Below are 143,879 nucleotides of genomic sequence, written 5' to 3'. Positions count from 1 at the left end.
GGTTGCAGTGGCCAACAAGGGCGAAGGAAGTCAAATAATGGACTTATATGTGCTACCGGAGGGAGGTCCACCACTACTAGGCCGGGAGTGGTTTAGAAACATAAATATGGACTGGCATTCGCTAAAAGCCATAAAGAGTGAGAACTCGGTGCAGATAATCAGCCCAGACTCTAGAACTGATGATGGTAAGACCAACCCATGTGCAAAAGACAAAGTTTCAGCACAGAATTCCACTGAGCAACAACAACATAGTTTAACAGAGAATTCTGAGTCTGTCAAGTCTACTGATATGCACATTTTTGAGGGACACTGGGCTCGAACTCAACTCCATTTCAAACTACAACAGCAATTAGAACAAATGATTTGCCGTTTTGAGCAAGAGATGAATGAAATAAAAAAGTTCTTTGTTACAGAGTGGGAGAATCTGGAAAGTCAACAGAAGCAACTGATGGAGAAAATGGAGCAGGAGCACGCCAACCATCTGCGCGAGGAGGCCGAACGAATCAAAGCTGATTCAGGTTCTGAAGGTGCGTGCCATAATCTGGTGTCAGAAGAGTTAACGGTCAGCCAACTCCTTCATATGCTGAGGGACAAGACTCTGAAATGGGAAAAACTTGAACACGAGCTGCGATCTTCAAAGGAAAAGGGTTCGGAGCTCTCAAAAGTCATTGAGATGGCTGATGTGACGACACAGACTGAAACGACTGCAACAGAGCAGCCATTGGATGCCAAAAGTACGCTGACTCACGTCAATGTAGAACAACAGACCGCTGAAACAGCTGCTCCGGTAGAGGGATTGCATAGTCCGATCAATCAATCTCCAAAGGAAGTTGAAGTATTAAAATCACAAATGAGGTCACTAGTAAACGACTTGCTGAAAGCCCAGAAAAAGCTGGATGCAGAGGTACACATGAAGAAGTCTCTTCAGGAAAGATGTCTGGATTTGGAACAAGAGCTGGCTAACGTCCAGCTGGGTATGGAGGAAATAGACGACCCTCTCACTGGTCTAGCTCAGGACGACACCGAATATTACCATGACCTGGTGGACGACACCGAATATTACGATGTCCTGTCCTGCCCAGCTTGTAACTTCGACTCCCAAAGTGCAGAAATCATGGAGGAGCACCAAAAGTCTACGGAACATCGGGAGAAGCTGGCTCTACGACGGAAACAGGAGGAAGAGAAGGAGGAACTGCGCATGCAGCTGGCAGCTGTGGCAGCTGACAATGGAGCCCAGAGAGTCTCCAAGAAGCAGAAAAGGAGAAGTAAAAACGGAAGATGACCCATCTGAACCATTATCACCTCTACCAGATCACACACGTGGTCCCTCCGAACGGAGCCAAATCAGTTCGGAAGTTCAAGCTGTTAAATCCATGAAAGGACTATTGAATGAGTAACGTGAACCGACTACACCACAGAGATTGAATCTGTGAACTGTTTTCCGCAGAGACTGAATCTGTGATATGTTACGTTAAACATGAAGTTATATATGTATATATGTTATTACGTTATGTTAAATGGGGGGGATGACTATAAAGCTAAGAAGGGAGGAGTGTTGTGTATGTAACCTGTTCCACCTTAAGAGAGCTTAAGCCTGTTCCACCTTAAGAGATGTACTACTTTCTCAGGCTGCTGTAGACGTAATACCGGGGGTGAACACACCGGTATATAAGCACTGTGCAGTAATCTTGTATTCAGTATAGTCCCTACCTCCAACCAGTAAAGACCTGTTTGAGTTATATGTTTAAGTCTTTGTGTTAATTGTTCAATACAATACACATACTTAACACGTTATCCGGGCCGGATCAGGAGGCCTCCTCAGAGACTGAATCTTTGAACAGTTCTTGTGTGTAAATTGTATATATGTTACCCATGTAATGTTTAATTTGGGGTGTACACTGTTAAGCTAAAAGGGGAGGAATTGTAGTGTATGTAACCTGTACTACCTTAAGAGGATACCTTAAGGTGATGGACTACTTTTTGATGGCTCCTGTACATTGTAGTACCGGTGGTGACCACACCGGTATATAAACCCTGCGGAGCAAAGTGTATCTCAGTTCAGCCCTGACCCTCAATCACTAAAGACCTGTTTACTTACTTCTGTAGTCTGTGTCCTGTTATTCAGTATAACTGCATTTGAAAACACAGACTCAACAGTGGTAGTCCCCATCGCGAGAACACTTCCCAGACCAGGATCCTGGCTGTACCCAGAGCTGCGGCTGTTCTGCAGGGGAAGGCTTCTACCCATTTCGTGAACACATCTACCAGGACTAGGCAGTACTTATAGCCTCCCTGGGCGGTGGGCAGGGACCCGATGTAGTCGACCTGTATCGACTGCCATGGTCCCTCTACCCTCCTGATGTGTCCCATAGGTACCTTCCTTTTGTGGGGGTCAGGGTTGTTAGCAGCATACACCAGACAGCCGGCGCAGAACTCGCGGACATCTTCCCTGAGTCCTGGCCACCATCCCGCCTGTTCCACCCGCTGCCAGGTGGTTTCAGGCCCGGGATGCCCTGCTCCTGGACCCTCATGGGCCAGTTGAAGGAATTCCCTCCGGTGCTGCTGTGGTACTACCCATTGTTCTGCCCTAAACAGCATGCCTTCTTTCACAGAGAGGGCGGCTGTGCCGTAAGGGCCCTCTACCCTTTCCCCCTCAGTCACTGCACTGAGGACTGCCTTGAGGACAGGGTCTTGGGTTTGGACCATCTTAAGGTCCGGGGCTAAAGCTACCCCTGCACTCCCTTGTGTCCCATCCCTACCCCTGACTGTTGCTATGGGTCTGGACCCATATAGGTCCCAGAAAATGCCTGTGCGGGCACCCTCCTTAGCTAGCATGTTAGCCTGCTGGTTGCCTTGACTACGGGGTTCTGTGGAGGAATGGGCTTTCACCTTATGGGTGAAAACCTCCCCTTCCTCCCCCACTGCTGCTAAGATTTTCTCCAGCAGGGGTTTTATTGTGAGGGGTCTCCCGTCGGCGGAGGTGTATCCGCGGCGGGACCAGATGGCCAGGTACTCCGTACACAAATTGCACGTGAACATGCTGTCCGAGCAAATCGTGTATGGGGTGGGGAAGATTTCAGGGTGTGTAACGACGTACACTACCGCGGACAGTTCAGCCTGCTGGGCGCTCATGGTGCTGGGGAGCTTAATTGCCAGGGCAATGTTTGCTGCTGGGTCATAAACTCCACACCCCATGAGTCACTCGCCAGCAGATACCGTGCTGGAGCCATCCACATAGATTTCGTGGCCTGTGGGGTGTATCCCGGCCCACAAACCTATGTCTGTTATGTTCATTAATAAATAGACATTCTTATTATGAACACAGCTAGCTTTTGCTAGTTATTTTATTGAGCACATGTGGACTTGTACAGCATCTTGTAGAGGCTTCCATCTTGACTGCTGCCTTGTGGGTAGCCTAGCCTCATGGGTAATGTAGTCTTAATATAATGTAGTCTTATACATACAACTATATACAGCTCTCCGGCTCCACCTAGTCTCCACTATAGAATGACATGCTATTGATCACTGCAATGTCCACTTCCCAAACCCCTTCTATGGAACACCGGTGGGCTGTTCCAGGATATACCAGGTTGGCTGCGAGCTTTGGCTCGCAGAGACCCTTCACCTTTAGGTCCATCTGTGAGAGGAGCAGGGTCCAGCGAGCAATGCGGGCACTGCTCACTGTCCCATCCTTGATCCTCCCATCCAGGAGCATCTGGGTGGGTGTGTGATGGGTGAGGAGGGTGATGGGAGAGATGCCTGTGAAGATCAGCGATCTTTTCACAGCCCAATGTGTGGCCAAGAGGTGCCTCTCACAATTTGAGTAGCTCTTCTCCACATCCGTGAGTATCCTGGAGGAGTAGACCACCGGCCTCAGCCTGCCATGCCGCTCTTGGAGCAGCACAGCACTCAGGCTGTCCCCGCTGGCTGCTATCTCCAGGAAAAACTCTTTTCCCCCATCTATGGCCCCTAGAGCTGGTGCGGTCTGCAGGTCCTTCTTGAGCCTGACAAATGCTGCCTGGCAACCCTCATCCCAAGCCCACTCCACTCCCTTGTGTAGGGGTCGGAGCAGAGGGGCTGCTGTGGCTGCATAGTCCTCAATAAAGTCTCTGCAGTACCCGGTTAGCCCTAGAAACGACCTCACACCCGTGACTGTGTTGGGGACTGGCAACTCCTGTACTGCTTCCCTTCTAGCCTTATCTATGGCCCTTTCCCCAGCGCGTACGGTCAGGCCCAGGAATTTCACCTCCTGCTGGACGATCTGTGCTTTCTTTGGGTTTACTTTAAAACCCTCCTGCCTGAGCAGCTCCAGCAGTTCGGCCAGTAGTGGGCCATGCTCCTCTCTCAAATCAGTGAAGAGAAGCAGGTCATCCACATATTGTACCAACTGCCTGGGCTGGCTGAAATCCTTTAAACTGTTTGCCATGCACTGATGGAAAATGCTGGGGCTGTTGTGGAAGCCCTGAGATAAACAGTTCCAGGTGTACTGTTGCCCTTTAAACGTAAAGGCAAACTTGTACTGATCCTCCCTCCTTAAAGGGATGGACCAAAACCCGTTGGAAATATCCAGCACCGTGAAAGTGGTCGCGGATGCTGAGATACTTCCTATCAGGTCGGCAACTGCTGCTACCGTGGGTGCACAGGCTGGGATGTTACTGTTGAACACCTGATAGTCCACCGTGGCCCTCCAGGAATTGTCCGGCTTTCTAACCGGCCACAGTGGAGAGTTTACGTGGGTGGCTATCGGTCTCAGGACTCCCTGCTGTACTAAGGAGGACATGGCTGCTTCCATGTCTGGCTCCGCTTCCCTGGGGAAGTTGTACTGTTTTTGTGGTCGGGCCATGGGGTCCCCGTCTACGCTGACCTCAAACCCGTTGACCCTCCCGCAGTCGTGTTTGTGTGTGGCAAATGTGGCCAGGTGGGCTTGCACAAATGCCTGGAACTCCTTTGGGGTATTACTGACCATGAGCTTGAGGTTATAACCCTCTTTGGGCTTCATGGTGCATAGGGTCCCCTTCCCTTCTTTCCCTGGGATGACTACTACTTCGCCTTCCTTTCCTGTACTTGCCCCCCATAGGCAATGGTTTCTTAAATCCACCAGGATCCCGTGACCTACAATAAAGTCGGCTCCCAGGATTCCATTTCCACCCTCCTGTTCCCACTTCATTAGGACACAGGTCCACTTAGAGCGGAGCGTACCCAAACGAATGGCGAGCGGGATGGAAAATAAGCCGGCCTGTTCTCTGCCTGTGAATCCCGACAGACTGTATGGGACCCCGCTAGATAGAGGTGAGGTGGTGGGGTTAGCTGAATGGACCACGGTGCATGATGCCCCCGTGTCCAACAGATAGGTCCCCTTCACCTTTACTACCTCCATCTCCACAAGGGGTCTCTTCCATTCATCGTACCGAAGGGAACACAGGTAAACAGGCTGCGCTGGCTCTAGTCATGGCTGTGGGTTGGATGGGGCTGACGGGGTCAGAGCACCGGTAGTAGCTGCTACTCTCCCGTGGCCAGTCAATAAGGACCTCATGGTGTCCAAAAATGACTCGACCGCGGCGGGAGGGATTCCTGCCTCTGCCTTTTGGGCTGGGGCTGTGGAATTCTTTCCCTTGTTATCTTTCCAAGGGTTTTTGCACTCCTTCCTCCAGTGTCCGTCCTTTCCACACCTGTAGCAGTTAAGCTTAGTGCTAGAAGGGTTATTCCCTTCCTGATGCCACTCCTTCCTATCCTGTCCGGGTTTTACCTCGTGCACCTTCCCCTTGGGTGGGTGTGCATCGGTTCCCTTACCGTTATAATAGGCTAGGGTCAACTGTCTGATCGCTATAAGTTTGGTGGTCAGGGGATTTTTAGGGTCGAACCAGACTTCCATCTTGGCCCGGACCTGTGGCAAGCTGTTTGCCACCAGGCAACGGAGCCAATGGGCCAGCTGACCCTGGTTCAGGAATGCCCGGTTAGGTGCCCCAGGACAGGCGCTCCTATATATCGGCCATAACCTGTCTGCGAATGCCTGCGGGGTTTCCCCTGCGAGCTGCACTGTCTTCTCCACACGGGCAAAAGGACTTCCCTCATTCATCCCCATGGCCTCCAGAACTTCATCCCTGAGCTCCTCATACCCGCACTGCCCCTTCTTACACTCGTCAGAGAGGGATTGGAGGAGCCTACTCTCCAGGGAGAATAGCAGCATTTTGGCCTGCTCAGCACCATCGCACTCGTTGACACTGGCTGCCTGCTCTACTTCCCTGAAGTTGATCAAGGGGTCCCCTTTTTCGGAGAGCTTTGGGATATGGCTCACCATAGCCCTGAGCTGTTGGATGCTATAGGGTAACACGAACTGGTTTTGGAGGGGTCCCTCGTCATCACCATTAACGGGTGGGCCGAACCTCCGATGCTGGGCTGGGCACATCGGCCTCGGTTCCAGCCTCTCTGGCGGGGGCTGCTCCACCTCCGCTTCTACCCCTGACTCCACCCCCCCTTGCTGCCAGACCTCGCTAAAACCTGGTGCTACGGGTGGTGGTCATGTGACCTCCTGTTCCTCCACTGGGTCGTCCCTGGACACTACCTGTGGTGTCTGAACCGTCCTCCCCTCGTTCCCTATAAAATCCGCCTGGCCTGCCTTCGGGCTTATGAGGCACACCATGCCCTTTGCCTTCCTTAGGGCCAGGCTCAGATTCTCTATCTGTTCCTTGCAGGGGCCATGATCTGCATCTTCAAACCCCTGTTCGCTCACTAACTTATAAGCTGCCTTTACTTCTTTTACTTTCTCCTCCTGCTCCCTTACTTGTCTCGCTAGGCGGGCGTTCTTTTCCCGCAACCTCAGCTCATTACCCTTGGCTTCGGTGACTTGGCACTGTAGGTATTCCAACCTGGCCTTATGTTCTCCTATTAATTGTACCCTTTCCTGATTCAGGGCCTGCAATGCTACCATTAACTTCTCCCCTGCTAGAGCCTTGTCCTGGATCTCCAGGGCTGACTCCTTTAACTCGGCTGCCTGTGCTGCAACGAGCCTGTCCAAAAGCTGGACCTGCTTTTTGAAGCACATCAGCCAGACTGCCTTCTCTAGGGATTTCTTGTGCTCCTTCCCTTCTGTTCACTTAGCTGCGGCATCTACCGGACGCCCAGCCTTTAACAGATAGATGATCCACTTCTTTGTGATATTCACCTTACTGAACACATAATCAGAAATCCTTTCCTACATCATGGTTTGCTCTTCCGAACCATTGTCTACTGTATCGCACCCCTGTTGCTGGAGTCCTGCCGCGGTCGCCATTTCTGTAGGGGGTGTCGTGTGCCCAGTCAGCTCTGCCCCTGACTGTCTCTGAGCAGTTCGAATCGCTCCCACACCCCTGTGTTCTAGACACCGGACTTAGGTACAGGCGGCGATACAGAAAATAGAGTAGACAAGTGGTTTGGTGCAAGAAAACCGCAATTTTTATTAAAGGCACAATAAAACACAATCTTACTGAGAATTACTGAAATAACTACAGGCACATAAAATTACACTTATTCGGGAATGGGGAACTCACGGCATCAACAAATACATTAAAAATCCCCTTATCCTTATCCCACCCCCAATACCTAACTAGATTAAGCTACGAGGGGCCAGGAATTCATGCTTACCAATGGGGTTTCTTTTATGATTCAAAACCTGTCGATTACGCCGGTTGGTTTTGGGGTTTGCTCTTGTTGTCTTTTGGGGCCTGCCATCATCACGTGGTCACAGGGCACGGCAATGGAGTTGTCTGTGCGAAGTACCCCTCTTTTTCCTTCGTCAGATTAAAGTCTTTTGTGGGGTACTTCACCTTGCAGGAAATGGTTGTTCTTCTGGTGGCGGTTTGGTCGCCGATGGTTTTGCTGTGGTTGGGGCTTGGTTGGCAGTTTTTACCATTAATATGATTTTCCTACCCAAGCTTCCAATGCCAGTTTATTCTTGATTGACTTTACTATCCATGCATCAAATGCCAGCTTATAACTAGGCCATTTGTCCCCCAACGCTTCTTCTTACTGCCCTTCTCTGCCTATCGGTTTTACCATTCGTCTCGTCTCGTCTGGTCTGCCTGGTTGCGGCCCCGTGTGTCCTGTGCGTGTTCGAATCGGGTTCCGTTCTCCTCCCACGTTTGGCCCCCGGTGTTGTAATGGGCGTCCTCGGTGTTGGGAGTGAGCAAGAGAGCGAGAGGCAAGAGAGCTTGGCTACTGGTGGGCTTACAATTATACCCGGTTCTTCACCCCTTATCTGTGCACCAAATCAGGTCAGTTCTTTGTCTAACTTTTGGCGGGCTTGTCTAAAATGATTACAGTCATTTACTTTAACGACTTCTGGGGCGGTTGTCTCCTTGTTTAATGGCTTCGATATCCTGGCTGTTTGTTATTTATGAAATGTAATCGTCTTTCCTGGCTTGGCAGCTACCTATGAGCTGTTACCGATTATTTATGTGAGAATTAATGGCCTCAAGATTAGGGCCATCCTGACTTGATCTGTTCCAAGGTGAAGAATGCATATTCTGTGCTTACCTAGCTGTCTGGCTTTAGAAAAGGACAAAGTCTTTCACAGATCCATGCATGTTAGGTTTCGTTTCAGGATTTGAATAGGCCTGCCTTCTGCAGGGCCTTGCTTTTAAAATCCTGCAAGCCTTGGTCACGAGGTCTCAGAAGCCATTTTGGGTACCCTTTTTTAATAACTTGTCCATACAGGGTCCCTTTATCCATAACTTTTGGGGAATGTGGGAATTTTGAGAACCCTACAGGTATGATTCTGTGAGCATGACTAGTTTGTGCGACAGCTCTCCCAATTTTGGCACCAGATGTTGGTGATGAGGACCTTGCAGGGTCGACTCAGCTGGGTGTGTCATTGTCGTGTCCATAGCTGGTGCCGAGGTCGATGCCGGGTGGTCTGTCCGGTTTTATTCTGATTATTGTGTTTGGTAGCGGTTTGGTACAACTGAGTGGCTTGCTAGGCCATTTCAGAGGGCAGTTAAGAGTCAACCACATTGCTGTGGGTCTGGAGTCACATATAGGCCAGACCAGGTAAGGACGGCAGATTTCACTTCCCTAGGGGACCAGATGGATTTTTACGACAATCCGATAGTTTCATGGTTACCATTACTGATTCTAACTTTTTATTCCAGATTTATTTAATTAACTGAATTTAAATTCTCCAGCTGCTGTGGTGGGATTTGAACTCATGGGCTGGATTTTCATTCAGAAGTCGGGAAGGAGGCGGGACTGAACTTTCGGGGTGTAGTCCCGCCTCCATCGAGATGTGGCCAATCCACGCGATTTTGACTTGATTGACCTTGTTGAGCCCACCCAGCGGGCTCAGCAGGCCAATTAAGGGCCACCTGGCAACAGGTGACGTCACAGACTGAAATTTTATCTGTCAAGACATGTTGACAGATGAAATATCAGTGTTTCACAGCTGTTTGAAGCTGTCAAACACTGACAGTCTTACTTCTAACCTGAGTCCTTCTAAGCAGACTCAGTTAGAAATCTCACCAGCACTGAAAGCTGCAGGCTGTCACTTTTGACAGATCGCAGCCATTCTGCTTTCTGTGCCGGCTGAATGATGGACTCCTGAAGTCTAGAGGAAGGAAGGCTGTAAAGGTAAGTACAGGTAATTTAAACTTCTTTACACACTTTAGACACACCAAACACACTTACTGTTGCACTCATGCACCCATTACTCACCTGAACACTGACATCTCGACCCCTCCAAGTCCTTCAACCCGACGGCCCAACTCCTCTAACTTGGCGTGGTTTGGAGCCGTCAGGAATCCCACACAACCTTCAAAATAGGGATTAGGCTAAAAACTGCCTGTTAACTACCTGTTAACAGGCAGTTAATTGGCACTAATCCCTTCCCGCCTCAGGTTGGCGGGTCCCAGTGCGGGGTGGGTACCCGCCTCCTTTGAAACTTACATGGAGGCAGGTTTTGGGCAGGATGGTGTCGGGACCCCCGAATTCGAGATTTTAGCCCCCCGCACGCCTAAAAGCCCGCCTCATGGCACACTGAATATCGACCCCCATGTCTCTGGATCATTAGCCCAAGCCTCTGGATTACTAGCCCAGTAACCGCTATGCTACCGTTCCCCTCGAATCACATGCAGCTTAAGGAGCAACTGCGAAGGTGATGCTGTTCCCATGAATAGAGCAGCAGATTAGATAGTAGTACAGTACTTCATTTTAATTTTTCTGCATCCATCATAACAAGCATTTCAGAGATCTTAGAGGCTGTATATCATAAGCAGCAGGGAGTTCCAGGTCATCCCTCCAAATCCTCCATAATCATTCCCATTCCGCACACAGATTGTACCAGAACAGAACTTTGACCCCAAACACTCTATCAGCCTTACGTTGTTCAGATTATAGGATAGTCATTTACCCTTATCCTTAATACAAGTTTGAGGACTAGAAAATACTGAGATGTCTGATTAATATTTTTTGTTCATCAAATCAATGATACAACCCATTATATGCAGTGCCCATAAGACTGGTACCATGAGTTTGTTTACTTAACATGTCATGCAATCTCTGTTCATTGTTCCCTCTTCATACATGGCCTTCGTCCTTATCTAGTCTTGATACATCACATACCTAGCTCTATTCATTTCTGGTACTCAACATTCTGAAGCTAGACTCTGGCATCCTGCCTGGTAATTAATGTTCCTGCTCCTCACTTCCCACGGACTCTTACTGGGTTTAGTCTGTGATGGTATTTTGCCAGTGACCTTTTCCTGTTAAGTGTTACAGCTGCTACAGCATTACTATCATAAATATTTATGCTTATATGGCTATTCTCCCTAGTATGGCTACTCTTCCATATGTGAGCTTTTCATATTAACTTACCCCACTAATGAAATGAGTTTAGCTCCGCACAGGGTGCTCACACTGGAAACAGCGACACAGAGGGGGGTTATTTTGGGGAAAGAGTGAAAACAGGCGCTAAGTGGGTGCTGTGCTAATAACTTAGAAACATAGAAAAATAGGAGCAGGAGTAGGCCATTCGGCCCTTTGTGAGCCTGCTCCGCCATTCAATATGATCATGGCTGATCCTCTATCTCAATACCATATTCCCGCTCTCTCCCCATATCCCTTGATGCCTTTTGTGTCTAGAAATCTATCTATCTCCTTCTTAAATATATTCATTGACTTGGCCTCCACAGCCTTCTGTGGTAGAGAATTCCACAGGTTCACCACCCTCTGAGTGAAGAAATTTCTCCTCATCTCAGTCCTAAATGTCCTACCTCTTATGTTCATTAATAAATAGACATTCTTATTATGAACACAGCTAGCTTTTGCTAGGCACTTTTATTGAGCACATGTGGACTAGGTACAGTATCTGTAGAGGCTTCCATCTTGACTGCTGCCTTGTGGGTAGCCTAGTGCCTCATGGGTAATGTAGTCTTAATATACATACAGCTGGGTAGTGTAGTCTTATACATACAGCTATATACAGCTCTACGGCTCCACCTAGTGTCCACTACAGAATGACATGTTATTGATCATTACATCCCCCTTTCTTTGAGGTTTAACAAAATCAATATCAATCAACTTTCAAGAAAACAATAAAGATAATATCAGTAACACTTTTGTTAGTGCTCTATAAACATAAACATTTTCAAAACAGTCAACACATTTTCAAAGCTTTACATTGTACTCAAAGATTAAGTCTATCAGGCTTTTTTACTTCACATGTGGATCTTCTCAACACGGGTAAGACTGATGTGTCTTCATGAGATTGTTCTGGCGGTGAATGACAAGATGCAGTTGCGGCATTGTCATCAATCTGCTCTTGAATATTCTCTTGTGTTTTTAGGAGGGAACGACGGTTCCTCCTGAGAATCTGTCCTTCCTCAGTTCTAACAGTGTATGACCTTGGTCCTACTTCCTCAAGAACTGTAGCTTTCCTGTTCCATGCATCTGGATCCTCAATCTTGACAACATCATCCCTTGTCAATGGTTTTAGAGTTTTGACTTGTCATAGTATGATTTCTGTTTCAGCTTTAACAGTTGAAGTCTCTGTCTCAGTTCCTCACTTTGCTGTTCTTTTGCACAGCCGGGTAGCGTGGTGCACAACTTGCGACCCATTAGTAGTTCAGCAGGTGAAGAACCACAGTCTAAAGGTGAGGCTCGGTAGCTCAGCAGGGCGAGATAAGGATCAGACTTGCTTTCTGTCGCTTTCTTCAGTAGCTGCTTGAGAACTTGAACACCTTTCTCTACCTTACCATTTGACTGAGCATACAAAGGACTGGATGTGATGTGCTGAAAGTCATAATGTGCTGCAAACTGTTGCCACTCTTTACAGTTGAAGCACGGACCATTGTCGCTAACGGCAATCCTGGGAATGCCATGTCTGGCGAAGATGGATTTCACATGCATTATGACACTGCTTGCTGTGGTGCTTGAGAGCAGCGCCATCTCAGGATGGTTAGAATAGTAGTCAATCACTATTAGATAGTCTTTACCATTCAAATGAAAAAGGTCCATACCAACCTTTTGCCATGGTGCTGTTGGTATGTCAGCTACTATCATTGGTTCCTTTGCTTGTTTGTTTTGGTGTTTCTGACATGTCTCACATTTGCCTATCATGTTCTCAATGTCCTTATTTATGCCAGGCCAATAAACAGTGTCTCTTGCCCTCCTTTTGCATTTTTCAATTCCGAGGTGTCCCTCATGAATCATTTTGAGCATGTCTTGACGTAGAGCCTGTGGAATGACTATTCTGTTCTGTTTTAGTAATAGTCCACTTGCGACACTCAATTCTGACCTTATGTGAAAATATTTTGGACAGGAACCTTTTGGCCAACCATGATGAATGTTCTCTATTACTGTTTGTAATACTGTATCTTTTACTGTTTCTTCTACTATTTGCTTTGATTTTGTGTCTGACACGGGCAGCGCAGCAGTGACCATACTCACATGAACATCCACGTCTTCTTCAGTAGAGCTCACATGACTCATTGTGGGTGCTCGGGATAGTGCATCTGCTAACACTATGTATTTGCCTGGTATGTAGATCAGTTCAAAGTCATATCTTTGCAGCTTCATCATGAGTCGTTGAATCCTTGGAGACATCTCATTCAGGTTTTTTTTTATGATGGCAACCAGAGGGCTGTGGTCTGTCTCAACTGTGAAGGTGGGAAGTCCATATATGTATCCATGAAACTTTTCTAGTCCAACTACCAAGCCTAGACATTCCTTTTCAATCTGGGCGTATCGACACTCAGTATCAGTCATAGACCTGGAGGCATAGGCAACAGGCTTCCAATCTTCACCCTCTGCTTGTAGCAAGACTGCACCTAGGCCATCTTTTGATGCATCCGTTGAAACTTTGATTCTTTTTGTTGGGTCAAAGAAGGCGAGTACAGGTGTGGTTGTCAGCACTGTTTTGAGGTTTATCCACTCTTGTTCATGTCTTTCTGTCCATGCGAACTCATTTGTTTTATGTAGCAGGTCTCGCAGACAGGCTGTCTTGGCTGACAAGTTAGGAATGAACTTTCCAATGAAGTTTATCATCCCCATGATGCGTAGCACTCCTTTTTTGTCAGTGGGTCGGGGCATTTTGAGCACGGCGTTTACTTTTTCCATATCTGGCTCTATCCCTTTACCAGATAGATTATCTCCTAGGAAAGTGACTTCCTGGACGCCAAACTAACACTTGGCTTTGTTGAGCTTCAGGCCATTCCGGCGTATGCTCTGTAGCACTTTAGTCAGTCTCTCATTGTGTTCTTTCAGTGTGGAGCCCCAGATGATGATGTCATCAACATAGACCTGAACTCCTTCCAGACCTTCAATTATGTGTTCCATCGCTCTATGAAAGATTTCAGATGCAGATATTATCCCGAAAGGCATTCTGAGGAAACAATACCTGCTAAATGGTGTGTTGAAGGTACAGTATTTGGTGCTTTCTTCATCCAGTTTTAGTTGCCAAAATCCTTGTGAGGCATCGAGCTTTGTAAAGTATCTGGCACCTGACATTTCACTGGTGATTTCTTCTCGCTTGGGAATCTGGTAGTGTTCACGTTTTATGTTTGCATTTAAGTCCTTTGGATCCATGCATATTCTTAGATCATTGTTCTTTTTCTTTACACATACCATGCAGTTAACCCAGTCTGTTGGCTCTTCGACTTTCCTGATGACTCCTAGTGTGGTCATTCTGTCCAGTTCATTCTTGAGCCCGTCACGCAGGGGTGCTGGAACTCTTCGTGGAGCATGTACCACTGGTTGAGCATCCTCCTTTAGCTGGATCTTGTAAATGAATGGTAGAACTCCAAATCCTTTGAACACATCCTGGAAATTACTCACTACAGAATCCACTGAGTCATCTGGTCTGTTTATGGCACAGTTTATACGGTAGACTCTCTTGACCAGTTCTAAGTCCTCACAAGCTTTGTCACCTAGTAGAGAATCAAGTCTTTCAGCCACAACAGAAAACATGAGATGATGCACTTTGTCTTTGACTGTCACTTTAAGTCTGCATACACCTAAGCTATCTATTTTCTGTCCATTATAGTCCTTCAGTAGTACTGACTTTTTCTGTATTTTGGGCTTTTCTTTCATATTGTTAATGTCACTCATACTGATTAAGTTTGCTTTTGCCCCAGTGTCTAGTTTCAAGGTAACTAATGCTCCATTTACCTGCAGTGGGATCATCCATTTGTCCTCTTTTACTGCATTAACTTTATGTTCAGCATTGTCCATTTCTGAGGGCTGCACATTTTCTGTATCCTTTTTGATATTGTCACATGACACCATTCGTACAAAAAATGTCTCACTTAAATCAGTGTCCTCAATTACATTAACTCGTTGCCCATTCTTAGTTTTTACTTTTGAAAAGCATTGTTTGGCAAAGTGATTCCTACCATTACACTTTGTGCACATTTTTCCAAATGCTGGGCATTGTTTTAACTGGTGTTTGTAACCACAGCGTTTACAATTAAAAATTTCATCCTCCAATTGCTTTTCATTTCTGTTCTGCCCACGTTTCTTCCCCTTGTAGGACACAGCACCGACAGCAGCATTATCACTCATTACAATCACATCATTATTGATTTCACTGAAAGTCTTCGCGTGCTTTCGAGCTAGCTCGCTGGCTTGGCATATTTTCACCGCATTTTCCAAATTTAGTTCGGTTTCTCTCAACAGACGTTCCCTGACTTTTTTATCATGAATACCAAACACAATCTGGTCACGAATCATGGATGCTTTGAGCTCAGAGAAATTACATGTCTGTGCTTTCAGTTTCAGATCAGTTATAAAGCTATCAAAAGTCTCATTTTGCTGCTGTGTCCGAGAACAGTACATGTATCTTTCATAGGTCTCATTCTTTTTGGGAGAGCAATGTGCATCAAATTTTTTTAGCACATCTTCTAATTTTTCTCTGTTCTCCTCTGGATTAATTACAAATGTATTAAATACCTCTATCGCCTGTGGGCCTGCAACCGTAAGCAGCAACGCTATCTTCCTTGCGTCTGGCTTCGTACCGAATCCGATGGCTGCAATGTAGAGTTCGAATTGTTGTTTAAGAGTCTGCCAATTGTAGTCGATGTTTCCTGTGAGTTTCAAACGCTCTGGTGGCTTCAAATTCTCCATTTCGCTTTTCACAATTTTCAGCAGATCTTCACCATCCTGGTACCATCTTATGTTCATTAATAAATAGACATTCTTATTATGAACACAGCTAGCTTTTGCTAGACACTTTTATTGAGCACATGTGGACTAAGTACAGTATCTGTAGAGGCTTCCATCTTGACTGCTGCCTTGTGGGTAGCCTAGTGCCTCATGGGTAATGTAGTCTTAATATACATACAGCTGGGTAGTGTAGTCTTATACATACAGCTATATACAGCTCTACGGCTCCACCTAGTGTCCACTATAGAATGACATGTTATTGATCATTACACTACCCCGTATCCTGAGACTGTGACCCCTCGTTTTAGACCCCCCAGCCAGGGGAAACATCCTCCCTGCATCCAGTCTGTCTAACCCTGTCAGAAGTTTATACGTTTCAATGAGATCCCCTCTCATTCTTCTAAACTCTAGTGAACACAGGCCTAGTTGACCCAATCTCTCCTCATACGACAGTCCTGCCATCCCAGGAATCAGTCTGGTGAACCTTCGCTGCACTCCCTCTATGGTAAGTATATCCTTTCTTAGGTAAGGAGACCAAAACTGCACACAGTACTCCAGGTGTGGTCTCACCAAGACCCTGTATAACTGTAGTAAGACATCCTTGCTCCTGTACTCAAATCCTCTTGCAATGAAGGCCAACATACCATTTGCCTTCCTAACTGCTTGCTGCACCTGCATGTTTGCTCTCAGTGACTGGTGTACAAGGACACCCAGATCCCTTTGTACATCAACATTTCCCAAATCTATCACCATTTAAATAATACTCTGCCTTTCTGTTTTTCCTACCAGACTGATACCTGGGATGACAGGAATGACGTATGAAGAGAGATTGGGTCGATTGGGCTTGTATTCGTTAGAGTTTAGAAGAATGAGAGGGGATTTCATTGAAACTTATAAAATTCTAACAGGACTAGACAGACTAGATGCAGGAAGAATGTTCCCAATGGTGGGGGAATCCAGAACCAGGGGTCACAGTCTAAGGATAAGGGGTAAGCCTTTTAGGACTGAGATGAGGAGGAATTTCTTCACCCAGAGAGTGGTGAACCTGTGGAATTCTCTACCACAGAAGGCCGTTGAGGCCAATTCATTAAATATATTCAAGAAGGAGTTAGATATATTTCTTAAGGCTAAAGGGATCAAGGGATATGGGGAGAAAGCAGGGACAGGATACTGAATTTGGATGATCAGCCATGATCTCATTAAATGGCGGAGCGGGCTCGAGGGGCCAAATGGCCTACTCCTGCTCCTATCTTCTATGTTTCACATTTATCCACGTTATACTGTATCTGCCATAATAAGACACGTCTGTTTGAAAATCTGGTTTTAGCCTGCAATTTTGGGGCTAATTGATGATTAACCATGATTTAAATGTGTCTGGAGGCGCTAAAACAGACACCTGTACATTTAGCACTCAAGCACTGATTAGAAGCCATTTTCCTGGAGTGTATATATGTGGGCGCCACGCACGCACTTCCACTGAAGGTATGGAGTGCGCTGCCTGACACAAAATGGAACGTTTCAGGCTGGCTCAGGGACCGAAGGAGAGGACTCACAGGTTCTCAGAGGCGGCACTGGAAGTCCTGGTGGAGGAAGTACAGAGGAGGAGGGATGTCCTGTACCCGCAGGGGGGAAGGAGGACATGGCGCCTGTGCCACAAAATAGTTAATGATTTGACACGAGTGGTCAAGGTAAGATCCTATCTCACAAACACACTTCGCAATAACTGCACCACCACCAGCATCACAACCTCAACTCACCTCATCCGCCATCTAACTATACACTGACATTCACACAACCCACACTATTGCACTCTTCACAGGCACTACTCAAACCTCAGACACATTACACAGCTCTTCAACCATGCGAGGCATCACACACACACAAACACACCTGTCAATACACTCATTCACAATCACCACTCTTTCTTTTCCAGGACATGGTAGCACATAACAGGCACCAGCAGGACCTGACCGGGGGAGGGGAAATACGACTGCATGATATCAGTCGCCTTGAGGAGGCAGTGCTGGCGGTGATCGGAAGGTGAGTGGCAGATGCCGTGGCCACAGGTACAGCAGGGGACAGATCACCTAGAGGTATGTGCCCACTCCAGATTCCTTACACAGCCACAACTATTCCTGATCCCTAATCCCCCCCAAACTTCTCCTCACTCACAAGCTCCATCTGGTCTCAAACACATCCTGCTTTAGTGGCCACGTGCGCTACACCCTAACCCTTCTAGCTTTATCATTGCAGTCTCCCAGGGGCAAGATGCACCTCGCCCCCCCCCCGGAGGGACTGGAAGAGGAGGAAGAGCTACCTCGCTCCCCAGAGGAACTTGAAGAGGAGGAAGAGCTACCTCGCCCCCCAGAGGAACTTGAATAGGAGGAAGAGCTACCTCGCCCCCCAGAGGAACTTGAAGAGGAGGAAGAGCTACCCGCCCCCCCCCAGAGGAACTGGAAGAGGAGGAAGAGCTACCTCACCACTCAGAGGAACTTGAAGAGGAGGAAGAGCTACCTCACCCCCCAGAGGAACTTGAAGAGGAGGAAGAGCTACCTCACCCCCCAGAGTAACTGGAAGAAGAGGAAGAGCTACCTCACCCCCCAGAGTAACTGGAAGAGGAGGAAGAGCTACCTCACCCCCCAGAGTAACTGGAAGAGGAGGAAGAGCTACCTCGCCGCCCAGAGGAACTTGAAAAGGAGGAAGAGCTACCTCGCCCCCCAGAGTAACTGGAAGAGGAGGAAGAGCTACCTCGCCCCCCAGAGTAACTGGAAGAGGAGGAAGAGCTACCTCGCCCCCCCAGAGGAACTGGAAGAGGAGGAAGAGCTACCTCATCCCCCAGAGAAACTGGAAGAGGAGGAAGAGCTACCTTGCCCCCCAGAGGAACTGGAAGAGGAGGAAGAGCTACCTTGCCCCCCAGAGGAGGAGGAGAGCGAGGAAGATGGCACTGCGTCAATTGCTACCACTGTCGCAAGCACCAGCTCAGAGACCTGCACCATGCGTAACTTAGAGGCTCGGGTAGGAGAGGGATCCTGACAGTGGCACACACTGGGCACTCTTAGACAGCAGCCACACCGGGTGGAAGGGACACCACAGGTACCACCTTGCCAGGGCCAAGCTTCAGAAGTAAGCTGATGGGTTTGACAAACCAAATGCTTGGTGCAATGGACAGCCTGCCTGAAAGCTTATGGGTCGTGGCTAGAGAGATGGAGGAGTCCGCCTCTAGCTTGGCCCGTGGCTTGACGCAGCCTCTGGAGCCCATCCTCTCCAGCGTGGTAGAGTCAAGGTAGGTCTGGGCTCCTCGGTTGCTCGGGGCTTGCAGATTGTCTCAGCTGTCCATAAATCACTGGGCTGGCTGAACAGGCGCCCCGAGGTAGTGGCATGGGAATTATAGAGCAGGATCCTACTGGCATCTTTCCAGAATGCATCATTTCGGCTCCCTACCCTGCCACTCCACCATTGCCCTCGCAGTTGCCTGTCAGCCAGGCGGCCTATGCTGATATGGTGCAGTCTGAGGCGGGGCCATCACAGCCCACAGCCTCTCAAGGGCGTCACAGGAGGACATCTGAACTGCCCTCTTCAGATTCTAAGCAGCCATCCACCTCGCCTGCTGCTGCTGCCACTGGGGTTGCACTACGTAGAAGCACCAGAGTAGGCAAAAGCACTTATAGCATAGCCACTAAGGGTAAGCACCAGGGTGAATAGTTTAATATTTGTAAGTGCTGCTGGTTATGTCATGTTTTCATTGTTTTTGGTGTAACGAGTAATGATGGTAATTGGGTAGTGGTAGAATTTTATTGCGTTCTTCATGGGGAAGGGGTTGAAAGGATTGAGTGCAGATGGTGGACTGCCTGATAGATCCTCAGTCCTGGAAGGTAAGGCATGTGGCAACAGTGTCCCGAAGTCTGATGGTGGAATACATGTCTGAAAAGCGGTCTTCACTTAGATGGCGGTGAGCGTCCCTCCCAGGTGCGGGCCGTCTACCTGGAACCCTCTGGTGCTTCTCCTGATCCCCCTCCTCTTCCTCCTCCGCTTCAACCTTCTCCTCTTGTGGCTCCTGAGCTAGACCCTCTGGCACGTCTGGTGATAACAGCTGGTTTTTCATGATCACCAGATTGTGGAGCATGCAGCAAGTCTCCACGATTCTGGAGCCTAGCTCGCCCTCCTGTCCCTCTCTCCTCCAGCAGCTGGTGCTGCTGTGCCTGGCCTCATCTCCTCCTCCCATTCCTCCTCCAGACCCAGGGGGACCCCTAGCAAGATCCCCATGACTAAGCACTCCCTTTCTCCTGGTGACTCCTAGAAGGTCTCCAATAAGGTACCGTAGCACTGCACTCACTCTCTTTAGGTGAAGTCCTCAGAGAATTTCTGGGAAAAATGTTGATAGAGTGTTGGTAAAGTCTTGACAAAGCGTCCCAGGAAGTCTCCCGATGTGTATCAAAGGTCCTCTTCAAACACAGTGTAGTCAGTTGATCTCCAGTAGCAAGTGAATAGTGAAAGCTGAGCATAGTTTTAAGTAGTGTTCGCAATCCTCACCAACAACCTTCTTTACTCCTGTTCAGCCGGTCACTGTTAGGAGAGGTCGTTAATTGCAGTGCTAGCCCACAAAATGGTGTGCAGCCTCTTTAATGAGCGCTAGCAGACAATTTAATCGTCAATCTAACGATCCTTGGGGTGGGCATTCCTCGTGTGCACTTCAATTCCTTTACCAAGATGGCATCTTGCGCTAAAGGCGGTCTAAACCGATGTTGTAGCTCAAGATCCCATCTTGGTCACCTCAGAGGCTCTTTAGCGCCTAAAGTATCCAGGGAAAATCGCCCCCCCACCCGCCCAAGTTTATTAAAAAGCCAGAGCCCTCAGAGTCGGGACTGTAACCTGTGAGACTCAGCTCTATTTGTGTGTTGGAGTCTTGCAGTTGATTAAAATGCTGGAAAATCAGAGATGTGCGGGGGTGGGGAGAGGACAGAAGAGTGAGGAGGGAGGCTCGGCTCCCAGCTCTGCCATCTCCCATCATGCCAACTTCCAGACATTTCAATCAGGTGGAGACTCAGCTGTTGTGCCCCCATGCAAACCGAGCCAAGCCGAGCTCATGGCTGACTATCTGTTCAGTGACCTGGCAATATCCTGGCTGTGAGGCTTGACTGTTCTACCACCTTAGCTGTAGCCCTCCTTGCAGCATAATCCACACTCCATGGTGTACATCACAAATAGAAAGTAAGAACTTGCATTTATATAGCGCCTTTCACAACCTCAGGACATCCCAAAGCGCTTTACAACCAATGAAGTACTTTAGAAGTGTAGTAATGAAGGAAACGAGGCAGCCAAATTGTGCACAGCAAGCTCCCACAAGCAGCAATGATGTGCGGGTTAGGTTGATTGGCCATGATAAAAAATTGGCCCTTAGTGTTAGGGGGGATTAAATACGTGGGGTTACGGGGTTACGGGGATAGGGCTTGTGTGGGATGGCTGTCGGTGTAGGGACCGGGTGCTAGGGTTTGGATGATCAGCCATGATCTCGTTGAATGGCGGAGCAGGCTCGAAGGGCCGAATGGCCGACTCCTGCTCCTATCTTCTATGTTTCTATGTATGTAAATGACCAGATCATCTGTTTTAGGTGTTAGTCGGTATACCCATGGCCTTAGAGCAGTAAAGTGACCTGGAGTCAAATGGTTGTTTGTATTTATTTTTGATTTAGTTCTTCCATTGACCTACAATGTGTTGTTGTCCCACATTGTACCTATTATGTGAGATTGAATGTCACATTGCCTGGTTTAATTCTTATAATAGGGTGTCAAATTGAAGATGAAGGAGCATAAATGGCATCTTAAGTGAGCTGTTCTCCAATAGACTGTTTCAGTAAGCATTGTGTTATGAGCTGTTCTCCAATAGACTGTTTCAGTAAGCATTGTGTTATGAGCTGTTCTCCAATAGACTGTTTCAGTAAGCATTGTGTTATGAGCTGTTCTCCAATAGACTGTTTCAGTAAGCATTGTGTTATGAGCTGTTCTCCAATAGACTGTTTCAGTAAGCATTGTGTTATGAGCTGTTCTCCAATAGACTGTTTCAGTAAGCATTGTGTTATGAGCTGTTCTCCAATAGACTGTTTCAGTAAGCATTGTGTTATGAGCTGTTCTCCAATAGACTGTTTCAGTAAGCATTGTGTTATGAGCTGTTCTCCAATAGACTGTTTCAGTAAGCATTGTGTTATGAGCTGTTCTCCAATAGACTGTTTCAGTAAGCATTGGCCCAGTAATTCCTGTCCCAACGCGTGAGTACGGTTGGGGTGCTCACGCGTCTGGCCGGAGGAAATGCCGGTTTTCAGCATGCACAGCGCATGTGGGGAAAACCGGCATTTCCTGTCCTCTGAACGAAGGGGTTCAGAGGCAGAACGCGCGCGACTGCACAGGCAGCGCGTGCGCAGTAAAATTCCTTTTTTTTTCAAAGTTGCGCGCGTGTAAAGGCCTCCGGTCTTTACGCGTGGAAAAACAAGACGTAAGTATTTAGTTTTTCAGGTAAGTGGGCTTTTAGTACAATGTAGAATTTTTTTTCCCACAGGTTTGTTATTTTTAAAGAATTTACAGGATGGTAAGTTTAGTTTTAGACCCTATTTTTAAAAATTTATTTTTTTCAAAAAATTGATTAATTGTTTAAAACATTTTAAAAAACTTATTTATAGTTATTATAATCAGTGGGATGTTTTTTAAAATTTTATTTAAAGTTAAAGTAGTGTTTTGGCAGCCCATACTTTTCATGAGTTTGACAGCTCTTACTGTCAAACTCACGAATGAGTTTCCCCTCCCCTGATTGGCTGCACAGTGCTCACCTGATCCCAGCCGGCACATCGCACTAACTGCGCCGCTGGATCAGGTTAGCACATCGCGCCGACATCTGAACCGGGCCAGTGACAGGAAATGCAAGCAGGCCCGGGCTTCAGATGTCGGCACGCAGGGTGAGTGCAGATCGGGGGCTTGCACGCGCGGCAAGCTCCCGATCCTAATTTCAGGGCCATTGTGTTTAAATCAATGTGAGATGTCAAAGCAAATGTGCACTTTCATCGTTATCTTACCTTTGGGAGCAAAATTATTTGCCCTTCAGAGATTTGAATTTCAGCTACAGGAAGAGCAGTTTTGGAAAGAAGAAAACAAGAAGCCTGGTGAAGATTATCAGAAAGCGCTTTCTATTGGACAAATCAAACTGACTAGTTTCAGACGATTGGTCCCCAAACCATTGATCTTCTGTTTGTGTGAAGTTCTGTGTTGCCGCAACATCTATAAATGGAAATTGAATTGACCGGTGTCCCTTATGGTAGTGATGTAAGATGGGAGGAAGTTTAATAGAAAGGAACATAGGAACGGGAGTAGTCCATTCAGCCCCCCCGAGCCTGTTCCCGCCTTCAATTAGATCATGGTTGATCTGTATTTTAACTCCATCTACCCACCTTGGTTCCAGATCCCTTGATTCCCTTGCCTAGCAAAAATCTATCAATCTCAGTTTTGACATTTTCAATTGACCTAGTCTCAACAATTTTTTCATGTCTCTTTCTGTGAGGGATCAGATCTTCAATTGTTTCAGGATTTCAGGCTGAAGATGAAGAATGACACTATCAGTAAATTGGCCCATGGATCGCAAGTTTCATGGGATTCCTTGGATCTAGGGAATCTCCTTTCAAAGCTCTGCCGGATGAATCCACAGAGAGCGCTTTTTATCCCTGGTGAAGCTGGAATGGGTCCTCTCACATTTTGTTCTACCCTCAAACCATGGAGCTTGTTTAGGAAGCTGCAGCAAACATTGATGGCTGGAGATGCCTAACATGTGAAGCATTTGTAAAATAATTAAAAAAAATACTTGTATTTATATGTGCCAGTCACAATCTCAGGACATCCCAACGTGCTTTACAGCCAATTAAGTATTTTTGAAGTGTAGTCACTGTTGTAATGTAGGAACTTTGGCAGCCAATTAGCGCACAGCAAGATCCCACAAACAGCCATGTGATAATGACCAGATAATCTGTTTTAGTGATGTTAGTTAAAGAATCAGCATTGGCCAGGACATCGGGTAAGAACTCCCCATCTCTTTTAAATAAGGCCATGGGATCTTTTATGTCCACCAGAGAGGGAAGACGGGGCCTCGGTTTTTTAACGTTTCACCCGATAGACGGCACCGCCGACAATGCAGCATTCCCTCAGTACTGCACTGGAGTGTCAGCCTAGATTTTGCCCTCAAGTCTCTTGAGTAGGATCTTCAAGAGTCGCTATTACGACTTTGAATTCTGGTACAGATGCCGAGGGAAGTTCTCGCATGCCAAGAATGCAATAGAACACTGCTGGCCTGTACAGGTAGGCTCAGAGCAGAGCCGAGCTGAGCCAATCCACAGCCAAAACAAAATAGCTGCCATTGACATCTGGGGCCTCCAGAACATAAGCACATAAGAAATAGGAGCTGGAGTAGGCCATTCAGCCCCTCGAGCCTGCTCCACCATTCAATAAGATCATGGCCGATCTTCGACCTCAACTCCACTTTCCCGCCCGATCCCCACATCCCTTGAATCAAACGTAATTTGTCACAAATGTAATTCGTGCCTCTATGGGCACTGGGACCAGCTTGTTTGTATTATAGTGCTGTCTCCAGAGACAATACATGTGTCAGCCAATGAGTTGGAGGTGGGCGGGACTTGAGAGTCTCCGAACTCATGACTGAAACTACAGCAGAGTTTCCCGATAATAGCAGGATTATTTTTCCAGCAAAATGCAGTGAGTGGAGGATAGCTACATACAAATTCTGTGCGTAAAATCAAACCCAGTCACTTACAGCAGTGACTCCAGGCGTGATTGACGGGGGAATTACCCAATCATCTCCATTCTGGCTGGGAATAGTGGTGTCACTATATGTAGCCATTGCAATATGCATACAGCACGAGGTGGTGGAAGGGTGTTGGAGATTAAAGTGTCCACAACAGCCTCTGAGGGCTGCTGAAGTAGAACAGCAGGAAGCATCTGCTGGCTGGAAACACTCAGTGACTGGGCTTGGTGCCACTATTATATACTGGGTGACAATGTGTTGGACAATACTAGAATAAAACATTGACAGACTATAAATAAACTGTTCTTTATTTATAAAGTGAATGGTATTCATTTATATCACACACATTCATTTATTTGGGCACTACTTATCCAGTGGCGCACTTTATTGGACCCTTAGGTCTACAAGTGGCGCCCATATGCCAGGATTACAGACTCCAAACCTGGGCGGTGTAAACTGAGGCTTAACATCCACAGAGAAAGAAGAAACAATGGGACTCTACAGGAGAAGGAAGTTCATGGAGAGTACTTGCTGTTTAAACTACTCCTCATCTCTCTATGGGGTAGGTCTTGACTTTGGCTGCCCATTTTACACCTCCCCCAATTTTTATTTCCATTGAAGATTGAAATGGGGAGAGATGTAAAATGGCTGCCGACTCACTACCATCTGTTTTACAAGATCTACCCTATATACCTATTACCAGTACTGAAATGTCATTGAACGCTGTGCCTGTTAGGGACCTGCCATTTCAGGTTTCCTTCCTTACACCATGCTCTGATGCTGTTAGTTTTAGAGCAGCTCCATTCACTGTATTGTGGCCGGAAACCTTAGACCAGCCTGGTGTCCTATCGCGAGCTGCCTGACCCCAGAGAAAGCTACAGACTCAATGTACAGAGTCCTCAGACAGTAGAGGTTCCACAGGATCAGGTAGCACCAGAGTAGCTCCCAGCCTGGCCCACTCCACACAATAGATGGAGACGAGGAAGGCCATCCTGCCCATCTAAGCATGTCCGTCCAGAAAGAACCTAGTTTACCCGTGGCGGCACTTAAATGACTCCATGAAGCCTCTCCCCAGAAATGACGTTAACAGAGTGACCGAAATACGTCAGGGTAGATCTTGATTTTGTGCGATATTGTAAAACGGGTGATAGCGAATCAGCAGCTTGTTTTACAGCTCTCCCAAAGTCAATGGAAATAAAAATGGGGAAAGATGTAAAAGGGGCTGCCGATTCGCTATCACCCATTTTAGACTATCGCACAAAGTCAAAATTACTCCCTGCATGTCTGGGAAGCCGTAAAGTTAACATTTAACAAAGATACAAGATACAGCTCTCTATTGGGGCAGTATTTGAACTGAAAGCACTTCCACCTAGACTCTGGTGAGTCTGGGTCAAGTTGTCAGCTGGTGGTTAAGGTTATGTCATTCATCAATCATTCTGCCTCTCTGAGGTTGTGTATGTGTTGCCAAAACAGCTCATGGAGTTTGAGCTGCTCCACACTATCACAAATGGTTCTCAACCTTTCCGCCATCCTTGTGAACAAAGTTAGTTAACCCATTTATTTGCAGATTAGCGAATCTACCTCTTTTTATCAGAAATCCCTCTCATTTGAAAAACTGCACGTTGTGATTTAAGTAATTACTAGTTGACCTCTTGTGAAGTTGCAAAAGGAGAGTCAAGACCAAGTGTAGTCTTAAGGAGAAGTGGTGTTAGAGGCTGGGGGGTCAATTGGACCAGGGCACCCAATGTCATTCAGACTCATTATAGTCATACATTCTGTCCTTATTTTTATATTCCCCATTATAAATTTCTAAATCCACATTAATAACAGGAATTTTCTATGTAAACCTGTCACACTGTAATTATACCCTTCTACCAGTGGTGGCACTGCAGCACCTCTACTGGTGAGAGCATAAATAAGGTATGACAAGCTTATATAGGCAGTTTCCATTAAAATGCATTTGCAATTCATAATGGAAAAAGTTGACAGAAAGAGCATATAGAAGTCGATTTTAATATATTACTAGCCAATCTCATCAGGTACGGCACATGGAGAGTCAAGATCAGATGTAATGTTCAGGTGAATTAGAAGGTGCGGGATAATTGGACCAGATGTAATTCAGTCCCCATTTTAAAGTCTTATTTTCTGTCCTTATTTTATATCTAGTTCTTATTAAAAATCTTATATCTCTGCGCGCTTCCTGAGTGTACTTGACTTCTTGCTGTCATGTTTTTGTCATATCTTTTGTTTTAACTTTTTTCTCATTATAAATGACTATGTCCGTATTTATAATGGGGCTTAGCTATGTGCAGAGTGACATATTTACAATCTGGCCACCACGTTCCACAAATCTTTCAAAATGCTTTATGATTTTTTTCCCAACTGCCATTTTCTCCTCAGTAACTGAAATTTCTAATGTCCAAAATAAGGGTTTAAACAAAATTTTAAAAATCAAAAAATTGCATATTTCACTACAATAACATGATTACATTTATCAATGTAATTGTCTTGTGTCTTTAAATGCCTTGATTTTTTTTTTACTTCATTATAGATATAATGCACACTGATAGTTTTATTGTATGACATACACTGTTAGTATATAGAATATCTATATATACACAGTTATGCTTACTTTATACACTCAAATACATATTATTTGTATATATTTTACAAATTTAAAAACAGTTTTGAACAATGTGTGTATTATTCTTTCTTCTTCACCCCCTCCTCCGATGACTGTACTGACTCGCGCTGGGGTATTGGTTTACAAAAGCGGACAGCCCTCTGGTACCTACGCAGGCTTCATGTGAAGGCCAAGACAGTAAAGGGCTGTTGTCCTCTCCACTGCCACACCTGGGCGCTAGTTGGGCGCCCAGACGTATGGAGCTGGATCGACGCTTTCAGGTCATGAGCCCAGGCCTAGGTGTTGCCCTGAAATCCAGCCAATGATGTGGACCTGAGAGCCAGCAGCCAGGCCTCTGCTCCTGAGAATCGATTGGAGACCTGAAAAAAAAAGTTTTACTTACCTTTTGAGGTCTTCAATCTAGGAGGGGTGTGTGGGATGAAGCACAGGGGCTACTGTCCTCTATAGGTGCCCCTCCAGATGGGCACAAGCTAGGTGTACCTAAGACGGGGAGGGGGGAGGGGGGGAAAGAGTGGGGTAAGCCCGGTTAGGCTCCTCCCATCTCATTTGCATGACTGCCCGTCACTTGCCCATGTACAAGCACTCCAACTCCCTCTCCCACTGGAAAACATTCTTTTCCTGGAGCAAACCAGAAGGGGACCAAGACCCAGCAGATCGGGTCTCTGCCCAATCTTCTTCTACTGTACATCTCAACAGTAGGCACACGTAGGGATCACGGCAAAGGAAAATTGGCCCTATCAGCAGGCTATTCGACCATGGTTACCACCACCACCTTCTCAAGGTCAACGAGGGATGGGCAATAATTGCCGGCTATGAGTATAGACTGATTGTGAAACTATACCCCAGCGTGTGAAACTATACCCCAGCGCGAGTCAGTACCATCATCAGAGGAGGGCTGAAGAATGATTCACACATTGTTCTAAACTTTTTTTTTAATTTGTAAAATATATACGAATAATATTTTAAAAAGTCACAGCCAAAGCCTGGTCCTGCCTGTTTACAACATCTAGGTGTGCACATTTTCCAGTGGCGGGTGGCGGGGTGCGGGGGGTGGGGGGGGGCACACTGGGATGTGAACAGGTGTGGATAAGCCTGACTAATTGACTAATTTCTCCCCTCCCTAACCCAGGGTGCTGAGGCCAATAGGCGCACCTCAACTACTGCTCCGACTGACCAGAGCAAACTCAAGACGGATCGGATCCTTCACCCGACGACCTTCCTAGTTTGTGCGATTCCGGGCACCAGAATTCGCGGAGCTCGAGGGAAGTGATTTTTTTTCCCCGATGGATTTTAAATACATCCCGGAGAAGTAAAACTATGGGGTTGCTGGGAGTCGGCAAAAGGAAAACGTGCATTTCCGTGGCGCCTCATCACCCCTCTCAAACCGCTTTAGGCACAATAAAGGACGATCAAGGGCAGCGATCGATTTGTAGGGAAGGCCGCAGCCAATTTACCAACTTTTTAAGATCCAACAAACAGCAGTGAGATGTTTGAGTGATGAACCTGTTTTTTTGCTGGTGTTGATTGAGAAAGGTACGTCGTCCCGAATCGCAGAAGAACGCCCCCATGCTTTTCTAAATAAGGTCACGGAGTCACACCTCCCCCCCCTTTTCAAGCTCGTAGATCAGGCAGGCAGGGCCCTCAGTTTAAGGTCACCCTCCGAAGGGCATTAAAGGATGGGGATCAGAGAATGGTACAGAGGCACTTGCTGGGATAGTCCGGAGCGTAGACGTGGTTTTCTGCACCGTACACAAAGTAGCCGTGTTCTCGTTCTTTCCACTGGAAGTGCACTTTGGTCACGGGAATCAGTTCGATTGTCTGCCGCTGCAATGAAGTAGAGATGGATTAGTTATGGTCCCTTATATGGGGGAGGGAAGAGTCTTTCAAACTCTTCCCAATAAAATACAATACATGCTATGTCTTTCAGAATTATAGGCAGTGAATTGCCTCCCTAAATCTCTCTACCTCTCCTTCTTTAAGACGCTGCTTAAAATCTACCTCTGTGACCAAGCCCTGTCCTAATATCACCTTATGTGGCTCGGTGTCAAGTTTTGTTTGATAATGGTCCTGTGAAGCGCCTTGGGACGTTTTACTACATTAAAAGGCGCTATATAAATGCAAGTTGTTGTTGTGAAGGTAAAGCAGCAGCAAGTGATTGTAATGATATCAGCAAATAGAGATGGTATTTGCCTGTTCGATTATGATGCCTTACCAGCATGATTGCATGTATTGATTGCTTGTGCCTGACCAGCAGAGGGCATGTGACAGAGACAAGCAAGGCAGTTCAGTTTAGTTTCAGTTTCGTTCTAGATGGATCACTAGCATAATGTCTCCTGTAAATGCTGTATAAAGAGTTGAACAGACTTTAGATAAAAACTCATTCTCTTTCATAAATGTCTCGTCATTGAACCCACAAAGAAATCAATACATGGTGTCAGAAGTGATTGAAAGAGATGAAGAGGAAAAATCTGAAGTTAAATCAGCTCTCCACAGATTAGCAAGCCAAAAGAGAACATCGTTACTTACCATTAGAGAATAGCTAACGAAGTGAAAAATGGAAGGTTTACTCCCACCGGCGACGCTTCAGTTGACAGGTAATGTGGCTGAAAATTGGAGGAGATTCAAACAACGTTTAGAGTTGTATTTAGCGGCAATCGGAGCTGACGAGAAAAGTAATAAAAAGAAATCGTCACTGTTCTTACATGTCGTGGGTGATGAAGCGCTGGAGGTGTATAATAACTTCACATTCGCTGCTAATGGAGACAAAATGAAGCTAGATAAAATAATGGAACAGTTTGAGGCCTACTGCATACCTAAACGTAACGTGATGTTTGAGAGGCACAGATTTTTCACATGTGTACAGAAAACGGGTGAGACTATTGATCAGTATGTGACTGAACTGAGAAACAGAAGCAAATCGTGTGCATTTGGGGGACTGACAGACTCGCTGATAAAAGACAGACTGGTGTGTGGTATTCCAGATAATGGTCTAAGGGAAAGACTGCTAAGAGAGCAAGATCTAGACCTGGGAAAAGCCATAGCACTGTGTAGGGCTACAGAGACTGTGAAGTTGCAGGCAAAGGAGCTGTTCAGTGACAATAGCTGCAACGTGGATGCAGTGAGAATGAACGGACACAAACCGGTTAACAAAAAGAGCGCCAATGTGAAAAAAGAGGCGTGGCCAGCGAACAAAAATGAAAGGGACAATCGAAAGTCATGTAGTCGATGCGGTACACAGCATCCACCAAGAAAGTGTCCAGCATATGGTAAAACATGCAATAGTTGCAACAAAAACAACCATTATGCCCGTTGCTGCAAGAACCAAGCGCAACAAAGCAAAGTCCATACAGTAGATGAAAGCGAGATTGAGGAGTTCTATGTAGATGTTGTGTCTGAAAACAAAAAAGAAGAAAGAGACTGGATGTTGACACTAAAAGTGAATGACATACACATTCCATTTAAATTGGATACTGGAGCACAAGTTAATGTGATATCAGAGACTGATTTTAAGAAAATTAGACCCAGACCAAAGATACATGGAATAAAAGTGAAAGTGACAGGATACTCAGGTACTGATATATCAGTGAAAGGAAGATGCATTGTCAAAGTAACACAGAAGGACAGAGAGCACACACTAGCATTAATCGTGGTGCCAAAGGATGTGCAAGCCATACTAGGTTTAAAAGCCTGTGAGAGACTGAACCTGGTAAAGAGAGTCCTCGTTCTGGAAAGCGAAGGAGAGACAGTCTATGATGAACTCATGAAAGAGTACAACGACCTATTTAAGGGTCTAGGCTGCATTCCAGGAGAACACACGATCAGAGTAGATAAAAGTATGACACCGGTCATACATCCATGCAGAAAAGTCCCGTTTGCTCTTCAAAAGCAACTGAAGGCAGAGTTGGACAGGATGGAAAGCCTGAACATGATTCGGAAGATAGATGAGCCAACTGAGTGGGTGAGTTCCCTTGTCGTAGTGGACAAAAAGAATGGAAAGCTCAGAATTTGCCTGGATCCAAGAGATCTAAACAGAGCAATAAAGAGAGAGCACTTCAAGCTTCCTACACGTGAGGAAATCATGGCACAGTTTGCAAATGCAAAGTATTTCAGCAAGTTAGATGCATCATTAGGATTTTGGCAGATGAAATTGGATGAAGCAAGTTCAAGACTGTGCACGTTCAACAGTCCATTTGGCAGATACAGATTCCTAAGGTTACCATTTGGCATTGCCTCAGCTCCTGGTGTATCACAAAACTATCCATATGATCTATGAGCACCTGGAGGGAGTTGATACATCAATGGATGACATCATAGTATGGGGAACCACGAGAACTGAGCATGACGAGAGACTGAAAAAAGTGCTGGAAGCAACAGGAAAACAAACCTGAAGCTGAATAGAGAGAAATGCCAGCTCGGGGTGACAGAACTGACATTCGTGGGAGATATCCTTAGCTGTGAGGGCATCAGACCAGATCCCAGAAAGGTGTCCGCCATTGAGAATATGCCAAAGCCACAATGCAAAAAGGACGTGCAGAGGTTTAATGGAATGATCAACTACATGGGGAAATTCATATCCAACCTCTCAGAAAAGATGGCGCCACTGAGAAGACTAACTGAAAAGAACATAGAATGGGAATGAAATCATGAGCATGAGAAGTCATGGAGCGATCTAAAGAAACTGCTCACAGAGGAACCAGTTCTGAGGTTTTATGACCCAGCGAGACCCATCAAGATATCATCAGATGCATCACAGAGTGGGCTCGGTGCCGTTCTTCTGCAAAATTATGACTACTGGCAACCTATTGCATATGCATCGCGCTCAATGACAGACGCGGAGACGCGATATGCTCAAATAGAAAAGGAGCTGCTCAGCATCACATACGCCTGTGAAAGATTTCACCAGTTTGTGGCAGGACAAGCAATCAGTGTAGAGACTGACCATAAGCCCTTGATTGCATTGTTCCAAAAGCCACTAAATAGCTGTCCACTTAGAATACAAAGAATGATGATCAGGCTGCAACGCTATACACTGAATGTTGCGTACACACCGGGTAAACTGATGTATACAGCAGACACGTTGTCCAGAGCTGTTGACCCAAGTGAGCCCGCAAACACCACAATGGATGAAAAAGTGAACGCCTACGTGGACATGATCACAAGTGCACTGCCCATAGCAGATGCAAAAATGGAGCTCATAAAGACTGAGACAAACAAAGATGAAACAATGAGATGACTGAGAAAAAGCATCTTGGATGGATGGCCCAACATGAAGCAAGACTGCTCACCTGACATGGCAGAGTACTGGAACTGCAGGGCGGAACTATCAGTGGTCGAAGACATCATCTACAAAGGAAGTAAAATAGTTATCCCAAAGAGTCTGAGAAAAGAGATGTTAAAAAAGATCCATGGAGGACATCTGGGAATCGAAAAGTGTAAGAAAAGAGCACGAGAGGTGATGTACTGGCCACGAATCAACCAAGATGTGACAAATGAGGTGTCAAATTGCACAATATGCCTGAAATATCGAGCAAGCAATCCGGTAGAACCACTAAAGCCACACTCAGCGCCAGACAGACCTTACCAGAAGGTAGGCGCTGACCTGTTCGTATATCAAGGGAAGGACTATCTTGTAGTCACAGACTATTACTCCCTGTATCCAGAGGTTTGTAGACTGTACACCACCACTGCAGATGCTGTGATAACATGCATGAAAGCCATATTCTCCAGACATGGCGTGGCAAGCGAGGTCTTCACAGACAACGGACCCCAGTTTTACAATGCAAGTTTCCGACACTTTGCCAAAGAGTGGGACTTTGTCCACACAACGTCAAGTCCTCACTATCCACAGTCCAATGGATTAGTGGAAAAATCGGTCCAGACAGTGAAAAGACTGATGTACAAGGCAAAAGACAGTGGAACTGACTTCTACCAAAGCATGCTTGTATACCGCACAATGCCGCTCGAGTGTGGTAAGTCACCAGCCCAACTCCTGATGGGACGTCGGCTAAGGTCAAACCTACCCATCCCGGAGAACCTCCTGAAAACAAAAGAGGGGGAGAAAGTGAGGAAGTTCAAAGAACAACAGAAAGAAAAGCAAAAGTACTACTATGACAGAGGAACACAAAACCTACCTGAACTCCACACTGGTGACCAAGTAAGGTTCAAAGACAAAACAAACACACGGACTCAGAAGGGAACTGTCCTGAGTGAAGTTCAACCAAGATCATACACCATTCAGACAGATGAGGGTGCTGTTCTGAGAAGAAATCGTCGAGATCTTCTCATGGGACCAGCCACAGCAAGTCATAAGACTGATACTGTTGAACAACCTGATCACACAGCAGGTCAAGAGACTGATACTGTTGAACAACCTGATCACACAGCTGAGAACACATCATCTGAGGCAACAACTCAGATTCAAGGACAATCAATCAGAAAATCCTCAAGACACGTGAAGCCTCCTGAGAGACTCATTGAGCAAATTTAAGGACTATTGTTATAGAAGGAAGTAATGTTATCTTATTCTTTCTTCAAGTTCTAGTGTATTGACATATTTCATGTGAACACACAAAGCAAGGTTAAAAAACCTTGATCATGATAATGATAATGTAAGTTCATTAAGTGTTACAGTTAAAATGCAGATTAATACAAAGAAAACATGTTGTTAGTTAAAAGTAAAATACTTTTGTTTTAAGAAAAGGAGATGTAATGATATCAGCAAATAGAGATGGTATTTGCCTGTTCGATTATGATGCCTTACCAGCATGATTGCATGTATTGATTGCTTGTGCCTGACCAGCAGAGGGCATGTGACAGAGACAAGCAAGGCAGTTCAGTTTAGTTTCAGTTTCGTTCTAGATGGATCACTAGCATCATGTCTCCTGTAAATGCTGTATAAAGAGTTGAACAGACTTTAGATAAAAACTCATTCTCTTTCATAAATGTCTCGTCATTGAACCCACAAAGAAATCAATACAGTGATGACTTTGTTTTGTACTCATTCCCAGGGAATGGAACACTTTCTCATTTCAGACATCTGATGCCAGCACCGGACACGGCACAGGCAGCTACAGCCTAAAGCTCCCTCTATCCTCAGCCTCAGAAAGAGATTCCCCGACTGCTCCGGTGGGATATTTTCCATTTCTCGAGCCCCTTTCTGATCGGAGAGTGCTGTGCTGTTAAGGCTGCCCACATTCATTTTACGTACAATCTGTAGGCTTTCAATTCCAGCGGTTGGGGCTGAATTTGAACCGTGAGCCTCAAAAAATTGAAGGCCAATTGCCCCATTCGATTCCCAGTGACAGTGCGACACCTTTTACTGCCCTCTGGTTGTATGTTAAGGATGTTTGTTAAATTGTCGGGACAAAGATTAACTACAGCAAAAAGGCAATTATTAGCAGAGGTACAGAGTACACATCTCAACAGGTCGTTGCCATAAAGGTGTTGCTCAGCTCCCATATGAAATACTGCACGCAATGCTGATAACCTAATGAGAGTGAGGGCATTGTTGACCTTGCGAGGGTATGGAGTGAGCAATGAAGATAATTCCTGGTGTTAAGAAATTATAGTTGTGAGGAAAGGTTAAAGAGAAGATAAGTGAATAGAAGATAAGTGTCTCCACTGGCCAGTAACTAGAGGGTATAGATGTAAGACAATCATTAATAGAATGAAGAGAGGGGAAATGTTCGTTTTACAGAGGGCCATCAGAACATGGAATCCACAACAGCTTTTAAAAAGGAATTGGATAGATATTTGAAAAAGGAAAATTGAAAAGGGTTTGGGGAAGGGCAGGGGAATGGGACTAGGTGGATAGCTCTTTCTGAGAGCTAGCACGGGCATGATGGGCCGAATGGCCTTCGGTGCTGTGATGTACCAGCACTTTGTTTTTCTTGGAAACAGGATTTCAAGATGGACTAATCGATGTTTTCAAAATTCTGAAAGGGGTATTTTCAGGATCAAGAAGGTTGCATCATCCTGTGAACATGTAATTGGGGAGTCAGGGAAAGTAATTGAGGTTGTTGCTGTCTGGTAAAGTTAATGATAGTGAAGCAACTATAAAAGAGGCAGCTGTCGATCATTCTGCCTTCGCCATTTACACCTCATCTAGACTCATCTTTTGTTTCTTAACTTGTCCCATTACCATCTCCTTTTGCCTTGCACCATCATCCCTTTTGTCTCTTAATCTCTCCTGCCTTCCATCCTATCACAGACCTTCCCTTTTGTTCTTTACTCCCCCCCCCCCACCCCTTGCCCTGCCCCTGCACTTGCTTAAAAACCTGTTCCATCTTCAGCTTTTTCCAGTTCTGATGAAGGGTCATTGACCTGAAACGTTAACCCTGTTTTTCTCTTCACTGATGCTGCCTGACCTGCTAAGTATTTCTAGCATCTTCTGTTTCTATTTCAGATTTCCAGCATCCGCAGTATTTTGCTTTTATATTATAAAAGAGTACGGTTAGATGGAGCGATGGAATGGGCAGTGGATTATTGGGCTAATACAATCCACGTGTGGAGAGACTGGAAATTAGAGAACATACTGGTCAGCAATTTGCAGAGCAAAGAAGGTACAGAAAGAGAGAGGGGGACTAACCAGCCAAGTCGTTCACTACAGTAACAGGGTCGACTACAGTCTTCAGTATCAGGTCACAGACTATGTTCAGTTGTTGGCCTGGATTTTAGCTTGGAGGTGCGTTCATGCGGGGGACTGTTTTGAGGTCGGGAAACCCGTACTTCCATGCAGGACGCGTTTACACATTTTTCTGTAGGTTTCCCGCCCACAGTCAGCCTGACTGGCAGGTGGGAACTCCGACAGCACAAGGCCGCAGCCGAGCTGGGCTGAGAGCAGGTGGTCTAGTGGGGGTGAGAGAGATTGTGGGGGTGTCTGATCGCCGGGGGAGGGGTGAGGTTTCTGATTTTGGCGGGGGGTCTGATGGTCGTCCGGGGGTTCGATGGTGTCCCGGGGGGTGGGTGGGTGGGGTCCGACGGCGGGCCGGGGAGGGGGGGGGGAGGGGTCCGATGGTGGGGGGGGGAAGGGAGGGGCCCGACGGCGGCGGAGGGAGGGGCCCGATGGTGGTCAGGGGAGCAAATGGTGGTTGGGGGGGGTGGGGGAGCAGACAGATCACAGGTGGGGGGGGGGCGGTGAGGGGAGGGGTTTACTAGGCAGCTTGTTGGGCCTGGAGGAAACTCTCCTGCACCTTCTGGCCCACAATCGGTGCTGTAAAGGCACTTTAAAAAAAAAATTTAATTTGTTTTTATGGGACGTGGGCATCGCTGGCAAGGCCAGCATTTATTGCCCATCCCTAGTTGCCCTTGAGAAGGTTGTGGTGAGTCACCTTCTTGAACCGCTGCAGTCCATGTGGTGATAGTACTCCCACAGTGCTGTTAGGGAGGGAGTTCCAGGATTTTGACCCAGCAACGATGAAGGAACGGCGATATATTTCCAAGCCAGGATGATGTGTGACTTGGAGGGGCACTTGGAGGTGGCGATGTTCCCATGCGACTGCTGCCCTTGTCCTTCTAGGTGGAAGAGGTCGTGGGTTTGGATTCAGCCCTTATCGCCTCCTTTCACCTGTCGGGTTTCCAGAGGCCAGGGAAGCCCGATCGACTGCAGCCTCTTTAAAATATTTAAATGACCAGCCCGCCTCCTGAGAGCGGATTGGTCGCCCGACCCTCATCCCGCCTCCATTAAAACCGGAAGTGGGCGGGTTTGAGGCAGGTTGGGATCCTGTTTCAGATTTTTAAAATTTTAACCTCTGACCCAATCCCAACCCACCCGTTTTTGGGAGTTAAGATTCAGCTCGATGCGTCTACAGTTTCCAGTATAAGGTCACAGACGCTATGTTGGAAACATAGGAACAGGAGTTGGCCATTCAGCCCCTCGAGCCTGTTCTACCATTCAATGAGATCATGGCTGATCTGCAACCTAACTCCATATACCTGCCTTTGCTCCATATCTCTTAATAACTTTGGTTAGCAGAAAGCTATCAATCTCCGATTTAAAATTAACAATTGATCTAGCATCAATTGCCGTTTGCGGAAGCGAGTTCCAAACTTCTACCACACTTTGTGTGTAGAAGTGTTTCCTAATTTCACTCCTGAAAGGTCTGGCTCTAATTTTTAGACTATGCCCCTAGTCCTAGACTCCCAAACCAGCGGAAATAGTTTCTCTCTATCTACCCTATCTGTTCCCCTTAATATCTTGAAAACTTCAATCAAATCACCCCTTAACCTTCTAAATTACAGGGAATACAATCCTAGTTTGTGTAATCTCTCCTCGTAATTTAACCCCTATAGTCCAGGTGGTATTCTGGTAAATTTAGAATTGAGTTGCAGTGCCTACAGATTCCAGTATAAGGTCACAGACACTATCTTGGGTTATTGCATCTACAGTTTCCAGTATAAGGTCACAGACACTATAGTGGGTTGTAATGTCTACAGTTTCCAGTATAAGGTCACAGACACTATCTTGGGTTGTTGTGTCTACAGTTTCCAATATAAAGTCACAGACACCATCTTGGGTTGTTGTGTCTACAGATTCCAGTATAAGGTCACAGACACTATGTTGGATTGTAGTGTCTATAGTTTCCAGTATAAGGTCACAGACACTATCTTGGGTTGTAGTGTCTACAGATTCCAGTATAAGGTCACAGACACTATGGTGGGTTGTTGTGTCTACAGTTTCCAATATAAGGTCACAGACACCATCTTGGGTTGTTGTGTCTACAGATTCCAGTATAAGGTCACAGACACTATGGTGGGTTGTAGTGTCTACAGATTCCAGTATAAGGTCACAGACACTATGTTGGATTGTAGTGTCTACAGTTTCCAGTATAAGGTCACAGACACTATCTTGGGTTGTTGTGTCTACAGATTCCAGTATAAGGTCACAGACACTATGGTGGGTTGTTGTGTCTACAGTTTCCAATATAAGGCCACAGACACCATCTTGGGTTGTTGTGCCTACAGATTCCAGTATAAGGTCACAGACACTATGTTGGATTGTAGTGTCTACAGATTCCAGTATAAGGTCACAGACACAATGGTGGGTTGTAGTGTCTACAGATTCCAGTATAAGGTCACAGACACTATGTTGGGTTGTTGTGTCTACAGTTTCCAGTATAAGGTCACAGACACTATCTTGGGTTTTTGTGTCTACAGATTCCAGTATAAGGTCACAGACACTATGTTGGGTTGTTGTGTCTACAGTTTCCAATATAAGGTCACAGACACCATCTTGGGTTGTAGTGTCTACAGATTCCAGTATAAGGTCACAGACACTATGTTGGGTTGTAGTGTCTACAGATTCCAGTATAAGGTCACAGACACCATCTTGGGTTGTAGTGTCTACAGATTCCAGTATAAGGTCACAGACGCTATGTTGGGTTGTAGTGTCTACAGATTCCAGTATAAGGTCACAGACACCATCTTGGGTTGTAGTGTCTACAGATTCCAGTATAAGGTCACAGACACCATCTTGGGTTGTAGTGTCTACAGATTCCAGTATAAGGTCACAGACACCATCTTGGGTTGTAGTGCCTGCAGTTTCCCGGTCCATTCTCACCTGTTGGAGAACACACACTGTTCTTCCAAATTTCTCCTGGTGTTCTTGAACCCCTTGTTGGGAGATCTGATCAATTAGAGGGTCTGGAAAACCAACTATAGTATAGACCTGAGGGAAGGAAACAGAACCGGGATAAGGGAGTTAAATTTGAAATATCAAGCCTACCAATTCAACCCTTTCCTTCCATTTGTATTTTGCAAACATGTTTTTAAGAGTGTAAATGTGCTAATCAAGATGAAGGATGCGAGTACTGGGAGGTGGAACACTTTCGCCAATTTTGTTACCTAGAGTCAACATCCAGAATCTCCAAGCCAAGTATTTTCTTTTTATTGAGAAGGGCCATTGCTGCATAGTTGTGCAAGACACATTCAAGGTTGAATGGAGTTAGACAGGAGATTAGATGAATCAGGAAGTAATGGTTAGGCGACATACATGGCAACTATCAACATTTTAAACTGACAAGTGTTTTAACCCATGTCAGATTGTTAGCATTAAAAAAAAATCAACTGTTTCATTGAGATTGTAAGCCATCAGTATCAACCAATCAGATCAGGCTGATTTGAAGCCTGTCAGAACAAATCAGATTAGTCCGAGGGTAGAAAAGAAAGAAAGACTTGCCTTTATATAGTGCCTTTCCCAACCACAGGGTGTCCCAAAGTGCTTTACAGCCAATTAAGTACTTTTGAAGTGTAGCCATTGTTGTAATGTGGGAAACGCGGCAGCTCATTTGCGCACAGCAAGCTCCCACAAACAGCAATGAGATAATGACCAGATAATCTGTTTTAGTGATGTTGATTGAGGGATCAATATTGACCAGGATGCCGGGGAGAACTCCCCTGCTCTTCTTCAAAATAGTGCCATGGAAACTTTCATGTTCAGCAGAGAGGGAAGGCGGGGCCTTGGTTTAACGTCTCACCCGATAGATGGCACCTCCAACAGTGCAGCACTCCCTCAGCACTGCACTGGCAGTGTCAGCCTAGATATTGCGCTCAAGTCTCTGGAGTGAGATTCAAACCCACAACCTTCTGACTTAGAGGCAAGAGTGCTACTCACTGAGCCACGGCTAACACACAAGAACCCGAAAGCTGTTAGAACCAGTCAAATTGATTGATGGGCAGAACTGCAGGCCGATGAAAAGCAATCAGACCTCACTCTCTCTCAGTCTTAGCTATGTAGCAAAGTTTTAAGACGAGCTGATGATTCCTGGAGTTAGTTACGTGTGTTTATTTCACGTTTGTTCCCCAAACAGTTACATGTAATGAAATGGCTTGACTCCTTCCTGAGGAACCTATTGTTCCAATCACTTTGATCAACCTGTGCTTGCAGGAAGTTAACACTCGTCTGGACAGCTAGCAGGAACGCAGCTGGAGAGAATCATATAGCTTGCCAAAACATTTCATACCTCTCCCTGCCCAAGCCGGAGCTACCACTGGCTGCCCCTTCCCTGCAAATGCAGATGGGGGCAGGGGTTCACAGGGCTGGCTTTCTGTCCCATTTACCTCCCGCTTACTGTTGCTCCCGGGGAAGCCCAGTGATACACCCGAGGTGGTGGCTGTAATGGTTCCAAATGGAGGGAGAGGGCCCCAGCAGTACTGGAGTGGGACTTGAACCCACAACCTTCTGACGCAGAAGCAAGAGTGCTACCAACTGATCCACAGCTAACAGAGAGCGTACCAATACACATCAGCAGTCACGCGCAATCTCTCTTTAAGGAATGAGGTGAAATCCCCAGAATTTTTGTCACGATCTGCCACTATACCGGGATACGTCGGCCGTTTATGTTACGACAAGCTTGTGCCTCACCGCACGCGGTATAACTACACATCATGGACCTACATTCAAGACCCTTTTGAAAGCTAGTTTCCCGGGTCAGTTTGTGCGGCGCTGCTCAAGGCCGATATAGCTGACAAGAGACCCTCAGCCCCGACAGATAGCGGTGTGACGGCGAGCAAGCTCTCCAGAAACGGCCCTCTCTTACCTGATGGCTTTCATCGGCGAAGACATTGCGCCCGGTCACTTTACCAAAGAGTGTCACAGGAAGCCCGACCTGCTGGTCAGCCACTTGTTCAAAGACATTATTGATCCTGCTCAAACACAACAACAGACTCATTGACGGTTGACACCGGTCTGGAGGTGTACACTCTGTGATACTAGCCTACCAACATCACTAAAATAGATTATCTGGTCGTTATCATATTATCAAAACATAAGAAATAGGAGCAGGATTAGCCATACGACCCATCGGGCCTGCTCTGCCATTCAAGATGATCATGGCTGATCTTCTGCCTCAACTCCACTTTCCCGCCTGATCTCCATATCCCTTGATTCCCTTAGAGTCCAAAAATCTATCGATCTCAACCTTGAATATATTCAAAGACTCAGCATCCACTGCCTTCTGGGGCAGAGAATTCCAAAGATTCACCACCCTGAGTGAAGAAATTCCTCCTCATCTCAATCTTAAATGGCCGACCCCTTATCCTGAGGCTATATTCCCTAGTTCTAGACACTCCAGCCAGGGGAAACAACCTCTCAGCATCTACCCTGTCAACCCCCTTCAGAATCTTGTATGTTTCAATGACATCGGCCTAGAAATTCAGTGCCCTTAGCACCGATTTTGCGGCGCTAGAGGGCCTAGCGCTGCAATTGGCGCCGGTTCCTAAATTGCCTGGGGCCCTTCCGCGGCGGTAGACCGGTAGCGCTGCGCCGGCACCGATGACGTCATCGGTGTGCGCAGCGTCCCGGTTGCCGTGGTAACCCGGCCCCAAGCCGAAATTCAGTTGCGGCCGCCTCGCCAGTGGCAGCCGCAACTAAGACTCCGGAAAACGAGTGTTGCCGGAGTCTGCGCCGGCGCTTTAAGGAGGCGCGGCGGCCGGCCGCTTTCCCGCCGGCCGCCTGCCCGCAGCTCCCTCCCCGGACTTCTCCCCCCCCCCCCCCCGGAACAGATGCAAGCCCGGCACTTGTCCGAGGTGCCGGGCTCATTTTTGAAGAGATTTGCGCGGGCCGCGGCCGGGCGCAGGCAGCTCCTCCTTAACGGAAGGAGGAGGCCTGCACTTCCAGAGCCTGCCGCACCGCAGCGGGCGCCGCAGCGCCGGAATAGCGCCGCAATGCGGCGCGTTGCGCCAGTTTCCAGGCACTAAAACCCTTCAGTAGCGCCGGCAGCCGTTTGGGCGCGGCGCTACTGAATTTTTGGCGCACGCAAAGGGACTTAGCGCCGGCGCTAACTTCCGGCGCTAAAGCCCTGGCGCAGCGCAAACTCAATTTCTAGGCCATCATCTCTCATTCTTCTAAACTCCAGAGAGAATAGGCCCATTCTACACAACAAACGGCTCTTACCAAAGTCACAAATGACATCCTAGTTGAATGCGACAGAGGTAAACTATCCCTCCTCGTCCTTCTCGATTGGTCTGCAGCCTTTGGCACGGTTGACCATAAAATTCTGCTCCAATGCCTCTCTACCATTGTCCAGCTGGGTGGAACTACACTCGCCTGGTTCCATTCTCATCAACCTGGTCGTAGCCAGAGAATCACCTGCAATGGCTTCTCTTCCCGCTCCTGCACCTTTACCTCTGGTGTCCCCCAAGGATCTATCCTTGACCCCCCTCCTATTTCTCATCTACATGCTTCCCCGCAGCAACATCAACCTAAAACACAGCATCAGTTTCCACATGTACGCTGACGACACCCAGCTCTACCTCACCACCAATTCTCTCGACCCCTCCACGGTCTCTAAATTGTCAGACTGCTTGTCCGACATCCAGTTCTGGATGAGCAGAAATTTTCTCCAATTAATTATTGGGAAGACCAAAGCCATTGTCTTCGGTCTCCGCTACAAACTCTGTTCCCTAGCCACCGAGTCCATCCCTCTCCCTGGCAACTGTCTGAGACTGAACCAGACTGTTCGCAACCTTGCTGTTATATTTCACCCCGAGTTGAGCTTCCGACTACATTTCTGTGCCTCTTTCCACCTCTGTAATATCACCCGAGTCTGCTGTTGCTTCACTTATCTGCTGCTGAAACCCTCATCCATGTCTTTGTTACCTCTAGACTGACTATTCCAACACACTCCTGGCTGGCCTCCCTTGTGCTACTATCCGCCAACTTGAAATCATCTAAAACTCGGCTGCCCGTGTCCTAACTCACACCAAGTCCCGTTCACCCATCTCTCCTGTGCTCGCTGACCTACATTGGCTCCCGGTTAAGCAACGCCTCGATTTTAAAATTCTCATCCTTGTTTTCAAATCCCTCCATGGCCTCGCCCCTCCCTCGCTCTCTAATCTCCTCCAGCCCCACAACCTTGAGCATCCCCGATTTTATTTGCTCCACCATTGGCGGCTGTCCCTTCAGCTGCCTAGGCCCTAAGCTCTGGAATTCCCTCCCTAAACCTCTCCGCCTCTCTTTCTTCTTTTAATAGGGATATATGACAATATCCTATATAAACCCCCCACTTACCATTTTACTGTCAGCTGAATGTAGAATAGTAACTGGCCACTGGTTTTGCAGACATGGCAGGTTCGAGTGCCTCGGCCTAGACAGGGGCCACACCTGAGCATAAGGACACTGGTGTTACCTGGAGAAAACTCAATTCTTTCCACAAACACTTTGTAAGGCAGGACGTTGTCTGTTGAATAACCTGTGCTGCATTTAGACGGCGGGGATTGTTAAGTCTGTGTGTTATAGTGAGAATTACTACACAGACCACAAGAGTAAATTCAACAGGTCTTTACTGGTTGGAGGTCGGACTATACTGAATACAATATTATTACACTGTGCTTATATACCGGTGTGGTCACCACCGGTATTACGTATACAGCAGCCAAAGAAAGTAGTACCTTTCTTAAGGTGGACCAGGCTTAAGTTCTCTTAAGGTGGAACAGGTTACATACACCACAATCCTCCCTTTTTAGCTCAACAGTCATATCCCCAAATAAACATAACATATATACATATATAACTTCAGGTATAACAGTTCAAAGGTCCAGTCTCTCAGGAGGCTTTCTGATTCGGCTTGGATAACGCCTTTCAGTGGTCTCTGATTCTTGTTGTTGAGGTGCCTCCTCTAGTTGGTTGCCAATGTATTGGGTGTCATCATCATCAAATACATTCTCAGCCGAGGTAGATGCTTCAGGTTCATGAACGTCTTCCACAGCTGTCTCTGTCACAACCATGGGTTCGACCCTTGCTCTCGACTCTACCAGTTGATCCGCATGATGCCTTATCACATTATGACCAATATCTACGGTGTACATCAGAGGTCGTTGTCTGGCCCGGATTGTTCCGGACTGCCATTTGTCGTTTCCATAGCCCCTTGCCATCACTGGTTGTCCTACGTCGAAAGTTCGAGTGGTCTTGCTGTTAATATGCCGAAACTGTTTGTTTTCCACTTCCCTCCGCACATTTGGTTTTAACAAGTCCAACTTGGACCGCAACCTCCTGTTATAAAACATCATAGCAGGACTTTGGTTAGTCACGGCATGATCGGCGTTTCTATATGACATCAGGAACTTATCGACCTTGTGTTGCAGCGGAATCTGATCATCATTCATGGCCTTAATAGCCTTTTTGAATGTCTGGACAAATCTTTCAGCCAACCCGTTTGTCGCCGGATGATATGGGGCAGAGGTATAATGTTTAACTCCATTCTTCTTTAAGAATTGTTGGAATTCTTCCGATACAAACTGTGGTCCGTTGTCCGAACAGATCTGTTCTGGCAATCCGTTCCTTGCGAATATTGTTCTTAACACCACAATTGTCTTTTCTGAAGTAGTGGTATTCATCTTGATGACTTCTGGCCATTTGGAATGTGCGTCCACCGCGATTAGGAACATGGAGTCCATGAATGGACCAGCAAAGTCAATGTGTACGCGTTGCCATGGGGCTGAAGGCCATTCCCATGGGTGTAGTGGTGCTATCGGAGGTGCATTTTGCACTTTTTGACACCCAGCGCAGCTTTTCGTTAACTCCTCAATCTGTTGGTCAATACCCGGCCACCATACGTAAGCCCTAGCAAGACTTTTCATTTTAACTCCCCCCAGATGACCTTCATGTAGTTCTTTTAAAACTCTTTCCCTTAACTTGGGAGGAATAATCACTCTTGTCCCGTACATCAAAGTACCATGGCAGACGGACAGCTGGTCTCGCCTTGCCGAGAATGCCGGTAACAGAGGATCACCCCGTGTTGGCCATCCTTTCACTGTCACCTCGTAGACTCTGGACAGTGTCGGGTCGTTCCTGGTTTCTCTTTCAATACTTGCGTTGGTGACAGGTAAACACTCGATAATGGTCGAATGAAATAACTCAACAGGGTCAACTTCCATCGTGTCTTCATCTTCAGGTAGTGGCAGGCGCGACAGGCCATCAGCATTGCCATGCTGTTTCGTACCTTTGAATTCTATCTGATATTGATGTGCCCCTAAGAAAAGAGACCATCTCTGGAGACGCTGTGCTGTCATCACCGAAACACCCTTCTTAGGGTTAAAAATGGACACCAACGGTTGATGGTCCGTCAGATGTGTGAATTTTTGGCCCTGTAGGTAATGATTAAACTTCTTCACTCCCCATACAAGGCTAAGGGCCTCCCTATCGATCTGCGCATAGTTGCGCTCAGCGGAGGTCAATGATCTGGATGCAAACGCGACTGGCCTTTCCGTGCCATTTGGCAATTTATGTGAGAGTACTGCCCCAATACCATATGGAGAAGCATCACAAGCCAACCGAATAGGCAGTGTCGGGTTGAAGTGAGCCAACACTTCCTCTGAGGTGATCAATTCTTTGCTTTTGCGAAATGCCTTCTTACAGTTTTCGCCCCAGTCCCATGGTACCCCTTTCTGTAAAAGAGCGTTCAACGGATGCAGCACCGTGGATAGATTTGGCAGAAATTTATGGTAATAGTTAATTAATCCTAGAAACGACCTCAACTGAGAGACATTCTCCGGAGCGGGAGCCTTTACAACTGCCGCTATCTTATCAGGAGACTTATGAAGCCCCTCCCGGTCAATGACATGACCACAGTACGAGATCCGCTTCTGGAAGAACTCACATTTCTGCCGATTTACTCTAAGTCCATACTCTTTCAGTCTGTTGAGCAACAATTCCAAGTTAGTGAGATGCTGTTCATCACCATCACCTGTGATCAGAATGTCGTCCAGGTAACATTGTGTGCCTGGAATTCCCTGTAATACCTGCTCCATGGCCCTCTGCCAAATTGCTGGAGCCGATGCCACACCAAAAAACAGCCTATTGTACCGGTACAACCCTCGATGCGTGTTGATCGTGAGGTATTGGCGTGACTCTTCTTCAACCTCCATCTGCAAGTACGCCTGCGCCAGGTCTATCTTGGTGAAGTGTTTCCCGCCAGACAGTGAAGCAAAAATATCCTCAATCCGTGGAAGCGGATACTGCACCGTGTGAAGCACCGGATTAACGGTGATCTTGAAATCTCCACAGATGCGAACCTTCCCTGGATCTCCTGGCTTATTGTTTGCAGGACGTTTCATAACGGGAACAATGGGCGTAGCCCACTCACTCCAATCTACTTTAGACAGTACCCCTGAACATTCTAGTGCTTCCAGCTCTGCTTCAACCACAGGTCGTATTGCATAGGGTACCGGTCTGGCTTTAAAAAATTTTGGTTGTGCATGTTCATCAATCTTGATGTTTGCCGTAATTCCTCTCAGTGTTCCCAGTCCCGGCTGGAACACTTCTTTAGCCTCATCCAATATTCTGGACAATCGTTTAGGTTTGACAGCTGTTTCCCCGGAATCTACCGTTAGTGCTTTCAAGGAGTGCCAGTCCATATTCATTTTCCTAATCCACTCCCGTCCTAGTAGTGGTGGACCTCCTTCAGGTAGCACATATAAGTCCATTACTTGGCTTCCTTCGCCCTTGTGGACCACTTCTACCTCTATTTTTCCGATGGGGTACACTCTTTGCCCCGTGTACGTTTTCAATATAATCTCCGTATCCTGTAAGGGAATATGTTGGAATAACCTTCTGTAATCTTTCTTATCCATGACCGTCAATGCCGATCCAGTGTCCAATTCCATTTTTACTTGGACTCCTGCTATCTTAAGAGTGACCCAAATTGTCTGGAGGTCTGTACCCTTACCAACGTTGTGTATTCTTAAGCTATCCAGTTCATTACTGCTAGCGTCTGAATCTGACTTCTGTTCGGTCAAACTGTTCTTTGTCACCTTGTGTACCTTTGCATATTTTCCTTGCGGTGACTTTTTATTGCTGGTCTTCTTTCCTGACCGGCATACTTTAGCTATGTGGCCAAGCCTGCCACACGTTCTGCATTCTTGGTTTTTAAACCAACACTGGTTCTGATCGTGCGTTGTCTTTCCACAACGATAACATTTGACAGAACTCAAACCCAATTTGTTTGTACTGAGTTCCGGTGGCTGTAGCTGCATTACTGCCGTGCCTCTCGCTGCGGCCTCGTGTGCTGCTGCCATAGTGACCGCCTTCTCGAGAGACAGCTCATTCTCCTCGAGCAGTCGCCTTTGTGTATCCTGTTTAAATAAACCACACACAAATCTATCTCGAAGTGCCTCTGTCAGTCCTGTTCCAAACTGACAATATTTTGCTAGCTTACGTAATTCCATCAAATATTCAGCATTGCTTTCATTTTGCAGCTGTCTTCTATCGTAAAATTTAAATCGTTCCGCTAGCATCAGCGGCATGGGGCTAAGATGATTTTTTAGGACAGTAACAATCTGTTCGAACGTCTTATCCGCCGGTTCATCTGGTGATAACAGGTGTTTCAATTGCCCGTATGTCTTCGCACCCATTAAGTTTAGTAATGTTAGTGCTTTATCTGTCTCAGGAATTTTATTTGCCTTACAATAGTTTTGTATGCGTTCTACATACGTAGCCCAGTCTTCTATATCACTGTCGAAGGCATTAATGTTCCCATGTTTAGGCATCGTAGCAATTTATCGTATTTTTAATGTTATCTAAGATGGCGGCTTCCCGCTCTTGCCGTCGTCCTCCGCCCACAAAATGGCGGTTTTCCCGCGCTTGGCGGTCTTCACCCGTCCCCCGACGCTGTCCCCGCTTCACCGCGGCTCTCGCGCCTTCAGTTTCCCCAGACGCTGCGCCTTTAGCCCGAATGCGGCCCTTATCTCCGGTCGCGATCGATGTACCGCGCTGCGCCTCTCGCTCGAAAGCGGCCCGGCCCGTATCTCCGGTCGCGATCGACCTCACCGCCCTTATTCCTCCGTCTTCCCAGCCCCGTTTGTACAGCCAACGCGGTTGACTTTCTGTCGCGTCGCTGCCCGGCTTACCCACCACGAGGTAGTAGAAGAAGCTGACAGTCGCTGATGGAGGCTTCGAGGTCAGGATGTCTTCTGCACTCCGGTTGCTCGATGCCTGCCGCTCGACGTGTCTTCCCGTAGGTGATGAGGGTGGAAACCTCTCTTCGACGTCCTGTCTGTGGACGAAGTCGCCGTGGAAATTACTGCAGCACGGTAAGAATCGGACTCGTCGCCACTGTTAAGTCTGTGTGTTATAGTGAGAATTACTACACAGACCACAAGAGTAAATTCAACAGGTCTTTACTGGTTGGAGGTCGGACTATACTGAATACAATATTATTACACTGTGCTTATATACCGGTGTGGTCACCACCAGTATTACGTATACAGCAGCCAAAGAAAGTAGTACCTTTCTTAAGGTGGACCAGGCTTAAGTTCTCTTAAGGTGGAACAGGTTACATACACCACAGGGATCACTTCCATTGGACGCAGTAACCAATGCGTTTTTGGTCCCATAGGCCCCGTTTACATCCTGGGGCTAGATTTTGGGGGAGCCAGCAGCAAAAGGCCAACAACAACTTCACCTGCACAAAACTTGTTCAACAATTCGACTGGCGACTTTTAAGGGGTAAAATTTCCCCGAGAGCCTGTGCCACTGGCGAGGCCTGGCACACACTGGGCGGATTCATAGAGTCATACACAGAAGGAGGCCGCTCGGCCCATCGTGCCTGTGCCGGCTCTTTGAAAGAGCTATCTAATTAGTTCCACTCCCCCTGCTCTTTCCCCATTGCCCTGCAAATTTATCCTTTTAGGAATATAGGCCCCTCAAGCCTGTTCCACCATTCAATCAGATCATGGCTGATCTATATCTTAATTTCAATTACCCACCTTGGTTCTGTAACCCTTACTACTCTTGCTTAACAAAAATCCATCAATCTGTTTTGAAATTTTCAATTGACCTCCAGCATCCACTGCTTTTTGGGAGAGAGGGTTCCAGATTCCCACTACCTTTGGTGTGAAGAAGTGCTTTCTGACATCACCGCTGAACAGCTGAGCTCGGGTTTTAAGATTATGTCCCAGTTGACTGATAAAGGCGGGCCGAGCTCTCAGCTGCTCCTCGCGTGCGAGCCCAGAGCAGTGTGATTGGGTTAGCTGTTCAACCATGAGGGCCATCACACACACACCCGATCCTCCCCCTCGCCCACACGCAAGTATTTTCCAACGTGTGTCACTAGATTAGGATCAGATGTGGGAACCCTGCCTGAATTACCTTCTCTCTAACCCAGAGGTGCTGAGGCCGATTGTATCATGTCCTTTCTGTAGTGTATGTAACTGTTCTACCTTTAAGAGAACTATTGTATGTAACCGTCCACCTTTAAGAGAACTATTTTAGGTGTGGCACTACTTTATCCTGGCTGCTGTATACTGTAATACCGACGGTGACCACACCGGTATATAAGTGCTGTGGCAGAATTTATTGGGCAGATTCGCCCTGACCTTCGAATAGTAAAGTCCTGTTTAAGTTACTCTTGTAGTCTGTGTATTACTTCGCTATACAACCCACAGACTTTACAGTGGCGACGAGTTCGATCTTACCCTGCGGCAACAATACTTCTGAAGAAGTAAACGAGCGTCGAGAAGAGGCACCCGCCCTCGTCGTTTTGCTGAGAGAAAACTCGAGTCAGCAGACCAAGAAAGGAGGAAGATTTCAAACACGAAGTCTTCCATCAGCAACAGGCACGGATTGTCCCTTCTGCCACGGTGGTGAGTGAGCCGATCAACACGAGAAGCAAGTCGGCCACGGGGGCTGTGAGTAAAGGGAAAATAGAAACAAATAAACGGAGGATAAGGGCGGTGCACTCGACCACGGTCGAGGGGGAAAGGAGCCGGACAGAAGTCGGGCCCAGAGGCGCTGAGACTGGGGCAGCGTGGAGCAGAAGCCGCGGTACAAGCGGGCTGGGGAGCGTCGTGAGACGGCTAGACGGCGACGGCGAAAAAGGCCGGACAACTACCGTGATCACGAGGCGCTGCGACCGGGATCGTAAGGCGCGGGAAGATATAAAAATAAATAAGCCACGGAGAACTCAGCCGCAGCCGGGGAGGAAAGCACCGGACTGCGAGAAGCTGGGAGGCGCGATTGGGGTGAAAAAGGCCAGACAGTGACTGAGGCCACGAAGCGCTGCGACCAGATCGTAAGGCGCGGGAAGAGATAAAAATAAATAAACCGCGGAGAACGCAGCTGCAGCCGGGGAGGAAGCACCAGACTGCGAGAGGCTGGGAGGAGCGATTGGGTGAAAAAGGTCGGACAGTGACCGAGGCCACGAAGCGCTGCGACCAGGATCGTAAGGCGCGGGAAGAGATAAAATAAATAAATCGCGGAGAACTCAGCCGCAGCCGGGGAGGGAAGCACCGGACTGCGAGAGGGCTGGGAGGCGCGATTGAGAGCCGCGCGAGTGGGAGAGACAGAGCCCGAGCGAGAGCCGCGCGAACGGGAGAGACAGAGCCCGAGAGAGAGCGAGCGAGAGCCGCGCGAGCGGGAGAGACAGAGCCCGAGCGAGAGCCGCGCGAACGGGAGAGACAGAGCCCGAGAGAGAGCAAGCGAGAGCCGCGCGAGCGGGAGAGACAGAGCCCGAGGAAGACTGAGCGAGATCCAGCCCAGCGGCTGAAACTGTTCGCCGTCAACGGGTTGTACCCAGCACCGGAGAGACAGAGCCCGAGCGAGGGAGACTGAGCGAGATCCAGCCAGCGGCTGAGACCGTTCGCCGTCAACGGGTTGTACCAGAGCCGGTTGCCCGGCCGAGAGAAGGGAACGCGCTGAAGCCGAAGAGCAGGCTGTGAACCCCGAAAGCCAGCGGCCATCGCCCGAGGGAAAAGCTTACCCCTCCCGCCAGGGGAAGAAAAGCGGGAACCGCCATCTTGAAAGTGGGCGGGGAAAGAAGATAAGCGCGGGAAAACGCGGGAAGCCGCCAGTAGGCGGAGAAAAAGACAGAAGCGGGAACCGCCATTTTGAAAGGGGCGGGGAAAGAAGATAAGCGCGGGGAAACCGCCATCTTGGAAAAAAAAAAAAAAATTAAAAAAAAAGAGTTAAAGAAATATTTCGTTGTTGTTTATCAGGGAGGTGAAGATGCCTAAGCATGGTAACATCAACGATTTCGATTCCGAGGTAGAAGATTGGGCCGCGTATGTAGAACGCATTGAGATATATTGTGAGGCCAATAAAATAGAGGATGATGATAAAGCTATCACCTTGCTAAACTTGATGGGGGTGAAGACATACGGGCTATTGAAGCATCTTCTAGCACCAGTTAAACCGGCGGATCAAACCTTCGATAATATTGTTGCTGTTCTGAAGGATCACTTGAACCCCACACCGCTGATGTTGGCGGAACGATTCAAATTTTATGCGAGAACGCAACGGAAAGAGGAAAGCAACGCGGAATACTTGGTCGAACTGCGTAGGTTAGCGAAATACTGCCAGTTTGGAGGAAATCTGACAGAGGCATTGCGAGACAAGTTCGTGTGCGGGTTGTCGAAGGAAGGAACGCAAAAGCGACTGCTCGAAGAGAACGACCTTACACTGGATAGGGCTGTCCTTATTGCAGCATCACACGAAGCCGCAGCGAAAGGAACTGCGGAAATGCAGCTGAAGGCAGCGGTCCTCAGTGTGGATCAAATTACTTCGGGTGCAACGAAATGTTATCGTTGTGGGAAGACAACACACGACCAGAACCAATGCTGGTTTAAAAACCAGGACTGTAGGAAATGTGGCAAACTGGGTCACATAGCCAAAGTATGCCGGTCAGGGAAGAAGACCAACAACCAAAAAAAAAAGCCATCACAGGAAAAGTACAACAAAGTACACAAGGTGGTTGAGAAGAGTTCAGATGAACAGAATTCGGATTCAGACCCAAGCGGCCAGGAACTGGGTAGTCTGAGAATTCATAATGTGAGTAAGGAAGCTGACCTACAAACTATCTGGGTCATGCTAAAAATAGCCGGAGTCCAAGTGAGAATGGAATTGGACACTGGATCAGCCCTATCAGTCATAAATCGAAGGGATTACAACCGGCTATTCTCACATATACCCTTGAGAGATACCAAGTTCGTATTGCAGACATACACGGGGCATAAAGTATACCCCATGGGAAAGATAAGAGTCAAGGTGAGAGACAGGGGCAAAGAACACCCCGGAATGGACTTATACGTACTACCTGAGGGAGGACCACCACTTCTAGGACGGGAGTGGATCAAGAAAATAGACATGGAATGGCACTACCTCAAAGCAATAACGAGTGAGGACTCGGGGCAGACAATCAGCTCAGACTCTGAAACGGATGACGATAAGACCAGCCCAAGCATGAAAGACAAGTCTAAAATGAACTTGCTGACTAAGGTTGGTAGAATGAATGTGGGCATAAAGGCTTATGCTCCAGAGGAGAACAAAGTTTCAGAACAGAATTCCTCTGAACAACAACAACATAGCTTGACAGAGAATTCTGAGTCTGTTCAAGTTACAGACATATATATTACTGAGGAACATCGAGCTCGAACGCAAACTTATTTCAGATTACGACAGCAATTAGAACAATTGAATTGCCGTCTCGAGCAAGAGATGAAAGCAATGAAAAAGTTCTATGATACCGAATGGGAGAATCTGGAAAGACAACAGAAGCAGCTGGGGAAGAAAAGGGAGCAGGAGCACACAAACCGTCTGCACGAGGAGGCCAAACGAATCAAAGCTGATTCGGCTTCTGAAGGGGCGTGCTCCAATCCGGTGGAACAAGATGTGCCGCAACTGAAGGCGCTGGTTAGCAGGTTGCAGGCAGAAAAAGCTGAGTTGGTCGACATGACTTCCGAGCTCCTACTGAAGTTGGGTGCAGCATCACCGGACGATTCATTTGTGGAAATTCGAATGATGGGGGCTGCGGATGATGGCGAAGTAGAAGCAGCCAAGGAGCCCCAGGACAAGGTTCTAAACAGCCCTGCAGCTAATGGAAAAGGGATGAGGACAGAAGAGTTAACAGTCAGCCAACTCCTCCAGGGCAAGGTTATAAACAGCCCTGTAGTTAATGGAAAAGGGATGATGGCAGAAGAGTTAACAGTCAGCCAACTCATTCATATGCTGAGGGATAAAACTCTAAAATGGGAAAAACTTAAATACGAGCCTCAATCTTCAAAGGGAAGGGAGCTCTCAAAAGTCATTGGAAGAGCTGAGGTGGCAACCCAGACTGAGAAGTCTGCAGCAGAACAGCCCTTGGATGCCAAAAGTATGCTGACGCACGGCAATGTAGAACAACAGAATACTGAAACAGCTACTGCAGTAGAGGGATTGAATAGTCCGATCAATCAATCTCCGAATGAAGTTGAAGTATTGAAATCACAAATGAGGTCATTAGTAAAAGACTTGCAGGAAGCCCAGAAAAAGCGGGATGAATCTGAACGCATGATGAAGTCTCTTCAGGACAGATGTCGGGATTTGGAACAAAAGTCGGCTAACGTCCAGCTGGGTAAGGAGGAAATAGAAGACCCTCTCGCTGGCCTAGCTCAGGACGACACCGAATATTACCATGATCTGTTGAGTGACACTGAATATTACGAGGACCTGGTCTGCCCAGCTTGTGCCGAGAACTCCCAAAGTGCCGAAATCAGGATGAATCACTTAAAGTCTAAGGAACATAGGGAGATGGTGGCGTTACAGCTGGCAGCTGACAATGGAGCCCCGAGAGTCTCCAAGAAGCAAAAAAGGAAAAGACGAAGCAGAAGATGATAACCATCTGAACCATTATTACCTCTACCCGATCACACACGTGGTCCCCCGAATGGAGCCAAATCAGTTGGAAGGTAGGAAAATTTCCCAAGGCAATCCAACTGTTTTTTGTTTGTTTTAAAAAGTCAGCAATGCTGGTTCAGAAGTGATGGAAGTAAAGCTGTTAAGTCTAGGGAAGGACTATGGGATGAGTCCCTCTAGCAAGGTGACCCGACTACACCACGGAGGCGTGGTCCGGACCGAGTCAAGAAGATCAGAGACTGAATCTGTGAACTGTTTCCCGCAGAGACTGAATCTGTGAACTGTTTCCGCAGAGACTACCTCTGTGAACTGTTGTAACATGAAGTTGGATATGTTATGATGTTATGTTAATGGGGAATAAGTATGTTGTAAGCTAAAAAGGGAGGATTGTAGTGTATGTAACTGTTCTACCTTTAAGAGAACTATTGTATGTAACCGTCCACCTTTAAGAGAACTATTTTAGGTGTGGCACTACTTTATCCTGGCTGCTGTATACTGTAATACCGACGGTGACCACACCGGTATATAAGTGCTGTGGCAGAATTTATTGGGCAGATTCGCCCTGACCTTCGAATAGTAAAGTCCTGTTTAAGTTACTCTTGTAGTCTGTGTATTACTTCGCTATACAACCCACAAACTTTACACTTTCCACCCCACCCCACCCCCGCAACCAGCTGCAGTCAGCTAACAATCGAGTCTGGGGATCAGACCCGGGCTCCACACTGTACAGCACCTTTACAAAATGATTCCTTTTTTCCAATAGGTCAGAAACCTAACACTGAATGAAATTCTTTGTGGCTCTCTTTAAGAAAAGGGTCTTTTTATTTACCTTTTCTTTCCTCTCCCTCCGCACTGGATGCACCTCTTATTTCCATGTACTATCCCTCGGCTTCCACACGACAGGCATTTTAACTGCATTAAAAAAGAAACAACTTGTAGTTGACGTGTACATCGGAATCATTAGTCTGACAGCGGCTGCTGAATCATGCAGAGAATACACCTGGCTCCAAAACAACCCCGCCCGGCAAAAGAACTCACTCTCACGCTAAACAGCAGAGTACAGGCCCCAGCCCGGATCAGGGAGCTGCACGCTACCTCAGGCAACACAGGAACTGGCAGTGAGATATGGGCCATTTTAACCTAACCCAGCCGTCGGGTATCGGAAACTGAGGAGTTGAAGTCAGTGGAGAGTAATATTGGGCGGGGTGTAAAACCGGCGTTCCACCCGATCCCATGGGGTTCCCGCCCAGCCAGTTCAGTTAAAATGACCCCCGTGATGCAGGAAGTTGCCTGAATTTATCAGACACACCAGTTGAAAGCAAGAGTGTACTTAGGCAGTGCAGCGCGGGAGTGTTCGACATTCACCCCATTCCAAAGCTGCAAGCACTCCTTTTCCCCTCAACGAGTGTCAGCTTGGCTCAGTGGGTAGCACTCTCGCCTCTGAGTCGGAAGGTTGTGGGTTCAAGTCCCACTCCAGAGACTGGAGCACAAAAACCTAGGCCGACACTCCAGTGCAGTGCTGAGGGAGCGCTGCACTGTCGGAGGTGCCGTCTCGGGTGGACGTGAATGATCCCACGGCACTATTTGAGAAGGCAGGGGAATACTCCCTGGTATTCTGGCCGATATTTATCACTAAAACAGATCATCATGTTGCAGTTTGTGGGACCTTGCTGTGCGCAAATTGGCTGCTGCATTTCTGACAATACTTCATTGGCTTTGGGACAACCTGAGGTCATGAAAGATGTGATATAAATTCAAGTCTGAACTGTTTTTGAAGTCCAGTTCTATCCAAATCTTGAATACTGCTCTCATATCTTTACATCTCGGGAATAGGGAGCTCGGCTCTGAATACTGGGAATAGGGAGCTCGGCTCTGAATACTGGGAATAGGGAGCTCGGCTCTGAATACTGGGTGTGCCCGCCCACCTCTCGCCAGTTTGGGAACCTCAATCCGTCACCTCTTCAAAACACTCTTCCATTTGTCAATCACTATTAGGCATATAGTCAAAAACTGTTAAATAGAAAATATATATTTTTTTAAATCTGATTTTTAAATCTTGCTCTTTAAACAGCAGTGAAATTCTGCACAGATCAAAAGAAGTTATTGTATTCATTCTTGGGATGTGGCCTTACTGGGCAAGGACAGCAGGTTTCCTTCCCTAAAGGACATTATTGAACCAGTTGGGTTTTAAAAAAAGAAAAAGATTTGTATTTATACAGCGCCTTTCACGGCCAGCGGACTTCCCAAAGTGCTTCACAGCCAATGAAGTACTTTTTGAAGTGTAGTCATTGTAATGTAGGAAACGCGGCAGCCAATTTGCGCACAGCAAGCTCCCACAAACAGTGTGATAATGACCTGATAGTCTGGTTTTTGGTGATGTTAATTGAGGGATAAATATTGGCCAGGACACCGGGGATAACTCCCCTGCTCTTCAAAATAGTGCCATAGGATCTTTTATGCCCACCTGAGGGGGCAGACGGGGCCTCGGTTTAACGTCTCATCTGAAAGACAGCACCCTCCGACAGTGCAGCACTCCCTCAGCACTGCGCTGGAGTGTCAGCCTAGATTTTTGTGCTCAAATCTCTGGAGTGGGACTTGACAATCCAACAGCTTCATGGTCATTTTTACTGATACCAGATTTTTATTTCCAGAATTATTAAATTGAATTCAAATTCTCAAACTGCCACCGTGGGGTTTGAACTCTCAGTCTGACCAGATTATTGCTCAGGCCTCTGGATTACTAGTCCAGTAACATAACCACTACACTACCAGGTAGAGGACATGTGCTGCTCTGCGTCAATGACAAGGACGAGCCCATAACAGAGAATACTTAATGCCCAAACAGAGGGCCCAGTGAGGTATGAATTGTTCCAGATTCTATCTCCAGTCTGTGCTGAGTTCATTGATTATTGCTGAGGTGGCCATCACAATTGGCCTCAGCATCTCTGGGCTACAGAGGGCGTGGGGGGTGGGGTAATCTCCAAGGAATCTTCATTGCCATCCATCAGCTCCCAACTCGAAGGCGAACAGAATCGAGGTAGGCCGTGATGGCCACTGCAGTTGAATAGTTTGACTGGCAAACTGCAAGGTGCTGGTGGGCTGCAAGAGTCAGCATCTTCAATAGTGGAGGGGAGTAAAAGCCATTGAGGAAAGGATTTGGAGGATAGTTATTCCTATCACAGGCAGGCTATAGATAAATAACTGAGGTGAGGAGACCAGACCATACAGTCCACTACCCACCTTTCCTTTTCCACCGCACTGCGAACACCGGTATTTCCCCCTGCCCTTGCACTTGTGGCAATGCTGAAACAAAACACAAGTTAGTTAATCAAATGAGCCTGGTCTCACAGGCCTCCAATCTGTTCCAGTTCAACTGCAGCTTTTTTCTCAATCTTTGAACAGTGGGTTCCCCTCTTCAGGGTGGGTTCGAGCAGGGCGGCCCCGGTTCAGAGCAAGGCGGCCCCAGTTCAGAGCAGGACAGGATAGAAAGTTTTACAATTGTTTGCTTATGCCCGACTACCTTAGTAAAGGGATAATCTAAATACATTACAGAATGTATCGGCATTCACTACAGTAAAGTTGGCTATATAAATTAGGAATAGAGAAATTGGGATAGGATAGAACAAGGTGGGATACATCAGGATCCGATATATCGGGACAGGATAGCTTCAGACAGGCTAGAGTAACATTGGGCTATGGTAGGTTAAATAGGCTAGAGCAGATAGGTTAGACTGGGTTGGGATTCGGTAGGTTTAGGATAGAACAGATTAGGATAGGAACATCCTCAGCACTTGGAAGGTGCTTTATAATTGCAAATTCTTTCTTTAATATTCTATTAACGATTCACATTTTTCACTGCAATCTTAGTGCTTGTTTCAACCTCACAGTGAGAAAAGGAATCAGCCCAGAGAGACTGAAGATTTCCTGGATTTACCGGTAGTCTTTGGGCTAATGCACAACAATTACCTTGACAGCTGCAGTGTGAGGAACTGGGACTTTCTTTGTAAAGTCCTGAAACATTGGTGGGCACTCCACTGCGACATCCCATGGAAGGGGAGGACATCCACAGGCGCAGCTGTCGACAGACTGACCTGGAAACAAAACATTTTGCAACCCTTAATCACACGTCAAAACTAGGGAAAGAGTCTGAGGAATAAATTATTCATAATACGGCTCGGGGACTATTTGCAGCACACGCTCCTTCACCACCGGCCATCGATACACCTGCTCCGTGTTGTTCGGGTCTACAGTGCCATTGAGAGCAATGGTGCCCCAGAGTCAGAAGGTTGTGGGTTCCAAGCCTCACTACAGAGGCTTGTGTGCACAATCTAGGCCAACACCCCAGTGCAGTACTGAGGGAGTGCTGTCTTGTCGGTGGTGCCGTCTTTCGGCTGAGGCATTAAACTGAGGCTCTCTTAGGTGTGGCTTAACTTTACACTGTTGCCATACAACGGTTCTTAACTGCACTTCACGGTGAACTTGGCAAACATCACAGAGGGACACGGGATTGCATTTTAGCAACCGCCTGTGTATTTTCTAAGTGTAGTGTCATGCTCACGTTTTACCAGGGCACTGTGTAATGTTATAATGTTGCTCTTCCAGGTCCCACAAGGGAACCTTAGGCCTTCCCCACCCCGCGCTTCCCTCCCCCTTGCCCAATGGTGATACCCGTCCACCCCCCCACTCACCCGTCCACCTCCCAACATTTTACCATTGCCGGGAGACCGTTCCTTCAGGTCCCCGCCGGTGGCCTCCTGTCAGCTGTAATCCCGCTCCCGCCCAGATAGCACGATGAGGCAAGAGACTGGCAGCCAGCATGCCGGTGAAGTTTGGGAGTTAAAATCTCCCAGGCCTCACGGCGCGAAGGGCCCGACTGTTTCCTGGCCGATTCTCGCTCACCTTTAAAATCACCCCCGATCGCCCTGTCATTCATTTGTTGATGAATAGTTTGTCGTTAATAACCGATTGTATTTTTATATCCGACAAAAACAATTGAATGAAAATGCAAATTTAAAACAACAACAGCAACAACTTGTATTTATATAGCACCTTTAACGTAGTAAAACGTCCCAAGGCGCTGCACAGGAGCGTTATCAAACAAAGTTTGACACCGAGCCACATAAGGAGAGATTAGGACAGGTGAAGTCGGTTTTAAGAAGCATCTTAAAGGAGGAGCAAGAGGTAGAGAGGCGGTGAGGTTTCGGGAGGGAATTCCAGAGTGCAGGGCCTTGATGGCTGAAGGCACGGCCGCCAGTGGTGGAGCGAAGGAAGTGGGGGATGTGCAAGAGGCCTAATCTGGGGGAGCCCTCAAGTGGTGCAAAGCGTGTAGTTGCTGTTGAGCTGCTCACTGATGAACCACAGCGGTGACACCGAGGCCATGTGGCAATGTGCTAATTTGGTTATCACTGATTTAGGTTGAAACGGTGCGCTCGGGAATACTGGAGATGTGTGTCTTCAGATAGATGTTTGATATCGGTTTCTCATAGCTCAGTAACATGGTGCGGGTAGTCACCGTGAAAATGCTTAAATTGGAGGTTTCGCTAAATACACACTCACCGGTAAATGGCACGTATGTCCATTCAGTTTGCCGGGATTCGGTGAAGGTCTCAAGACGATACTGAAAGAGACAAAAAATGCTCAGGTAATTTGAGAACGCATTGTCTATAAAACCACATGAAAGAGTCAGGGGGCCCGGGGGCCAATCATAGCCCAGCGCTCCCTCATCATGAACCAATCATACCCCACCATTCCATCACCAGGGGCCAATCACAGCCCACCTCCCCATCACCAGGGGCCAATCACACCCCACTGTTACATCATCAGCGGCCAATCACAGCCCACCGCCCCGTCACCAGGGGCCAAACACAGCCCAGGTCTCCAGCACCAGGGGCCAATCACAGCCCAGGTCTCCATCACCAGGGGCCAATCACAGCCAACCTCCCCGTCAACAGGGGCCAAACACAGCCCAGGTCTCCAGCACCAGGGGCCAATCACAGCCCAGGTCTCCATCACCAGGGGCCAATCACAGCCAACCTCCCCATCACCGGGGACCAATCACAGTCCATCTCTCCATCAGTGCCCATGGACAGAATTGCTGCTTCCTGAGTCTGGGTCTGTATTTGCAGCCCATGTGATCAGTGATCCTCTGAACTTTCCTTTCTTGTTACATAGGAACATACAAAATGAAGGATGAGAAAAGATCAGAGACAAAACGAGGGCCAGTTTATGTGGCCAACATTCCACAGCATCCCAAACAGAGTGTCTTATGCCACATTGGTTTGAGTGCTCTAGAGGTGTCCCTGGCATCAGCCTGAAACAGGCATCAGCCCCTTGAATATGCTGATAATGGACCTAATGCCTGGAGTAGGACCCCGCTCTGAAATTGGTCAAAAACTAGGAGGCTCTTGCTCCACGCAAGCTTTGATTGGTATACGCAGTTCTCCAGCGGCCTAACCAGTGGTCCTACTAGGGGATGGCTGAAGGCTGAATGACAAGCTAAGTTTCAGTTTTTGTAAATTTTTTTAACTTACTTTAACGTGGAGCCAGGAGGAGCAAATATAACAAAGTTCCCTCAAGTAAAACCATTCCAGATAAACAGCATGGCGATTCTCTGTTAGACTAGCGGTGCTTGCAGCCCTTGCAAGCATCGTGCTAAAGTGGCCGAGGTTCTCAGAGAACCCCAAGAGTGTGCCGCTTCACTGGATGACTGACCAACGAAACAGTGCATGACGTCAACTGGAATGAATGCTGCCCTAAGTGAGGAGATCCTTGGCCAGATGTTCAGGTGGCTGTCTGCTACACAATAAGAGACCAGTGTATAAATGTCCGTATTAGAGAGCAAACGTTCGCTCCAGCTGATGGCTCATTTGGTAAGTATGGTGTCCGCTCTGGTACTGAGCTGTTTGTTCCCATATGGCTCAGTACCAGACCAGGCACTGCACTTGCTATCTGAGCCATCCCGGTCTGTCCTGAGTTAGCTGATCTCAATCCAGATGAAGTTAAGGGTGCTAGAATTGGCTCTGGGCTAAAGAATGTAAACTATCAGCTAGAGTTCCTCCTCCTGATCACCATCCAGCGGCCCCCTTACTGGAAGGTGTATGTTGGTGGAGGACAGGACTAGCCTCAGTGAGTGATGTGCACCCTGTGGTTCAATAGCATGCTGGCACGGTGGGGTTATTTTAAGCTAACCCTCGCTGCGGGCAGCAAACTGAACCAAAAGCTGGGTTTACACCTTGCATGGTTTTACTTGCCATTGAAGTCAATGGAGAGGAAAATCAGGCGGGGTGTGAAACTGGTGTTCTACACGGACTAGTTAGTCTCCCACCAGGTTCAAATGACTCCCGGTCTATCGAGGTTCACACTTGAAGAATGGCCCCTTGGGTGAAGTACCAAAGGTGAGCTGGCACACCTGCCAGTGAGAGTCGGCACTTTCAGCAGAGAAGGGCAGACGCACAGAAGGATAATACTCCAATTTTAATATGTTTAATAATGAGGTAGCCAAGCGATCTTTCACACAGATGCTCCTGAGTCAGAAGGTTGTGGGTTCAAGCCCCACTCCAGGGACAAGCACAAAATCAATGCTGACACTTCAGTGCAGTTGTTTCGTATGACGGGAAAAGCTTATAACGGGATATCTAGTTTGGCTATACATTCAGTGGCATCCTGAGATGCCAAGTGGAGAAATGAGGGGCACTCCTGCGATAGATCTTAGTTGGCAGGTTGGTGTGATGTGTTCCATGGTCCCGGACTCATGGCCACAGTCACACTTCGGGTCGTCCCTCATCTTCCACTTGTGGAGCAGGAGGCCGCATTGTCCATGCCCTGTGCAGATTGGGTTGAGCGCTGTCCACTGTCTCCGAGGGAGGCCGGAACCAGGGATCTCTGCTGTTGGGTCAGTGATGTGGTGTTGGTTCTTTATGTTACATGCGTCCCACGATTTCGTCCATCTGGATAGTGGGTTGATAGCCGCTGCATAAATATTGGCTGCTGCTCCCCAGAATGGCCGGCGTGATTTTAAGTGCTTTCATGGTGGGTTTTTCAAGTCGTTGTGAAGGGAAGGTCAATGTTGCTGATGATTTTTCCCATCTCACGGAGCACAGTGGTGTTGCGGCGAATGGCAGGCGGGGCAATGTGGGACAGCACTGGGAGCCATGGGTTGGATTGGATTTCAGCCTCCTTGACACCGTCCACATGGCGGCATTTAGCTGCACGTCCACGATCTTTGTGTGGCGGCTGCAGGACCAGGAGACAGTGCAGTATTCTGCAGCAGAGTAGACTAGGGCCACTGTTACGGTGCGAAGAGTTCTGGCTGTGCTCCCCCATGATGTTCCAGCGGATTTCCAGACCAGGTTCACCCTGGTTTTTACTTTTTGGCTGGTGTTGGTGAGATGAGGCCGATAGGCGAGAGTCCTGTCCAGGGTGACGCCCAGGGATTTTGGGTAGGGTTCAACACGTGGTCCCCCTGTGTGTGCTAGCTCACCGTGAACTTGCCAGCTAACTGTTGTGTATGTAATAGGTATGTTACTTTAAACCTATGGCCAGGGCAGCACTACTTTGTAGGGCGTAGTGATACCGTAGTACCACTCCTGGCCATAGGGGTATAAATAGTACTGTGGGTACTGATCTCCCCTCAGTTCCCGCCTGTTGGTATTAAGTAAAGACCTACGTTGAATCTTCCAAGCTGTCTCTTCATTATGGGATTAAGTATAGACACATACTTTACACTGGCGACGAGTAAGGTTTGAACTCATCAGTACACGGTGCAACAAAGGAACGGCAGCAGTACGGAGAGAGAAGGAGAGAGGCTTCTTACCAGCCAGCCTGCAGAGTCCAACGTCGACCGAAGGAGGCCGCCCAGCACTCCGGGTTCGGGAGGAGCGGCAGCAACGGAGCGAGAGAGAGAGGTTTCCAGCGGAGACTGCGGCAGCTGAGAGAAGAGGCTGAACGGGCGCTCCAGCCACGGGGCAAAAGTCCACCCAGGGCCAGGTAAACTGAAATCCTTCCCGGGGAACGGGTGCTGCAAGGGCCAGAATGGGCAGGCAATCTGGGGAACAAATGGAGCCACGAGGACTAGCAAGCCACGAGAGGGGAAGGTCCTTGTTAATAGCGGCGGTGGCAATAACGGGAGCTGCAAGGGCCAAAAATAATGAAGCTGGAGAGAGGTCGTTAGCCGCAGCAGGAGAAAAGGCGGGAAAAACGCCATCTAGTGGACAAAGGGGAAAAGTTTTTTTTTTCTCTTCAGCAGTTTAAAATAAAAAAAATAAAAAACGCCATCTAGTGGAGAAAGGCGGGAAAAGCTCTTCAGCAGTTTAAAATGTCTAAAGAAGGCTGGGTGTCAGCAGTTGTTGAGGACACAGAAGAGTGGGATGCCTATATCGAAAGGCATGAACTTTATTGCATAGTAAACAAGGTGGAAGATGACAAAAAGGTAGCAACCTTATTAAATTTTATGGGGGCAAAAACATACGGTCTGCTGAGGAATCTTCTTACTCCAGAAAAGCCAGCAGACAAAACGTACGCCCAAATTGTTGATACGTTAAAGGGACATTTAAACCCTAAGCCACCATTTATAGCGGAAAGGTACCGCTTCTACAGACGCGATCAAAGGAATGATGAGTCGCAGGCAGCCTATTTAGCTGAGCTCAGAAGGTTGTCCAAACATTGCCAGTTTGGAGCCTTTTTGGCGGACGCGATCAGAGACAGATTTGTCTGTGGCATGTTAAATGAGAGTACACGTAAACGGTTGCTAGCCAAGAAACAGCTCAGCCTAGATCAGGCGATTGAAATAGCATCGGTCCACGAAGCAGCAGCACAGGCTGCTGCTCAAATGTGACAAAACACAACCTGCTATGACACCCATGAGGTGACATTTCACAAAGGTAAATGCTACCGTTGTGGCAAAACCACCCACGACCAAAGTAATTGTTGGTTTCGTGATAAAATATGCCGGCAGTGTGGGAAGAAGGGGCATATAGCGAAAGTTTGTCGGTCTGGTACGAAACCCAATCGTGGGGGCAATCCGAGCAGTACCAAGGCAAGGACAAAAATACATAAGATGTCTGACAGTAGCTCAGACAAGTCACAGGAAGGCACAAAAGCAGAGCCTAAAGGTCTGGGATGTCTCAAGTTATATGGTGTAGACAAAACGGAGGACCACAGCACAATGTGGGTTAAAATGAAGGTAGCAGGCGTTGAAGTTAATATGGAGCTGGACACGGGTTCAGCCCTATCAGTAATTAATGAACAAGATTATAACAGGCTGTTCAAACGCATTCCCTTAAAGGATACAGAAATTAAATTAAAAACATATACGGGACAAAAAGTTTACCCGAAGGGAAAAATGCAAGTAACAGTTAAATACAATGGCAGAAAAGTGCCAGGACTTTATTTATACGTCCTACCAAACGGTGGACCACCACTTTTGGGTAGGGAATGGATAAGAAAAATCCATTTCGACTGGAAGTCGATACACGAGTTAAAAGTAGAGACCACCACGGATGATACAACCATTACAAGCAGGCTGTCGAAAATATTGTCAAAAACGCCAGAGGTGTTCCAACAAGGGCTGGGGACCTTAAAGGACATTAGAGCAAAAATAACTATTGCTCAAGACGCAAACCCCAAGTTTTGTAAGGCCAGACTGGTGCCTTACGCCATTCGGCCAGCTGTGGAAGCAGAACTGGATGCCTTAGAGAGTGCAGGTGTCCTTACAAAGATTGAGTGGAGTGAGTGGGCCACGCCCATCGTCCCAGTTATAAAGAAATCTGCAAATAACACACCGGGGGAACCAAAGAAGGTTCGCATTTGCGGGGATTTTAAGATAACTATTAACCCAGTCCTGCACATGGTACAGTATCCGCTGCCGCGGATAGAGGACATATTCGCATCGTTAGCTGGGGGTAGACACTTTACGAAGATTGACCTTTGTCAAGCTTATTTACAGATGGAGGTGGAACAGGACTCGAAAAAGCTCCTAACGATTAACACACACAAGGGATTGTACCAGTACAATCGCCTGGTATTTGGTGTGGCGTCCGCCCCGGCAATATGGCAGAGGACCATGGAACAGGTCCTACAGGGCATTCCAGGAAAGCAATGCTACCTGGATGACATCCTGGTGACAGGACAAACGGATAACGACCACCTCGCTAACCTGGAGCGAGTACTTCTGCGGTTGCAACAATACGGACTCAGGGCGAACAAGCAGAAATGTGAGTTTTTCCAGGAACGTATCTCATACTGTGGTCACATTATAGATAAGGAAGGCCTGCATAAGTCCCCGGAAAAGATCGAGGCAGTAGTGAAGGCCCCGCCCCCTGAGAATGTATCTCAGTTACGATCATTCTTAGGCCTTATAAACTATTACCATAAGTTCCTCCCGAACTTATCGTCCATTTTACATCCACTAAATTCCTTGCTGCAAAAGGGAGTCTCCAAGAATTGGGACGAAGCGTGTGAGGCTCCTTTTAAAAAGGGTAAACAACTCATTACATCAAAGGAAGTGCTCGCACACTTTGACCCAAAAATGCCAATGAGGTTGGCATGTGACGCCTCCCCGTACGGTATAGGGGCAGTGTTGTCACACAAATTTCCCAACGGGACGGAGAGGTCAATAGCATTTGCCTCAAGGTCGTTAACTACAGCCGAAAGAAACTATGCGCAAATCGACAGGGAGGCCCTCAGTCTGGTGTGGGGTGTAAAAAAATTCCACCACTACCTGCATGGGCAACGTTTCACACTACTGATGGATCATCAACCGTTGGTGTCGATATTTAATCCAACAAAAGGGGTGCCCCTGATGACGGCCCAAAGGCTACAGAGATGGTCACTGTTCTTAGGAGCACACCAGTACCTTATCGAATATAAGGGTACCAAACAGCATGGCAATGCGGATGGCCTGTCGTGGCTACCCTTGCCTGCCGAGATCGAAGAGATAGTGCAGGACCCCGTGGAAATATATCATACGGCTGTTATGGAACACTTGCCCATCACCAGCCAATGTATCGAGCGGGAAACACGGAACGACCCGACATTGGCAAGGGTTTATGAGTTAACCGTGAAAGGCTGGCCGGCGCAGGGTGACGCATCATTGCCGGCGTTTTCGGCAAGGAAGGACCAGTTGTCCGTCTGCCGGGGCACATTGATGTGCGGAGCCAGGGTGGTGGTCCCTCAAAAATTACAACATAAAGTGTTGCAGGACTTACACGAAGGTCATCTGGGGGGTGTCAAAATGAAAAGCCTCGCCAGAGCCTGCGTCTGGTGGATCGGCATTGACAGGGACATTGAGAAAGTAGCAAAAGCGTGCCAAGGGTGCCAGATGGTACAGAACGTACCACCACAAGCCCCACTACATCCGTGGGAGTGGCCCTCAACGCCGTGGCAAAGGATCCACGTGGACTTCGCTGGCCCCTTCCTGGATGCGATGTTCCTTATTGTAGTGGACGCCCATTCAAAATGGCCGGAGGTCATAAAGATGTCATCAACGACAGCCGAAAAGACGGTCGCAGTCTTAAGGACCATTTTTGCCCGAAACGGTGTGCCCGAGCAAGTCTGTTCGGACAATGGGCCACAATTTGTGGCAGAAGAATTTCAAGCATTCCTAAAAAGGAATGGAGTGCGACATTATACGTCCGCACCATATCATCCGGCTACAAATGGGCTGGAAGAGCGCTTTGTACAGACTTTTAAAAAGGCCATCAAGGCGATGGGGGAGGAAAGGTTGCCACTACAACACAAGGTGGACAACTTCCTATTCGCATACCGTAATGCTGCACATACGTGACCAACCAGGCCCCCGCCATCATGTTCTTTAATAGAAGGTTAAGGCCTCGCCTTGAATTGCTCAGACCAAACATTCGGAGAGATGTGGAAAACCGAGTATTTCGTAGGGCTCCTGACAGACAGACACGGAGCTTCGAGGTGGGGCAGCAAGTGTTGGCCCGTGATTATCGGAATGAAAAGTGGCGGTCTGGTACGATAAAGGTCCGCCAGGGACCCTTGATGTACACAGTTGAGACAGGGGAAGGCATAATCAGACGACATGCTGATCAACTTGTGGAGTCCAGAAACCCAACTGATTCACTACCTCAAACGTCTCAGCACATTGTTACAGCGGAATCACGGCCCAGCTCATTGTTACAGAGGTCTCAGGATTGCGAGGAGTTCAGCACTCCAGTGATCTCCACGGCACAGGATGTGCCATCAGACACCGACGAGTCCAGCGATGAAGGGGTGACGGAAGTACCGCCGCCTACACCGAGACTGACTAGAGAAAGACGTTATCCTAGTCGAGATAGGAGGCCTCCTCAGAGACTGAATCTATAACATGTTTCTGTTTATATATATATAAGTAGACAACTCTTGATGTAAATATGTTATGTATATTGTGTTACCAAATGTTATTAGCCCTAGTTATGGGGCATCTATTGACTTAATTGCACGGGTACATTTTAATTAAAAGGGGAGGAATGTTGTGTATGTAATAGGTATGTTACTTTAAACCTATGGCCAGGGCAGCACTACTTTGTAGGGCGTAGTGATACCGTAGTACCACTCCTGGCCATAGGGGTATAAATAGTACTGTGGGTACTGATCTCCCCTCAGTTCCCGCCTGTTGGTATTAAGTAAAGACCTACGTTGAATCTTCCAAGCTGTCTCTTCATTATTGGATTAAGTATGGACACATACTTTACACTGTCATCAAGAAGAGGACCGAGCGCCAGAAAACAGCCTCCTGATCTGAAAAGCATGAAAGCATTGAACTTCAGTGAGGGACTGAAGGAGCGCTACACTGTCGGAGGTGACATCTTTCATTTCAGACGTTAAACCGAGGCCCCATCTGCCCTCTCAGGTGGATGTAAAAGATCCCATGGCACTACTCAGAAGAATAAGGGAGATTTCTCCAGTGTCCTGGTCCAATTCTTCAACAACACCTAAAAACAGATTATCTGGTCATTATCACGTTGCTACTTGTGGGAGCTTGCTGTGCACAAATTGGCTGTCGCATTTTCTACATTACAACAGTGACTACACTTCAAAAGTACCTCATTGGCTGTAAAGCGCTTTGGGACATCATGAAAAGCGCTATATAAATGCACGTTCTCTTTCTTTCTGGCCACATATTTACATAGAATGGGGCAATCCTGCAGGGGTAGAATAGAGAGTAAGAAACAAAATGGAAGTTGGAGTGGGGGAGGGGGTGGGTGGGGAAGATGTTGACATTAAAACCAGTGTCTTACCCTGTACATGTTGAATGGTGTGAGGTCCCGAAAGACCATGTCGCGGGCAGGGCTGCTGCTGTAACAGCAGTGAGTACCAGCAAACTGCGTTAATGCCTCTCTCGCTGCATCTTCAGTGATGGATGGAATTCTGGGGGCACATAAACATTCGCAAGAGTGTCAAGTCTGCATCCCAGGATTTGTAGTAAATGCTGTATTCCCACCTTCACTCCGTTCGGATGGCTGGCAGGGGAGTTCTCCCCCGGTGTCTTGGCCAATATTTATCCCTCAACCAACATCACTAAAAGCGATTATCCGGTCATTAGCTCATTGCCCATTCCCACTATCGTGGTGTGTGAGACGAGAACGAGCAGCACCAATCAGCCCAGGGGAGGCTGGAGATTCCTGATTTATTACTCTAGCATTAGTGCTTGTCTCAGTATCACGATGCGTGAGCTGATAATCAGCCCGAGGCAGGCTGGAATCTCAAGGTTTAATGGTTGAAGTAGTCCAAGGGAAGAAATTGCTGATTCTAATGCTCGAACGTAGCTATAAACTGTCATAGTCATTAATCAAAGTCAAAGTCAACCACTTTAATGCTGATGGTGACCGAGCCTCCAACACAGAGAAATATTAGGAGTGATATTTGTGATCAAAGAGAGTGAGAGCATAAGAATATAAGAAATAGGAGCAGGAATAGGCCACTTGGCCCCTCGAGCCTGCTCCGCCATTCAATAAGATCATGGCTGATCTTGAGCTCAAAGCCACTTCTCTGCCCGCTCCCCATAGCCCTTCACTCCCCTTCACTATTTTGAAGAGTGAGATAGGTTGAAATGGGTGATATTTTTAAATCGAATCGAGTGAGTCTCCCTCTAGTGTGTTAACTCCCTCGAGAAGACAGTGTACCTCCACTCTAGCTGGGGCTGTGCCCGCTCCTTCTTGTCGGATGGATGAACTGGTGGAGATATGTAGTTTCCATCTGTAACCAAGAAAAAGATTGAGTAGAATGGTCCTATACATCAGAGTTTAGAAGAATGAGAGGTGATCTCATTGAAACATAAGATTCTGTGAGGGCTTGACAATGTAGATAGTGAGAGGCTATTTCCCCTGGCTGGAGAGTCTAGAACCAGGGGGCATAGTCTCAGGATAAGGGGTCGGCCATTTAGGACTGAGATGAGGAGGAATTTCTTCACTCAGGGTTGTGAATCTTTGGGATTCTCTACCCCAGAGGGCTGTGGATGCTCAGTCATTGAGTATATTCAAGGCTGAGATCGATAGATTTTTGGACTCTAAGGAAATCAAGGGATATGGGATCGGGCAGGAAAGTGGAGTTGAGGTCGAAGATCAGCCATGATCTTACTGAATGGTGGAGCAGGCTCGAGGGGTCGTATGGCCTACTCCTGTTTCTTATGCTATGTTCTAATTCTCAAAGTCCCACCATTTACACCCAACTAAATATCATGAATGAGGGGCGTATTGCTGGAGTCATCTCAATAGGACAGGTACCAAAACAGCAGTTTGTTAATGTTGAAGAACCCATCGCATTGTTGGAGGTGAATTACAAGCTTCCCCCGCATTCCCCGCCCCTGTGGTGACGGCCCTTATTAGATCCGTGGTTCAGTGGATAAATAATTACACGGATGCTGTACATAAACAAATAACAGGTCTTTACTGGAGGAGGGCAATCTCTAGACTGGAGTACAGAGGCATGCGCACAGCTTATATACCGGTGTGGTTACTGCCAGTACTACAGTATACAGGAGCTGTAAAAAGTAGTTCTGACTTAAAGCACATACACTACAATTCCTCCCTTTTTAGATTAATAATACCTCCTTAATATTCAAATAACAATTACATTTTTACATGTACATTCAATAACAAAAGTCAATTTATAGATCCAGTCTTTGGGGCGGCTTCCTGACCCTTTCGGGATAGCGCCTTTCCGGAGGTTCTTGTTCTTGGTGCAGAGGCGATTCTGACCCCCTTTCATCGGGTAGTTCATCGGGTTCCACTGCTACTGGGTCTGAAGTAGATACTACCGGTATGTCGGGTTCATCCCCAGGTACTCGAGACATGGGGTTGACGCATTCCTGTGATGCGAAGATCTGATCGACGTGGCGTCTCACAATGTTCTCCCCGACATCCACTGTGTACATTAATGGCCCCTGCCTTGTACATATTGTTCCGGGTTGCCACTTCTCTGTTCGATAGTCCCGGGCCAAGACTGGTTGCCCTACATTGAAGCTCCTTGTCGGCTTCTCGTTGATGTGCTGGAATTGTTTGTCCTCAACATTTCTTCGCACATTTGGTCTGAGCAAGTCCAGACGAGATCTCAACCTTCGGTTAAAGAACATCATGGCCGGGGTCTGGTTGGTAACTGCATATGTCGCGTTTCGGTAGGCTAATAAGAAATTGTCCATCTTATGCTGTAGTGGAATTTCCTCGTCGCACATGGCCTTTATCACCTTCTTAAAGGTTTGTACGAACCTCTCAGCCAATCCATTGGTGGCTGGATGAAACCCAGAAAAGAGTCCCCTGAGTCAGCTGCTACTGAAACTAAGTACTCAGCCGGACCCTGACCAGCCCCAGACCAACACAGCCATCCAAACACCAATCCGAGTGAACCAAATCATTAAACAATGCAAAGAAACCTACCTGGAACATTGGAACAAAGTAACCGAAAGCCAAAGCAGATTAGAATGTTACCGGGCCCTAAAAAGAGATTATAAACTGGCAGACTACCTCACGACCATCAGAGACACAAAACAGAGACAGACCCTCACCAGGTACAGACTAAGCGACCACCAACTGGAAATTGAAAAAGGCAGATACAAGAAATCCTGGCAGCCTAGAGAGAATAGAATATGCGATCAATGTCTGGCCGGCGAGGTTGAAACAGAAATGCATTTCCTCCTAAAATGCGAAAAATTCAACACATCAAGAAACATATTATTCAACAAGCTAAGCCAAACAACCCCAGATTTCAAGGAATTGGATGACCTGTCAAAATTGAGATTAGTCCTGGGAGAAGGAGACAGACCATACCTTGGGGCCAAATATGTAACAACATGTCACAACCTGAGGACTGTTTAAAAGTAAGACTGTTTAAAATTAATATTGTTAAAAGTAATATTGTATGTACCCAACAAATGTCAAATCGATTGACACCTACAGAATGTTGGAAAACTGTACCTTTTTGCTATGTAAGCTTTGGCAATATGGTTCTCTGTAAACTTTCATGCCAATAAAGCATTTGAATTGAATTGAATTGATTGATACGGGGCGGACGTGTAATGCCTTACCCCATTCCTTTTCATGAATTTTTGGAACTCATCGGACACAAACTGTGGTCCATTATCAGAGCAGATCTGCTCTGGCAACCCGTTTCTGGCAAATATGGTCCGTAGGACTGCAATCGTTTTCTCTGTAGTGGTTGAAGACATCTTTATCACCTCAGGCTTTGAATAAGCATCCACTGCTATTAAGAACATTGAGTCCATGAATGGACCAGCAAAATCAATGTGCATCCGTTGCCATGGAGAGGAGGGCCACTCCCATGGGTGTAGAGGGGCATGTGGTGGTGCATTTTGGACCTTCTGGCATCCTAAGCAGCTCTTAGTTAGGTCTTCGATTTGTTGATCGATTCCCAGCCACCACACATAAGCCCTAGCTAGGCTTTTCCTTTTCACTCCCCCCAGATGACCTTCGTGTAGCTCATTTAGCACTCTCTCCCTTAACTTGGGTGGAATCACCACTCTGGATCCACACATCACTGTCCCCTGTCATACTGACAGCTGTTCTCTTCTGGATGAGAATGCTGGCAACAGTGAGTCGCCATGTGTTGGCCATCCCCTCACCGTCAATTCATATACCCGTGACAGCGTTGGATCATTGCGGGTCTCCTTCTCTATATCCGCGTTTGTTACTGGCAATCGTTCAATTATCGACGAATAAAATATCTCGATAGGGTCCACTGCTGGTGCTTCCTCCACAGTAGGCAGTGGCAGGCGCGATAGCCCATCAGCGTTCCCATGCTGTCTCGTGCCTTTATATTCTATTTCATATTGATTCGCCCCTCGACACAGGGACCATCTTTGTAACCGCTGTGCAGTCATTACTGGCACGCCCTTCTTAGGATTAAAGATGGAGACAAGTGGTTGGTGGTCAGTCAGCAAGGTGAACTTCTGTCCATGCAGATAGTGGTTGAATTTTTTTACTCCCCATACTAGGCTGAGGGCCTCCCTGTCAATCTGGGCGTAGTTGCGCTCGGCTGAGGTTAGTGACCGAGACGCAAAGGCTACTGGCCTTCCCAAACCGTCCGGGAATTTGTGCGACAGCACCGCTCCAATGCCGTAGGGTGATGCATCACATGCCAAACGAATTTGGGTTGAAATGGGCCAACACCTCTTTTGATGTGATCAATTCTTTACACTTCTGGAAAGCTCGTCTACGTTCATCATCCCACTTCCATGGTACCCCTGTTTGCAGTAGGGTGTTCAGCGGGTGTAATACCGTAGACAAATTTGGTAAGAACTTGTGGTAATAGTTTACCAGCCCGAGGAACGACCTCAGTTGTGACACATTTTCCGGTGCTGGAGCCTTGACTACTGCCTCTATCTTGTCAGGGGACTTATGTAACCCCTCTTCACCGATGACATGGCCGCAATACGAGATCTGTTTCTGGAAAAACTCGCACTTGTGGCGATTAGCTCGTAGCCCATATTCCTTTAATCTGGCGAGCACCTTCTCCAAGTTAGCGAGGTGATCACCGTCATTTTCGCCCGTGACCAAGATGTCGTCCAAATAACACTGGGTCCCTGGAATCCCTTGCAGGACCTGATCCATCGCCCTTTGCCAGATAGCCGGAGCCGAGGCTACTCCAAACACCAGCCGGTTGTATTGATAGAGACCTTTATGGGTGTTGATCGTAAGGTAATGTTTCGAAGCTTCTTCTACCTCCATTTGCAAGTACGCCTGGGCCAGATCAATTTTTTTGTTTTGTTTTATGTTGCAGGTAGATTCGCATCAACACTCGTCACCACTGTTAGATCCATGGTTCAGTGGATAAATAATTACACGGATGCTGTACATAAACAAATAACAGGTCTTTACTGGAGGAGGGCAATCTCTAGACTGGAGTACAGGGGCATGCGCACAGCTTATATACCGGTGTGGTTACTGCCGGTACTACAGTATACAGGAGCTGTAAAAAGTAGTTCTGACTTAAAGCACATACACTACAGCCCTGGCCTGTGGACGGGCAACAGGTTCCACAGGAGCCAAGCTGCCCGCCAGTACTTCGCCAAGTGGCCATTCTTCACATGTGAGTTCAGGCGGTGAGCGTTGGCAGGCTCTTTAACCGTGAGGGGCGTCGCAGACGATCCTGTCCTCCCCTGGAATTTTTGTGGGAGTCATGGGATAGTGATCAGGAGCAAGGACCCTGCGCAGCCCAGGGGCACAGCGAACAGTGCACTTACCAACCCAGGAGACCTGGGCAGCTGTTTCTGGGATAAGATACTATTCCAGCTCTTAAAAATACTCCTTTTGTCTGGAGCATTAATGGAAAGATCGTCGTCTGAGAATCAGAGCGAGGCTAAGTACACCAGTGCTCGCACTTCACCGTATCTATATGAATATTTCACTCCATACTTACCACTGCCTGCGACAGTTCCCTCGTAGCCTGTCACATTGTCCAGCAGTTTAATAGGGGGCGCTGTTGGGCCTTCCTCATCCTCCAAGTCCTCTGGTCCATCTGAACGAGATTAGGACAGTTAAAATCATGTCGGCCACTGTAACATCTCTGACTGACCTGGACCTATCCAATACTTTATATAAAGGCACTGTTTTTACATGCGGGGGTGGAAATCTGTCCTGTGCGGTAGCGCTAAATGGGCCGTACCGTACCGTATGGGCCGCTTGTTATACACCCCGCTTGGTATTCTGTTCTACGAAAGAAAGGAAGGAAATACAAACTTAGATTTCTATAGCAGCTTTCATGGCCTCAGGACGTCCCACAGCACTTTGCAGCCAATAGAGTACTTTTGAAGTGTAGTCACTGTTGTAATGTAGGAAACGCAGCAGCCAATTTGCACACAGCAAGCTCCCACAAACAACAATGTGTTAATGACCTGATAATCTGTTTTAGTGATAAATATTGGTCAGGACATTGGAGAGAACACCCCTGCTCTTCTTTGAAATTGTAGTGTATGTACCTTTAAGAGCCCCTGTGTACTGTAATACCGGTAGTGACCACTCGGGTATATAAGCCTGTATAGCGTCTTGTATCTTTTAGTTCACATCCAGACTTTGTTCAGTAAACACCTGTTAAACCAATTCCTGCATTCCGTGTCTCCATTAACACACGGATACAACAGTGGCGACAAATTGGAAACGGACTTACCTGCAATTCGGCAGCACCTCAAGGAGATCGATTCCTCAGACGAAGGTCAAAGAAAAAAAACCGAAAAAAAACTGTGGTTTCACCAGCTAGCCGGGCTGGTGGCAGGTACTGCACTAATCCTTCCTGGGCGGCGGGCTGGGGCTCGATCGGGCGGCTCTGCAGCGGGGCCGAGCAGTGAGTTGGAAGGCGGAGGCAAACAGAGATGGAGGGTGGAGCACTCGGGAGACGGCCGGCGCTGCAAAGCAGGTCGGCATTCGGACCAAGCAGAGGGAGGGAAAAGTCCCAGAGAGTCCGGCAGGAATGAGTCTCCAACTATTAAAAATATGTGTAAATAAAAAACCGCGGAGAACAGCGTTGTCAGCAGCGGCAGCGGCGGAAAAGCGCGGGAGGTGCCATTTTTCTCAGCAGGGAAGAAAGGAAAGTGCGGGAGGCGCCATTTTTGATTTTCAGGATGCCTAAGACTGGCAATATTACTGCTTTCGATAGTGATATAGAGGATTGGACCACATATGTGGAAAGAGTGGAGGTATATTGCACAACGAATGAAGTAGAGGATGATAAAAAGGCATCGGTACTTCTAAATCTGATGGGCGCAAGGACATACGGGCTGTTACGAAACTTAATCACTCCAGCCAAACCGATGGACAAGAATTTTAAGGAGATTGTTGATACCCTACAGGAGCACTTAAACCCAACACCGCTGCTGATAGCAGAACGATTCAAATTCTTCAGGAGGAATCAGCACAAGAATGAAAGTAAAATGAAATTAAAAAACAGAACCTCAAGGGAGGTTTCTAGAGAGCAAATAATAAAAATGACTACGGAGAAGGTCATAGGCTTAGGTAGCAGTGGGGGAATTAGAAAACAGAGTGTGTCAGGAAGGGACAGAAGGTATGCAGTATAAGGTAAAGTAGTAAAAAGGGAAAAAGCAGGAACTAAGTGTCACAAAACATATTTGAAAGTTCTTTATCTGAATGCACGTAGCATTCGTAACAAAATGGACGAGTTAATGGCACAAATAACTACATATGGGTATGATCTTGCGGCCATTACAGAAACATGGCTGCAGGGTGACCATGACTGGGAATTAAATATACCAGGTTATTTAACAATCAGGAAGGACAGGCAGGAAGGAAGGGGAGGTGGGGTGGCTATGTTAATAAAGGAAGGAATCACTGTAATACAGAGAAATGATATTGGGTCAAAGGATCAGGATAGTGAAACAGTTTGGGTGGAGATACGGAATAATAAGGGGAAAAAAACACTAGTGGGCGTAGTCTGTAGGCCTCCGAACAGTTGCAACTCTGTTGGACGGAGTATTAATCAGGAAATAGTTGAGGCTTGTAATAAGGGAAAAGCTATAATTATGGGGGATTTTAACTATCATATTAACTGGACAAATCAAATTAGGCAGGGCAGCCTTGAGGATGAGTTCAAAGAGTGTATTAGGGATGGGTTTCTTGAGCAGTATGTAACTGAACCGACCAGGGGGCAAGCAACCTTAGATTTGGTCCTGTGTAATGAGACAGCATTAATTAAAAATGTCCTAGTAAAGGATCCCCTTGGAATGAGTGACCATAACATGGTTGAATTCCATATTCAATTAGAGGGTGAGAAGGTTGGATCTCAAACAAGCGTGCTGAGCTTGAATAAAGGAGACTATGAAGGTATGAGAGCGGAATTGATTAGAGTGGACTGGGAAAATAGATTAAAGGGTAAGACGGTACATGATCAGTGGTGTACATTTAAGGAGTTATTTTACAACTTCCAAAAAAAAAATATTCCACTGAGGACAAAAGGGTGCAAAAGAAAAGATAGCCATCCGTGGCTAAGTAAAGTAATTAAGGATAGTATCCGACTAAAAACAAGGGCATATAAGGTAGCCAAATCTAGTGGGAGGATAGAAGATTGGGAAGTCTTAAAGACAGCAAAAAATAACTAAAAGATTGATTAAGAAAGGGAAGATAGATTATGAAAGTAAATTAGCAAAAAATATAAAAACAGACAGCAAAAGTTTCTATAGTTATATAAAAAGAAAAAGGGAGGCTAAAGTAAATGTTGGTCCCTTAGCGGATGAGACCGGGAAATTAATGGTGGGAAACATGGAGATAGCAAAAACGCTGAACAATTATTTTGTGTCAGTCTTTACAGTAGAGGGCACTAAGAATATCCCAACACTGGACAAACAGGGGGCTCTAGGAGGGGAGGAGCTAAATACGATTAAAATCACTAAGGAAGTGGTACTTGGTAAAATAATGGGACTCAAGGCGGATAAATCCCCTGGACCTGATGGCTTACATCCTAGGGTCTTGAGGGAAGTGGTGGTAGGGATTGTGGATGCATTGGTAATAATTTTCCAAAACTCCCTGGACTCAGCAAAGGTCCCGGCAGATTGGAAAACTGCTAATGTAACACCCTTATTTAAAAAGGGTAGTAGGCAGAAGGCTGGAAACTATAGACCTGTTAGCCTAACATCTGTGGTTGGTAAAATTTTAGAGTCCATTATTAAGGAGACAGTAATGGGACATTTGGATAAACATAATTTAATAGGACAAAGTCAGCATGGTTTTATGAAGGGGAAGTCATGTTTGACAAATTTGCTTGAGTTCTTTGAGGAAGTAACATACAGGGTGGATAAAGGGGAACCAGTGGACGTAGTGTATTTAGACTTCCAAAAGGCATTTGACAAGGTGCCACACAAAAGATTATTGCTCAAGATAAAAAATCATGGGATTGGGGGTAATATTCTGGCATGGGTGGAGGATTGGCTATCTAACAGAAAGCAGAGAGTTGGGATAAATGGTTCGTTCTCAGACTGGCAATCAGTAACTAGTGGTGTTCCGCAGGGGTCAGTGCTGGGTCCCCAACTCTTTACAATCTATATTAATGATTTGGAGGAGGGGACCGAGTGTAGCATATCAAAGTTTGCAGATGATACAAAGATGGGAAGGAAAGTAGTGAGTGAGGAGTACATAAAAAACCTGCAAAGGGACATAGACAGGCTAAGTAAGTGGGCAGAGATTTGGCAGATGGAATACAATACTGGAAAGTGTGAGGTTATGCACTTTGGCAGGAATAATCATAGAGCAAGTTATTGTCTTAATGGCAAGAAACTGGAAAGTACTGTAGTACAAAGGGATCTGGGGGTCCTGGTGCACGAAACTCAATAAGTTAGTATGCAGGTGCAGCAAGTGATCAAGAAGGCCAATGGAATGTTGGCTTTTATTGCTAGGGGGATAGAATATAAAAACAGGGAGGTATTGTTGCAGTTGTACAAGGTATTGGTGAGACCGCACCTGGAATACTGCATACAGTTTTGGTGTCCATACTTAAGAAAAGACATACTTGCTCTCGAGTCAGTACAAAGAAGGTTCACTCGGTTAATCCCGGGGATGAGGGGGTGGACATATGAGGAGAGGTTGAGTAGATTGGGACTCTACTCATTGGAGTTCAGAAGAATGAGAGGCGATCTTATTGAAACATATAAGATTGTGAAGGGGCTTGATCGGGTGGATGTGGTGAGGATGTTCCCAATGATGGGTGAAACTAGAACTAGGGGGCATAATCTTAGAATAAGGGGCTGCTCTTTCAAAACTGAGATGAGGAGAAACTTCTTCACTCAGAGGGTGGTAGGTCCATGGAATTTGCTGCCCCAGAAAGCTGTGGAAGCTACATCATTAAATAAATTTAAAACAGAAATAGACAGTTTCTTAGAAGGGAATTAGGGGTTACGGGGAGCGGGCAGGAAATTGGACATGAGTCTATGTTCGGAACGGTCATGGCCCTGTGGGTAACGGAGCGGGCCCAGGGGCCGTGTAGCCTGGTTCTGCTCCTACTTCTTGTGTTCTAATTATGTGTTAGATTTCAGGAGATGGTTCTATTCCTGTTCCTGGCTAGGGTGGAGATCACCTTTGACAGAAGGTAAGTACTGTAGAAAATATAGGGACAGCGATCTCCTGGACGAGTTTCGATCGCCTAGATGGGTCGGAGAGGAATTTCCCAGATTTTCTTCTCCCAAATTGGCCATTGGGTTTTTTATCTGGTTTTTTGCCTTTCCCAGGAGATCACATGGGTTCGGGAGGGATGTAGAGTGATAGTAGATTTGAGGTTAGGATCAGATCAGCCATGATCTTATTGAATGGTGGAGCAGGCTCGAGGGGCCGATTGGCCTACTCCTGCTCCTATTTCTTATGTTCTTATGTTCCCTCTCTCTCTCTCTGCCTCTCTCTCCCTCCCTCTCTCTCTGCCTCTCTCTCCCTCCCTCTCTCTCTGCCTCTCTCTCCCTCCCTCTCTCTCTGCCTCTCTCTCCCTCCCTCTCTCTCTGCCTCTCTCGCCCTCCCTCTCTCTCTGCCTCTCTCTCCCTCCCTCTCTCTCTGCCTCTCTCTCCCTCTCTCTCTCTCTGCCTCTCTCTCCCTCCCACTCTCTCTGCCTCTCTCTCCCTCCCTCTCTCTCTGCCTCTCTCTCCCTCCCTCTCTCTCTGCCTCTCTCTCCCTCCCTCTCTCTCTGCCTCTCTCGCCCTCCCTCTCTCTCTGCCTCTCTCTCCCTCCCTCTCTCTGCCTCTCTCTCTGCCTCTCTCTCTGCCTCTCTCTCCCTCCCTCCCTCTCTGCCTCTCTCCCTCCCTCTCTGCCTCTCTCTCCCTCCCCCTCTCTGCCTAACTCTCCCTCCCTCTCTCTCTGCCTAACTCTCCCTCCCTCCCTCCCTCTCTGCCTAACTCTCCCTCCCTCCCTCTCTCTCTGCCTGTCTCTCCCTCCCTCCCTCTCTCTCTGCCTCTCTCCCTCTCTCTCGCTCTGCCTGTCTCTCCCTCTCTCTCTCTCTGCCTGTCTCTCCCTCTCTCTCTCTCTGCCTGTCTCTCCCTCTCTCTCTCTCTCTGCCTGTCTCTCCCTCTCTCTCGCTCTGCCTGTCTCTCCCTCTCTCTCTCTCTGCTTGTCTCTCCCTCTCTCTGCCTGTCTCTCCCTCTCTCTGCCTGTCTCTCCCTCTCTCTCTCTCTCTGCCTGTCTCTCCCTCTCTCTCTCTCTGCCTGTCTCTCTCTCTCTCTGCCTGTCTCTCCCTCTCTCTCTCTCTGCCTGTCTCTCCCTCTCTCCCTCCCTCCCTCTGTCTCTCTCCCTCCCTCTTTCCCTCCCTCTCTCTCCCTCCCTCCCTCCCTCTCTGCCTGTGTCTCCCTCTCTTTCTCCCTCCCCCTCTCTCTCTGCCTGTCTCTCTCTCTCTCTGCCTGTGTCTCCCTCTCTCTCCGCCCCCCTCTCTCTCTCCGCCCCCTCTCTCTCTCTCTTCCTCCGCCTCACTCTCTCCGCCCGCTCTCTCTCTCCGCCCCCTCTCTCTCTCTCTCCGCCCCCTCTCTCTCTCTCTCCGCCCCCTCTCTCTCTCTCCGCCTCTCTCTCTCTCTCCGCCTCTCTCTCTCTCTCCGCCTCTCTCTCTCTCCGCCTCTCTCCCCCTCTCCCTCTCCCTGCCTGTCTCTCCCTCCCTCTCTCTCTCTCTGCCTGCCTGGCTCTCCCTCCCTCTCTCTGCCTCTCTCTCTGCCTCTCAGTTCAGTTCAGTTCAGTTCAAATGCTTTATTGGCATGAAAGTTTACAGAGAACCATATTGCCAAAGCTTACATAGCAAAAAGGTACAGTTTTCCAACATTCTGTAGGTGTCAATCGATTTGACATTTGTTGGGTACATACAATATTACTTTTAAACAATATTAATTTTAAACAGTCTTTCTACTTCATTTGGTACTTTCAATATTAATTTTAAACAGTCTTACTTTTAAACAGTCCTCAGGTTGTGACATGTTGTTACATATTTGGCCCCAAGGTATGGTCTGTCTCCTTCTCCTAGGACTAATCTCAATTTTGAGAGATCATCCAATTCCTTGAAATCTGGGGTTGTTTGGCTTAGCTTGTTGAATAATATGTTTCTTGATGTGTTGAATTTTTCGCATTTTAGGAGGAAATGCATTTCTGTTTCAACCTCGCCAGCCAGGCATTGATCGCATATTCTATTCTCTCTAGGCTGCCAGGATTTCTTGTATCTGACTTTTTCAATTTCCAGTTGGTGGTCGCTTAGTCTGTACCTGGTGAGGGTCTGTCTCTGTTTTGTGTCTCTGATGGTCGTGAGGTAGTCTGCCAGTTTATATTCTCTTTTTAGGGCCCGGTAACATTCTAATCTGCTTTGGCTTTCGGTTATTTTGTTCCAATGTTCCAGGTAGGTTTCTTTGCATTTTTTAATGATTTGGTTCACTCGGATTGGTGTTTGGACGGCTGTGTTGGTCTGGGGCTGGTCAGGGTCCGGCTGAGTACTTAGTTTCAGTAGCAGCTGACTCAGGGGACTCTTTTCTGGGTTTAGCTCTTGGGTCTGAAAGGCTTTGAAATGAAGGGTGTCTGGGGAGCTAGATTTGAGGTGATTTAGGAAGTTTAGTGCTCGTTTTTGGATGTTTATTATCAGTGGGTATCTGCCTAGTTCGGCTCTGCATGCATTTGTTGGCGTTTTTCTTTGGGTGCGAAGGATGCTTCGGCAGAATTCTGCATGTAGGGCTTCTATTGTGTGTTTTTCCCATTTAGTGTAGCTTTGGTGATTTAGCGGGCCCCATACTTCACTACCGTACAGTGCAATGGGCAGGATTATGCTGTCAAATATTTTGAGCCAGATTTTGATTGGGATTTGGATGTTGTAGAATTTTCTTTTTATTGCATATAGGGCTCTTCGGGCTTTTTCTTTTAGTGCATTCACTGCTATGCTGAAGCTCCCTGATGCTGTAATAGTTAGACCAAGGTAGGTGTAGCTCATAGTGTGTCCTATAGTGGTATCACTGAGGGTAAACTGGTATTTGTTTTCCTGACATCTGGGTCTTTTCTGAAAAATCATGATGTTGGTTTTCTTTAGATTTACTGTTAGAGCCCAATTTTGGCAGTATTTGTCGAGTAGGTCTAGTTGTTGCTGTAATCCCTGTTCTGTGGGAGACAGCAGAACCAGGTCGTCCGCATAGAACAGGGACTTCACTTCTCCATCCAGGAGACGGAGACCTGGTGACTCGCTTTGCTCCAGCATGTCTGCTAATTCATTTATGTATATGTTGAACAGGGTCGGGCTCAAATTGCAGCCCTGCCGGACGCCTCTTCTCTGGGTGAAGAAATCGGTGCGTTTGTCTCCAATTTTGACCCCGCATTTGTTTTTCAGATACATTGATTTAATAAGGTCATAGACTTTGCCCCCTATTCCACACTGAAGAAGTTTATAATAGAGCCCTTCGTGCCATATAGAGTCAAAGGCTTTCTTGAAGTCGGTGAAACAGGCGAATATTTTCCCATTTTTTGTTTGGTGTTTATGTTTTTCAATGAGGGTGTGAAGGGTATAGATATGGTCGGCGGTGCGGTGTTTTGGAAGAAAGCCTATTTGGTTTTTTCTGAGGATATTATGTTTGTTAAGAAAATCAAGTAATCTACTATTTAGAATACTGCAGAATAACTTCCCTCTCTCTCTCTCTCTCCGCCTCTCTCTCTCTCTCTCCGCCTCTCTCTCTCTCTCCGCCTCTCTCTCTCCGCGCCTCACTCTCTCTACGCGCCTCTCTCCCCCTCTCCCTCTCCCTCCCTCTCTCTGCCTGTCTCTCCCTCCCTCTCTCTCTCTGCCTGCCTCTCCCTCCCCCTCTCTGCCTCTCCCTCTCTCTCCGCCACTCTGCCTCTCTCTCTCCGCCTCGCTCTCTCTCCCCGCCTCTCTCTCGCTGCCTCTCTCTCTCTCTCCGCCTCCCTCTCCCCCTCTCCCCCTCTCCGCCTCCCTCTCCCTCCCTCTGCCTGCCTCTCCCTCCCTCTCTCTCTGCCTGTCTCTCCCTCCCTCTCTCTCTCTGCCTGCCTGTCTCTCCCTCCCTCTCTCTCTCCCTCCCTGTCTCTCTCTCCCTCTCTCTGCCTGCCTGTCTCTCCCTCCCTCTCTCTCTCTCTCTCTGCCTGCCTGTCTCTCCCCCTCTCTCTCTCTGCCTGCCTGTCTCTCCCTCTCTCTCTCTGCCTGTCTCTCCCTCCCTCTCTCTCTGCCTGTCTCTCCCTCCCTCTCTCTCTGCCTGTCTCTCCCTCCCTCTCTCTCTGCCTGTCTCTCCCTCCCTCTCTGCCTGTCTCTCCCTCCCTCTCTGCCTGTCTCTCCCTCCCTCTCTCTCTCTGCCTGTCTCTCCCTCCCCCTCTCTCTGCCTGTCTCTCCCTCCCTCTCTCTCTCTCTCTCTCTCGCTGCCTGTCTCTCCCTCTCTCTCTGCCTGTCTCTCCCTCCCGCTCTATCTCTCTCTCTGCCTGTCTCTCCCTCCCTCTCTATCTCTCTCTCTGCCTGTCTCTCCCTCCCTGTGCTGTGCATTAAGTGTAAGCAGAGTTTGGTAAGTGGGAGAGTTCAAGCAAGTGGGAGGTGAGGGGGTGTTTTTGCTCTATTTTGTTCCCCACTCCCAGGCTTAGACAGCACTGTGGAAGCGGAGCAGTGAGACGAGTCAACCAAACAGGCCCCTCAGACAGTATTCAAAGAGGAGGTTGGTGATCAACTGGTTGGTAGGTTTTCTTCTTTCTCTTTTATACCTTTAAGTTGGTAAGTCCTGTTGAATAGTGGTGTAATATTATCATCTATATCTGGGCAGGGTCTTCATAACTAATAATAAGAAATTTAATTAATTATATAGAATGGAGCAGGTGATGTGTTACTGTTGCGAGATGTGGGAGCCGGTGGACCCCATTGAGGCTCACGGTTATTACATCTGCGGCAAGTGTTTGCTGCTAGAGGAACTCCGGCTCCATATTGAGGTGCTTGAGACTGAGCTTCAGACACAGCGACACATCAGGGAGGGGGAGAAGTTCCTGGACTCTATGTTTCAGGAAGTAGTCACACCTATGAAATTAATTAATTCAGATGTAGTCCGTGGTCAGGGACAGGACGGTGTGACTATGAGTGAGGCAGGTACGGGGAACCAGGAGGTAGTGTTGGAGGAGCCGCAGCCCTTACTCTTGTCAAACAGTTTCGAGATTCTTTCTCCCTGTGAGGGCGGGAGCAGGGACTGCAGGGAGGATGAGCAATCTGGCCACAGCACCGTGGAACAGGGGGCCATTCAAGTGGGGGGAGTAAAAAGAAATGTTGTAGTGGTAGGGGATAGTATCATTAGGGGGATAGATAGGGTTCTCTGCAGTCGAGAGCGGGAGTCCCGAAGGCTGTGTTGTCTGCCCGGTGCCAGGGTTAAGGACCTCTCTTCTGGGCTGGAAAGAAACTTGGAGCGGGAGGGGGAGGATCCAGTTGTCGTGGTCCATGTTGGTACAAACGACGTAGATAGGACAAGGAAGAACGTTCTGTTAAAGGAGTATGAACAGCAAGGGGTCAAATTAAAAAACAGAAACTCAAGGGAGGTTTCTAGAGAGCAAATAATAAAATGACTACGGAGAAGGTCATAGGCTTAGGTAGCAGTGGGGGAATTAGAAAACAGAGTGTGTCAGGAAGGGACAGAAGGTATGCAGTAAAAGGTAAAGTAGTAAAAGGGGAAAAAGCAGGAACTAAGTGTCAAAAAATATATTTGAAAGTTCTTTATCTGAATGCACGTAGCATTCATAACGAAATGGACGTGTTAACGGCACAAATAACTACATATGGGTATGATCTTGTGGCCATTACAGAAACATGGCTGCAGGGTGACCATGACTGGGAATTAAATATACCAGGTTATTTAACAATCAGGAAGGACAGGCAGGAAGGAAGGGGAGGTGGGGTGGCTATGTTAATAAAGGAAGGAATCACGGTGGCATAGTGGTTAGCACTATTGCCTCACAGCGCCAGGGACCCGGGTTCGAGTCCGGCCTCGGGCGACTGTCTGTGTGGAGTTTGCACATTCTCCCCGTGTTTGCGTGGGTTTCCTCTGGGTGCTCCGGTTTCCTCCCACAGTCCAAAGATGTGCGAGTTAGGTTGATTGGCTACGATAAATTGACCCTTAGTGTTAGGGGGATTAAATACGTGGGGTTACGGGGATAGGGTGGGATATGTGTTGGTGTAGGGGTTCTGGGGATCGGGTGGGATACGTGTCGGTGCAGGATCGATGGGCCGAAATGGCCTCTATCTGCACTGTGGGGTTTCTGTCATTCTGTCATTCTGTCACTGTAATACAGAGAAATGATATTGGGTCAAAGGATCAGGATCGTGAAACAGTTTGGGTGGAGATACGGAATAATAAGGGGAAAAAAACACTAGTGGGCGTAGTCGATAGGCCTCCGAACAGTTGCAACTCTGTTGGACGGAGTATTAATCAGGAAATAGTTGAGGCTTGTAATAAGGGAACAGCTATAATTATGGGGGATTTTAACTGTCATATTAACTGGACAAATCAAATTAGGCAGGGCAGCCTTGAGGATGAGTTTATTGAGTGTATTAGGGATGGGTTTCTTGAGCAGTATGTAACTGAACCGACCAGGGGGCAAGCAACCTTAGATTTGGTCCTGTTTAATGAGACAGCATTAATTAAAAATGTCCTAGTAAAGGATCCCCTTGGAATGAGTGACCATAACATGGTTGAATTCCATATTCAATTAGAGGGTGAGAAGGTTGGATCTCAAACAAGCATGCTGAGCTTGAATAAAGGAGACTATGAAGGTATGAGAGCGGAATTGATTAGAGTGGACTGGGAAAATAGATTAAAGGGTAAGACGGTACATGATCAGTGGTGTACATTTAAGGAGTTATTTTACAACTTCCAAAAAAAAATATTCCACTTAGGAAAAAAGGGTGTAAAAGAAAAGATAGCCATCCGTGGCTAAGTAAAGTAATTAAGGATAGTATCCGACTAAAAACAAGGGCATATAAGGTAGCCAAATCTAGTGGGAGGATAGAAGATTGGGAAGTCTTAAAGACAGCAAAAAATAACTAAAAGATTGATTAAGGGAAGATAGATTATGAAAGTAAATTAGCAAAAAATATAAAAACAGACAGCAAAAGTTTCTATAGTTATATAAAAAGAAAAAGGGTGGCTAAAGTAAATGTTGGTCCCTTAGCGGATGAGACCGGGAAATTAATGGTGGGAAACATGGAGATAGCAAAAACGCTGAACAATTATTTTATGTCGGTCTTTACAGTAGAGGGCACTAAGAATATCCCAACACTGGACAAACAGGGGGCTCTAGGAGGGGAGGAGCTAAATACGATTAAAATCACTAAGGAAGTGGTACTTGGTAAAATAATGGGACTCAAGGTGGATAAATCCCCTGGACCTGATGGCTTACATCCTAGGGTCTTGAGGGAAGTGGTGGTAGGGATTGTGGATGCATTGGTAATAATTTTCCAAAATTCCCTGGACTCAGCAAAGGTCCCGGCAGATTGGAAAACTGCTAATGTAACACCCTTATTTAAAAAGGGTAGTAGGCAGAAGGCTGGAAACTATAGACCTGTTAGCCTAACATCTGTGGTTGGTAAAATTTTAGAGTCCATTATTAAGGAGACAGTAATGGGACATTTGGATAAACATAATTTAATAGGACAAAGTCAGCATGGTTTTATGAAGGGGAAGTCATGTTTGACAAATTTGCTTGAGTTCTTTGAGGAAGTAACATACAGGGTGGATAAAGGGGAACCAGTGGACGTAGTGTATTTAGACTTCCAAAAGGCATTTGACAAGGTGCCACACAAAAGATTATTGCTCAAGATAAAAAATCATGGGATTGGGGGTAATATTCTGGCATGGGTGGAGGATTGGCTATCTAACAGAAAGCCGAGAGTTGGGATAAATGGTTCGTTCTCAGACTGGCAATCAGTAACTAGTGGTGTTCCGCAGGGGTCAGTGCTGGGTCCCCAACTCTTTACAATCTATATTAATGATTTGGAGGAGGGGACCGAGTGTAACATATCAAAGTTTGCAGATGATACAAAGATGGGAAGGAAAGTAGTGAGTGAGGAGTACATAAAAAACCTGCAAAGGGACATAGACAGGCTAAGTAAGTGGGCAGAGATTTGGCAGATGGAATACAATACTGGAAAGTGTGAGGTTATGCACTTTGGCAGGAATAATCATAGAGCAAGTTATTATCTTAATGGCAAGAAACTGGAAAGTACTGTAGTACAAAGGGATCTGGGGGTCCTGGTGCACGAAACTCAATAAGTTAGTATGCAGGTGCAGCAAGTGATCAAGAAGGCCAATGGAATGTTGGCTTTTATTGCTAGGGGGATAGAATATAAAAACAGGGAGGTATTGTTGCAGTTGTACAAGGTATTGGTGAGACCGGCACCTGGAATACTGCATACAGTTTTGGTGTCCATACTTAAGATAAGACATACTTGCTCTCGAGTCAGTACAAAGAAGGTTCACTCGGTTAATCCCGGGGATGAGGGGTGGACATATGAGGAGAGGTTGAGTAGATTGGGACTCTACTCATTGGAGTTCAGAAGAATGAGAGGCGATCTTATTGAAACATATAAGATTGTGAAGGGGCTTGATCGGGTGGATGTGGTGAGGATGTTCCCAATGATGGGTGAAACTAGAACTAGGGGGCATAATCTTAGAATAAGGGGCTGCTCTTTCAAAACTGAGATGCAAGGAGAAACTTCTTCACTCAGAGGGTAGTAGGTCTGTGGAATTTGCTGCCCCAGAAAGCTGTGGAAGCTACATCATTAAATAAATTTAAAACAGAAATAGACAGTTTCTTAGAAGGGAATTAGGGTTACGGGGAGCGGGCAGGAAATTGGACATGAGTCTATGTTCGGAACGGTCATGGCCCTGTGGGTAACGGAGCGGGCCCAGGGGCCGTGTAGCCTGGTTCTGCTCCTACTTCTTGTGTTCTAATTATGTGTTAGATTTCAGGAGATGGTTCTATTCCTGTTCCTGGCTGGGGTGGAGATCACCTTTGACAGAAGGTAAGTACTGTAGAAAATATAGGGACAGCGATCTCCTGGACGAGTTTCGATCGCCTAGATGGGTCGGAGAGGAATTTCCCAGATTTTCTTCTCCCAAATTGGCCATTGGGTTTTTTATCTGGTTTTTTGCCTTTCCAGGAGATCACATGGGTTCGGGAGGATGTAGAGTGATAGTAGATTTGAGGTTAGGATCAGATCAGCCATGATCTTATTGAATGGTGGAGCAGGCTCGAGGGGCCGATTGGCCTACTCCTGCTCCTATTTCTTATGTTCTTATGTTCCCTCTCTCTCTCTCTCCTCTGCCTGTCTCTCCCTCTCTCTGCCTGTCTCTCCTCTCTCTGCCTGTCTCTCCCTCTCTCTCTCTCTCTGCCTGTCTCTCCCTCTCTCTCTCTCTGCCTGTCTCTCTCTCTCTCTGCCTGTCTCTCCCTCTCTCTCTCTCTGCCTGTCTCTCCCTCTCTCCCTCCCTCCCTCTGTCTCTCTCCCTCCCTCTTTCCCTCCCTCTCTCTCCCTCCCTCCCCCCCCTCTCTGCCTGTGTCTCCCTCTCTTTCTCCCTCCCCCTCTCTCTCTGCCTGTCTCTCACTCTCTCTGCCTGAGTCTCCCCCTCTCTCTCCGCCCCCCTCTCTCTCTCTCCGCCCCCCTCTCTCTCTCTCTTCCTCCGCCCTCTCTCTCTCCGCCCCCTCTCTCTCTCCGCCCCCTCTCTCTCTCTCTCCGCCCCCTCTCTCTCTCTCCGCCTCTCTCTCTCTCTCCGCCTCTCTCTCTCTCTCCGCCTCTCTCTCTCTCCGCCTCTCTCCCCCTCTCCCTCTCCCTGCCTGTCTCTCCCTCCCTCTCTCTCTCTCTGCCTGCCTGGCTCTCCCTCCCTCTCTCTGCCTCTCTCTCTGCCTCTCTCTCTCTCTCTCTCTCCGCCTCTCTCTCTCTCTCTCCACCTCTCTCTCTCTCTCCGCCTCTCCTCTCTCCGCGCCTCAATCTCTCTCCGCGCCTCTCCCCCTCTCCCTCTCCCTCCCTCTCTCTGCCTGTCTCTCCCACCCTCTCTCTCTCTCTGCCTGCCTCTCCCTCCCCCTCTCTGCCTCTCTCTCTCTCCGCCACTCTGCCTCTCTCTCTCTCCGCCTCTCTCTCTCTCCCCCGCCTCTCTCTCGCTGCCTCTCTCTCTCCCCCCGCCTCTCTCTCTCTCTCCGCCTCCCTCTCCCCCTCTCCGCCTCCCTCTCCCTCCCTCCCTCTGCCTGCCTCTCCCTCCCTCTCTCTCTGCCTGTCTCTCCCTCCCTCTCTCTCTCTGCCTACCTGTCTCTCCCACCCTCTCTCTCTCCCTCCCTGTCTCTCTCTCCCTCTCTCTGCCTGCCTGTCTCTCCCTCCCTCTCTCTCTCTCTCTCTGCCTGCCTGTCTCTCCCCCTCTCTCTCTCTGCCTGCCTGTCTCTCCCTCTCTCTCTCTGCCTGTCTCTCCCTCCCTCTCTCTCTGCCTGTCTCTCCTCCCTCTCTCTCTGCCTGTCTCTCCCTCCCTCTCTCTCTGCCTGTCTCTCCCTCCCTCTCTGCCTGTCTCTCCCTCCCTCTCTGCCTGTCTCTCCCTCCCTCTCTCTCTCCTGCCTGTCTCTCCCTCCCCCTCTCTCTGCCTGTCTCTCCCTCCCTCTCTCTCTCTCTCTCTCTCTGCCTGTCTCTCCCTCTCTCTCTGCCTGTCTCTCCCTCCCGCTCTATCTCTCTCTCTGCCTGTCTCTCCCTCCCTCTCTATCTCTCTCTCTGCCTGTCTCTCCCTCCCTGTGCTGTGCATTAAGTGTAAGCAGAGTTTGGTAAGTGGGAGAGTTCAAGCAAGTGGGAGGTGAGGGGTGTTTTTTGCTCTATTTTGTTCCCCACTCCCAGGCTTAGACAGCACTGCGGAAGCGGAGCAGCGAGACGAGTCAACCAAACAGGCCCCGCAGACAGTATTCAAAGAGGGAGGTTGGTGATCAGCTGGTTGGTAGGTTTTCTTCTTTCTCTTTTATACCTTAAGTTGGTAAGTCCTGTTGAATAGTGGTGTAATATTATCATCTATATCCGGGCATGGTCTTCATAACTAATAATAAGAAATGTAATTAATTATATAGAATGAGCAGGTAATGTGTTACTGTTGCGAGATGTGGGAGCCGGTGGACCCCATTGAGGCTCACGGTTATTACATCTGCGGCAAGTGTTTGCTGCTAGAGGAACTCCGGCTCCATATTGAGGTGCTTGAGACCGAGCTTCAGACACTGCGACACATCAGGGAGGGGGAGAAGTTCCTGGACTCTATGTTTCAGGAAGTAGTCCACACCTATGAAATTAATTAATTCAGATGTAGTCCGTGGTCAGGGACAGGACGGTGTGACTATGAGTGAGGCAGGTACGGGGAACCAGGAGGTAGTGTTGGAGGAGCCGCAGCCCTTGCTCTTGTCAAACAGTTTCGAGATTCTTTCTCCCTGTGAGGGCGGGAGCAGGGACTGCAGGGAGGATGAGCAACCTGGCCACAGCACCGTGGAACAGGGGGCCATTCAAGTGGGGGGAGTAAAAAGAAATGTTGTAGTGGTAGGGGATAGTATCATTAGGGGGATAGATAGGGTTCTCTGCAGTCAAGAGCGGGAGTCCCGAAGGCTGTGTTGTCTGCCCGGTGCCAGGGTTAAGGACCTCTCTTCTGGGCTGGAAAGAAACTTGGAGCGGGAGTGGGAGGATCCAGTTGTCGTGGTCCATGTTGGTACAAACGACGTAGATAGGACAAGGAAGAAGGTTCTGTTAAAGGAGTATGAACAGCAAGGGGTCAAATTAAAAAACAGAACCTCAAGGGAGGTTTCTAGAGAGCAAATAATAAAAATGACTACGGAGAAGGTCATAGGCTTAGGTAGCAGTGGGGGAATTAGAAAACAGAGTGTGTCAGGAAGGGACAGAAGGTATGCAGTAAAAGGTAAAGTAGTAAAAGGGGAAAAAGCAGGAACTAAGTGTCACAAAACATATTTGAAAGTTCTTTATCTGAATGCACGTAGCATTCGTAACGAAATGGACGCGTTAACGGCACAAATAACTACATATGGGTATGATCTTGTGGCCATTACAGAAACATGGCTGCAGGGTGACCATGACTGGGAATTAAATATACCAGGTTATTTAACAATCAGGAAGGACAGGCAGGAAGGAAGGGGAGGTGGGGTGGCTATGTTGATAAAGGAAGGAATCACTGTAATACAGAGAAATGATATTGGGTCAAAGGATCAGGATAGTGAAACAGTTTGGGTGGAGATACGGAATGATAAGGGGAAAAAAACACTAGTGGGCGTAGTCTGTAGGCCTCCGAACAGTTGCAACTCTGTTGGACGGAGTATTAATCAGGAAATAGTTGAGGCTTGTAATAAGGGAACAGCTATAATTATGGGGGATTTTAACTATCATATTAACTGGACAAATCAAATTAGGCAGGGCAGCCTTGAGGATGAGTTTATTGAGTGTATTAGGGATGGGTTTCTTGAGCAGTATGTAACTGAACCGACCAGGGGGCAAGCAACCTTAGATTTGGTCCTGTTTAATGAGACAGCATTAATTTAAAATGTCCTAGTAAAGGATCCCCTTGGAATGAGTGACCATAACATGGTTGAGTTCCATATTCAATTAGAGGGTGAGAAGGTTGGATCTCAAACAAGCGTGCTGAGCTTGAATAAAGGAGACTATGAAGGTATGAGAGCGGAATTGATTAGAGTGGACTGGGAAAATAGATTAAAGGGTAAGACGGTACATGATCAGTGGTGTACATTTAAGGAGTTATTTTACAACTTCCAAAAAAAAATATTCCACTTAGGAAAAAAGGGTGTAAAAGAAAAGATAGCCATCCGTGGCTAAGTAAAGTAATTAAGGATAGTATCCGACTAAAAACAAGGGCATATAAGGTAGCCAAATCTAGTGGGAGGATAGAAGATTGGGAAGTCTTAAAGACAGCAAAAAATAACTAAAAGATTGATTAAGGGAAGATAGATTATGAAAGTAAATTAGCAAAAAATATAAAAACAGACAGCAAAAGTTTCTATAGTTATATAAAAAGAAAAAGGGAGGCTAAAGTAAATGTTGGTCCCTTAGCGGATGAGACCGGGAAATTAATGGTGGGAAACATGGAGATAGCAAAAACGCTGAACAATTATTTTATGTCAGTCTTTACAGTAGAGGGCACTAAGAATATCCCAACACTGGACAAACAGGGGGCTCTAGGAGGGGAGGAGCTAAATACGATTAAAATCACTAAGGAAGTGGTACTTGGTAAAATAATGGGACTCAAGGTGGATAAATCCCCTGGACCTGATGGCTTACATCCTAGGGTCTTGAGGGAAGTGGTGGTAGGGATTGTGGATGCATTGGTAATAATTTTCCAAAATTCCCTGGACTCAGCAAAGGTCCCGGCAGATTGGAAAACTGCTAATGTAACACCCTTATTTAAAAAGGGTAGTAGGCAGAAGGCTGGAAACTATAGACCTGTTAGCCTAACATCTGTGGTTGGTAAAATTTTAGAGTCCATTATTAAGGAGACAGTAATGGGACATTTGGATAAACATAATTTAATAGGACAAAGTCAGCATGGTTTTATGAAGGGGAAGTCATGTTTGACAAATTTGCTTGAGTTCTTTGAGGAAGTAACATACAGGGTGGATAAAGGGGAACCAGTGGACGTAGTGTATTTAGACTTCCAAAAGGCATTTGACAAGGTGCCACACAAAAGATTATTGCTCAAGATAAAAAATCATGGGATTGGGGGTAATATTCTGGCATGGGTGGAGGATTGGCTATCTAACAGAAAGCCGAGAGTTGGGATAAATGGTTCGTTCTCAGACTGGCAATCAGTAACTAGTGGTGTTCCGCAGGGGTCAGTGCTGGGTCCCCAACTCTTTACAATCTATATTAATGATTTGGAGGAGGGGACCGAGTGTAACATATCAAAGTTTGCAGATGATACAAAGATGGGAAGGAAAGTAGTGAGTGAGGAGTACATAAAAAACCTGCAAAGGGACATAGACAGGCTAAGTAAGTGGGCAGAGATTTGGCAGATGGAATACAATACTGGAAAGTGTGAGGTTATGCACTTTGGCAGGAATAATCATAGAGCAAGTTATTATCTTAATGGCAAGAAACTGGAAAGTACTGTAGTACAAAGGGATCTGGGGGTCCTGGTGCACGAAACTCAATAAGTTAGTATGCAGGTGCAGCAAGTGATCAAGAAGGCCAATGGAATGTTGGCTTTTATTGCTAGGGGGATAGAATATAAAAACAGGGAGGTATTGTTGCAGTTGTACAAGGTATTGGTGAGACCGCACCTGGAATACTGCATACAGTTTTGGTGTCCATACTTAAGATAAGACATACTTGCTCTCGAGTCAGTACAAAGAAGGTTCACTCGGTTAATCCCGGGGATGAGGGGGTGGACATATGAGGAGAGGTTGAGTAGATTGGGACTCTACTCATTGGAGTTCAGAAGAATGAGAGGCGATCTTATTGAAACATATAAGATTGTGAAGGGGCTTGATCGGGTGGATGTGGTGAGGATGTTCCCAATGATGGGTGAAACTAGAACTAGGGGGCATAATCTTAGAATAAGGGGCTGCTCTTTCAAAACTGAGATGAGGAGAAACTTCTTCACTCAGAGGGTAGTAGGTCTGTGGAATTTGCTGCCGCAGAAAGCTGTGGAAGCTACATCATTAAATAAATTTAAAACAGAAATAGACAGTTTCTTAGAAGGGAATTAGGGGTTACGGGGAGCGGGCAGGAAATTGGACATGAGTCTATGTTCGGAACGGTCATGGCCCTGTGGGTAACGGAGCGGGCCCAGGGGCCGTGTAGCCTGGTTCTGCTCCTACTTCTTGTGTTCTAATTATGTGTTAGATTTCAGGAGATGGTTCTATTCCTGTTCCTGGCTGGGGTGGAGATCACCTTTGACAGAAGGTAAGTACTGTAGAAAATATAGGGACAGCGATCTCCTGGACGAGTTTCGATCGCCTAGATGGGTCGGAGAGGAATTTCCCAGATTTTTTTCTCCCAAATTGGCCATTGGGTATTTTATCTGGTTTTTCGCCTTTCCCAGGAGATCACATGGGTTCGGGAGGGATGTAGAGTGATAGTAGATTTGAGGTTAGGATCAGATCAGCCATGATCTTATTGAATGGTGGAGCAGGCTCGAGGGGCCGATTGGCCTACTCCTGCTCCTATTTCTTATGTTCTTATGTTCCCTCTCTCTCTCTCTGCCTCTCTCTCCCTCCCTCTCTCTCTGCCTCTCTCTCCCTCCCTCTCTCTCTGCCTCTCTCTCCCTCCCTCTCTCTCTGCCTCTCTCTCCCTCCCTCTCTCTCTGCCTCTCTCGCCCTCCCTCTCTCTCTGCCTCTCTCTCCCTCCCTCTCTCTGCCTCTCTCTCTGCCTCTCTCTCTGCCTCTCTCTCCCTCCCTCCCTCTCTGCCTCTCTCCCTCCCTCTCTCTCTGCCTCTCTCTCCCTCCCCCTCTCTGCCTAACTCTCCCTCCCTCCCTCTCTCTCTGCCTAACTCTCCCTCCCTCCCTCCCTCTCTGCCTAACTCTCCCTCCCTCCCTCTCTCTCTGCCTAACTCTCCCTCCCTCCCTCTCTCTCTGCCTCTCTCTCCCTCCCTCCCTCTCTCTCTCCCTCCCTCCCTCTCTCTCTCTGCCTCTCTCCCTCTCTCTCGCTCTGCCTGTCTCTCCCTCTCTCTCTCTCTCTGCCTGTCTCTCCCTCTCTCTCTCTCTGCCTGTCTCTCCCTCTCTCTCTCTCTGCCTGTCTCTCCCTCTCTCTCGCTCTGCCTGTCTCTCCCTCTCTCTCTCTCTGCTTGTCTCTCCCTCTCTCTGCCTGTCTCTCCCTCTCTCTGCCTGTCTCTCCCTCTCTCTCTCTCTCTGCCTGTCTCTCCCTCTCTCTCTCTCTGCCTGTCTCTCTCTCTCTCTGCCTGTCTCTCCCTCTCTCTCTCTCTGCCTGTCTCTCCCTCTCTCCCTCCCTCCCTCTGTCTCTCTCCCTCCCTCTTTCCCTCCCTCTCTCTCCCTCCCTCCCTCCCTCTCTGCCTGTGTCTCCCTCTCTTTCTCCCTCCCCCTCTCTCTCTGCCTGTCTCTCTCTCTCTCTGCCTGAGTCTCCCCCTCTCTCTCCGCCCCCTCTCTCTCTCTCCGCCCCCTCTCTCTCTCTCTTCCTCCGCCTCACTCTCTCCGCCCCCTCTCTCTCTCCGCCCCCTCTCTCTCTCTCCGCCCCCTCTCTCTCTCTCTCCGCCCCCTCTCTCTCTCTCCGCCTCTCTCTCTCTCTCCGCCTCTCTCTCTCTCTCCGCCTCTCTCTCTCTCCGCCTCTCTCCCCCTCTCCCTCTCCCTGCCTGTCTCTCCCTCCCTCTCTCTCTCTCTGCCTGCCTGGCTCTCCCTCCCTCTCTCTGCCTCTCTCTCTGCCTCTCTCTCTCTCTCTCCGCCTCTCTCTCTCTCTCTCCACCTCTCTCTCTCTCTCCGCCTCTCTCTCTCCGCGCCTCAAACTCTCTCCGCGCCTCTCTCCCCCTCTCCCTCTCCCTCCCTCTCTCTGCCTGTCTCTCCCTCCCTCTCTCTCTCTCTGCCTGCCTCTCCCTCCCCCTCTCTGCCTCTCTCTCTCTCCGCCACTCTGCCTCTCTCTCTCTCCGCCTCTCTCTCTCTCCCCGCCTCTCTCTCGCTGCCTCTCTCTCTCCCCCGCCTCTCTCTCTCTCTCCGCCTCCCTCTCCCCCTCTCCGCCTCCCTCTCCCTCCCTCCCTCTGCCTGCCTCTCCCTCCCTCTCTCTCTGCCTGTCTCTCCCTCCCTCTCTCTCTCTGCCTGCCTGTCTCTCCCTCCCTCTCTCTCTCCCTCCCTGTCTCTCTCTCCCTCTCTCTGCCTGCCTGTCTCTCCCTCCCTCTCTCTCTGCCTGCCTGTCTCTCCCCCTCTCTCTGTCTGCCTGCCTGTCTCTCCCTCTCTCTCTCTCTGCCTGTCTCTCCCTCCCTCTCTCTCTGCCTGTCTCTCCCTCCCTCTCTCTCTGCCTGTCTCTCCCTCCCTCTCTCTCTGCCTGTCTCTCCCTCCCTCTCTGCCTGTCTCTCCCTCCCTCTCTGCCTGTCTCTCCCTCCCTCTCTCTCTCTGCCTGTCTCTCCCTCCCCCTCTCTCTGCCTGTCTCTCCCTCCCTCTCTCTGCCTGTCTCTCCCTCTCTCTCTGCCTGTCTCTCCCTCCCGCTCTATCTCTCTCTCTGCCTGTCTCTCCCTCCCTCTCTATCTCTCTCTCTGCCTGTCTCTCCCTCCCTGTGCTGTGCATTAAGTGTAAGCAGAGTTTGGTAAGTGGGAGAGTTCAAGCAAGTGGGAGGTGAGGGGGTGTTTTTGCTCTATTTTGTTCCCCACTCCCAGGCTTAGACAGCACTGTGGAAGCGGAGCAGCGAGACGAGTCAACCAAACAGGCCCCACAGACAGTATTCAAAGAGGAGGTTGGTGATCAACTGGTTGGTAGGTTTTCTTCTTTCTCTTTTATACCTTTAAGTTGGTAAGTCCTGTTGAATAGTGGTGTAATATTATCATCTATATCCGGGCAGGGTCTTCATAACTAATAATAAGAAATGTAATTAATTATATAGAATGGAGCAGGTGATGTGTTACTGTTGCGAGATGTGGGAGCCGGTGGACCCCATTGAGGCTCACGGTTATTACATCTGCGGCAAGTGTTTGCTGCTAGAGGAACTCCGGCTCCATATTGAGGTGCTTGAGACCAAGCTTCAGACACTGCGACACATCAGGGAGGGGGAGAAGTTCCTGGACTCTATGTTTCAGGAAGTAGTCACACCTATGAAATTAATTAATTCAGATGTAGTCCGTGGTCAGGGACAGGACGGTGTGACTATGAGTGAGGCAGGTACGGGGAACCAGGAGGTAGTGTTGGAGGAGCCGCAGCCCTTGCTCTTGTCAAACAGTTTCGAGATTCTTTCTCCCTGTGAGGGCGGGAGCAGGGACTGCAGGGAGGATGAGCAACCTGGCCACAGCACCGTGGAACAGGGGGCCATTCAAGTGGGGGGAGTAAAAAGAAATGTTGTAGTGGTAGGGGATAGTATCATTAGGGGGATAGATAGGGTTCTCTGCAGTCAAGAGCGGGAGTCCCGAAGGCTGTGTTGTCTGCCCGGTGCCAGGGTTAAGGACCTCTCTTCTGGGCTGGAAAGAAACTTGGAGCGGGAGTGGGAGGATCCAGTTGTCGTGGTCCATGTTGGTACAAACGACGTAGATAGGACAAGGAAGAAGGTTCTGTTAAAGGAGTATGAACAGCAAGGGGTCAAATTAAAAAACAGAACCTCAAGGGAGGTTTCTAGAGAGCAAATAATAAAAATGACTACGGAGAAGGTCATAGGCTTAGGTAGCAGTGGGGGAATTAGAAAACAGAGTGTGTCAGGAAGGGACAGAAGGTATGCAGTAAAAGGTAAAGTAGTAAAAGGGGAAAAAGCAGGAACTAAGTGTCACAAAACATATTTGAAAGTTCTTTATCTGAATGCACGTAGCATTCGTAACGAAATGGACGCGTTAACGGCACAAATAACTACATATGGGTATGATCTTGTGGCCATTACAGAAACATGGCTGCAGGGTGACCATGACTGGGAATTAAATATACCAGGTTATTTAACAATCAGGAAGGACAGGCAGGAAGGAAGGGGAGGTGGGGTGGCTATGTTGATAAAGGAAGGAATCACTGTAATACAGAGAAATGATATTGGGTCAAAGGATCAGGATAGTGAAACAGTTTGGGTGGAGATACGGAATGATAAGGGGAAAAAAACACTAGTGGGCGTAGTCTGTAGGCCTCCGAACAGTTGCAACTCTGTTGGACGGAGTATTAATCAGGAAATAGTTGAGGCTTGTAATAAGGGAACAGCTATAATTATGGGGGATTTTAACTATCATATTAACTGGACAAATCAAATTAGGCAGGGCAGCCTTGAGGATGAGTTTATTGAGTGTATTAGGGATGGGTTTCTTGAGCAGTATGTAACTGAACCGACCAGGGGGCAAGCAACCTTAGATTTGGTCCTGTTTAATGAGACAGCATTAATTTAAAATGTCCTAGTAAAGGATCCCCTTGGAATGAGTGACCATAACATGGTTGAGTTCCATATTCAATTAGAGGGTGAGAAGGTTGGATCTCAAACAAGCGTGCTGAGCTTGAATAAAGGAGACTATGAAGGTATGAGAGCGGAATTGATTAGAGTGGACTGGGAAAATAGATTAAAGGGTAAGACGGTACATGATCAGTGGTGTACATTTAAGGAGTTATTTTACAACTTCCAAAAAAAAATATTCCACTTAGGAAAAAAGGGTGTAAAAGAAAAGATAGCCATCCGTGGCTAAGTAAAGTAATTAAGGATAGTATCCGACTAAAAACAAGGGCATATAAGGTAGCCAAATCTAGTGGGAGGATAGAAGATTGGGAAGTCTTAAAGACAGCAAAAAATAACTAAAAGATTGATTAAGGGAAGATAGATTATGAAAGTAAATTAGCAAAAAATATAAAAACAGACAGCAAAAGTTTCTATAGTTATATAAAAAGAAAAAGGGAGGCTAAAGTAAATGTTGGTCCCTTAGCGGATGAGACCGGGAAATTAATGGTGGGAAACATGGAGATAGCAAAAACGCTGAACAATTATTTTATGTCAGTCTTTACAGTAGAGGGCACTAAGAATATCCCAACACTGGACAAACAGGGGGCTCTAGGAGGGGAGGAGCTAAATACGATTAAAATCACTAAGGAAGTGGTACTTGGTAAAATAATGGGACTCAAGGTGGATAAATCCCCTGGACCTGATGGCTTACATCCTAGGGTCTTGAGGGAAGTGGTGGTAGGGATTGTGGATGCATTGGTAATAATTTTCCAAAATTCCCTGGACTCAGCAAAGGTCCCGGCAGATTGGAAAACTGCTAATGTAACACCCTTATTTAAAAAGGGTAGTAGGCAGAAGGCTGGAAACTATAGACCTGTTAGCCTAACATCTGTGGTTGGTAAAATTTTAGAGTCCATTATTAAGGAGACAGTAATGGGACATTTGGATAAACATAATTTAATAGGACAAAGTCAGCATGGTTTTATGAAGGGGAAGTCATGTTTGACAAATTTGCTTGAGTTCTTTGAGGAAGTAACATACAGGGTGGATAAAGGGGAACCAGTGGACGTAGTGTATTTAGACTTCCAAAAGGCATTTGACAAGGTGCCACACAAAAGATTATTGCTCAAGATAAAAAATCATGGGATTGGGGGTAATATTCTGGCATGGGTGGAGGATTGGCTATCTAACAGAAAGCCGAGAGTTGGGATAAATGGTTCGTTCTCAGACTGGCAATCAGTAACTAGTGGTGTTCCGCAGGGGTCAGTGCTGGGTCCCCAACTCTTTACAATCTATATTAATGATTTGGAGGAGGGGACCGAGTGTAACATATCAAAGTTTGCAGATGATACAAAGATGGGAAGGAAAGTAGTGAGTGAGGAGTACATAAAAAACCTGCAAAGGGACATAGACAGGCTAAGTAAGTGGGCAGAGATTTGGCAGATGGAATACAATACTGGAAAGTGTGAGGTTATGCACTTTGGCAGGAATAATCATAGAGCAAGTTATTATCTTAATGGCAAGAAACTGGAAAGTACTGTAGTACAAAGGGATCTGGGGGTCCTGGTGCACGAAACTCAATAAGTTAGTATGCAGGTGCAGCAAGTGATCAAGAAGGCCAATGGAATGTTGGCTTTTATTGCTAGGGGGATAGAATATAAAAACAGGGAGGTATTGTTGCAGTTGTACAAGGTATTGGTGAGACCGCACCTGGAATACTGCATACAGTTTTGGTGTCCATACTTAAGATAAGACATACTTGCTCTCGAGTCAGTACAAAGAAGGTTCACTCGGTTAATCCCGGGGATGAGGGGGTGGACATATGAGGAGAGGTTGAGTAGATTGGGACTCTACTCATTGGAGTTCAGAAGAATGAGAGGCGATCTTATTGAAACATATAAGATTGTGAAGGGGCTTGATCGGGTGGATGTGGTGAGGATGTTCCCAATGATGGGTGAAACTAGAACTAGGGGGCATAATCTTAGAATAAGGGGCTGCTCTTTCAAAACTGAGATGAGGAGAAACTTCTTCACTCAGAGGGTAGTAGGTCTGTGGAATTTGCTGCCCCAGAAAGCTGTGGAAGCTACATCATTAAATAAATTTAAAACAGAAATAGACAGTTTCTTAGAAGGGAATTAGGGGTTACGGGGAGCGGGCAGGAAATTGGACATGAGTCTATGTTCGGAACGGTCATGGCCCTGTGGGTAACGGAGCGGGCCCAGGGGCCATGTAGCCTGGTTCTGCTCCTACTTCTTGTGTTCTAATTATGTGTTAGATTTCAGGAGATGGTTCTATTCCTGTTCCTGGCTGGGGTGGAGATCACCTTTGACAGAAGGTAAGTACTGTAGAAAATATAGGGACAGCGATCTCCTGGACGAGTTTCGATCGCCTAGATGGGTCGGAGAGGAATTTCCCAGATTTTTTTCTCCCAAATTGGCCATTGGGTATTTTATCTGGTTTTTTGCCTTTCCCAGGAGATCACATGGGTTCGGGAGGGATGTAGAGTGATAGTAGATTTGAGGTTAGGATCAGATCAGCCATGATCTTATTGAATGGTGGAGCAGGCTCGAGGGGCCGATTGGCCTACTCCTGCTCCTATTTCTTATGTTCTTATGTTCCCTCTCTCTCTCTCTGCCTCTCTCTCCCTCCCTCTCTCTCTGCCTCTCTCTCCCTCCCTCTCTCTCTGCCTCTCTCTCCCTCCCTCTCTCTCTGCCTCTCTCTCCCTCCCTCTCTCTCTGCCTCTCTCGCCCTCCCTCTCTCTCTGCCTCTCTCTCCCTCCCTCTCTCTGCCTCTCTCTCTGCCTCTCTCTCTGCCTCTCTCTCTGCCTCTCTCTCCCTCCCTCCCTCTCTGCCTCTCTCCCTCCCTCTCTCTCTGCCTCTCTCTCCCTCCCCCTCTCTGCCTAACTCTCCCTCCCTCCCTCTCTCTCTGCCTAACTCTCCCTCCCTCCCTCCCTCTCTGCCTAACTCTCCCTCCCTCCCTCTCTCTCTGCCTAACTCTCCCTCCCTCCCTCTCTCTCTGCCTCTCTCTCCCTCCCTCCCTCTCTCTCTCCCTCCCTCCCTCTCTCTCTCTGCCTCTCTCCCTCTCTCTCGCTCTGCCTGTCTCTCCCTCTCTCTCTCTCTCTGCCTGTCTCTCCCTCTCTCTCTCTCTGCCTGTCTCTCCCTCTCTCTCTCTCTGCCTGTCTCTCCCTCTCTCTCGCTCTGCCTGTCTCTCCCTCTCTCTCTCTCTGCTTGTCTCTCCCTCTCTCTGCCTGTCTCTCCCTCTCTCTGCCTGTCTCTCCCTCTCTCTCTGCCTGTCTCTCCCTCTCTCTCTCTCTGCCTGTCTCTCTCTTACTCTGCCTGTCTCTCCCTCTCTCTCTCTCTGCCTGTCTCTCCCTCTCTCCCTCCCTCCCTCTGTCTCTCTCCCTCCCTCTTTCCCTCCCTCTCTCTCCCTCCCTCCCTCCCTCTCTGCCTGTGTCTCCCTCTCTTTCTCCCTCCCCCTCTCTCTCTGCCTGTCTCTCTCTCTCTGCCTGAGTCTCCCCCTCTCTCTCCGCCCCCTCTCTCTCTCTCCGCCCCCTCTCTCTCTCTCCGCCTCTCTCTCTCTCTCCGCCTCTCTCTCTCTCTCCGCCTCTCTCTCTCTCCGCCTCTCTCCCCCTCTCCCTCTCCCTGCCTGTCTCTCCCTCCCTCTCTCTCTCTCTGCCTGCCTGGCTCTCCCTCCCTCTCTCTGCCTCTCTCTCTGCCTCTCTCTCTCTCTCTCCGCCTCTCTCTCTCTCTCTCCACCTCTCTAGCTCTCTCCGCCTCTCTCTCTCCGCGCCTCAATCTCTCTCCGCGCCTCTCTCCCCCTCTCCCTCTCCCTCCCTCTCTCTGCCTGTCTCTCCCTCCCTCTCTCTCTCTCTGCCTGCCTCTCCCTCCCCCTCTCTGCCTCTCTCTCTCTCCGCCACTCTGCCTCTCTCTCTCTCCGCCTCTCTCTCTCTCCCCGCCTCTCTCTCGCTGCCTCTCTCTCTCCCCCGCCTCTCTCTCTCTCTCCGCCTCCCTCTCCCCCTCTCCGCCTCCCTCTCCCTCCCTCCCTCTGCCTGCCTCTCCCTCCCTCTCTCTCTGCCTGTCTCTCCCTCCCTCTCTCTCTCTGCCTGCCTGTCTCTCCCTCCCTCTCTCTCTCCCTCCCTGTCTCTCTCTCCCTCTCTCTGCCTGCCTGTCTCTCCCTCCCTCTCTCTCTGCCTGCCTGTCTCTCCCCCTCTCTCTGTCTGCCTGCCTGTCTCTCCCTCTCTCTCTCTCTGCCTGTCTCTCCCTCCCTCTCTCTCTGCCTGTCTCTCCCTCCCTCTCTCTCTGCCTGTCTCTCCCTCCCTCTCTCTCTGCCTGTCTCTCCCTCCCTCTCTGCCTGTCTCTCCCTCCCTCTCTGCCTGTCTCTCCCTCCCTCTCTCTCTCTGCCTGTCTCTCCCTCCCCCTCTCTCTGCCTGTCTCTCCCTCCCTCTCTCTCTCTCTCTCTGCCTGTCTCTCCCTCTCTCTCTGCCTGTCTCTCCCTCCCGCTCTATCTCTCTCTCTGCCTGTCTCTCCCTCCCTCTCTATCTCTCTCTCTGCCTGTCTCTCCCTCCCTGTGCTGTGCATTAAGTGTAAGCAGAGTTTGGTAAGTGGGAGAGTTCAAGCAAGTGGGAGGTGAGGGGGTTTTTTTTTGCTCTATTTTGTTCCCCACTCCCAGGCTTAGACAGCACTGTGGAAGCGGAGCAGCGAGACGAGTCAACCAAACAGGCCCCACAGACAGTATTCAAAGAGGAGGTTGGTGATCAACTGGTTGGTAGGTTTTCTTCTTTCTCTTTTATACCTTTAAGTTGGTAAGTCCTGTTGAATAGTGGTGTAATATTATCATCTATATCCGGGCAGGGTCTTCATAACTAATAATAAGAAATGTAATTAATTATATAGAATGGAGCAGGTGATGTGTTACTGTTGCGAGATGTGGGAGCCGGTGGACCCCATTGAGGCTCACGGTTATTACATCTGCGGCAAGTGTTTGCTGCTAGAGGAACTCCGGCTCCATATTGAGGTGCTTGAGACCAAGCTTCAGACACTGCGACACATCAGGGAGGGGGAGAAGTTCCTGGACTCTATGTTTCAGGAAGTAGTCACACCTATGAAATTAATTAATTCAGATGTAGTCCGTGGTCAGGGACAGGACGGTGTGACTATGAGTGAGGCAGGTACGGGGAACCAGGAGGTAGTGTTGGAGGAGCCGCAGCCCTTGCTCTTGTCAAACAGTTTCGAGATTCTTTCTCCCTGTGAGGGCGGGAGCAGGGACTGCAGGGAGGATGAGCAACCTGGCCACAGCACCGTGGAACAGGGGGCCATTCAAGTGGGGGGAGTAAAAAGAAATGTTGTAGTGGTAGGGGATAGTATCATTAGGGGGATAGATAGGGTTCTCTGCAGTCGAGAGCGGGAGTCCCGAAGGCTGTGTTGTCTGCCCGGTGCCAGGGTTAAGGACCTCTCTTCTGGGCTGGAAAGAAACTTGGAGCGGGAGGGGGAGGATCCAGTTGTCGTGGTCCATGTTGGTACAAACGACGTAGATAGGACAAGGAAGAAGGTTCTGTTAAAGGAGTATGAACAGCAAGGGGTCAAATTAAAAAACAGAACCTCAAGGGAGGTTTCTAGAGAGCAAATAATAAAAATGACTACGGAGAAGGTCATAGGCTTAGGTAGCAGTGGGGGAATTAGAAAACAGAGTGTGTCAGGAAGGGACAGAAGGTATGCAGTAAAAGGTAAAGTAGTAAAAGGGGAAAAAGCAGGAACTAAGTGTCACAAAACATATTTGAAAGTTCTTTATCTGAATGCACGTAGCATTCGTAACGAAATGGACGCGTTAACGGCACAAATAACTACATATGGGTATGATCTTGTGGCCATTACAGAAACATGGCTGCAGGGTGACCATGACTGGGAATTAAATATACCAGGTTATTTAACAATCAGGAAGGACAGGCAGGAAGGAAGGGGAGGTGGGGTGGCTATGTTGATAAAGGAAGGAATCACTGTAATACAGAGAAATGATATTGGGTCAAAGGATCAGGATAGTGAAACAGTTTGGGTGGAGATACGGAATGATAAGGGGAAAAAAACACTAGTGGGCGTAGTCTGTAGGCCTCCGAACAGTTGCAACTCTGTTGGACGGAGTATTAATCAGGAAATAGTTGAGGCTTGTAATAAGGGAACAGCTATAATTATGGGGGATTTTAACTATCATATTAACTGGACAAATCAAATTAGGCAGGGCAGCCTTGAGGATGAGTTTATTGAGTGTATTAGGGATGGGTTTCTTGAGCAGTATGTAACTGAACCGACCAGGGGGCAAGCAACCTTAGATTTGGTCCTGTTTAATGAGACAGCATTAATTTAAAATGTCCTAGTAAAGGATCCCCTTGGAATGAGTGACCATAACATGGTTGAGTTCCATATTCAATTAGAGGGTGAGAAGGTTGGATCTCAAACAAGCATGCTGAGCTTGAATAAAGGAGACTATGAAGGTATGAGAGCGGAATTGATTAGAGTGGACTGGGAAAATAGATTAAAGGGTAAGACGGTACATGATCAGTGGTGTACATTTAAGGAGTTATTTTACAACTTCCAAAAAAAAATATTCCACTTAGGAAAAAAGGGTGTAAAAGAAAAGATAGCCATCCGTGGCTAAGTAAAGTAATTAAGGATAGTATCCGACTAAAAACAAGGGCATATAAGGTAGCCAAATCTAGTGGGAGGATAGAAGATTGGGAAGTCTTAAAGACAGCAAAAAATAACTAAAAGATTGATTAAGGGAAGATAGATTATGAAAGTAAATTAGCAAAAAATATAAAAGCAGACAGCAAAAGTTTCTATAGTTATATAAAAAGAAAAAGGGTGGCTAAAGTAAATGTTGGTCCCTTAGCGGATGAGACCGGGAAATTAATGGTGGGAAACATGGAGATAGCAAAAACGCTGAACAATTATTTTATGTCAGTCTTTACAGTAGAGGGCACTAAGAATATCCCAACACTGGACAAACAGGGGGCTCTAGGAGGGGAGGAGCTAAATACGATTAAAATCACTAAGGAAGTGGTACTTGGTAAAATAATGGGACTCAAGGTGGATAAATCCCCTGGACCTGATGGCTTACATCCTAGGGTCTTGAGGGAAGTGGTGGTAGGGATTGTGGATGCATTGGTAATAATTTTCCAAAATTCCCTGGACTCAGCAAAGGTCCCGGCAGATTGGAAAACTGCTAATGTAACACCCTTATTTAAAAAGGGTAGTAGGCAGAAGGCTGGAAACTATAGACCTGTTAGCCTAACATCTGTGGTTGGTAAAATTTTAGAGTCCATTATTAAGGAGACAGTAATGGGACATTTGGATAAACATAATTTAATAGGACAAAGTCAGCATGGTTTTATGAAGGGGAAGTCATGTTTGACAAATTTGCTTGAGTTCTTTGAGGAAGTAACATACAGGGTGGATAAAGGGGAACCAGTGGACGTAGTGTATTTAGACTTCCAAAAGGCATTTGACAAGGTGCCACACAAAAGATTATTGCTCAAGATAAAAAATCATGGGATTGGGGGTAATATTCTGGCATGGGTGGAGGATTGGCTATCTAACAGAAAGCAGAGAGTTGGGATAAATGGTTCGTTCTCAGACTGGCAATCAGTAACTAGTGGTGTTCTGCAGGGGTCAGTGCTGGGTCCCCAACGCTTTACAATCTATATTAATGATTTGGAGGAGGGGACCGAGTGTAACATATCAAAGTTTGCAGATGATACAAAGATGGGAAGGAAAGTAGTGAGTGAGGAGTACATAAAAAACCTGCAAAGGGACATAGACAGGCTAAGTAAGTGGGCAGAGATTTGGCAGATGGAATACAATACTGGAAAGTGTGAGGTTATGCACTTTGGCAGGAAAAATCATAGAGCAAGTTATTATCTTAATGGCAAGAAACTGGAAAGTACTGTAGTACAAAGGGATCTGGGGGTCCTGGTGCACGAAACTCAATAAGTTAGTATGCAGGTGCAGCAAGTGATCAAGAAGGCCAATGGAATGTTGGCTTTTATTGCTAGGGGGATAGAATATAAAAACAGGGAGGTATTGTTGCAGTTGTACAAGGTATTGGTGAGACCGCACCTGGAATACTGCATACAGTTTTGGTGTCCATACTTAAGAAAAGACATACTTGCTCTCGAGTCAGTACAAAGAAGGTTCACTCGGTTAATCCCGGGGATGAGGGGGTGGACATATGAGGAGAGGTTGAGTAGATTGGGACTCTACTCATTGGAGTTCAGAAGAATGAGAGGCGATCTTATTGAAACATATAAGATTGTGAAGGGGCTTGATCGGGTGGATGTGGTGAGGATGTTCCCAATGATGGGTGAAACTAGAGCTAGGGGGCATAATCTTAGAATAAGGGGCTGCTCTTTCAAAACTGAGATGAGGAGAAACTTCTTCACTCAGAGGGTAGTAGGTCTGTGGAATTTGCTGGCCCAGAAAGCTGTGGAAGCTACATCATTAAATAAATTTAAAACAGAAATAGACAGTTTCTTAGAAGTAAAGGGAATTAGGGGTTACGGGGAGCGGGCAGGAAATTGGACATGAGTCTATGTTCGGAACGGTCATGGCCCTGTGGGTAACGGAGCGGGCCCAGGGGCCGTGTAGCCTGGTTCTGCTCCTACTTCTTGTGTTCTAATTATGTGTTAGATTTCAGGAGATGGTTCTATTCCTGTTCCTGGCTGGGGTGGAGATCACCTTTGACAGAAGGTAAGTACTGTAGAAAGTATAGGGACAGCGATCTCCTGGACGAGTTTCGTTCGCCTAGATGGGTCGGAGAGGAATTTCCCAGATTTTTTTCTCCCAAATTGGCCATTGGGTTTTTTATCTGGTTTTTCGCCTCTCCCAGGAGATCACATGGGTTCGGGAGGGATGTAGAGTGATAGTAGATTTGAGGTTAGGATCAGATCAGCCATGATCTTATTGAATGGTGGAGCAGGCTCGAGGGGCCGATTGGCCTACTCCTCCTCCTATTTCTTATGTTCTTATGTTCCCTCTCTCTCTCTCTGCCTCTCTCTCCCTCTCTCTCTCTGCCTCTCTCTCCCTCCCTCTCTCTCTGCCTCTCTCTCCCTCCCTCTCTCTGCCTCTCTCTCTGCCTCTCTCCCTCCCTCTATCTCTCTCTGCCTCTCTCCCTCCCTCTCTCTCTCTCTGCCTCTCTCTCTCTCTGCCTCTCTCTCTCTCTCTGCCTCCCTCGCTCTCTGCCTCTCTCTCTCTCTCTGCCTCCCTCGCTCTCTGCCTCTCTCTCCCTCCCTCCCTCTCTCTCTGCCTCTCTCCCTCCCTCTCTCTCTCTCTGCCTCTCTCTCCCTCCCTCTCTCTCTGCCTCTCTCTCCCTCCCTCTCTCTCTGCCTCTCTCTCCCTCCCTCCCTCTGCCTAACTCTCCCTCCCTCCCTCTCTCTCTGCCTCTCTCTCCCTCCCTCTCTCTGCCTAACTCTCCCTCCCTCCCTCTCTGACTAACTCTCCCTCCCTCCCTCTCTCTCTGCCTCTCTCTCCCTCCCTCTCTCTGCCTAACTCTCCCTCCCTCCCTCTCTGACTAACTCTCCCTCCCTCCCTCTCTGCCTCTCTCTCCCTCCCTCCCTCTCTCTCTGCATCTCTCTCCCTCCCTCCCTCTCTCTCTGCCTCTCTCTCCCTCCCTCTCCCTCCCTCTCTCTCTGCCTAACTCTCCCTCCCTCCCTCTCTCTCTGCCTCTCTCTCCCTCTCTCTCCCTCCCTCCCTCTCTGCCTAACTCTCCCTCCCTCCCTCTCTCTCTGCCTCTCTCTCCCTCCCTCTCTCTGCCTAACTCTCCCTCCCTCCCTCTCTGACTAACTCTCCCTCCCTCCCTCTCTGCCTCTCTCTCCCTCCCTCCCTCTCTCTCTGCCTCTCTCTCCCTCCCTCCCTCTCTGCCTCTCTCTCCCTCCCTCCCTCTCTCTCTGCCTCTCTCCCTCCCTCTCCCTCCCTCTCTCTCTGCCTAACTCTCCCTCCCTCCCTCTCTCTCCCTCCCTCTCCCTCCCCCTCTCTCTGCCTAACTCTCCCTCCCTCCCTCTCTCTCTGCCTCTCTCTCCCTCCCTCTCTCTCTGCCTCTCTCTCCCTCCCTCTCTCTCTGCCTCTCTCCCTCCCTCCCTCTCTCTGCCTAACTCTCCCTCCCTCCCTCCCTCTCTGCCTAACTCTCCCTCCCTCCTGTGATGAAATATGTCATTCATCAGACTCTGTAGTTAACTGTATATATTGTATTGCCTGCTCCGGTGTTTGTACCTTGTATTGTGTATAGGGCACCGCCCCCTTTGTGTGTCGGCTCCGCCCATACTTAAGACAAGTCCAGGCTTGTCCTGCAGTAGAACAGCAGCACGCCAGGTGAAGCTAGGTGCAGCCACCGGCATCTTTTCTTTGCTAATAAAAGCCTTGTTTTATTCTGCTAACTTCGAGTCTTGAAGTTATTGAGGCACGTCAATTTTATTAGCAAACTTTTAACGATGGATCAACTTTTGAAACCGGAACGCTTGGATTTGGACCCGCATGCTTCGGATGCATCGGCACGGTTTGGACACTGGTTCCAGTGCTTGGAATTCTTTATGGCCAACTCCGAAGCCGTCACAGCCTCTACAGCCACCGGAGATGTGAAATTCGGGATCCTACAGAATCGGGTAAGCCACCGGGTTTTCCCACTCATACAAGACGCCGCCAGCTACCTGGATGCCTGCAACATCCTAAAGGCCCACTATCAGCGGCCTACCAATGAAGTGTACACCAGGCACCTGCTTGCTACCTGCACACAGCGACCCGGAGAGTCGCTAGAGGACTTTCTAGTCACCCTAAAAGTGCTTGGCAAAGACTGCAAATGCAAAGACATGAAAGCCACGGTATACACAGACAAGCTGATTCAGGATGCCTTTATCGCAGGCCTTAGCTCTAATTATATCCGGCAGAGACTGCTAGAGAAAACAGGCCTAGATCTGACACAGGCTGTGGACACAGCGCGATCGTTGGATGTGGCTCAGAAGAACTCTGACTCCTACTCAGCAGGCCGCGCGGCCCACGCCGCCTCTGTTTCCCAGCCCGGTAGCCCAACACCGTCGGGGCCCTGCTCTCCCCCCAGAAGCCCTACGACCGCCGCGACGCATCGAGGCCCCAAATGCTACTTCTGCGGGCAGCCGAAGCACACCAGGAACCTGTGCCCGGCGAAAGGCACCACCTGCTGTAAGTGCGGTAAGAAGGGGCACTTTGGGAAGGTGTGCAGAGGGAACCCCGCAGGCAAAACCGCCACCGCCGCGTGCGCGCCGTGGGAGCGGCCATCTTGGACGCCATCTTGTCCGACCTCGTGGGGTCCGCCATCTCGCGAGCAGACAGCGTGGACGCCATCTTACCCGGCCTCGTGTGGCCCACCATCTTGTCCCGATCAGGGCCCTACAGTGGCGTCGATCACAGTGGGCCAGTCCAGACCGCACCCACTATCCAAATCGATGGTGGACATTGAGGTAAACGGGTGCAAGGTTAAATGTTCAATTGACAGTGGGAGCACAGAGAGCTTCATTCACCCTGATCTGGTACAATGACTCTCTCTAACTATAGTCCCTACTCAGGGCAGGATCTCTATGGCCGACAAAACCCAGATATCGACTATTGCGGGTTACTGCGCGGTACGATTGTCCGTTAAAGACACTGGCCTAGAAATTGGGTTTTGGCTTAGCCAGGGCTTTAGCGCCGGAAATTAGTGCCGGCGCTAAGTCCCCTGCGCGCGCCAAAAATTCAGTGGCGCCGCGCCCAAACGGCTGCCGGCGCTACTGAAGGGTCTTAGCGCCTGGAAAAGGGCGCTAACTGCCGTTTCGCGCCGCAATTCCGGCGCTGCGGCACCCGATGCGGTGCGGCAGGCTGGGGAAGTGCAGGCCTCCTCCTTCCGTTAAGGAGGAGCTGCCTGCACCCGGCCGCGGCCCGCGCAAATCTCCTCAAAAATGAGCCCGGCACCTCGGACAAGTGCCGGGCTTGCATCTGTTCCGGGGGGGGGGTGGGGGGAGAAGTCCGGGGAGGGAGCTGCGGGCAGGCGGCTGGCGGGAAAGCGGCCGGCCACCGCGCCTCCTTAAAGCGCCGGCGCAGACTCCGGCAGCACTCGTTTGCCGGAGTCTTAGTTGCGGCTGCCACTGGCGAGGCGGCCGCAACTGAATTTCGGCTTGGGGCCGGGTTACCACGGCAACCGGGACGCTGCGCACACCGATGACGTCATCGGTGCCGGCGCAGCGCTACCGGTCTACCGCCGCGGAAGGGCCCCAGGCAATTTAGGAACCGGCGCCAATTGCAGCGCTAGGCCCTCTAGCGCCGCAAAATCGGTGCTAAGGGCACTGAATTTCTAGGCCACTGTATATAATAATTTTAAACTGTTAATTATGAAAGATTTATGTGTGAGCGTGATCTTGGGCCTGGATTTTCAGTGCCACCACCAAAGCATCACGCTCAATTTTGGTGGGACCCAGCCGCCCCTCACAGTGTGCGGTCTGGCTACCCTGAAGGTAAAGCCGCCTTCGCTATTCGCGAACCTTACCCCTAACTGCCGGCCAATAGCGACCAAAAGCAGGAGGTACAGCTGGGAGGACAGGCGGTTTATCGCGACCGAGGTAGACAGGCTCCTGAAGGAGCGCATTATTGAACGCAGCAACAGCCCGTGGCGCGCCCAAGTGGTGGTGGTGAGGGGTAGCGAGAAGAAGCGGATGGTGATTGACTATAGTCAAACAGTCAACATCTATACCCAACTAGACGCCTACCCGCTACCCCGCATATCCGAGATGGTGAACCAAATCGCCCAATACCGGGTGTTCTCCACCATCGACCTCAAGTCAGCGTACCACCAGCTCCCTATCAGACCAGAGGACCGTTCGTGCACCGCCTTCGAGGCAAACGGACGCCTCTACCAGTTCCTCAGAGTCCCCTTTGGGGTGACGAATGGGGTCTCGGTCTTTCAGAGGGAGATGGACCGCATGGTCGATGACCACCACTTGCAGGCAACCTTCCCCTATCTCGACAACGTCACCATCTGCGGCCACAACCAACAGGACCACGACTCAAACCTCGCGAGGTTTCTGAAAACCGCACAAAAACTCAACCTCACCTACAACGAGGACAAGTGCGTTTTCAACACCACGCGCCTTTGCATACTAGGCAGCGTGGTGGAGAATGGGGAAATCGGACCAGACCCCGACCGATTGCGCCCCCTATGGGAGCTGCCCCTGCCCAACACTCCCAAAGCCCTGAAAAGGTGCCTGGGGTTATTCTCGTATTATACCCAATGGGTCCCTAACTACTCCGATAAAGCCCGTCCCCTCTTGAAAGCATCCTCTTTCCCGCTCTCTGCTGAGGCCCATGCTGCCTTCAAAAGCATTAAGCAGGATATTGAGCGGGCCACGCTACAGGCAGTGGACGAGAACACTCCCTTTCAAGTGGAAAGTGATGCGTCTGACTTTGCCTTGGCGGCCACCCTCAACCAGGCAGGGCGGCCCGTAGCTTTCTTCTCGAGGACCCTCCAGGGGCCCGAGATCAGACACTTCTCCGTGGAAAAGGAGGCTCAAGCCATCGTGGAGGCAGTGCGCCACTGGCGGCACTACCTAGCCGGCAAACGCTTCACCTTACTTACCGACCAGCGGTCGGTAGCGTTTATGTTCAATAATAAACAGAGGGGGAAGATTAAAAATGATAAGATTCTTAGGTGGCGGATCGAGCTCTCCACCTTCGAGTATGACATCATATACCGGCCGGGGGCCCTTAATGAATCCCCCGACGCCCTCTCACGAGGGATGTGTGCCAACGCCACCGGGGATCGGCTACAGACCCTCCACAACGACCTCTGCCACCCAGGGGTCACACGGCTGTTCCACTTCATAAAGTCCCGCAACTTACCCTACTCGATTGAGGAAGTTCAGTCTCTGACCAGGAACTGCCGCACTTGCGCTGAGTGCAAGCCTCGGTTCTACCGCCGTGATAGAGCCCACCTAATCAAAGCTACACGGCCCTTTGAGCGGCTTAGCTTAGATTTCAAGGGCCCCCTCCCGTCTGTCGACCGCAATGTTTACTTCCTGAACATTGTGGACGAATACTCCCGTTTCCCATTCGCCTTCCCCTGCCCAGACATGACCAGCGCCACGGTCATTAAATGCCTCAACAGCCTGTTCTGCCTGTTCGGTATGCCAAGCTATATCCACACGGATAGGGGGGCGGCCTTCATGAGTGAAGAGCTACGCCAGTACATGCTGTCCAAGGGGATTGCCACGAGCCATACCACCAGCTACAACCCCCGGGGTAACGGTCAGGTGGAGCGAGAGAACGGGACTGTATGGAGGGCAGTCACCCTAACTCTAAGGACCAAGGGCCTCCCTATCTCCCGCTGGCAGGAAGTCCTCCCAGATGTGCTCCACTCAATATGGTCACTATTGTGTACCGCCACTAATGCCACGCCTCATGAGCTAATGTTTGTGTTTCCCCGGAAATCCACCTCAGGCGTATCCATACCGTCATGGCTCTCCACCCCAGGTCCGGTACTCCTGCGGAAGCATGTGAGGGGCCACAAGACGGACCCCCTCGTGGAGCCAGTGCACCTGCTCCACGCCAACCCACAATATGCGTATGTCTGGCACGCCGACGGACGGGAGGACACTGTGTCCATAAAAGACCTCGCCCCAGCCGGTAACAACAGCAACAACGACAACGACTTCAACAACAACAACAACAACCACAACAACTATTACCCACCCACTCCACCCACTAATTATTCATCACCCCCGGAAGAACACCAGCCAACGGTACCCCCACCACCTACTCCCCCACCACCTACTCCGTCAACAACCCCGGTGGCGCCCCCGGCAGAGACCCAGGAGACCACCCGGGACACCCAGCTGGCACCCGCGGCACCGCAACCGTTACGTCGGTCACAGAGGACTATCACACCCCCGGGCAGACTAAATCTGTAGAAGGGGTGAATGTGATGAAATATGTCATTCATCAGACTCTGTAGTTAACTGTATATATTGTATTGCCTGCTCCGGTGTTTGTACCTTGTATTGTGTATAGGGCACCGCCCCCTTTGTGTGTCGGCTCCGCCCATACCTGGCCCAACTTAAGACAAGTCCAGGCTTGTCCTGCAGTAGAACAGCAGCACGCCAGGTGAAGCTAGGTGCAGCCACCGGCATCTTTTCTTTGCTAATAAAAGCCTTGTTTTATTCTGCTAACTTCGAGTCTTGAAGTTATTGAGGCACGTCACCACCCTCCCTCTCTGCCTAACTCTCCCTCCCTCCCTCTCTCTCCCTCTCCCTGCCTCCCTCTCTGCCTCTCCCTCCCTCCCCTCTACACCTCTCTCCCTCCCCTCTACACCTCTCCCACCCCTCTCTCCCCTCCTCTCCCTCTCTCCGCCCCTCTCTCCCTCTCTCCGCCCCTCTCTCTGCCTGTCTCTCCCTCTCTCTCTCTCTGCCTGTCTCTCCCTCTCTCTCTCTGCCTGTCTCTCCCTCTCTCTCTCTGCCTGTCTCTCCCTCTCTCTCTCTGCCTGTCTCTCCCTCTCTCTCTCTGCCTGTCTCTCCCTCTCTCTCTCTCTGCCTGTCTCTGTCTCTCCCTCTCTCTGCCTGTCTGTCTCTCCCTCTCTCTCTCTCTGCCTGTCTCTGTCTCTCCCTCTCTCTTTCTCTCTGCCTGTCTCTGTCTCTCCCTCTCTCTGCCTGTCTCTGTCTCTCCCTCTCTCTCTCTCTGCCTGTCTCTGTCTCTCCCTCTCTCTCTCTCTCTGCCTGTCTCTGTCTCTCCCTCTCTCTCTCTGCCTGTCTCTCCCTCTCTCTCTCTGCCTGTCTCTCCCTCCCTCTCTGCCTGTCTCTCCCTCCCTCTCTGCCTGTCTCTCCCTCTCCCTCTCTCTGCCTCTCCCTCTCTCTCTCTCTCTGCCTCTCCCTCTCTCTCTCTCTGCCTGTCTCTCCCTCTCTCTCTCTCTGCCTGTCTCTCCCTCTCTCTCTGCCTGTCTCTCCGTCTCTCTCTCTCTCTCTCTCTCTGCCTGTCTCTCCCTCTCTCTCTCTCACTCTCTGCCTGTCTCTCTCTCTCTCTCTCTCTGCCTGTCTCTCCCTCTCTCTCTCTCTCTGCCTGTCCCTCCCTCACTCTCTCTCTCTCTGCCTGTCTCTCCCTCTCTCTTTCTCTCTCTGCCTGTCTCTCCCTCTCTCTCTCTCTGCCTGTCTCTCCCTCTCTCTCTCTGCCTGTCTGTCTCTCTGCCTGTCTCTCTCTCTCTCTCTCTGCCTGTCTCTCTCTCTCTCTCTCTCTCTGCCTGTCTCTCCCTCTCTCTCTCTCTGCCTGTCTCTCCCTCTCTCTCTCTCTCTGCCTGTCTCTCCCCCTCTCTCTCTCTGCCTGTCTCTCTCCCTCTCTCTCTCTCTGCCTGTCTCTCCCTCTCTCTCTCTCTGCCTGTCTCTCCCTCTCTCTCTCTCTGCCTGTCTCACCCTCTCTCTCTCTCTGCCTGTCTCTCCCTCTCTCTCTCTCTCTCTCTCTCTCTGCCTGTCTCTCCCTCTCTCTCTCTCTGCCTGTCTCTCCCTCTCTCTCTCTCCCTCTCTGCCTGTCTCTCCCTCCCTCTCTGCCGGTCTCTCCCTCCCTCTCTGCCTGTCTCTCCCTCTCTGCCTGTCTCTCCCTCTCTGCCTGTCTCTCCCTCTCCCTCTCTCTGCCTGTCTCTCCCTCTCTCTCTCTCTCTGCCTGTCTCTCCCTCTCTCTCTCTCTGCCTGTCTCTCCCTCTCTCTCTCTCTGCCTGTCTCTCCCTCTCTCTCTCTCTGCCTGTCTCTCCCTCTCTCTCCCTCTCTCTCCCTCCCTCTCTCCCTCCCTCTCTCTCCCTCTCTCTCCCCCTCTCTCCCTCTCTCTCTCTCTGCCTCTCTCTCCCCCTCTCTCCCTCTCTGCCTGTCTCTCCCTCTCTCTCTCTCTGCCTGTCTCTCCCTCTCTCTCTCTCTGCCTGTCTCTCCCTCTCTCTCTGCCTGTCTCTCCCTCTCTCTCTCTGCCTGGCTCTCCCTCTCTCTCTCTGCCTGTCTCTCTGTCTCTCTCTCTCTCTGCCTGTCTCTCCCTCTCTCTCTCTCTCTGCCTGTCTCTCCCTCTCTCTCTCTCTCTGCCTGTCTTTCCCTCTCTCTCTCTCTGCCTGTCTCTCCCTCCCTCTCTGCCTGTCTCTCCCCCTCTGCCTGTCTCTGCCTCTCCCCTCTCTCTCTCTCTCTCTGCCTGTCTCTCCCTCCCTCTCTCTCTCTGCCTGTCTCTCCCCCTCTCTCTCTCTCTGCCTGTCTCTCTCCCTCTCTCTCTCTCTGCCTGTCTGTCCCTCTCTCTCTCTCTCTGCCTGTCTCTCCCTCTCTCTGCCTGTCTCTCCCCCTCTCTCTCTGTGCCTGTCTCTCCCTCTCTCTCTCCCCGCCTGTCTCTCCCTCTCTCCGCCTGTCTCTCCCTCTCTCTCTCTCCGCCTGTCTCTCCCTCTCTCTCTCTCCGCCTGTCTCTCCCTCTCTCTCTCTCCGCCTGTCTCTCCCTCTCTCTCTCTCCGCCTGTCTCTCCCCCTCTCTCTCTCCGCCTGTCTCTCCCCTCTCTCTCTCCGCCTGTCTCACCCCCTCTCTCTCTCCGCCTGTCTCTCCCTCTCTCTCTCCCCGCCTGTCTCTCCCTCTCTCTCTCTCTGCCAGTCTCTCCCTCTCTCTCTCTGCCTGTCTCTCCCTCTCTCTGCCTGTCTCTCCCTCTCTCTCTGCCTGTCTCTCCCTCTCTCTCTCTGCCTGTCTCTCCCTCTCTCTCTCTGCCTGTCTCTCCCTCTCTCTCTCTGCCTGTCTCTCCCTCTCTCTCTCTGCCTGTCTCTCCCTCTCTCTCTCTGCCTGTCTCTCCCCCTCTCTCTCTGCCTGTCTCTCCCCCTCTCTCTCTGCCTGTCTCTCCCTCTCTCTCTCTGCCTGTCTCTCTCTCTGCCTGCCTGTCTCTCCCTCCCTCTCTCTCTCTGCCTGTCTCTCCCTCTCTCTCTCTGCCTGTCTCTCCCTCTCTCCCCCTGCCTGTCTCTCCCTCTCTCCCCCTGCCTGTCTCTCTCTCTCTCCCCCTGCCTGTCTCTCCCTCTATCTCTCTCTCTCCCCCTGCCTGTCTCTCCCTCTATCTCTCTCTCTCCCCCTGCCTGTCTCTCCCTCTGTGGTGTATGTGCCTTTAAGAGCAATTATGGTGTATGTGCCTTTAAGAGCCCCAGGTGTGCGTAATGCCGGTAATTGCCACTTGGGCTATATAAGCCTGTGTATTGTGTATATCCTTTAGAAACCCCCCCCAGACTTGCTTAGTAAATACCTATGAACCAACTCCTGTTTTCAGTGTCTTTATCTACACACGGACACTACAGTGGCGACGAAGTGGAAACGGACTTACCTGCAATTCGGCAGCACCTCAAGGACATCGATTCCTCCAGCGTCCAGAAGACTCAAGGAAGTAAGAGAAACTGTGGTTTCACCAGCTGGCCAAGCTGGTGACAGGTACTGCGTGTGGTAAACCACTGTTTGTATTCCACTGTGTACATGCCTGGACATGCCTCGGCTGACTCCTCCCACAAGTCCTAGTATAAAGGTGACTGCTCCCCAGCCCTTTGTATTTCTGGACCGGTCGACCACTCGAGGCAGACCTTCATTCTTTTGTTAATAAAAGCCTTTAGTTACTCTCTTAACTCTCAGTCTTTTATGAGAAATTGATAGCGCATCAATTTTATTAACAACATTTTTATAATGGAGAAGATCCTCACACCAGCATGCCTGGACTTAGATCATCGGGAGGCGGACTCATCCACCAAGTTTACTCACTGGCTTAAGTGTTTCGAAAAATTCCTGACCGCCTCCGCAGCAATCAAATCGGACGAGGACAAACTGGATGTCCTGACCTCCAAAGTGAACCACCGAGTGTACTCGGTCATCCAAGACGCGACCTCGTACGCGGACGCTATCAAGCTCCTCAAGGACCAGTACACGCGACCAGTGAACGAAGTGTATGCCAGGCACCTTCTGGGGAGTCGTAAACAACAACCTGGGGAATCGACCGTGGAATACCTTCAGGCACTGTCTGTGCTTGGCCGGGCCTGTGGTTGTAAGGATGTAAAGGCCGCCGTGTACACAGAGGAACTTATCCGGGACGCTTTTGTAGCGGGCCACAGATCCAATTACACCCGACAGCGACTGTTGGAGCAGAGTGACCTCGACCTCAACAAGGCCTCTGAACTCGCACTATCATTGGATGCAGCCTGCCGGGGCATGGATGCCTACTCCTCTGCACCGTGGACGCCGCGGGGAATGACAGCCTGGGACATGGTAGGACCGCCTCATAGCGCCGTGCCACCCCAGCCACACCCCAGCAACGGCCCAACTACCGCAGCAGTGTCCCAAGGCCAGACAGCAGTGCCCCAAGGCCAGAAATGCTACTTCTGTGGCCAGGCAAAACACACCAGAGCGCGCTGCCCGGCGAAAAACGCGATCTGCTCGGGCTGCGGGAAGAAGGGACACTACGCTAACGTCTGCAGGGCCAAAGCCACCCCGAACCCCAGCAGCGCTGCGTGTGGGCCATGCGGGCCGCCATCTTGGGCCTCCCCGGCCATGTGCGAACCACCGGTACAGCAGCCATTTTGGACGCCTCCAGCCACATGGGGATCATGGACGCCGCCATCTTGGACGACAGCCGGAACGCAGCAGGCCCCCGACACCGCCTCATCTGATACCCGCAGCGACACACCGACCCCTACGCTGGCATCCGTTACACTGGACCAAGCGAGACCGCACCAGCTGGCCAGTTCCACAATGGACATTAAGGTAAATGGCCACGATACAATCTGCCTTTTTGACTCTGGGAGCACGGAGAGCTTCATCCACCCCGACACGGTGCGGCGTTGCTCTCTCCCAGTCCTGCCTGCGCACCAGCGGATTTCTATGGCCTCCGAGTCCCAGTCGGCGGACATCGGCGGCTACTGCGTAGTGACACTCGTAGTAGACGGGACCGTGTACGATCATTTTAAACTTCTGGTCCTGCCCGACCTCTGCGCTGCCGTCCTGCTGGGGTTAGATTTTCAGTGCCACCTTAAAAGTGTCACGATGGCGTACGGTGGACCCCTACCCCCACTCACAGTCCGCAGCCAGCAGCTCCCAAATTGCCCGCCGCGCACCAGGTGCAACCTCTCCACACTCAGAGTCACCCCCCCCCCCAACTGTTTGCTAACCTCACCCCCGACTGTAAGCCCATCGCCACAAAGAGCAGGCGATACAGTGCCGGGGACAGGGTTTTCATTAAAACCGAAGTGGAGCGGCTCCTGAAAGAAGGGATTATTGAGGGCAGCACCAGCCCCTGGCGAGCCCAGGTTGTGGTCGTTAAGACCGGCGAGAAGCAGCGCCTGGTCATCGACTACAGCCAGACAATAAATCACTACACCCTGCTGGACGCCTACCCACTCCCCCGCATAGCTGATATGGTCAACCAGATCGCGCAGTACCGCGTCTTCTCGACCATTGACCTGAAATCAGCGTACCACCAGCTCCCTATCCGCCCTGAGGACCGCCAGTATACTGCCTTTGAGGCAAACGGCCGCCTCTACCACTTCCTTAGGGTTCCCTTTGGCGTCACCAACGGGGTCTCCGTCTTCCAAAGGGAGATGGACCGGATGGTAGATCAAAATGCGTTGCAGGCCACTTTCCCATATCTGGACAATGTGACCATCTGCGGCCGTGACTTGCAGGACCATGACGCAAACCTCGAAAAATTCCTCCGCACCGCCCAACTCCTGAACCTGACATATAACAAGGAGAAGTGCATATTCCGCACAAACCGCCTCGCCATCCTTGGCTGTGTTGTGGAACACGGAGTCATCGGCCCCGACCCCGACCGGATGCGTCCCCTTATGGAACTCCCACTGCCCCACTGCCTCAAGGCCCTGAAGAGGTGCCTAGGGTTTTTCTCCGATTATGCCCAGTGGGTCCCCTACTATGCGGACAAGGCCCATCCGCTGATCAAGTCCACCTCTTTTCCCTTGACGGCAGAGGCCCGCTTAGCCTTCCACCGTATCAAGGAAGACATTGCCAAAGCCACCATGCACGCAGTGGACGAATCCATCCCCTTCCAGGTGGAAAGCGACGCGTCCGACTTTGCCCTGGCCGCTACCCTCAATCAGGCGGGGAGACCCATGGCCTTCTTTTCATGAACCCTCCAAGGCCCGGAGACCAGACACTCCGCTGTTGAGAAGGAGGCCCAGGCGATTGTGGAGGCTGTGCGTCATTGGAGGCACTACCTGGCCGGAAAACGATTTACCCTGCTCACTGACCAACGTTCAGTTGCTTTCATGTTTAACAACAAGCAGAGGGGCAAAATCAAAAATGACAAGATCTTGAGGTGGAGAATCGAACTTTCCACCTACAATTACGAGATCCTGTACCGGCCCGGGAAGCTCAATGAACCCCCGGATGCGCTATCACGTGGCACCTGCGCCAGCGCGCAGATCGATAGACTGCGGGCCCTCCACAATGACCTCTGCCACCCGGGGGTCACCAGGTTCTTCCACTTCATCAAGGCCCGCAACCTGCCTTACTCTATTGAGGAGGTCAGGACCATGACCAGGAACTGCCAAGTCTGCGCTGAGTGCAAACCGCACTTTTATAGACCAGACAGGGCCCACCTGATAAAAGCCACTCGCCCCTTCGAGCGCCTGAGCGTTGATTTTAAAGGGCCTCTCCCCTCCTCCGACCGCAATGTGTACTTCCTCAATATTATTGATGAGTACTCCCGTTTCCCGTTCGCCATCCCCTGCCCGGACATGACCAGTGCCACGGTCATTAAATGTCTGAACGACCTCTTCACCCTGTTCGGTTTCCCCAGCTATATCCATAGCGACCGGGGCTCATCGTTTATGAGCGACGAACTCCGTCAGTACCTGCTAACTAGGGGTATTGCCACAAGCAGGACCACCAGTTACAACCCCCGGGGGAACGGACAGGTGGAAAGAGAAAATGCGACAGTTTGGAAGGCCGCCCTGCTAGCCTTAAAGTCTAGGGGCCTTCCAGCCTACCGCTGGCAGGATGTGCTCCCCGATGCGCTCCACTCTATTCGGTCACTGCTCTGCACTGCCACTAATGCCACCCCTCATGAGAAAATGTTTGTCTTCCCAAGGAAGTCCACATCGGGGACATCGCTACCCGCCATGGCTGACGTCCCCAGGGCCGGTCCTACTGAGAAGGCACGTGAGGACCCATAAAACGGATCCCCTGGTCGAGAGGGTCGACCTCCTCCACGCCAACCCCCAGTATGCTTACATTGCATACCCGGACGGGCGGGAGGACACAGTCTCCATAAGAGACCTTGCACCCTCGGGGGCCGCAGTAACCCACTACTCACTACCACCCCCCCCCACGATCCGATATCCAGCCCCAGCAGACGGCAGGCCTGGGCCCCGCGACCCGCTCGACATCTACGAGGACGACACGCCTGTGCCACAGCCTACGCAGGACTCGACGCCGGAAGCTCCACTACCCCTGCCGTCGCCACGCCGATCACAGCGGCAGACAAGACCTCCGGAGAGACTCCAATACACTAACTTTTAATACACTTCACCCCGCCGGACTCAATTTTAAACAAGGGGTGAATGTGGTAAACCACTGTTTGTATTCCACTGTGTACATGCCTGGACATGCCTCGGCTGACTCCTCCCACAAGTCCTAGTATAAAGGTGACTGCTCCCCAGCCCTTTGTACTTCTGGACCGGTCGACCACTTGAAGCAGACCTTCATTCTTTTGTTAATAAAAGCCTTTAGTTACTCTCTTAACTCTCAGTCTTTTATGAGTAATTGATAGCGCATCACTGCGCTAATCCTTCCTGGGCATCAGGCTGGAGCTCCAGCGGTGGGCTCTACAGCTGAGACAGGCAGCGAAATCGGAGGCAAGCAATAACGGACTGGGAGGGTGCACTCGAGAGACGGCCGGCGCGGCAAGCAGGTCAGCGTTTAGAGCTCCGTCGGGAACGAGTCTCCAACAGTGAATAAACGGAAACCACAGCGTTGTTATCGGTAGCAGCGGCGGGAAAGCATGGGAAGCGCCATATCGTTGCTACAGAGAGGAAAAACAAAAAGCGCGGGAAGCGCCATATCTTTTCTGAAATGCCTAAATCTGGTAATATTGAGGCTTTTGATGGCGAAATAGAAGATTGGACCACATACGTGGAAAGAGTAGAGGTTTATTGCACTGCAAATGGAATAACAGATGAAAAAAAAGCTTCAGTACTTCTGAGCTTAATGGGCGCGAAGACATACGGGCTGTTACGAAATTTAATCACTCCAGCCAAACCAAAGGACAAGACTTTTAAAGAAATTGTTGATACCCTGCAGGAGCATTTAAACCCAACACCGCTGCTGATAGCGGAACGATTCAAGTTCTTCAAGAGAAATCAACACAAGAATGAAAGTAACGCTGATTACCTAACCGAATTAAGAAAGCTATCAAAGTACTGCCAATTCGGAGCAGGACTATCGGATTATCTTCGAGACAAATTTGTTTGCGGTCTCTTAAGTGAAGGAACACAAAAAAGACTGCTTTCTGAAAAAGATTTAACATTGGACAAAGCTTTCAGTATGGCTGTATCATACGAAGCAGCAGCAAAAGGAGCTGCAGAGATACAACAAGAGACACAGGACTTCGGCACCCATAAAATGACACAGGAGTTCGGAAGATGTTATCGCTGCGGCAGATCCACCCATAACCAGAGGGACTGCTGGTTCAAGGGCAAAGCATGCAGGCAATGTGGTAAGATTGGACACATTGCACGGGTATGCCAATCTGGACAAAATAAATCCACTGACAGAAAACAAAAAATCAATAAAGAAAAGTACAGGAAGGTACAAATGATGACGGACAATAGCTCCGAAGACCAGAATAGCGATAGCGACTCCGGAAACAAGAGACTAAGCTGTCTCAAATTACATAATGTACTTGCCAAAGAGGATTACCAAACCATTTGGGTTACCCTCACAATAGCAGGGTCCCCAGTTAAAATGGAGCTAGATACAGGATCAGCTCTAACCGTAATAAATCGACGAGATTACGAGAGGCTATTTTCGCATATACCTCTAAAAGACACATCCATTATCTTAAAAACATATACGGGGCAGAAAGTCTACCCCAAAGGAAAAATAAGGGTGCCTGTGGTATACAACGGCAAAGAAATACAAAAGTTGTATTTATACATTCTACAAGATGGTGGTCCACCGTTGTTGGGACGTGAATGGATAAGGAAGATACGTTTAGACTGGCACTCCATTCAGGCACTGACGGTGACCAGTAAGGAAAAAAACAATGATGACATCATACCTGAACGATTAAAAGACATCTTGGCCAACGCCAAAGAAGTGTTTCAAGAGAAACTAGGAACCTTGAAAGGCATCACCGCCTCAATAAAAGTGGAAGATACAGCAATTCCAAAATTTTTTAAGGCAAGACCGGTGCCATACGCAATACGTCCGGCAGTCGAGGCAGAGCTGAAGAATTTGGAAAAGGCAGGCGTATTATCCAAAATAGATTGGAGCGAATGGGCAACACCCATCGTTCCAGTCATGAAAAAAACATTGAAAAATAACTCTGAGGAACAGAAAAAAATTCGCATCTGTGGGGACTTTAAGGTGACTGTAAACCCGGTCCTTCACACGGTACAGTATCCTCTTCCGAGGATAGAAGATATTTTCGCCTCACTATCCGGAGGGAAACGTTTCACAAAAATTGACTTGGCACAGGCATATCTACAGATGGAGGTTGAGGAGACCTCTAAAAAGTATCTCTCAATAAACACACACAAAGGCCTGTACCAGTACAATCGACTGGTTTTTGGAATAGCATCAGCTCCAGCTATCTGGCAAAGAGCTATGGAGCAAGTCCTGCAAGGGATTCCGGGGACGACATCCTTATAACAGGAGAAAACGACAACGAGCACCTTGCCAATTTGGAGCAGGTGCTCACTAGGCTGAAAGAACGGGGCCTACGAGCAAATCGCCCCAAGTGCGAATTTTTCCAAAATCAGATATCATATTGTGGCCACATAATTAATAAGGAAGGGTTGCATAAGTCACCTGAAAAAATTGAAGCAGTTATGAAAGCCCCAGCACCTGAAAATGTTTCACAATTAAGGTCATTCCTGGGATTAATAAATTACTATCATAAATTTTTACCGAACTTATCAACTATTCTACACCCTCTTAATGATCTTCTACAGACAGGAGTGATTTGGAAATGGAACGAAGACTGTAAACGTGCCTTCCATAAATGTAAAGACTTAATCACATCCGAGAAAATTTTGGCTCATTACAACCCATCACTGCCAATCAGACCGGCGTGCGATGCATCCCCTTACGGCATAGGAGCGGTATTGTCCCATAGATTCCCTGATGGCTCGGAACGGCCGATAGCTTTTGCGTCACGCTCATTGAACTCAGCTGAGCGTAACTATGCCCAGATAGACAGGGAAGCACTCAGCCTGGTATGGGGAGTGAAGAAATTCAACCATTGCCTACACGGACAAAAATTTACCTTGCTGACTGACCATCAACCCCTCATCTCCATATTCAACCCTAAAAAAGGTGTCCCCATTATGACGGCACAAAGACTACAGAGGTGGTCCCTTTTTCTAGGGGCACACCAATACAACATTGAATACAAAGGGTCAAAACAGCATGGGAATGCTGACGGTTTATCGCGCCTACCGTTGCCAACGATAGAAGAGGCACCTACAGTAGACCCAGTAGAGATATTCCACTCTACCATAGTGGAATGTCTACCGGTGACAAATTCTGCCATTGAAAGGGAGACAAGAAATGACCCTACTCTCTCACGGGTCTACGATTTAACAGTGAAGGGATGGCCAGCACATGGCGAACCACTGTTGCCAGCATTCTCGCAAAGAAGAGAACAGCTGTCAGTGTGCCGAGGAACCTTGATGTGTGGATCCAGAGTGGTGATTCCACCCAAACTCCAGGATAAAGTGCTAAAGGAGCTTCACGAGGGGCATCTGGGTGGAGTGAAAATGAAGAACCTAGCTAGGGCGTTTGTATGGTGGCCAGGTATCGATGGAGACATCGAAGACATGACCAAGAGCTGCCTAGGATGCCAGAAGGTCCAAAATGCTCCGCCACAGGCCCCTCTACATCCATGGGAGTGGCCCTCATCTCCCTGGCAAAGGGTGCACATCGACTTTGCTGGTCCATTTATGGACTCAATGTTCTTAATCGCAGTTGATGCACACTCCAAGTGGCCGGAGGTAATAAAGATGTCCTCCACCACCACGGAAAAAACCATCACAGTATTAAGGACCATATTTGCCAGGAATGGGCTGCCGGAGCAGATATGTTCTGATAATGGACCGCAATTTGTGTCCGAAGAATTCAGAAAGTTCTTAAAGAACAATGGGGTAAAGCACTACACGTCCGCCCCATACCATCCCGCCACCAATGGATTGGCTGAAAGGTTTGTCCAGACCTTCAATAAGGCCATCAAGGCCATGGGTAATGAAGACATAAAACTTCAGCACAAGGTGGATAACTTCTTATTTGCATATAGGAATGCAACGCATATGGTTACTAACCAAACTCCCGCCATGATGTTCTACAATAGAAACCTAAGATGCCGGCTGGATTTGGTCAAGCCCAACATCCGAAGGGACGTGGAGAACCAGCAGTTTCAGGGCATGAATGAAAGGCCAACTAGGGCCTTCCAGATAGGCCAACCGGTTTTGGCCCGGGACTACCGTACCGAGAAATGGCAGCCTGGAACTATCTGCGCACGATTAGGACCACTGATGTATACCGTGGACATCGGAGACAGCATAATAAGGCGCCATGCTGACCAAATCATCAAGTCATCTGAAAAGGGACAACCTACACCACCACTCTATACATCTAACGATGAAGTAGAGATACCCATATCTACCTCCGATCCGGTGATACTGGAGCCCGATGAACCCGACACTGGCCTTCAAGCCAAATCAGCCTTGCCAGAAGAACCTACTGCACCACCAGAAACTACTACACCCCCGAGGCGTTATCCGGACCGAGTCATGAAGCCTCCTGAGAGACTAACTTATAATTAATTAATACAGCAACGTATATTATTTTGCATATAACATGTAATTAATAATTACTTAAAATATGATGTACTAGTTAGCTAGAAGGGGAGGAATTTTGGTGTATGTGCCTTTAAGAGCAATTATGGTGTATGTGCCTTTAAGAGCCCCAGGTGTGCGTAATGCCGGTAATTGCCACTTGGGCTATATGAGCCTGTGTATTGTGTATATCCTTTAGAAACCCCCCCCCAGACTTGCTTAGTAAATACCTATGAACCAACTCCTGTCTTCAGTGTCTTTATCTACACACGGACATTACACCCTCTATCTCTCGCTCTCCCCCTGCCTGTCTCTCCCTCTATCTCGCGCTCTCCCCCTGCCTGTCTCTCCCTCTATCTCTCGCTCTCCCCCTGCCTGTCTCTCCCTCTATCTCTCTCGCTCTCCCCCTGCCTGTATCTCCCTCTATCTCTCGCTCTCCCCCTGCCTGTCTCTCCCTCTATCTCTCGCTCTCCCCCTGCCTGTCTCTCCCTCTATCTCTCGCTCTCCCCCTGCCTGTCTCTCCCTCTATCTCTCGCACTCTCCCCCTGCCTGTCTCTCCCTCTATCTCTCGCGCTCTCCCCCTGCCTGTCTCTCCCTCTATCTCTCGCTCTCCCCCTGCCTGTCTCTCCCCCTATCTCTCGCGCTCTCCCCTGCCTGTCTCTCCCTCTATCTCTCGCGCTCTCCCCCTGCCTGTCTCTCCCCCTATCTCTCGCGCTCTCCCCCTGCCTGTCTCTCCCCCTATCTCTCGCGCTCTCCCCTGCCTGTCTCTCCCTCTATCTCTCGCGCTCTCCCCCTGCCTGTCTCTCCCTCTATCTCTCGCGCTCTCCCCCTGCCTGTCTCTCCCTCTATCTCTCGCGCTCTCCCCCTGCCTGTCTCGCCCTCTATCTCTCGCGCTCTCCCCCTGCCTGCCTCTCCCCCTATCTCTCTCGCTCTCCCCCTGCCTGTCTCTCCCTCTATCTCTCTCGCTCTCCCCCTGCCTGTCTCTCCCTCTATCTCTCCCTCTATCTCTCGCGCTCTCCCCCTGTCTGTCTCTCCCTCTATCTCTCGCGCTCTCCCCCTGCCTGTCTCTCCCTCTATCTCTCTCTCTCCCCCTGCCTGTCTCTCCCTCTATCTCTCGCTCTCCCCCTGCCTGTCTCTCCCTCTATCTCTCGCGCTCTCCCCCTGCCTGTCTCTCCCTCTATCTCGCGCTCTCCCCCTGCCTGTATCTCCCTCTATCTCTCGCGCTCTCCCCCTGCCTGTATCTCCCTCTATCTCTCGCGCTCTCCCCCTGCCTGTCTCTCCCTCTATCTCGCGCTCTCCCCCTGCCTGTCTCTCCCTCTATCTCTCGCGCTCTCCCCCTGCCTGTCTCTCCCTCTATCTCTCACGCTCTCCCCCTGCCTGTATCTCCCTCTATCTCTCGCGCTCTCCCCCTGCCTGTATCTCCCGCTATCTCTCGCGCTCTCCCCTGCCTGTCTCGCCCTCTATCTCGCGCTCTCCCCCTGCCTGTCTCTCCCTCTATCTCTCGCGCTCTCCCCCTGCCTGTCTCTCCCTCTATCTCTCGCGCTCTCCCCCTGCCTGTCTCTCCCTCTATCTCTCGCGCTCTCCCCCTGCCTGTCTCTCCCTCTATCTCGCGCTCTCCCCCTGCCTGTCTCTCCCTCTATCTCTCGCGCTCTTCCCCTGCCTGTCTCTCCCTCTATCTCTCGCGCTCTCCCCCTGCCTGTCTCTCCCCCTATCTCTCGCGCTCGCCCCCTGCCTGTCTCTCCCTCTATCTCTCGCGCTCTCCCCCTGCCTGTCTCTCCCTCTATCTCTCGCTCTCCCCCTGCCTGTCTCTCCCCCTATCTCGCGCTCTCCCCCTGCCTGTCTCTCCCTCTATCTCTCGCGCTCTCCCCCCTGCCTGTCTCTCCCCCTATCTCTCGCGCTCTCCCCCTGCCTGTCTCTCCCTCTATCTCTCGCGCTCTCCCCCTGCCTGTCTCTCCCTCTATCTCTCGCTCTCCCCCTGCCTGTCTCTCCCCCTATCTCGCGCTCTCCCCCTGCCTGTCTCTCCCTCTATCTCTCGCGCTCTCCCCCTGCCTGTCTCTCCCCCTATCTCTCGCGCTCTCCCCCTGCCTGTCTCTCCCTCTATCTCTCGCGCTCTCCCCCGCCTGTCTCTCCCTCTATCTCTCTCTCTCCCCCTGCCTGTCTCTCCCCCTATCTCTCGCGCTCTCCCCCTGCCTGTCTCTCCCTCTATCTCTCACGCTCTCCCCCTGCCTGTCTCTCCCTCTATCTCTCGCGCTCTCCCCCTGCCTGTCTCTCCCTCTATCTGTCTCGCGCTCTCCCCCTGCCTGTCTCTCTCCCTGCCTGTCTCTCCCTCTATCTATCTCTCTCCCTGATGTGCCTCAGTAATTCCGAGACTCGATGTTAGCGAAACAAAACAAGGCTTTTATTAACTTAGAAGGTAACACGTAGTGGAGAGAGGTATCTTCCATCCGGAGGGCTGCAGTACTGGATATGAGACCAGACTGAGCTTGCTTACATAGGGGCCAGGTATGGGCGGAGCCCTACACACAACACATTCCAATATACAATACAATGGTGAGGAAACGGAACTGGGGGAAGGGAAATGAAACTGAAACCGACCACAGTCACAGGCAGTGATGAATGGAATATTTCATCACATTCACCCCTTCTATAGATTTAGTCTGTTCGGGGGTTTGATAGTCCTCTGCGACCGACGTGGCTGTTGCGGTGCCGCGGGTGTCGGCTGGGTGTCCCCGGTAGCCTCCTGGGTCTCTGCCGGGGGTGCCGCCAGGGTTGTTGAAGGGGTAGTTGGTGGGGGTGCCGTTGGTCGATGTTCTTCCGGGGGTGATGAAAGAGTAGTGGGTGGGTAAGAGTTGCTGCGATCGTTGTCGCTGCTATCGCCGTGGTTGTTGTTGTTACCGGCTGGAGCGATGTCTTTTATGGACACGGTGTCCTCCCTTCCGTCGGCGTGCCGGACATATGTGTATTGGGGGTTGGCGTGGAGTAGGTACACTGGCTCCACGAGAGGGTCCGTCTTGTGGCCCCTCACATGCCTTCGCACGAATACCGGACCTGGGGTGGAAAGCCATGACGGCATGGATACGCCTGAGGTGGATTTCCGGGGAAAGACAAACATTCGTTCATGAGGCATGGCATTAGTGGCAGTACACAATAGCGACCGTATCGAATGGAGCACATCCGAGAGGACTTCCTGCCAGCGGGAGATAGGGAGGCCCTTGGTCCTTAGAGCTAGAGTGACTGCTTTCCATACTGTCCTGTTCTCTCGCTCCACTTGGCCGTTACCCCGGGGGTTGTAGCTGGTGGTACGGCTCGTGGCGATCCCCTTGGACAGCATGTACTGGCGTAGCTCTTCACTCATGAAGGACGCCCCCCTATCCGTATGGATGTAGCTTGGCATACCGAACAGGCAGAACAGGCTGTTGAGGCATTTAATGACCGTGGCGCTGGTCATGTCTGGGCAGGGGAAGGCGAATGGGAACCGGGAGTATTCGTCCACAATGTTCAGGAAGTAAACATTGCAGTCGACAGACGGGAGGGGGCCCTTGAAATCTAAGCTGAGCCGCTCAAAGGGCCGTGTAGCTTTGATTAAGTGGGCTCTATCTGGGCGGTAGAACCGAGGCTTGCACTCAGCGCAAGTGCGGCAGTTCCTGGTCAGGGACCGAACTTCCTCAATCGAGTAGGGTAAGTTACAGGACTTTATGAAGTGGAACAGCCGCGTGACCCCTGGGTGGCAGAGGTCGTTGTGGAGGGTCTGTAGCCGATCCCCGGTGGCGCTGGCACACATCCCTCGTGAGAGGGCGTCAGGGGATTCGTTAAGGGCCCCTGACCGGTAAATGATGTCATACTCGAAGGTGGAGAGCTCGATCCGCCACCTAAGAATCTTATCATTTTTAATCTTCCCCCTCTGTTTATTATTGAACATAAACGCTACCGACCACTGGTCGGTAAGTAGGGTGAAGCGTTTGCCGGCTAAGTAGTGGCGCCAGTGGCGCACTGCCTCCACGATGGCTTGGGCCTCCTTTTCCACGGAGGAGTGTCTGATCTCGGGCCCTTGGAGGGTCCTCGAGAAGAAAGCTACGGGCCGCCCCGCCTGGTTGAGGGTGGCCGCCAAGGCGAAGTCAGACGCATCACTTTCCACTTGAAATGGAGTGTTCTCGTCCACTGCCTGTAGCGTGGCCTGCTCAATATCCTGCTTAATGCTTTTGAAGGCGGCGTGGGCCTCAGCAGAGAGCGGAAAAGAGGATGCTTTCAAGAGGGGGCGGGCTTTGTCGGAGTAGTTGGGGACTCATTGGGAATAATAAGAAAATAACCCCAGGCACTTTTTCAGGGCTTTGGGAGTGTTGGGCAGGGGCAGCTCCCGTAGGGGGCGCAATCGGTCGGGGTCTGGTCCGATTTCCCCATTCTCCACCATGCTGCCTAGTATGCAGAGGCGCGTGGTGTTGAAAACGCACTTGTCCTCGTTGTAGGTGAGGTTGAGTTTTTGTGCGGTTTCCAGGAACCTCTCGAGGTTCGAGTCGTGATCCTGCTGGTTGTGACCGCAGATGGTGACGTTGTCGAGGTAGGGGAAGGTTGCCTGCAAGTGGTGGTCATCGACCATGCGGTCCATCTCCCTCTGGAAGACCGAGACCCCATTCGTCACCCCAAAGGGGACTCTGAGGAATTGGTAGAGGCGTCCGTTCGCCTCGAAGGCGGTGTACAGGCGGTCCTCTGGTCTGATAGGGAGCTGGTGGTACGCTGACTTAAGGTCGATGGTGGAGAACACCCGGTATTGGGCGATTTGGTTCACCATTTCTGATATGCGGGGTAGCGGGTAGGCGTCTAGTTGGGTGTACCTGTTGATCGTTTGGCTATAGTCAATCACCATCCGTTTCTTCTCGCTACCCCTTACCACTACCACTTGGGCGCGCCACGGGCTGTTGCTGCGTTCAATAACGCGCTCTTTCAGGAGCCTGTCTACCTCGGTCGTGATAAACCGCCTGTCCTCCCAGCTGTACCTCCTGCTTTTGGTCGCTATTGGCCGGCAGTTAGGGGTAAGGTTCGCGAATAGCGAAGGCGGCTTTACCTTCAGGGTAGCCAGACCGCACACTGTGAGGGGCGGCTGGGACCCACCGTACTTGAGCGTGATGCTTTGGTGGTTGCACTGGAAATCCAGGCCCAAGATCACGCTCGCACATAGATTCTTCATGATTAATACTTTAAAATTATCATATACAGTTCCGTTAACAGACAATTGTACCGTGCAGTAACCCAGAATGGTCGATGTCTGGGTTTTATCAGCCATAGAGATGGTACCCTGAGTAGGGACCACCTTTAGGGAGAGTTGTTGTGCCAGTTCAGGGTGGATAAAACTCTCCGTGCTTCCACTGTCAATTAAACATTTAACCCTGCACCCGTTTACCTCGATGTCCACCATTGATTTGGATAGCGGGTGCGGCCTGGTCTGGTCCACTGTGACCGATGCCACTGTAGGGCCCTGATCGAGACAAGATGGCGTCCACGCTGTCTGCTCATAAGATGGCGGACCCCACGAGGTCGGGCAAGATGGCGTCCAAGATGGCCGCTCCCACGGTGCGCACGCGGCGGTGGCGGGTTTTCCGGCGGTTGGTTTTCCGGCGGGGTTCCCTCTGCACACCTTCCCGAAGTGCCCCTTCTTACCGCACTTAAAGCAGGTGGTGCCTTTCGCCGGGCACAGGTTTCTGGTGTGCTTTGGCTGCCCGCAGAAGTAGCAGTTGGGTCCCCGACGCGTCGCGGCTGTCGTAGGGCTTCTGGGGGGAGAGCGGGGCCCCGACGGTGTCGGGCTGCCGGGCGGGGAAGATGCCTTCCAAGATGGCGGCGCCCTTGTTGCACACGTGGTGGCGTGGACGGTGCGGGCTGAAGAGTAGGCGTCCGAGTTTCTCTGGGCCACATCCAGGGATCGCGCGGTGTCCGCAGCCTGTTTCAGGTCCAATCCCGTTTTTTCCAGCAGTCTTTGCCGGATGTAAGTGGAGCTGAGGCCTGTGATAAAGGCATCGCGAACAAGCTCGTCAGTGTACACTGCGGCTTTTACATCTCGGCACTTGCAGTCTTTGCCAAGCATTTTCAGGGTGCCTAGGAACTCCTCCACCGATTCCCCAGGTCGCTGTGCGCGAGTAGCGAGCAGATGCCTAGCATACAGCTCATTCGTAGGCTGCTGGTAATGCGCCTTTAAGATGTCGCAGGCGGCCAGGTACGTGTCGGCGTCTTGGATGAGGGGGTAAACCCGGTGGCTTACCCAATTCCGCAGAATTCCGAGTTTCATACTCGCAGCGTCCGTAGCGTCTTTGACGGCTGCGGAATTGTCCAGGAAGAATTCCATACACATAAACCAGTGTCCAAAGCGTGCTGATGCGTCCGGAGCATGCTGATCCAAATCCAAACGTTCGGGTTTCAGGAGTTGATCCATTGTGTTGAAAAATAAGTTAATAAAATTGATGTGCCTCAATAATTCCGAGACTCGATGTTAGCGAAACAAAACAAGGCTTTTATTAACTTAGAAGGTAACACGTAGTGGAGAGAGGTATCTTCCATCCGGAGGGCTGCAGTACTGGATATGAGGCCAGACTGAGCTTGCTTACATAGGGGCCAGGTATGGGCGGAGCCCTACACACAACACATTCCAATATACAATACAATGGTGAGGAAACGGAACTGGGGGAAGGGAAATGAAACTGAAACCGACCACAGTCACAGGCAGTGATGAATGGAATATTTCATCACACTCCCTCTATCTATCTCTCTCTCTCTCTGCCTATCTCTCCCTCCCTCTATCTATCTCTCTCTCTGCCTGTCTCTCCCTCCCTCTATCTATCTCTCTCTCTGCCTGTCTCTCCCTCCCTCTATCTCTCTCTGCCTGTCTCTCCCTCCCTCTATCTCTCTCTCTCTCTGCCTGTCTCTCCCTCCCTCTCTCTCTCTCTGCCTGTCTCTCCCTCCCTCTCTCTCTCTCTGCCTGTCTCTCCCTCCCTCTATATCTCTCTGCCTGTCTCTCCCTCCCTCTATCTCTCTCTGCCTGTCTCTCCCTCCCTCTCTCTCTCTCTGCCTGTCTCTCCCTCCCTCTCTCTCTCTGCCTGTCTCACCCTCCCTCCCTCTCTCTCTCTGCCTGTCTCTCCCTCCCTCTCTCTCTCTCTCTCTGCCTGTCTCTCCCTCCCTCTATCTCTGCCTGTCTCTCCCTCCCTCTATCTATCTCTCTCTCTCTGCCTATCTCTCCCTCCCTCTCTGCCTATCTCTCCCTCCCTCTATCTATCTCTCTCTCTCTCTGCCTGTCTCTCTCTCCCTCCCTCTATCTATCTCTCTCTCTCTCTCTGCCTGTCTCTCCCTCCCTCTATCTCTCTCTGCCTATCTCTCCCTCCCTCTATCTATCTCTCTCTCTGCCTATCTCTCCCTCCCTCTATCTATCTCTCTCTCTCTCTGCCTGTCTCTCTCTCCCTCCCTCTATCTATCTCTCTCTCTCTCCCTCCCTCTCTATCTCTCTCTCCCTCTCTCTCTATCTGCCTGTCTCTCGCTGCCTCTCTCTCACGCTAACTCTCATTCCCTTTCTTTCTGTTATAGGAGTTCCCGGACGAGGAACAGAGCTGGAACTGCTGCGGAAAGCTGGAGAAATACCTGCTTTCCTGCTGGTTCCCTTTAACGGTGCCCAGCCGCTTGTTGAGTTGAGCCTCTGTTCACAAAACGAGAGAACTTTTCCGACTTACCAGCTTCTAACTGATCGGGATCCATTGGGGAAGTTCACCAGCATTAGTCGCGCACAACACTGAGCTCTGTCAGAGGAAGTTCTGTTGAGCCAACAGAAATCGCAGGCGGACTGTGGATTTCCGCCAAGTGTTGAGTGTTTACACCAGAGTCAGTGCAGGATGTGAAAGCACTGACCCTGTTTCAGGCCTGCTCAACCTCATGGAAACATTCCTCAAACTCAGCTCAACACAATGGCATTAAAAGACATTTCTGGGAAATAGAAATCCCCGCAAATTCACACTAACGTGAAGCTGGCTCCTTGTTATAGAACTGAGACAGTTCCAGCGGCACAGCCTCCCTCAAACTCTCTAATATTGTGTGCTGCGGGAGGGAGAGCAGCAAGAGTGGGCCAGCAGCACACTGACTCTGTGACTGGACTAATGGTTCTGTGACTGGACGAATGGTTCTGTGACTGGATTAATGATCCAGAGACTGGACTAATGGTTCTGTGACTGGATTAATGATTCTGTGACTGGACTAATGATCCAGAGAGTGGACTAATGGTTCTGTGACTGGTTTAATGGTTCTGTGACTGGATTAATGATTCTGTGACTGGATTAATGATTCTGTGACTGGACTAATGACTCTGTGACTGGACTAATGGTTCTGTGACTGGATTAATGATTCTGTGACTGGACTAATGATCCAGAGACTGGACTAATGGTTCTGTGACTGGATTAATGGTTCTGTGACTGGATTAATGATTCTGTGACTGGACTAATGACTCTGTGACTGGACTAATGGTTCTGTGACTGGATTAATGATTCTGTGACTGGACTAATGATCCAGAGACTGGACTAATGATTCAGTGACTGGACTAATGGTTCTGTGACTGGACTAATGACTCTGTGACTGGACTAATGGTTCTGTGACTGGATTAATGATTTTGTGACTGGACTAATGATCCAGAGACTGGACTAATGGTTCTGTGACTGGACTAATGATCCAGAGACTGGACTAATGATTCTGTGACTGGACTAATGGCTCTGTGACTGGACTAATGACTCTGTGACTGGATTAATGATTCTGTGACTGGACTAATAACTCTGTGACTGGATTAATGATTCTGTGACTGGATTAATGATCCAGAGACTGGACTAATGGTTCTGTGACTGGATTAATGATTCTGTGACTGGACTAATGATCCAGAGACTGGACTAATGGTTCTGTGACTGGATTAATGGTTCTGTGACTGGATTAATGATTCTGTGACTGGACTAATGACTCTGTGACTGGACTAATGACTCTGTGACTGGATTAATGATTCTGTGACTGGACTAATAACTCTGTGACTGGATTAATGATTCTGTGACTGGACTAATGATCCAGAGACTGGACTAATGGTTCTGTGACTGGATTAATGGTTCTGTGACTGGATTAATGATTCTGTGACTGGACTAATGACTCTGTGACTGGACTAATGGTTCTGTGACTGGACTAATGATCCAGAGACTGGACTAATGATTCTGTGACTGGACTAATGGTTCTGTGACTGGACTAATGACTCTGTGACTGGACTAATGGTTCTGTGACTGGATTAATGATTTTGTGACTGGACTAATGATCCAGAGACTGGACTAATGGTTCTGTGACTGGACTAATGGTTCTGTGACTGGACTGATGGTTCTGTGACTGGAGTAATGGTACTGTGACTGGACTAATGATCCAGAGACTGGACTAATGATCCAGAGACTGGACTAATGATTCTGTGACTGGACTAATGATCCAGAGACTGGACTAATGATTCTGTGACTGGACAAATTATTCTGTGACTGGACTAATGATTCTGTGACTGGACTAATGATCCAGAGACTGGACTAATGGTTCTGTGACTGGACTAATGGTTCTGTGACTGGATTAATGATTCTGTGACTGGACGAATGATTCTGTGACTGGACTAATGATTCTGTGACTGGACTAATGATCCAGAGACTGGACGAATGATTCTGTGACTGGACGAACGATTCTGTGACTGGACTAAAGATTCTGTGACTGGACTAATAGTTCTGTGACTGCACTAATGGTTCTGTGACTGGACTAATGGTTCTGTGACTGGACTAATGATTCAGTGACTGGACTAATGATTCTGTGACTGGACTAATGGTTCTGTGACTGGATTAATGATTCTGTGACTGGACTAATGACTCTGTGACTGGACTAATGACTCTGTGACTGGACTAATGGTTCTGTGACTGGACTAATGGTTCTCTGACTGGATTAATGATTCTGTGACTGGACTAATGACTCTGTGACTGGACTAATGGTTCTGTGACTGGATTAATGATTCTGTGACTGGACTAATGATCCAGAGACTGGACTAATGATTCTGTGACTGGACTAATGGTTCTGTGACTGGACTAATGACTCTGTGACTGGACTAATGGTTCTGTGACTGGATTAATGATTTTGTGACTGGACTAATGATCCAGAGACTGGACTAATGGTTCTGTGACTGGACTAATGATCCAGAGACTGGACTAATGATTCTGTGACTGGAGTAAAGGTTCTGTGACTGGACTAATGATCCAGAGACTGGACTAATGATCCAGAGACTGGACTAATGATTCTGCGACTGGACTAATGATTCTGTGACTGGACTAATGATTCTGTGACTGGACGAATGATTCTATGACTGGGCTAATGATTCTGTGACTGGACTAATGATCCAGGGACTGGACTAATGAATCTGTGACTAGGCTAATGATTCTGTGACTGGACGAATGATTCTGTGACTGGACTAATGGTTCTGTGACTGGACTAATGGTTCTGTGACTGGACAAATGATTCTGTGACTGGACTAATGATTCTGTGACTGGACTAATGATCCAGAGACTGGACTAATGGTTCTGTGACTGGACTAATGGTTCTGTGACTGGATTAATGATTCTGTGACTGGACTAATGATCCAGAGACTGGACTAATGGTTCTGTGACTGGACTAATGGTTCTGTGACTGGACTAATGACTCTGTGACTGGACTAATGGTTCTGTGACTGGATTAATGATTTTGTGACTGGACTAATGATCCAGAGACTTGACTAATGGTTCTGTGACTGGACTAATGATCCAGAGACTGGACTAATAATCCAGAGACTGGACTAATGATTCTGTGACTGGACTAATGATTCTGTGACTGGACTAATGATTCTGTGACTGGACGAATGATTCTGTGACTGGACTAATGATTCTGTGACTGGACTAATGATCCAGAGACTGGACTAATGAATCTGTGACTAGGCTAATGATTCTGTGACTGGACTAAAGATTCTGTGACTGGACTAATGGTTCTGTGACTGGACTAATGGTTCTGTGACTGGACTAATGGTTCTGTGACTGGATTAATGATTCTGTGACTGGACTAATGATTCTGTGACTGGACTAATGGTTCTGTGACTGGACTAATGATTCTGTGACTGGATTAATGGTTCTGTGACTGGATTAATGATTCTGTGACTGGACTAATGACTCTGTGACTGGACTAATGACTCTGTGACTGGATTAATGATTCTGTGACTGGACTAATAACTCTGTGACTGGATTAATGATTCTGTGACTGGACTAATGATCCAGAGACTGGACTAATGGTTCTGTGACTGGACTAATGATCCAGAGACTGGACTAATGATTCTGTGACTGGAGTAATGGTTCTGTGACTGGACTAATGATCCAGAGACTGGACTAATGATCCAGAGACTGGACTAATGATTCTGCGACTGGACTAATGATTCTGTGACTGGACTAATGATTCTGTGACTGGACGAATGATTCTGTGACTGGGCTAATGATTCTGTGACTGGATTAATGATTCTGTGACTGGACTAATGATCCAGAGACTGGACTAATGGTTCTGTGACTGGATTAATGATTCTGTGACTGGACTAATGACTCTGTGACTGGACTAATGGTTCTGTGACTGGATTAATGATTCTGTGACTGGACTAATGATCCAGAGACTGGACTAATGATTCTGTGACTGGACTAATGGTTCTGTGACTGGACTAATGACTCTGTGACTGGACTAATGGTTCTGTGACCAGTCGGGAGCAGTGTGAGACCGGTATAAAAACCGGAGAGAGGCGAGGCCCGAGACCAGTCGGGACCAGCGGGAGCAGCGAGGAGGAGCTCGGCAGGAAACCCGGCGACCAGCGAGGCCCGAGACCAGTCGGGAGCAGTGTGAGACCGGTATAAAAACCGGAGAGAGGCGAGGCCCGAGACCAGTCGGGACCAGCGGGAGCAGCGAGGAGGAGCTCGGCAGGAAACCCGGCGACCAGCGAGGCCCGAGACCAGTCGGGAGCAGTGTGAGACCGGTATAAAAACCGGAGAGAAGCGAGGCCCGAGACCAGTCGGGACCAGCGGGAGCAGCGAGGAGGAGCTCGGCAGGAAACCCGGCGACCAGCGAGGCCCGAGACCAGTCGGGAGCAGTGTGAGACCGGTATAAAAACCGGAGAGAGGCGAGGCCCGAGACCAGTCGGGACCAGCGGGAGCAGCGAGGAGGAGCTCGGCAGGAAACCCGGCGACCAGCGAGGCCCGAGACCAGTCGGGAGCAGTGTGAGACCAGTATAAAAACCGGAGAGAGGCGAGGCCCGAGACCAGTCGGGACCAGCGGGAGCAGCGAGGAGGAGCTCGGCAGGAAACCCGGCGACCAGCGAGGCCCGAGACCAGTCGGGAGCAGTGTGAGACCGGTATAAAAACCGGAGAGAGGCGAGGCCCGAGACCAGTCGGGACCAGCGGGAGCAGCGAGGAGGAGCTCGGCAGGAAACCCGGCGACCAGCGAGGCCCGAGACCAGTCGGGAGCAGTGTGAGACCGGTATAAAAACCGGAGAGAGGCGAGGCCCGAGACCAGTCGGGACCAGCGGGAGCAGCGAGGAGGAGCTCGGCAGGAAACCCGGCGACCAGCGAGGCCCGAGACCAGTCGGGAGCAGTGTGAGACCGGTATAAAAACCGGAGAGAGGCGAGGCCCGAGACCAGTCGGGACCAGCGGGAGCAGCGAGGAGGAGCTCGGCAGGAAACCCGGCGACCAGCGAGGCCCGAGACCAGTCGGGAGCAGTGTGAGACCGGTATAAAAACCGGAGAGAGGCGAGGCCCGAGACCAGTCGGGACCAGCGGGAGCAGCGAGGAGGAGCTCGGCAGGAAACCCGGCGACCAGCGAGGCCCGAGACCAGTCGGGAGCAGTGTGAGACCGGTATAAAAACCGGAGAGAGGCGAGGCCCGAGACCAGTCGGGACCAGCGGGAGCAGCGAGGAGGAGCTCGGCAGGAAACCCGGCGACCAGCGAGGCCCGAGACCAGTCGGGAGCAGTGTGAGACCGGTATAAAAACCGGAGAGAGGCGAGGCCCGAGACCAGTCGGGACCAGCGGGAGCAGCGAGGAGGAGCTCGGCAGGAAACCCGGCGACCAGCGAGGCCCGAGACCAGTCGGGAGCAGTGTGAGACCGGTATAAAAACCGGAGAGAGACGAGGCCCGAGACCAGTCGGGACCAGCGGGAGCAGCGAGGAGGAGCTCGGCAGGAAACCCGGCGACCAGCGAGGCCCGAGACCAGTCGGGAGCAGTGTGAGACCGGTATAAAAACCGGAGAGAGGCGAGGCCCGAGACCAGTCGGGACCAGCGGGAGCAGCGAGGAGGAGCTCGGCAGGAAACCCGGCGACCAGCGAGGCCCGAGACCAGTCGGGAGCAGTGTGAGACCGGTATAAAAACCGGAGAGAGGCGAGGCCCGAGACCAGTCGGGACCAGCGGGAGCAGCGAGGAGGAGCTCGGCAGGAAACCCGGCGACCAGCGAGGCCCGAGACCAGTCGGGAGCAGTGTGAGACCGGTATAAAAACCGGAGAGAGGCGAGGCCCGAGACCAGTCGGGACCAGCGGGAGCAGCGAGGAGGAGCTCGGCAGGAAACCCGGCGACCAGCGAGGCCCGAGACCAGTCGGGAGCAGTGTGAGACCGGTATAAAAACCGGAGAGAGGCGAGGCCCGAGACCAGTCGGGACCAGCGGGAGCAGCGAGGAGGAGCTCGGCAGGAAACCCGGCGACCAGCGAGGCCCGAGACCAGTCGGGAGCAGTGTGAGACCGGTATAAAAACCGGAGAGAGGCGAGGCCCGAGACCAGTCGGGACCAGCGGGAGCAGCGAGGAGGAGCTCGGCAGGAAACCCGGCGACCAGCGAGGCCCGAGACCAGTCGGGAGCAGTGTGAGACCGGTATAAAAACCGGAGAGAGGCGAGGCCCGAGACCAGTCGGGACCAGCGGGAGCAGCGAGGAGGAGCTCGGCAGGAAACCCGGCGACCAGCGAGGCCCGAGACCAGTCGGGAGCAGTGTGAGACCGGTATAAAAACCGGAGAGAGGCGAGGCCCGAGACCAGTCGGGACCAGCGGGAGCAGCGAGGAGGAGCTCGGCAGGAAACCCGGCGACCAGCGAGGCCCGAGACCAGTCGGGAGCAGTGTGAGACCGGTATAAAAACCGGAGAGAGGCGAGGCCCGAGACCAGTCGGGACCAGCGGGAGCAGCGAGGAGGAGCTCGGCAGGAAACCCGGCGACCAGCGAGGCCCGAGACCAGTCGGGAGCAGTGTGAGACCGGTATAAAAACCGGAGAGAGGCGAGGCCCGAGACCAGTCGGGACCAGCGGGAGCAGCGAGGAGGAGCTCGGCAGGAAACCCGGCGACCAGCGAGGCCCGAGACCAGTCGGGAGAGAGCAGCAGCGGAGAGGCAGCAGTCGGCGAGACTCGGGGCCATTTAAAAAACAGCTGAGGCGGAAGTCCAGCTCTTGAGCTTTTTTTCAGAAGCGGACCTGGTGGGAAGCACCCAGGTGAAAGGTATTTAAGGAGGGTGGTGGCTTAAACCCGAGTTCCTACAGAGTAGGAACCCCCACCGCCCCCCTCCTCTAACCTAGTAGTCTTTTAGCAGCTGTCTAAAAACAGAGGTCACAAATTTTTTGGTCTCAGTTTCTTTTCAGCAGGGCAGGAACCGGGAGGAGCGGGAAGTCGGCGTAGGACCAAGGGGACACAAGACCGGGAAGTCAGCGAAAGACCAGGGAGGTAAGACTAACTGGTAAGTACTTTCCTCAAACCTTCCTAGGAAGTAAAACCAAAACTAGTGGGATTTGGTTAGTTTAAAAAGGAATAAGAGGAGTACAGTATACATTGGTCTAAGTAAGCTTCGGGAAAACAAAAGTCGATAAATAAACTAAAACTAGAAAATTAAAAGTAATATAAGGGTTAAGTCATGGCAGTAGAGCTCGGACCTGTGTCATGCTCCTCCTGTAACATGTGGGAAATCAGGGACGCTTCCTGTGTCCCTGACGACTATGTGTGCAGGAAGTGTGTCCAGCTGCAGCTCATGTGGGACCGCATGACGGCCCTTGAGCTGCAGATGGACTCACTTTGGAGCATCCACGATTCTGAGAGGGGTGTGGATAGCACATTTAGTGAGTTGGTCACACCGCAGGTTAAGGCCAGCGTAGACAGTACATGGGTGACCAAAAGGCAGAGCAAGGGCAGGAAGGTAGTGCAGAAATCCCCTGGGGTTGTCTCCCTTAGCAACAGGTTCACCGCCTTAGGTACTGTTGTCGGGGGGGGTGACACATCGGGGGAAGGCACCAGCAGCCAGGCTCATGGCACCATGACTGGCTCTGTTGCAAAGAAGGGAGGGAAAAAGAGTGGCAGGGCTATAGTAATAGGGGATTCGATTGTAAGGGGAATAGATAGGGGTTTCTGTGGTCGCGACCGAGACTCCAGGATGGTATGTTGCCTCCCTGGTGCAAGGGTCAAGGATGTCTCGGCGCGGGTGCAGAACATTCTGGAGGGGGAGGGGGAACAGCCAGTTGTCGTGATACATGTTGGTACCAACGACGTAGCTAAAAAAAGGGAAGAGGTCCTAGAAGTAGAATTTCGGGAGTTAGGAGCCAAGCTAAAAAGTAGGACCTCGAAGGTAGTAATCTCTGGATTACTACCAGTGCCACGTGCTAGTAAGAGTACAGAGAACAGGATAGTTAGGCTAAATACGTGGCTTGAGCAGTGGTGTAAGAGGGAGGGTTTTAAATTTTTGAGGCATTGGAACCAGTTTTGTGGTAGGTGTGACCTATACAAAAGGGACGGTCTACACCTGTGCAGAGATGGAACTGATGTTCTCGGGGTAATTTTTGATAAAGCAGTTCGGGAGCATTTAAACTAGTATGGCAGGGGGCTAGAAACCTATGTAGTGAAATAGAGGAAAGTGAAAGGCAGACAGAAATAAATGATAAAAGGGTGAGGAACAAAAAACAAAGGGCCAAACTAATTCATAAAAAATGTGAGCATAAAAAAAGCCTGAGGGTTTTATACCTTAATGCGAGAAGCATCAGGAACAAGGTAGATGAATTAGCTGTGGAAATAGAGGTTAATAATTATGACCTAATTGGGATTACGGAAACATGGTTGCAGGGTGAGCAGGGCTGGGAGCTTAACATACAGGGGTATTCAGTATTTAGGAAGGATCGACAAAAAAGAAAGGGAGGAGGGGTAGCATTGCTAGTAAAAGAGGGGATAAATGCAATTGAAAGGAAGGATATTAACTCAGTTAATACAGAATCTATATGGGTGGAGCTAAGAAATAGCGAGGGGCGAAAAATATTAATAGGAGTGGTATATAGGCCTCCAAATAGTAAAATAGAGGTTAGGGAGGGCATCACGAGGGAAATTAGAGAAGCGTGCAATAAGAGCACAGCTGTCATCATAGGTGACTTTAACTTACATATAGATTGGACTAGCCTAATCAGTAAAAATAATGAGGAGGAGGAATTCCTTGAGTGTTTGAGGGATGGTTATCTGGATCAATATGTCGAGGAACCAACTCGGGAACAGGCTATATTGGACTGGGTACTGTGCAATGAGAAGGGACTAATCAGTAATCTTGTTGTACGGGGACCCTTGGGTCAGAGCGATCATAACATGATCGATTTCTCACTCGAAATGGAGAGCGAAAAAATTGACTCAGAGACTAAGGTCCTGAATTTAAACAAGGGGAATTATGATGCCATGAGACGGGAACTGAGTAGGTCTGATTGGACAACGTTCCTGGGAGGACTGGAGGTAGATAAACAATGGCAAACATTTAAAGATAGAATGACAAAATTGCAAAAATTGTTTATACCAATCTGGCATAAAAGGAAATCTAAAAAGGTGACTCAACCGTGGATAACAGGGGAAATTAGAGACAGCATAAAATCCAAAGATAGGGCGTATAAAATAGCCAAAAAAAGCGCCAGAGCGGAAGATTGGGAACAGTTTAAGATAGAGCAAAGGAGGGCAAAGGGCATAATCAAGAGGGGCAAAATAGCTTACGAAAACAAGCTGGCGGAAAATATAAAAACTAACTCCAAAAGCTTTTATAAGTATATCAAAAGGAAAAGACTGGTGAAAACCAAAGTTGGTCCATTGCAGTCAGATACGGGGGAATATATAATGGGAAATAAGGAAATGGCAGATCAACTAAATGCATACTTTGGGTCAGTCTTTACGAAGGAAGACACAAAAAACCTCCCTGGGATATCGGGAAAAATAGGGACATTGGCAAAGGAGGAACTGACGCAAATCAATATCTCTAAGGATATGGTGTTAAGGAAGCTAAAGGGATTGAAGGTGGACAAATCCCCAGGGCCTGATAACATGCATCCTAGGGTACTGAAGGAGGTGGCCCTAGAGATAGCGGATGCACTAAGGATGATTTTTCAGAATTCATTAGACTCGGGAACAGTGCCGATGGATTGGAGGGTAGCTAACGTTACCCCACTATTCAAAAAGGGGGGTAGGGAAAAAGCAGGTAATTACAGACCTGTAAGCCTTACATCAGTTGTGGGCAAAATGCTGGAGTCCATCATTAAGGATGAAATAGCGGAGCACTTAGCAAATGGGGACAGGATAGGACAGAGTCAACATGGATTTACAAAGGGTAAATCGTGCTTGACTAATCTATTGGAATTTTTTGAGGGAGTAACTGGTAGAATAGATGGGGGAGAGCCAGTAGATGTGGTGTACCTGGACTTCCAAAAGGCCTTCGATAAGGTCCCACATAAAAGATTAGCATGGAAAATTGAGGCTCATGGGATAAAGGGGAAAGTTTTGGCGTGGATAGGGAACTGGCTGTCAGATAGAAAACAGAGAGTTGGAATAAACGGCTCATTTTCTGAATGGCAGGCAGTAACAAGTGGGGTACCACAGGGATCTGTCCTGGGCCCCCAGCTGTTCACAATTTACATTAATGACCTGGATCAGGGAGTCGGATGCAGCATTTCCAAATTTGCAGACGACACTAAACTAGGAGGGGGGGTGGGCTCAGAGGAAGAGACCAGGAAGCTCCAGAGCGATTTGGACAGACTGGGCGATTGGGCGGATAAATGGCAGATGCACTATAATGTGGACAAGTGCGAAGTTATCCACCTTGGGTGCAGGAACGGGAGGGCAAATTATTATTTAAATGGCAATAGATTGGGAGAGGGGGAAGTACAGAGAGACCTGGGTGTTCTTGTACACCAGTCACTGAAGGCGAGCATGCAGGTGCAACAGGCGGTCAAGAAGGCAAACGGTATGCTGGCCTTCATAGCAAAAGGGTTAGAATACAGGAACAGGGATACCTTGCTGCAGCTGTACAGGGCACTGGTGAGACCACACCTCGAGTACTGTGTACAGTTTTGGTCGCCTCATCTGAGGAAGGATGTTCTTGCCATGGAGGGGGTGCAGCGGCGATTCACCAGGCTGATACCAGGAATGGCGGGAATGACCTATGAGGAGAGACTATGTAGTTTAGGGATGTACACACTGGAGTTTAGAAGATTGAGAGGGGACCTCATAGAAGTGTATAAAATTCTGACAGGTCTAGACAGACTGGATGCAGAAGGAATGTTTCCCTTGGCGGGTGAGAACAGAACTAGAGGACATAATTTAAGGATAAGGGCTAAACCATTTAGGACAGAGATGAGGGGGAATTTCTTCACTCAGAGAGTGGTGAACCTGTGGAACTCATTGCCACAGAGGGCAGTGTACGCCAGCTCATTAAATATATTTAAGAGGGAATTAGATATATTTCTACGGGCAAAAGGGGTTAAGGGTTACGGAGAGAAGGCGGGGACGGGATACTGAATTAAAGGATCAGCCATGATCTCATCGAATGGCGGAGCAGGCACGAAGGGCCGAATGGCCTACTCCTGCTCCTATCTTCTATGTATCTATGTGACTGGATTAATGATTTTGTGACTGGACTAATGATCCAGAGACTGGACTAATGGTTCTGTGACTGGACTAATGGTTCTGTGACTGGACTAATGGTTCTGTGACTGGACTAATGACTCTGTGACTGGACTAATGACTCTGTGACTGTACTAATGATTCTGTGACTGGATTAATGGTTCTGTGACTGGATTAATGATTCTGTGACTGGACTAATGACTCTGTGACTGGACTAATGATTCTGTGACTGGATTAATGATTCTGTGACTGGACTAATGACTCTGTGACTGGACTAATGATTCTGTGACTGGACTAATGATTCTGTGACTGGATTAATGATTCTGTGACTGGACTAATGACTCTGTGACTGGATTAATGGTTCTGTGACTGGATTAATGGTTCTGTGACTGGATTAATGATTCTGTGACTGGACTAATGACTCTGTGACTGGACTAATGATTCTGTGACTGGACTAATGGTTCTGTGACTGGATTAATGATTCTGTGACTGGACTAATGATCCAGAGACTGGACTAATGATTCTGTGACTGGACTAATGGTTCTGTGACTGGACTAATGACTCTGTGACTGGACTAATGGTTCTGTGACTGGATTAATGATTTTGTGACTGGACTAATGATCCAGAGACTGGACTAATGGTTCTGTGACTGGACTAATGATCCAGAGACTGGACTAATGATTCTGTGACTGGACTAATGGTTCTGTGACTGGGCTAATGGTT

The 143,879-nt window shown here is 49.0% G+C and overlaps 1 protein-coding gene across 3 annotated transcripts; it reads right to left on the bottom strand.

The window, feature by feature from the left end:
* Positions 1–24,710: 24,710 nt before the first annotated feature.
* On the bottom strand, positions 24,711–132,151 carry LOC147110887 (protein SSUH2 homolog). 3 transcript variants are annotated; one of them, XM_086001266.1, is made up of 12 exons: positions 131,921–132,123; positions 73,533–73,631; positions 68,786–68,858; positions 67,901–68,030; positions 59,220–59,280; positions 57,630–57,754; positions 56,904–56,966; positions 54,493–54,575; positions 43,071–43,163; positions 40,600–40,705; positions 38,622–38,729; positions 24,711–28,888 (listed from the first exon to the last, which is right to left on the bottom strand). In XM_086001266.1, exons 1-12 carry the CDS (start codon positions 131,943–131,945, stop codon positions 28,748–28,750), a joined length of 1,107 nt encoding a protein of 368 aa, XP_085857392.1. In that variant the 5' UTR covers positions 131,946–132,123; the 3' UTR covers positions 24,711–28,747. The 3 variants fall into 3 exon arrangements, with proteins under 3 accessions (XP_085857392.1, XP_085857395.1, XP_085857394.1); XM_086001269.1 differs by lacking the exon at positions 38,622–38,729 and having other exon boundaries at positions 131,921–132,151; XM_086001268.1 differs by lacking the exon at positions 43,071–43,163 and having other exon boundaries at positions 131,921–132,148.
* Between the last annotated feature and the right edge of the window lie 11,728 nt (positions 132,152–143,879).

This window comes from Somniosus microcephalus, chromosome 11, assembly GCF_052327205.1.
Source record: "Somniosus microcephalus isolate GS21.2 chromosome 11, FLI_Smic_1.0, whole genome shotgun sequence".
Lineage (NCBI taxonomy): Eukaryota > Metazoa > Chordata > Chondrichthyes > Squaliformes > Somniosidae > Somniosus > Somniosus microcephalus.
The sequence above is the reverse complement of the archived record's forward strand: the minus strand, read 5'-3'. Positions and strand labels throughout refer to the sequence as shown.

Excerpts from the sequence above, each read along its gene's own strand:
- LOC147110887 (XM_086001266.1), bottom strand. The coding sequence starts at position 131,945 with ATGGATCCCGATCAGTTAGAAGCTG. Across the intron at positions 68,031-68,785 it reads CAGCCCCAGCTAGAGTGGAG|AATTCCATCCATCACTGAAG; the intron begins GTACACTGTCTT and ends ATGTGCCCCCAG. Across the intron at positions 54,576-56,903 it reads AGTGCGGTGGAAAAGGAAAG|TTAAAATGCCTGTCGTGTGG; the intron begins GTGGGTAGTGGA and ends TTTTTAATGCAG.